The following is a 143647-nucleotide window of genomic DNA, read 5'->3' as shown; positions in this document are numbered from 1 at the left end:
GTCTGTGATTCTCAGAGCTGACTGTATTAATTTCATCTCTGAAGAGAGAAGATCCCCTAAGTGTGATGAGCTGGAGTGCAAGTTAACACAACTGAGAGAGTCCAGTGAGTTTTTTTTTTTATTACCTATGACCCAGCAAAGAGCAGGAGAGACTAGACACCAAACCCTTCTGCACTGGTTGAGAACTGTTCAGATAAACTCAGTAAGTCTAAGTGGGTGAACTGTGTTTCTTGAACAGAGGAAAATTAAAGCTATCATGAATTCTGCTCTGTCCCACCCAATCAGAAATTTGTCCTCAACCACAAATTATGGCAATGACTTGAACATGGGCATATGATCATGCCTGAGTAGAAGATCGCCAAAGGAGGATTTTCTGTGCTCCCTCACACACTGGACTGTCCTGTGCTGTCCCCACATGTAGTCCATAGCTGATGCTTCTGCAGAAGTCAGGAAAAAATCCAGAATACATTCAGCTTTGTGCACCAAGGTAAAACACCCAACTGGTTGTTGCAGGTTGCCAGCTGAAGGATGGGACTCAATTATACTCAGGGCCTTGAGGTGAAGTAGAGATCTCACAATTATTTTGCGGTCTATGCTGATAGTCCCATTTTCCCTCTGCACCGATGGAGAAAGGGCCTAAGCACAGGTCACAGGGATCTGGAGCTTTGGAAACAGATAGGACCAATAAGATCTTGTTGTATAACCTGTACAAGCTGCAGGTAGAGAGCTCTGTCCACTGCACACTGACACTGTGCCACAGGAATGAATGGCAAGGATGTGTTGCCTCTTCCTGGCCCTTCTATTGTAAATGTCTCACGAAGGAAAAAGAGATTCCAATTTACATATCCTGGGGTTGAATAGATAAGCAATCATTTTGAAAAATGAGTGTATGCATATATGAACACCCATGCATGTTGTTAAATTTTCTGACCAAGGAGAGATAGGCCTGATGCTGATTGTTTATGATCATGCAGTAAAATTTCTATGGAATTGTTTTTCTTGGATGAAAAACAGAAACAGACACATGAACTCACTTCATTATAATGCCCATTTTATTGTAATTATCTTGCAATTCTCTGAGCTTTCAGCATCTTGTTTTGGCATTATACACACCTGCAAATCCTAGGCAACATAAATAAAAAAGAACATCTTGTTGCAATAATATCTACAGAAAATGAGATTGGTGCAAAGTATGATAATTGCAGCTTTCCAGTTCCCCTATACCCATACACAAACCAATAACATATAAAGGCTATTTATTCAAAGTGCTAAGTTTTTTCATTATTAGAGCACAGCCCCATGTGATAGGCTTCATAAATAGGTAGGAAAATATTGTTTCCAAAAGAATTATAATCAGAGAAATGGTATTATTCTAATTCTTAGGTAAGCAGTTGAGATGTAGCTCCTTTAAGAAGTTTCCCTGACATCAGATGAAGACCCTGGGGCAGTGGGAGGAAGGTGACCTAGAGCTCCTAACCTGTCAGTTCTTTCAAGAACATCATCTCCTTTAAGGGATGCATCCCAAGAATGTCATGTTGTCAAAGGATTCAGGAGGAAAAACTGTTCCCTCATTGCCTTTGTTGGCAACTCCAGTAAAAATCAGTGGAAGGAAATCCTCCTAAACACTGTTTAAGCTGAGGATTTGGATGAGTGGCATCTGGCCTATCCATTATCATGGAAAAACAGACTGTTGGTGCATCCCTGTAGCTGCTCTATCACCACCCAGAGGAACAGAAGGGCTGACATTGCATAATGAGATTGTAATCAGATACACAGCTCTGAGATGGCTGGAAGAGGCCTGCAGGATCAGGTGACCTGTGTTCGAGGATCATAGCAGGTTAGGTAAAAGATAGCAGGATTGTAGCAGGTTCTATAGAAGAATCCTGACAGAAAGTTAACTTTCAGTACTGTAACAAGGCATTTTAGGGACTAACTCCTAGACCTACTCAGAGACCTGACCTGTCTATGACAAGACATAGATGGTTCCAGATGGTTCCAGGACATATGTCATAGGTCCCGTGACAGGACCATCTGGAAAAATGTGAAGAAAACAGCTTATAATGCCTCTCCTTCCCCTAGAGCAGGAAAAAAACAGTTGCACCTCAGGATAATGGGAAATAACAGTGCCTTCAGTGTGTTAGGTGTGGGTGAGAGCACAGCCTGTGACTTTTTTTGCTGTGCCTTTTTTGCTGTGCCTTTAGAATCACAGAAATTGGTGGAAATGGCTGTGGTAGAAAATGTAAGAGAACTAAGACGTCACCACCTTTCTGCACACTGCTCTAAGGCTGCACTGCCCTCATGGGCCACATTTCCTCTTAGTCCAGCCTGAGCATCTCAAGCTACAGCTTTTGACTATTGCTCTGAGTTGCCATTACAGAGAAGGGCCCAGGTGGTCTTCACAACTCCACTTCGAATAGCAGGATGCATGATTTCAGGTGTTGAGTCCAAAGAGACAGATAGTTTCCTTGCTCTGCTGGCCACATTTCTCCTAATGTAGCACAGTATGTGGTTACACTTCTCCTACTGTATGTGGCTTCTTTAATTCCTAGTCACCGTATATTTGCTGGCACATATGCTCTAAGGCTTTTTGGTTGGGATTTTTTTCCTCACTTTGTCACAAAGTAAGTTATTTGTCTTCAGGGGGATCACAGGAAGCACGTGGGTGAATGCTGGTACTTGAGTGATGCTGCTTGTGTCCTCATCATGAATGGATGGATCCCAGGTAACAAGTGCATTCTCAACAGAGTAAACTGACAGAGCTTTAAAGCACTTCTTGTCTCATGTCAGAGGGTTTTCTGTGGGAGATGTGGGATGATTGCTGAGACAGAGAAAGGACTGTTGGGACTGTGCACCTAGAACTGGAAGAAATATAATCTTCCCAGAGTGAATACCTGAGTGAAAAAGGGTTTATTTCTTGTGGCCATGGTGAGCCCTTGCTTTATTGATTTGAGAAGCTCTGCAGTCACAGTGGGCAGAACTAGGTGTAAATAATTAAAGGCATTGCCAGGATTGGCTATGGAACCCAGCCTGCTGTAGGAATAATATCTCATTGTCTATCTTTTGCTGCCTTCATCTTGAAATATGAGATAAGATCCTGAGAAATGGCCCTTTTTGGGATGAAACCTACAAAAGCACATATTCCTTTGGAATCTATATGTAATACCAAGGCAGAGCTGACAAGGAGAAAAAACATGTCCCCAGAATTTTAGGGAAACATGAGGAATCACAGCAGTAGTCCATCTCACCTGGACACTTACTGTCAGTCACATTCTACTCATTGCTCTTTACAGAAGAATATTTTCTGAGCCTTGAAAACCAAGGTGCTGGGATAAGCCATGAGGTGCAGGCAGCCACGTGAAGGGAGGATGTCATCTCAGTTTGCATCCCTGGTAGTCGGAGCAACTTCCAGCAACAACTGGAGGTGTAAAGTGACTCTCTGTAAGCAGCGAGGGTGATATTTAAAGTGAACCAGTGGGAAATAAAAAATGATGCCGCTGAAAATGAACAGGACAATGTAGAGGATCTCTATTTGGGGTTGATCAATGATGGGAGCTAACACCAGGTACACAGCTGCCATCAGCACAATTATGGGGATGACAATTGGGACCTGTGAAAGCAAAACATCAGCATAAGGAGTCATGTAATTCTGGGCCTCTGTGTGTCTGGACAGCCCTGGAATCTCTGCAAAAGGCTTTTTAGATGAAACTTTTCTGCAACCTGATGTGTTACCTAGAAATACCAATTAATCCAGACACCCTGTTTCCCAGCCTACCCCCACTCCAAGGCTGAACATCCCTGCAAGAGCTACACAGCCATATCACACCTTAACCCCTGGTCTTTCCTGCCCTCCTAGACCTGAAGGTGCAAACTCTGGAGTTTAGTCTTTTCTTGCTCTCCCTACCACCTTGCATCTAAAAGCCAAGCTGTAGACAAAACATGGAGCAATTCTATCCAAATCAACTGTACCCTAACATCATTGCACAAGAAGTTTTACCCATGTGTTGACAGACAGGTGGACAGGCAATCTCAGAGGCAATTTCTGTATGCCTGGTCAGAAAGTATTTAAACTTCAATTTGAAGTCACCCTTCTTCAAAGGAGGGTGGCTTGTGCATTCGTTAATAGTCTTCAATCACTGAGGAAGCACTGCAGATGAGCTCACTCATGGCATCAGGGGAAGAACATGTGACTCCTGATTTCCTTCCTTTTATCTGTTTTGTAGGGAGCAAACCTGTCCCCATGGCATCTCAAAGAACTTGGGGCACTCCACCTGTTATTTTTTCCTCTGCAAGGTTCTTACACCTGGGCTACCCTCCAAGGAATTTGCCCAAAGTCTGTAAGCATAAACACATGATTGATGTTGATCAGAATCATCCTTCATTTACCACTTTAATATTTTAGAAAAAAGAGGATATATTTTCATAGTGAGGAAGCAGGGCATTATTAGCTTTTCAAGACAGAGAACTCAGCCTTGACTTATGCATGTATTTTCACACTATTTCATCCCTTCTTGGCTTTGCTAACACAAAACTTGAAATTAAGAAAGGAAGGACAACCACATTAAATTTGCAGCGCTCACTCTTCTCTCTAAATGTTCTCTTAGTCATTTGAACAATTTAGGAAAATATTTGAGAGTTTTATGTTATTACTTTACCTTGTAAGATCTTGGCAGTTCTGGTTTCTTGATTTTTAAATACAGGAGCCCAGAAATAGTCATTCCATAGAAAAGCCATGCCATAAAACTTGAAGAAAAAAAAAAAAAAAAGAGACAGCATTAAACTTGGAGTGAGATCATCTAGGAATGTCAGTCCTGCCTTGCAGATCCCAGATGTTCATATCTCCAATTAAAAAGGTGAATATTGATAAAAATGTAGTAGTTCATCCATTAATTTTCTTTCTAGCACAAACAATGAGAACTTTAGAATTATCTGAACATTACTGATTTAATGGGGATGAATCACGTTCAGTTAAGTCTCTAGTGACAGGAGCATTCATGCATTTCAAAGTTGCTGGTTCCCAATCTCTTTATTTTCTTTCTTCCCTTCTCCTCTCCCCAGTATTAGTTAGAAAGCAATAGCCCAGGCTCAAAAAGATAATGCAAGAAAATACTTATAAGAAATGGAAAACCCACGAGCACAGGGGATGCAAACAGAAATCCTACACACACATACCTGAAAAAGTTCACAATACTGGTGAAGCTTCCTGATATTATCATTATTAAAGACATCACAGATGTAAAGAGTAGAGCAGGGGAGGGCGTGAGGCGATGCACATGAGCCATGGACAGAATGTCTGGCTGAAAAACAAAGCAAAACACTGTATGATCATATCATGGACTCAGAGGTCCTTACTCATCCCCTCAGCTGCGGGTGGGAGCTTTGCCTGCAGCCACAGCCGCTTGTAGCCAGCAAATATGCATCACAAAGAACCAGACCAACTCTGAGGAGTGTAAATACAGAAAACTCCCTCAAGGGTATTTTCATTGTCTCACTGGTTTCATATCAAATATGCTCAGTTTGAGCAGGCAAAATGAGGTTTTCAAACTACTGATGTGACAGAATGAGTCAAATTGGAGCTTTCCTGACCACCATCAGGACCTCTTGACATGGGCCCACTCTTCTGCCCTCTGTCACATCTCTCTGGGACTTGACTTCTCTTGGGATGACTGGAAAATGAGCCAAGGACTACTCCTGAAACATTTATGTAAATACAAATTAAACCAGGATTTGTTTCAGGATTAGTAGCCTCTTTATTATTTGTTTCATTGGGAAAGTTTAATGAGAAAGACTGCTTTTTAAATTTAATTTAATTTAATTTAATTTTTAATTCCCAACCAAAATATCATGCAAGGAGTTTTACTAGAGATGACTGTCTGAGAAATGGCATAAGCATTCAGCTCATAGTCTGGTATGGTCAGATTCTGATCATCAATGCACTTCTCAGCACAGCGCTTTCCATGATAGACCAGGCACTGTCCTTAAAGACAGGAGCTGAGGAACAAGTAACCACCAAAACCAGGACCCACCAAAACCAGCAGCAACCAGTCCAGCCATCTCCACCAATCTGGTTATTTATATGTATGAAAGATTCCCTGCTATGAACCAGGAGCAGAGCTGGTGTGGAATCATAGATTCATAAAACGATTTGGGTTGGAAGGAACCTTAAAGATCATCTAGTTCCAATATCCCTGCTGCAGGCAGGGACACCTTTCACTAGACCAGGCTGTTCAGAGACCCATCAAGCCCTGACCTTGAATTTACAGGGATTGGCCATCTACAACCTCTCTGTGCAACCTATTTCAGTGTCTTCATACCTGAGGACAGAAATGCCAGATGTGGTGGGTGAGAAGGATCAAAAAAAGCAGAGAGATTCAAGAGGAACACAAGATGCCTGCTCAAAAGAGAGGACAAATGCAGCTCAGCCTTTTTTCCCCTCTTTGTGGAGCAGTGTGGTTAAGTGTTTGTGGAGGTGTACCTGTGAGTCTGTGTCACCATCTGGGATGTGACAGCAACCTCGGTATACCCAGGTACCAGCAACTGGGGCGACTGGGATCCAGGGGCTGAGTATCTGAGCCCAGCTGCTGGAGGGACCTACACTGTACATATGTTTCTATATGTGTTTCTCACTAATAGACCCCTGATCAGCCAGAGGGGGAATCAAAGGTCCTTGGTGTTGTTAGCACTGGTGTTTGTGTGAGCCCCAGGTATGTCTGTATGTGCAGCTCTGTGTTCCCTGCTGTCTCTGTATGTATATATACAGCTATACATGTATGTTTGTGTACAGCTATACATGTATGTATGTGTGTACCTAAATATGTTTCGTACCTGTGTTTGCATATGTGTGGCTACTGGGAATACATGCTGGATTTACTGGTTGGACCAGGCAGGAGGGAGCTGCAGCAGCCTGACAGCCTGACCTCCACTGGGTCACCAGATCTGGCCTACCTAGCAAAACCAATACTAAACCCGAACAAGGAGAGATGTAAGGCTTGATGTCACCTTGTAATTGCTATGACGCTTGAAGAACAGAGCTATCCTATGCTGCATCTCAGCTGGACTGCCGTGAGAAAACTGGATTTCCCCTGAGACCAACCTGTATAGTCAGTGTAACTTGCAAAGGCAGCTGGCTGGTGCTGGGCTACCTTCCCAATGTGAGCAAAGATGCCTTACAACACATGAGCATGGCCAGGATCCCCTTCCCTGGCAGGTATATTGACTAGGTCACCCCACAGCCTGTGCCTGGTGCTCCAATGCAGCAATATTTGAGTGGTTCATTCTAAACCTATTCAGGCTAGATGTGAATATGTATCTTTTCGAAAGCACCTGACTGAAGAAGAAAGCCCAGAGACAACATATACCTCACATTTGAAAGAGATGGGGATTAAATTCTTTGAGCAAGGAACAAACCGCTTGAAGAACTATCACTCTGCCTGTTGAACATACACAGTGTTTTCCTCTCTGCTTTAGTGTCACGAGAAGAGGGTGAAGTAGTTCAAAGCAAGCCAGACCCCTTTCTTTGTGCTTACCATATGGCCCTCCCTGGCAGCGATGTAGCACACGCGGCCTCCGCTGAAGAATGTGCCATTTGATGAACCAAACGTAGACAGAGCCACTGACAGGGAGATGAGCCATGCCCAGCTGCCCAGGACTTTGTCCCTGAGGTGGGAAAGAGTTCACAGAATAAGATGCAGTTTGTAGATGTATTGAATACTCAGTGTAGAACCAGACAGGTTTCATCTCTCCATTATTTCTGTATTATACTGATTTTTTTTTTTCCCAAAATCTTTCTAATGATTTAAAGTCTACTTGCAATTTCCATTATATTTAGTGACTAGTAAGTTTGTCTTGTCTGACAGCTTTTCTTCCTGCTAGATATATTCTGTCCACACTGCAATGGTGTACAAAGTGGTCACAAGAGGCAAAAGCACCTTTTTTGTGTACTGACACTGTGGCAAAATGCCTGAAGATAGCGCTATCACAACCAATAATAGTAGCTTGGAAATCACAGAAAAACTGTTCCCACCACACTGGAAGAAATATTCTGCATTACAACTTCTTCCTAAATATGCATAGGATTTTAACCCTGTAATGTCACATGCACCTATTACTGCTCTTCTGTGTATCAGACTTAAGCTAAAGCAGTGGCTTGAATTCCAGGCATTTGGTTCTACAACATGTCCAGACATTTCTGGTTATCTTTAACAGAAAAAGTAGTGGAGTTACAGAATTCAAGGTAAACATTTGGAAGGAATTATAATTTTCTCACCTAAAAGTGAGGATTGTCTTCTGGAATGAAGGAGCATTAAGAGTATTAATTGAGTAATAAATGCTGGTGTTTGGGGTAATTATTACATACACAATCACTGCTTATCTAATCAGCAAAAATCCAAAACTCAAATGTTTTTTAGACCACTTTATTTGCAAGCAAACTGAAACCTGTGGTTGATGTTAAATCACTGTCATCGAAGAAACACTGGGAAGAGTTTCCTGAGCTCCTTTTGTGGCTGCAGCTCTCACCACTGAACAATGGTTCTTTCTGGCAGTTTTCCTCTTACACAGGGAACACACGCATTTAAATGTGACAAGTCCTCCTCTGGCTTCTTTCTACTCCTCCCATTCTTTCATAATGGCCTGAATAGCTGCATCTCTTGTTTGTGAGTGACAGCCTTCACCCCCTTCTCAAGACTGGCTCCCTACCTGTTTGCCAGCCTTTGAGTGCCCAGCTTTCCTGTCACTAGTTCACTATTTCTTCCTGAATTGCACTCTTGGGTGAAAAGGTTAATCAGGCAGGAAAAGGAGATGCGTTACAAAGGAGGAAGCTCACAAATAACTTGTTAATTAGGAATGATGGGAAAGGAAGTGCAGGGAAAGTTCATGACACTGCAGCTTAGTAAGGCTTTGAGACATGCTTAAACAAAGGACTAGACCTTTAAAAGCTCCTACTCATAATGATGTGAAAGGCTTAGAGAACACATGCAGCAAGAGCTCAGTCAGATCTTCAAATGGGAGATCTTGTGACATGCACACAGAAGGAGAGCTGCTGCTGACTTTTTAGGAAGAGGATGAGCAGTACATAATCTGTGGATACACCATGTCATCATTTCTGCCAGACAACTCATTTAGGGCTATCAGGGATTCTGTGTCTCTGGAAATATTTAGACTAAGACTGGATGTTCTGGTGGCAGATCATTGATGGTGTCTAAACCTCTCATGATGGCCCCTTTCTTCCTGTCCTAAATTCCTTGTCTTGTCCAGAAACTGTTTAATGTCACCAAATAATTCAGGTTGATGAGAAATAGAAATTGTTTCTGCGCATCTCTGAACAAACACAAGCCAGTTGGCTATAATTACCAAAGGCTACTGAGCCTGTGTGTAACAGCTCTCAAAGGTGTTGTTGAGATCAATGCCATTTTCCATTTCCCCACAGATGGGGAAACTGAGACATAAGACTCTGGTCTGCTCTAAATTCCAAATGCAAAGCGGACAGGATTCACCCAGTTGACTCCTGTCTCATTCCCAAATCACTACTTCTGCACTAGAAGAGCAGCATATTGCTGTCTCCATATCCCTGGAGATATCCCAAATGCGGGTCATTTCTCAGTCCCCAAGTCTGGATATGTACCCACACTGCATTCCCAGTGCCTGTGGGGAGAGGCTCCTGGTGTGACCTTTGCCTCTCCTTTATGGACACTTTCCATGAGGTAAAACAAGTGGGGAGGAGCTACCGGTTCCCAGTGTAAACAAAGGGAATGGGGAGTAAGGAATGTGCCGTCTTGGCAGTCTAGATGCACCTTGGAGACCATGGTCAGATGGAGCTGGTCAGCTCCGGCCTCATAAGGCCACAGAATTTTAGAATCATAGAACAGTTTGGAATAGACCTTGAAGATCATCCTCTTCCAAGACCCTGCCATGGGCAGGGACATCTTCTTCTACACCAGGTTGCTCAAAGCCCCCTCCAACCTGACCTTGAATGTTTCCAGGGATGGGGCATCCACAGCTCCTCTGGGCAACCTGAACCAGTGCCTCACCACTCTCACAGTAAAGAATTTATTCCTTATGTCTAAGGTAAACCTATAGTCTCAATTTGGAGCCATTCCTGCTTGTCTTACTTATAATGCCCTTGTAAAAACTTCCTTTCCAACTCTCTTGTAGGCCTTTTAGGCACTGGAACATGCTATATGGTCTCCCTGGAGCTTTCTCACCTCCAGGCTGAACAGACCCAGCTCTCTAAGACAACAGTGTGCTTCAGCCCTCTGAGCATCTTTGTCACCCTCTTCTCTGCAACATTCCCTGACAGGTCCTCCTGGCCTGACCAATGCAGTGCTGCCATTCCCTCTGGGAATAACATTCAAATCTCCTTAAACCCAGGAGAGAACCAGTGTTTCTCAGGGCTGCATTGCCTGTTGCCCCACGCAGAGCTCACCCCCAGGTGACAGCCACGGCTCCTGAAGACAGCAGCTCAGACGGAGTCATGGCTGCCAAGTAGCTCACGTTTACCAGCAAATACAGGCACGTAACCAAAGGGATGGCAATCATCAGAGCTCTGGGAAGGGTCACCTGGAAAGGGGATGACAGCAGTATTAGGTGCATCACATTTATGCCTGCAATATGCTTTTTTTGTTTGTTTTGTTTTTGCCACCACCCACGTTTCTCATTCAAATTCCTCCACTCCCTAAGCTTTTCCTCAGAAAGACTTAGATCCAGATTCACGTGGCAATTTTCACACCAGTCTTGTACAGTTCCAAAGTTAGCCTAAAAAACCCCACAACCAACCAAACAAAGTCAATCAAAAAAAAAGAACTCACCAAATCTTATTAAATAGGTTTTGAGTTGTAACTGGCCAATATACCTTTTGCATACTTCTTGATTATCTTGTTATTAGTGTGTTATGTCTTCTAGTATGCTGCATCTTCCCATAAACACTCCACTGCCATGGGCAAAGTTCCAGTGTGTGTTATATCACGTTTAACTGCTCCACGTTTAAATCAAAACAGGGGGTTATCTCAAAATCTCAAAGGGGATTTGCTCTAGGAAGGAAGTATTTATTTTTTCTTAGTGACAGAATTGTGTCTTAGAACACCACAGAATCATTTTAAGACTCAATAAAAGTGCCAGGAAATGGCAACTGTATGCATCTAAGAACCTGAAATATCAGTCTTAGCATTCCCCATTCTCAACACAGGACAAGATACAGCAATACCTAATGGTGGTGTCTCCACTCTGGAAGGGCCTGAGTATCAGTGGGCATGATCCTGTGGGAGAGAGTAGCCCTGGGATCTTTGCTGCCATTTAGGTTGATATTTAACTCTGTATTTTCATTTAATCTTGCGTAGGATCTTGTGTGCTGCACTGGTAGAAAGCACACTCTATAAACTCTGCACTCATACAACTCTTGCAAAATAAGAGCTTTTCACTGCTGCAGTGTTTGGTCTGTGAAAATGGGTAATGTGGCACAGAGAAGGTTGATGTGAGATGCAGGTGAGTTACTTCAGTGCCTATAGCATAGACTGCACAATGCTAAAATATAGTGTTTAAAGACAGGGATCATTCAGAGTTAGATTCCCTTTCCAGTGAGGCTTCTCTTGCTCTGAAGTTGCCCCTTGGTGCAACAGGGAAAGATAAAATAGTTTTCTAAAGCATAGATTATGCATCAAATCTTTAAGGAAATACATGGTGTTAGGAATCCTTTATGGATTATAGTAGTGAGTAATTTTCTGAATAAATCTATGTGTCTACAGTAAGATCCTCTAAACACTAAGACAAAACTTCACCCCCAAAGCATCCAGGTGCTGCCTAATAATTTCTTTCCAGTCAAGGGGTTATTTTAGGACTTTCATAGGACCACAAGATGGTTTAGATTGGAAGGGACCTTAAGGATTATCTAGTTCTAACCCCCATGCAATGAGCAGGGGTTCCTTCCACTACACCAGTGGGGTTGCTCAAAGCCCACACAAGCTGGCTTTGAATACTTCTGGTAATGGGGCATCCACATCATCTCTTGTGTCAGTGTCTCACCACCCTCACTCTAAATCCCTTGATTACCACTCTTAACACAATCACAGATAGAATCAAACATATTAACAGCGGGATTAAGTAAAACCCAGCTCACTCACTCACTCACTCACTCACTCACTCACTCACTCACTCACCTCAGGCTTCTTCAGTTCCTCAGTTACATAATTTAGGTTGTTCCATCCATCATAGGACCAGAGTCCCTGGTAAAATGCCACTCCAAGTGCCCCAACACCTGCAGCTGTACCTTGAAAACCATTCTGAAAACTCTGAGTTTGTCCATTGGCAAGCAGCACCAACCCACCCACCACGATCACCAACAAAGCCAAGAGTTTGGCAGCTGTAAAAATGTTCATAACAGATGTCGCCAGCCTCACGTTGAGACAGTTGATGATAGTTAAAATCAGGATGCAGGCAGCAGCTGTACATTTGACAGCAACCTGCGGAGATGAGCATCCTGGGTAGAACGGCGCAATGGCGTACTCCGCAAAACTCAGACAAACAGCTGCCAAACCAGCTGGTCTCACCAGGATGACAGAAGTGTAGGCGAAAAGGAAAGCAGGAAAAGAACCAAAAATCCTCAAAATGTAAATATATTCTCCTCCAGACTCTTTAATTATTGTTCCAAGCTCAGCGTATGACAAGGCTCCAAACATGGCCAGGAGACCACATGCTGCCCAGATCAGCAGGCTGCTGGCAGGGTTCCCCATGTGATGTAGTACCCACTCAGGGGACATAAAGATCCCTGAGCCTATCATGGTGCCTGCAATTAATGACACGCTGCTAATCAGGCCGACCTCTCGTTTCAATTTCAACTTCTTCTTCTCTTTGCTCAGATCTGTGGACGAATGAAGTGGATCTGCCGAATGAAGTGGATCTGTTGTCTTCCTTTCCCTCATTGTGGAAATGTGAGGAGATGTTGTAAGGAGAGAACCTGAAAAAGGAATAAGGCATTTGAATAAGGAAATAAGGACTACCTCAGGCTTTAAGGTTTAGTTAATAATTACAAAAGTCATACTGAACGCTGTTGAGAAACACAAACTTATCTTCTGCATTTCGCATTCTTTCATTACCCATCTTATCTTGGTAATTTATTACACTGAGTTTGATTATCCCTGAACTTCATTGTAAGCAATGGTAATGGATAGTATCCAGCACTACCTCAAAATCACTCAGCACATTACTGGACTGTGATCCTGGTTATCTCTCCTTCAAATCATGCTTCAAACAGTATCTGAAATTAAGATCAGGTAAGCAAAGTTCCCATGCAAATCTGCACTTTATTCTTTGCTTAAAAGTCAATGTTCAAGCACTCGCTTCAGTGCTCAATCTTATTTTCATACTTCACTGTAGCATGATGAGACAAATAAGTCTGCTGGCCAGCATGCTAAGGCTTTGCTCAACAAGGAACATTTCCAGTGTGTTGATCAAAGAAACAGAAATTATTTGCTAAAAACCACTCCAGAGATACTTTTTCTGCACAGTGGAGGCAATATGAGCATTTTCCAATTTTAGGAAGTGCAGGAGGAAAAGTGTGAAAAGACTACAATTACATTTTTCCAGGGCCTTTTTACCATTGTACATAAGGTGTGTTCACTCCTACCATACCACAATCTTCAGAGCATTTTGTCACAGCTTATCATACACACATTTCAATGTACACATGACAGAAACACGGCACAAGCTTTTGAAGATACCCCTGACCCTTAGTTAGATATCTCACACATAAAACTCCAGACCTTGAGGCAGGTTCTGCTATAAATATGACTATTACAGTGCATGAGGGTGTATTTTGTGACCTGTGACACGCATGAAGTATTGAGCAGAAGGGAACTTCCACATGGATTCCTTTGAACGTGAACTAAACTTTACTGGAGAGATACTGTCCTTGGAGGTCTCTTGCAAACTTCTGTTGTGAGATAAGTACCAGAAGCAAGACCTTTCTCTGCCCTTCATGGCAACCACAGACCTTGAATCTTTAAACTATCTGTCCTTAACAAGCATTTGAACTAAAAAAAGTGTGACTATAAACATAGCAGTGTTTATTGTTTCTCTAAAAATTCCTTCTAAATCATTTAGATTTCTTTCTTTGCCTTTTCATAAAATAATAATAAAAGTAATAATAATAAAAAAATCTAACTAGCTTTGCAGTTCTCTGCAAGAAGAGTCCAAGGTAACTCTTGGACCCTTAACAAAACTCATGGGTCCACAAGAAAAACAACATATACAAGTCTCATGATTTCTCATGTTAAGGCAAATAAAGTTGCTCAAATTTTATCATCAGGTTGAAGGACTTTAAGTTCTCTAAAGAAGAAAAAACCTCTCAAATCTCTTTAAAAAGTAGGGGTGATAGAGTATAAATGTTATTATTAGATTAAGGAAACAATGAGAAAATTTTGATGGGTTTCGTAAAGGATTTCAGAAACTCTTCCTATCACCTCCTAGTATTCACTAGGAAATGGATGCCAGCTGGTTTTCTCCCAATTTCAAAGTCCCTTATAGAAGTTCACAGCTGATCAAGGGGTAGCTGTAACAAAAGCGAAAGATTATACTTTATCTGTCAAGTAGGTTTTTTGAGCTTTCCCAGCAAAGGTGTGAGTTCTGAGAATAAACATACACCTTGTACTGCAAGGGTTCGAATTAAGGCATTTCAAGTTAATGGTTTGCAAAGTGGTTGAGAACTTGGAGGGAGGCATCCCAGTAATGCAAAGTATTTTACTAAGTGACAGTGCTCTTCTTGTCTCGCTTAGCTATTTGTAGTGTATTCTTCTTTAAATTGCAAATGACTGTAAGGCGATACTGGAATCCTTCAGCGGTCCAAAGGTCTCGGTTTTTTTCCTGCACTACTGACACTCTATTTCTGTGTGCATCAATGCATGTATTAGGTATACCAATCCTTATTGAAAACAAAGGCACAAAATATGGTTAAATCAACGCTAGAAGAAAATTTCATATGACTAGAGGTAGTTAAGTATCCTTCTAGTAAGGCTATAGATATATTTCTCTGAGTCTTCTGTTTTAATGAAGGAACTTCTGTTCTGAAGTGTAAATGCAAGTTTCTTGGAGGGGATTTTTTGAAATCTTTACTGTTCTTGCTCCTAGAAATGAATAACTTTTAATCTAATGTAGGGAAAAAAAATAGAATTTCTTCAAATTTGATAATGTCAAAAAAATTTCTGCAAGGCCCCTCATATAACCAGAATTAATTAACTGGGATGTCAATAGCCTCGGTCAATTCCTAGAGAGAAGTCTGTTTTTGATTCCAGATTCATTGTTACTCAGTTCTAACTGCTTCCACCTAAAGTAATAGGGAATCTAATTAATAATGATAAGAACTTGAGGCTATTCCTATGGAAGCTAAGGAAGTCTGATTGCTTTGGATTTTTTTTTTTTTTCCCCCATTGTCTTGTTCTTTTTTTCACTGATATTAGCAGTAAGGAGCAGTCATAAGATATTTTAGTCAAATGAATTGTCACAATTATAATTTGTCAAAACTGAGTATGTAAAAGGGCAACTCACTGCTCCCTTCCAAAAGGGAGAGGTATAAGAAGGAGTAAAAAATACAAGTTGCGCTTACTCCTCGTGTGGAGCAGCAGAGCTTTGCTGCTCAAGCTGTCACCTAATAAATCCCCTACCTGAACAATTCTCACTTACCTTTGGCACTGCAATAGGTGGTTGCCATCTACTGGTCTCGAGCAATAATGCGTCATGTCTCAGTCTGCATTTGGATTCGGTATTTTGCATTCCTGGCTGAAAAGAAAAGCCTGCTGTAAGAACTACTCCTTCAACACTAAGATAGCACAAATAGACTACATTCGAGATGTGAGTGAAAACTCTCCTTAATGTCCTTATGATTCTTTTATTTCAGGAGTAACTATGATGACTAGAGAAAACTAATTTAAAGGTCAATGTCAGTGGTAAAAACTAGGCAAAGCATGTGGGCAAATATTTTGCAATATTTAATTTTAGGTCTCAGGAGTAATATTTGGAATATGGTTATGGGCTTGGTTTCCCTGTTCTATGCTTGGAAAAGAGTTACAAATCTCTGGATGGGATTAAAAATAACCTGTAATCTGAGGGCAGAGAGGCCAAAGACATTATCCATAACTTTCTTTTGATGTGGACACCAATACTAATACATTTGTGCAGGCATCAAGATTTTTTTCTTTTTTTTTTCTTTTTTTTTTAAAATTTACATTAAAAAGAAAAAACAAAACAAAACAAAACAAAACAAAAAAACCAAACAAGCAAAAAAAAAACAAACAAAAAACCCACCCAAACAACAAACATCAATTGAATGAGAGGTACTAAAGCTTAGAGAATTCATCCAGGACATAAGATGTGGGTTGGATGGCCTTCTCTACTTAAGAACATGGAAAGCCACAAATTCAGCTTGAATACTCTCACCTCCAAAATGCAAGATTTGAACTGCAGTTGCAGGCAGATCTTGGTGCCTGTGCTTGCCATATAAGTAGAGATGCCCGACTGAAAACAGAGGAAACGAAGGGTAGGAAAGTGGAGCTCTGAAATACATCTTGAGCCCAGAAGAAAAATTGAGGCAGAGAGACAACATACCCCAGATGTCCTGTGTGAAAACAGACAAAGGAAAGAGGACTCATTGAAAGATATCAGGCTGGGGAATGGGTGCCCCATGTGTTTGACTGTAAGGCTCTGCATCCCCAGTGCATCGTGGCTCTTCTCATATCTGAGCCTTGGAAGAGTGCAGCTTTGGGCCTCCACTTCACTGGAGATGGCCTGGACCCACCAGCTTCTTTCATGATGTGTCCAGGGGTCAGTAGCCCCAAGGCAACAGTGCCCCTGGCATAAAAAACAGGGCTCCTTGTGCAGCAGAGCTCTAGCTGGGATTTTAAAAATGCCAACGTGAGCTGCAGCTAGCAAAACAAAAACAAGTAACTTGGGCTACTGAGAGTAGGATGGTGGGGTGGAAATGACATTTCTAAGGATGCAGGACAGCCTAGGCTTCACAACAAGAAACATCACTAAAATTGAACTTCTTTATATTTAGAGTAATTGCCTTTCCCTGTCATGTTACAATAGTGGATCTGAAGTTGGGGGGTTAAGAGTGAATCTTAAACCCAGTAATGAGCTGAGTTAGTGCTCCCTGTCTGGGTCTGCAGACAGGCTGCAGCTGAGCTTGAACCTCCCGGTTCCTACTCAGCAAGGGCTCAGCATATTCTGGTTCTGCAGCTATTAAACTTTGAAACACTTGTTTTTGTTTATAGATATTCTTTATTAAAATGTATTTGGTATCCCATGTTTCCAATTAGACACTGAACATTTTGTTTCATTATCTTACTGTGTTCAGGAGGAAGCTGCTAGTGCCATACTGCACCTCTTAAAAAGAGTAGGATCCAGGTAGAAGGAAATCTCAAAGGCTCAGAAGCAGGCTGTCCTTATGTGCCAAAAGATGAGTCAGTGGGAAAGAAAACCAGCCTGACTGAACAGGGAGGTTTTGCTGAAACTCAGGGAAAAAAAGAGAGTTTATGACCTTTGAAAGAAGAGGCAGGCAACTCAGGAAGGATACAAGGATGTCATTGGGTCATGTAGAGAGAAAATTAGAAAGGTGAAAGCTTACGTAGAACTCAATATGAGTACCACTGTGAGAGATAATAAAGAGTGTTGAGGATGAGAGGAAAGGGTCTCAAGCTGCACCAGAGAAGGTTCATGTTGGATATCAGGAAGAATTTTTTCACCCTTTTTTTGAAAAGGTGGTTAAGCATTAGAATGGGCTACACAGGGAAGTGGTGGAGACACCGTCCCTGGTGGTGTTTAAGAAACGACTGGTCATGGCACTTAGTGCTAGGGTTTAGTTGGCATGGTGGTATTTGGTCAAAGGTTGGACTTGATGGTCTTGGAGGTCCAACCTTAATGATTCTATGATACTAGCTGCTCTAGAAGACACTGATGGAGTAAGATGAAACACTGATGAAATAAGAAACACAGCTGAAAAGAAACAATTACAACTTGGGAAAAGTACTGATCCCACTGCTGCTTACAGGTAGAGTTAATCTATCAAGCGCTAGTGGTACTTTTTCTTTCAGCAACTGAGGGAAATTATACAAATTTCTTCCTTCATTCTGTATTTCCTGGGTTTATGTATATATGTATACAATGTATGTGTGTGTGTATATATATATATACACACACACACAATCTGTCCTGTTTTCTTTTCCTAGCAATAACTTAAGTTAGCCTTGATGATTTATTTGCATTTGCTTGTACTCTTAAAACCTCCTTTTAAATGTTGGACTCAAGTTTTCATTTATTTACCAATTTTAATTCAAGATTAGATTATTTTGTCCTATACAAAGTCTGTTTTTCAGAAGCATTATCAAATGAATGCTGTCATTAACAGAATACAAATAAACATTTTCATGAAAACTTTGTACCAAACAAAATTAAAAATAGAACTTAAACATGCCAAAATTCTATTTAATCACTGAAATGCTTTCCTACATTTCTGAGTAGATGTACTATAATACCCTCACAAGATAATTTTATTATTTTTAAAAATAAACTTTTACAACACATGCTTAGAGTTTAACCTGTAAATCTATATTCACTCTGTTAGGTAGCATTCTATAATAAAATAGTTTCCTCTGTACAATTCCTGTCAGAAACATCATAATAACATTGACCTAAATAAATCAATTTTTCCTCAGGTGAAAAGGGGACATAGTATCTGCAGCTACTAAACTGAGTTCCTTTAAAACTGATCCCTATTTTTGAATGAAACACTGGACCAGAAGTCCCATTTAGGGCTCACGGAAGGCAGCTCCCTTCCCCAGCCTGCCCCACTGCTGCCACATCTTCCTAATAACCCCAAAGGCTGAAAGGCTGTTTGCCCACCTGCCTCTTTTCTTCTTCTCTATCACAAAATTGAGGGAAGCACCAGCTTTGGTAGCGTGGCACAGAAGAGGACCTACCCTACTACTGGGGGACTAGGAAAAGCACATGGAGAACAACAGCCAGGAAGGAAAACAGGGTAACATTGTTTGCAGCAGCTGGTGAAAGTTTTGTGAGTTGCCTCCGCCTGTTTGCTTTCCCTGGGCCACAGTCAGGAGCGCAGGGTGGGGCTGTGTGGCTTATCCCTGCCTGGCACTGCTGCTGTCAACACGTGTGAGGCTGATCACCCTTCCACTGCTCTTCCCCCACACAGGGGTGGGATGTGCTTCAGCTGGCAGTCACAGCCAGCAGGAGGGCAGGATTTGCCCCTACATGCCCAAACCATTTTCTTTGTGGAGTGGTTATAAGCTGTACAATGGGCTCTGGGCCATCCATGCTTCCAGCCCTGTGAAGCTGATCTCCTGGGATAAGCTTAGCCAGGGTCAAGGGGACTCAGCCAGTCTCCATACCAGTTACTGCCTAGCTTCTCAAAGAGCTAGGACAAGGGGGAAATTTTAATGCTGTTTAACTATAGCATCGCTTAGACTCTTTCAAATATAAAGGAAAAAACCAATGTTTGCCTGGAAAAGTTACATAAGTTATCACACTCTTTAACATCTCTGGCTGGTGCTTTATGAAGTTGCAACAAATATGTATTTTCTAGCTAATGCTTCATCTTGTGCATTTTACAGAAAAACAAATGATCTTGGGAAGATAGTGATGTGTTGAGACTAATTCCTCCCATCTGTATGCTTTGGTTAAATCTAAAAATATAAATAAAAGGAGTGATAAAATGGATTAAGCATCTTTTCTCAGTGTTCCAGAGAAAGTAAGCATGAGAGATGGGAATGAGGTTTTCATTCCATTTGGTAAATTTTCCCTTGAGATTGTATGAGGAAAAGAACTATGCTGAAAGGTTTGGAGGACTCTTCCTGGTCTAGAGATCATAGCTCCTTAATCACCCCTGTAATGCAGTCAGTGATGCAGTCAGCATGATGTACCATGGATGTACAGGAACCACTCTTAAACAGTATTGTTCTCTTGAATGAAATTTAGATGCATCTACAGATGATGTCCCCTAATTCTTAGTCCTTATCCGAAATGAGTGGAAAGGCACTCTTATTTACACATATAAACTTCCTGATTTGCAATCCACTAACAGAATGTATTACGAGAGAAGAAGTTTTCCAGCCAGACTGGATTTCCGTCTGGAGCCAGCTCAAGCCAGTAGGCAAAGCAAGCCACAGGCTGCAGGGTGTGGTCTCGTGCCTACTTTTCCTGTGCCAGGGAAATGGGAATTGATTACTCCCATTTGAAGAACTAATCTCTGCTTCCCACTTGAAAAGCTCTTTGCTCCCAGCGTCACAGAAACAGCAAAGGTATTGCTGGCTGGGTGGTGGGTTCCTCCCCCAGCAGCTCCCACAGGAAAACAAAGCAATTCTCTTCCCTCTTGCCCTGCCTTTTCCATTTTCTGCTTCAGATGCTGGCTCACCCTTGGGTCCCCACCCCAGCACCGGGGGTGCGGATGCACAAACAGCTGTTGGGCCCTGATAATAGATTAGCTGAAGACAAGGGTCCTGTACTGCAAGAGAGGGAGAGCTGAGTCACAAAAAGAACTTGAATTTTGCAATATTTAAAAATGCATTGTTTCAGCTCGATGAATTTCTTGTTTTGTTCTGTGTTTGACTAACTGCCTAGGAAGAAGGATGCATCAGACATAAGAGAAGTACTTTAGAAGTCTGTAAAACCTACAAATATAATTAAAGGTAAGCCCACAGAGGTATGAATACAGTTATTTATGTAATATGTGCATAACATTGGCACCTACTTTTCAGTATTACAGTGCTCAACCACTTTGTTTATGCTCAGGAAGCAAGATGGAATTTCCCTTCCTCAGTCTGTGTCTGGCATTCTATACTCACTGTGCTGTGCCTTGCTGCTCTAAAGTCATGTTTAGCACAGGAGAAGGTTTGGGTTCTCTGCTTGGAAATGGGAACCAGTGGGTATGTCTTCATGCTATAATGATGAGTCAGAAAAGAGGTCTGAACTAGCTCTGAGCTAATACAGCTGTGCTCCGTTTTGGCATTTAAATGATGTGTCCAGTCATCTTGTTGCTTGTGGTTGGGCCCACTTGACACTGTATAAGAACAGGAAATTCTGGCGAGCTTCAGGTGCAGTTAAGATAGAAGAAAAAATTATAGCCTAGTGATTACAACAAAAGAGCAGAGATGACTGCAGATGTCCATGTTACCCTAAGCAAAGTCCACTCGGTGTCAGAGCCCTGTCAGAAGAACCTTTGGCAATTGGGAGGATCAGTATTTCATACCGCAAGAGATAGAAGGGTATTAATGAACCTAAGACATGAACCTAAGACAGACTTAAGTCAAAGTACTGTTGCAGATCTTTCTTCTAGTTTATCCTTTTCACTACAGTTTCTCATTTTTGAAGATACAGAAAAGTTCTAGTTCATGCAAATTAAGTTAGTGAAACTTTATGCAAAAAAATCAAAACTTCTGGATATGCTCTTGGGGTTCTTATAATGTATTTGCCTAGGAGAGAAAAAATATGCATTCTGCCCACTCTTCCTTATTCTGATATGACTGAATTATGTCACCCTAAGTGTACAAAAAAAATACTCCCTATTATTCAGAGTTCTTGTGTTTGCTTCCATTGCTTTGGATATTTCTTTGAACATTCCCCCCCCCCCCCCCTTTTAGAAATTAGAATGTTTACTCATTACTGCTTAATATATGAAATGAATGACAATTCGATGCCCAACTTGGAGGTTTCCTTCTTTCTACTGAGTATCATACACAATCTTCAGCTCTAAGAGCCACAGCCTGCCTCTATCATGGAGAGTTCCCGGAACTTAATTCTCCACTGGAAAGAAAAATATATTTCTGTTGAGACATGCAGCCTTTTTTTTAAAGATAAGCATTGATGCCACTCAATGAATATAAAAACCAGCTGGCATTATGTCTAGCTCTGGTCTTCACAGCCATTCACATTCATTTATGTACATGAGGTGATGCCATTAGTGATCTTGTGTTACAATGGCAGTCTCTGGTGTCTGTGACTCTGAGGTGTGTTTATGAAAGTTGTTCAGACCTCAGCCAATTATGAGGGGATCAATGACTCCATGGGGACCAAAACCATCCTGCAAGAGAAATGAGTCTTCAGCTGACAGCTCCTCTGCCACTATATCATAGACTTACTTAGCAAAGCATTTCTAGGAGAAACATTTCTTTCTTGGGAGAAGTTCATGATGATCTGTGCTGCAGGTCTATGCACTCCACTCACTGACACCTCCTCTCATGCATTTCCTTTAAACATTTTGCTCTCGCAGGATTATTATCTTGTTGATAATGTCTACAGGAGCAATGATCATGTGTGCAACACAATGGCAAGTCAGCATTTTAGAAGAGTAGTATAGTAATGAGTCATTCAAAAATGGGACTAGAGACAAAATCTACTATAATTCAATTGTGAATTTTCTATTGATGCTAAACTCATGTGCACTAGCACAGTGTGTTATGCCAGTTGCTATATAGTCTATAAAAAAACCAGAATATATGGCTTTCCTTGGAGAAATTTACAAGTGCACATACAGGTAGGGGGAAACTAATCGAAATAATACCACAATTTTGAGGAATAGAGCAGACTGGCCTTTTCAGCATACTGAGAGGCTGGCTGTTGTCAAATGGGTTTATGGGACTAATACTAGGGGAAGGCCTTTTTGTACCAGTTTTTGTATTAAATGCGAAATTTGAAGTTTAAGTAACTCAGAAGAGTTCTTTCCACACATGGGATAGAAAGCTTAAAACATGTAGTTTTAAACATTAAAACTGGACAATGGATGCAGTTGCATAATGTGGGTCAAATGTGCCCATATCAGAAGAGAGAGTTGAGACAGGCTGTGAACATTGAGGGAATTCAGACAACAGTATCAGTACAAGGAGAAGCTGCAGAGACTAGTTAATGAACAGGTTAGTGGTCAAATCAATAGAACAGAAGATCAACCCTGACTTGAATGGCTGTGGCAGCAAAAGGCTGTGCTTGTGAAGAAATGGTGGGCAAAAGGATTCATGAATGGGAAAGTCCCACTGTGACAAGAGTCTGCAGCTCCTAAGGCTGTTTCTCTGAGGCTCTGGGAACAGATTAGCCAAGGAAGAGTCTTGGCTCACTGGGACAGAGTTCTCACAGCAGTAAACCCTCCTATGTATTATGGTCACTGCCTAAAACATGAAATACAAATGAATTCCTACAGCAATGCATCTAGCAGCATGTATAGTGACTGTAGTATTTCAGACTCATTGATTTTAATAACTAATTTTAAGTCTCTTGGGAAAATGGAATGCAGAATCCAATGCATTGGGTGCCTAGGTTTGGTACGCAGTCGTGATGAGGGAAAGTTAACTTCAGGATGGGATCTGCTCCTATAAATGCATGAAATGTACATCCAGATCAGCATATTTTACCAAGTTGTAGCTCACAAGGGACATGCTAAGGATATAAACCAAGATTCCGAGGTCCTGCTCTGGAACTTGGACAGGTAGTTCCAATGGTTCCCAAGCTGCAGGGCTGTCCCTCAGTGAAGGTGTAGGCAGGTAACTGCAACTGTTGTTTCAGAGAACTCAGAGGTTCATACATCCATGACTGCCCCTCTTAAGCTATAAGATGACAGTTAGACTGAAGTATAGACAGGAGATAATTTGACTTGGGGTTTCGACTAGAGGGTCACTAAATCCCTTCTAACCCAAACAGCTCTATGCTTCTCTGACTGCAAGGCCATTAAGCAGAAGATCTGAGATGAACATACTGACTTCTTCCCTGCAGAGCAGCCCAGCTGCAGCAAGCTGCAGCAGAGGGCAGCCAAAGTAGGCTGCTGATTTTGAGGACTCTCCGAGGAAGTCATGCCTGTAAATCTTGAGCAAAGGAATCAAATCTGTGTGCTCCCCTGTCCTGGGAGGGAAGGATGTGACACATTTTGTTTCAAAAGAGTGCAAGCTTTTGCAGGGACCTTTATTTTTTTGGAGATGGTTTGAGAGTGTCTACCACACCTTGTTGTTTCATTTTCATGGAGGAATACCTTAATTTTAGTTAATACAGGTTAATTATTTGCTACCCTGATAGATGCAACAGCACTGTTTGTCAAAACTGCTGGGGGACATGAATGTCATGGCACAGCAGGATAAATTCCGCTTATGTCCAGAGTTTTAGGTCCTGAAATTTGTGGCCTTAGAGAATGTAGACCTCTTCATCATTAGCCACTAGCTGAGCAGGGGTGGTTAGGCTGCAGATTTCAGTTTCTGTGAGTGCTCCTCAGCCAAGTGCCTTACCCAAGGTGTCAGAGGGAGACTGTGGAGGAAGGCAAAGGCATCCAGGCTCTTCATATACTTGGCTACTGTCTTGAACTGTAGACTGCGTATTTGTTTAGTATTTTTCATTGAGGATATTTATTCACAGAAAAAAACAAAGCATAACTGTATTAAAGGAGTTTATCTGAAATGTCTGGAGTGTAAGCAGAGCCCAGTCAGTTGTTAATACATCCTTAAAAAGAGGAATATCTTGGAAAAACATTTTGTAATGGACTGATAACAAGTAAAACTATATAAACATTAAGTATTTTTAAAGTTTCCACTCAGAACAAAGGTAAGAGAGAAAGGCATTTCTTGTACTATTTTAGCATGAGTCAAAAACTTTAGTGCCATTATTAAATTGTGAGATGTATGGTGGTGAAATTGCTTTTTTTTTTTTTTAATACCTTAGAAAATAATCAAATAAATGTATTTATCAGATCAAATCCCAAACTGATTGCACTTAAACATTTTTCTGTTTCATGATCAGGTTGGGTTTTTCTGAGAAGAAGCAGACTGAGAAGCACACTGATCTGGAAATCATTCAAGATTATGCTTATCGAATGCACGTTGAGTTCTTTATGAAGATTTGATGCTTTATACAAACACTGATTAGAATTATTGAGGACAAACAGGGTCCCCAGAAGGGTCGGAACTGGAGAGCTGGTGTAATGTACACCAGCTGCTGTAAGTGTTCAGGATGCCAAGAGCATAACAGGGTTTCCTTCAGTTCCAGCTGGTGTGCATGAAGGGAAGGACTGGCTTGGAGGCTGACTTAGAGGCCTCCCCTCCCCAGTAAGCACAGGAATTAGCTTTTCAGCCCTGTAACCTCCCTGGAGACAGCCCCAGGTGGCAGTGGGACTGGACACTGGGGATCAAAGAGATTAGCCATGCGAGTGGCAGCAGGCTGCAGACATCTGATTATTTAGCTGACTAGTATTAGCCTCAAGAAATAATTTTCATTTCTTGCAGAAATGTTTCTATCTTTATCAGGAGCTGGGAACTTTTATGCTCTTAGCCATCTCTATAAATACTGAAAACAGTCAGGATTTTCTCCTTTGAGACATCTCTATTTTTAAGAACACAGTTGGTAGTCACAGACATCTCATCCACACAACTGCTGCGCCAGCAGAAGCACCAGTACAGGTGCTATTCCTGCAGCCCAGCTCGCCTGGAGCCACTGCGACAGGCAGGGCCTGGCTCCTCCCTGCATACACAGCAAGGGGTCAGCAGCAGCGACTGGGCAGTGCCCACAGGACAGAGAGCCAGGTTTTGTCTGAAGGTTTGATCTGTGGATGGCATCTGTCACTGTTTCCTGCAATGGAGCACTCTCTAACCAGGCTCTTGAAAAACAGGCAAAAAAGCAAAATAGGAGATATTCTTGTGAAATGCATCACTGACATGCAGAGATCCCTCTAATTTTTAGGGGCTGCAGAGTATGTAGAATTCATGCTCATAATGAGAGAGGTTGTCAAGATGCAGTGCTGGCAATGCCTAACGGCACCAGAACTGTATTTACCAGCAGCACAACCCCACTGTACCAGTGATCCCATCTTTAACTCTCTCAGGGGAAGGGAATAATTGGCTCTTTGCCCAAAATCACCACACCATAACTATTAGCACAGCAGTTAATTAATAAATTAGTAACTGCTGAGATGCCTTTTTGTTAGGTGTAACACACACGTGCAAATGTACATCCTACGAGTGGTGCTGGGTGTGGGGATCTCAGGAGTCACCAGGGATCACTGGGGACTCTTCAAACAGGCCTCGCCTCTCCTTTGTCCCCCAGGCTCTCTGGAGGGCACCACCTCCCACCACCACACTTCCTGAAAGGCCTAAAATCACAAAATTGTTAGGGTTAAAAGGGATCTCTGGAGATCATCTAGTCCAGCCCCTGCCAAGGCAGGGTCACAGGAATGTGTCCAGGTGGATTTTGAATATCTCTGGAGATGAAGATTCCACAACCTCCCTGGGCAGCATTTTCCAGTGCTCTGACGCCCCCAATGCTCCTCAAAGTACAAGAAATTCCACCTCAACATGAAGAAGAACCTCAAAGTTCTTCCTCATGTTGAGGTGTAACTTCTTGTGTTTTAGTTCATTGTCACTGCTCCTGTCACTGGGCACCCCTTAAAAGTCTGGCACCAGCCGGAGGAGACTGAGGGGAGACCTCATTTCAGTCTTCAACATCCTCATGAGGGGAAGTGGAGAGACAAGTAGCAATCTCTTCTCTCTGGTGACCAGTGACAGGAGTGGCTTAAAGCTGAGTCACGGGATGTTTACGTTACATATCAGGAAAAAGTTTTTCACCCAGAATTTGGTTGGACACTGGAACAGGCTCCCTAGGACAGTGGTCACAGCACCAGGCCTAAGAGAGTTCAAGAAACGCTTGGACAATGTTTTAAGGTACATGGTGTGACACTTGGGATGTTCTGTATAGGGTAAGGAGTTGGACTTCTTGACCGTGATGGGTCCCTTCCAATTCAACAAATTCTGTGATTCTATGATCCTCTTGGCACCTGCCTTTGACAGACTTATATGCATTAATGAGATTCCCCCCTCCCTGGTTCCTCTCGACTGAACAGGCCCAGGGCTCACAGTGTCTTCTCATATGGGAGACGCTCCAGAGCCCCATAATTTTTGTGTCCTCCGCTGGATCCTCTCCAATAGTTCCCCGTCTTTCTTGCACTGAGGAGCCCAGTCCTGGACACAGTAAGTGAAAGTGAGCACAAACACACAGAGCCGCACACTAAGCCTGCCCTGTGGCGGGAAGGACAGGGACGAGGACAGCCCCCGCCCGCGGTGCCCGCGCTGAGGGGCGGCGGGCGCGCATGCGCGGCGGAAGGGGCCGGGGGCCGCCGCCTCCTCCCTCCGCCTCCCCGCGGGACGGGCCGGGGCGCGCAGGCGCGGCGGGGCCGGGGCGGGCAGGGGCGGCGGGGCCGAGCGGCGGCGGCGGCCCGGGGGGAGCGGCCGGAGAGGTTCAGCCGCGCTCTCGCTGTCCCTGTCCCTCCGCGCCATGTTGTTGTGAGCCCCGGGCGGGCGGGAGGGGAGGCAGGAAGGAGCGGTACCCGGCGGGAGCGGCGGGAGGAGGAGGAGGAGGAAGAAGGGGCCGGCGGGCGGGCAGGCGTGTCCCAGCGGCCGCTCCGGCTCCATCGCCGCCAGCCAGCCCGTGAGTACCCCCGGGGAGGCCGGCGCCGCGTTGGGAAGGCCGCGGGCGGGCGGAGCGGGCGGGTGGGCCCCCCTTCCTGCAGCCCCCTTTTGTCTGCGGGCTCGGCTGCGCGCCGAGGGAGGGGAGAGGGAGGGGAGGAGAACGAGGAGGAGGAGGAGGGAGGGGGCCATGTTGTGGCAGGTCACCGGGCGGCGCGGGGCCTGCGCGGCGGCCTCGCCGCCTTTGTGTCCGCCCGGGAGCGGCGCCGAGGTGGGGACGGAGCGAGCGCCGTGAGGGGCGGCGGCGCCGGGGGAGCGAAGGAGGGAGGGGCGGCATTGTGCGCTCGGAGGGGTTCGGCGGGAGCCGACCCCGGGCCGGCGGGGTGTGCGGGGCCGGGTTGGTGGCCGGGAGAGCGTCGCGGGCCCGGGGCGGACGGGGGTGGACGCGGCGCTGGGGCTGCAGTGGGCTCCGGCTCGGGGGCAGCGGGGACGGGGGCGGCGCTCGGACCCCACGGGCCATTGCGTGGCTGGAATCACACGGGCTTTGTTCGAACGTACGAAAAACTTGTGTTATTTTTTTTAGTGTTCTTAAAGATAATAACCGCTTCCTGAGACTGCAGCGAGAAGGCCAAATGCCTTTGGTAGCTGGTAGCACACAAGGAAGCTGAGGGTTTGATTCTGCTTCAAACCTGCCTGTGCAGACCACAATAACAAAAAGTTGAGGAAAATTCCTCCGGTCCTGAGTGGATCGTGCGCACAGCGGACAGTTTGGGGTTAATTTCCGTGGCAGTTATTGTGCAAAGATTTTTGGGTTTTGTTTTGGCATTGTTTTCTTTTGTGTATTTCCTAAGGTCAGGCTCCTATTTCCTTGAGAGAAAAATCATATTTTGGGGACGGTTTATATTCTTCTGGTTTACAGTTTGTAGCAAGGTAGCTTGACACCAAAAAGTGCAGGTCTGAGATGTGATAAAGAGGTTCTTATCACCTGATTTCGGGATGCTTTTTTTCTGAGCAATTAGATGTGTATGAGCAATGAGAATCGGTAAAATTATTAGTTCGCCTAATTTTCACTTATATGCTACATGTTAACAAAATACTTTTGAGGTTTATTTTACTTTCTCTTTGTTGCATCTCCACTGAGAGATCAGGCCTTCGTAGTTTCAGTGAGGTGATGGTGTAGGTCTTCAGGTATGTGGGATGTGAATGCATTCAAAACATAATTACTATTCCATATTAACATTTTCACACATCAGGCATAGTTTTTTGTTATATTTAGTCACGTCTAGGTGTAAAACCAGATGTTAACAACACTTGCAGTTTTGTTGAGAAGCTTTGCTTCCACAAAACCTACTTTGCTCAACAGCTCTGTGTCAATGCAAATATAAATATGCTAGGGAAGTGGGAGAAGGAAACTTGAATAAAAAGGGAAATGCTAATTTAGTGGTGGTGTGGTTTGGGTTATATGTGTGGAAATGACACCAAATCACCTGACAGTTTTCTGAAGTGTTCAGAGTTGCAGATTTGGAATTCGGCCCAGCAGGATGGTTAATAGGCAAATGCACGTGAGAAACTGCTTGATAATGCACATTCTGCAGTTTATTATGTGGATGTTGTGCATAGGAAAGTCCATGCTATTTGAAAACTAACTTTTCTGCATTGATAAGAGTGGTTTGTTGTTTTTTCTTTTTTCTGAAGTATCACTCGGTAGTACTGAATCTTTTTCTTCTGTGTTAGGGACGTTGGCACAGCACTAAGGCAATTGTAATTTTATCTGGTATTGTGATTGAGCAAATAGTGCAAGCACTTGGCTGAAAGATCAGGGCTTCCCTGTCTTTTTATGAGAAGATGCCTCTTGTTATGACAATTTATATTAAATCTTACACTGGATATGGAGTACACTGGGGACTTTATGTAGCTTTTTTCCTTGGGTGTTTCTCTGCGGTGTTCTCAGTGGGCCAGATGTTGCAGATGTTTAGGGCAAGTGTGTTAACAGAACATCAACTTGCTGGTTATTGTGAACTAGGTCTGATTTTTAAACAGCGCTTTCTAGTACACTTTTAGACATTGCACCCTCTCCTTGATAGTAATATTTGAGTGTGCATTGAATAATCAGCATGTGTAGAAGCATTCTTATTAATAATTTCATCTTTCTCTTTCTACAGTGGTTTCCAAAATCCCAGTAGGGGGTTTGCGTTCCTGCCTGTATATCTTCCTGCTTTTTTTTTGACTGTGGAATTACATGAAAATTAACTGTCTATTACACTAAAAAGAAACGTAAATTCTCTTGAATGTTAAATTCCGTGTTGAGATTCTCCTGTAAAATGAGCATTAATACATTGGGGTTTTCTTGGTTGTTTTTATTTAAGTTTGATAGAAATTCTACAGAAGAAACAACGTAAGACAGATGTGATCTGTAAATGCTTCTCATTGTGTGTATCGAAAGTGTAGATATGTAAGAGGGTTATCAATCTTCTTTCTCTTCAAGTAATTTTGGTGAAAATGTTTGCCTCATTTAATTGGGATTTCCCCACCCAGAACATAACTGTTGTCTTGCTTATTCTACATAAGCCAGTGCCCAGGCCTTTGTCTTGGGAATGAGGCAAAAAATCTTTCCTTTGAAAGCTCCCATAACAAATAATACCAATTGTGTAGTCCTGCTAGTAATGAAGTTGGAGGCACTTCACAGTCATGTAGTGGAAAAACATTTTAAATTACATCAAAACATGTAAAGGTTTCACTTCTAGCTGCTTCACTGTCATTTCAAACAAGTTGTATAAAATTTATACAATGGCTTGCATGCTGAAACTTTACAGCAAGATTTAGTTTGGATCTCTCTCAGAGTACCTACCTGCTGTGGCTTTTAGAATAGTAGGCAAGAGCTGATTTGTGAAGTGTTTAGCTTACAAATAAAGGCCACTTATCTCTAAAGATTGTATTTCACTATTTCTTAACAGGTACTTTTTCTAAACAGTTATTTAAGAGCATTTGTAAGTATGTAGAAGAAATACATCTGAGGAGGTTATGACAACCATTTTAAGTTGGAGTTAAGAAGGAAGTGCAAAACTCCGTAGCAGAAGCATCTCAGTAATAATCCACGTTTGACATTTTGCCATATACAAGAGATGTATATGCATCTATTTGCACTAAGCTTGAGTGGTGATATGATCTGCTGTCCTCTGCAGACTATGTAAAAAACACATCTGCAGCTTTTCTAGGCAGGCTTATTTTTTTGACAAATATTTGTGTATTTTGTACTAAGTAATCTGGTGTATGTTTTGTAGTTGTGATTATTTTTAATTTAATTTTTCATACTACTCCAGGTTAGGTTACCTCTTGCTTCATTAAGGTATTGACAAAAGTCTCAGTTACAGGTAATAGGCCTGGTTGTATGTCTCTATATAATGCTCCCAGTATGTAAATCCTAAGTGGAATTAAGCAGAGTTTTGTCAGACCTGTGTTCATAACTTTCCTCTTAGATTTCATCTGTGTTTTTTTAGGAAGAATTTTGGGTGATGGACTGAACTAGTCATATAGTCATTTTGCATGGCTGATAGGAAATTTCATGTAGAATTTGATCATAAATCTCTTCAAAGGGAAGTGAGTTTTTAAAAGCTGCATTAAGTTCTCTAACTCTTCACATGTGTGTATTGATTAAATAGCAAGCTAGACCTGCTGGAAATTACTTAGTGTAGTTGATCTAAAAATAAGGAGTCTAGCTTGACTCATATTTTTCAAATATCTTCTCTTTGCCTCGTCTATGATATATATTGCTTAAATTTTAGTTCTGGCGCAGTATAGTGATGAGTTAATCACATAGGTGATGAGTTAATCACATAGTTTGAAGAAGTTGCAGAACTCATGTTACTACAGTATTTTGACAATAAGGAAATATCTACTGCAGCAGTACTGATAAGACAAAGTAGCTTTGGATCTTGCATTACTCACAAAATCAAGACTGTTCAAGATTAGAAGAAAACACTCCTACCGTATAACTGTCTGTATAATATATTTTTCCTTAAAGATGCGACATGTGGTAGTCTGTAAGACTCAGTGAATAAGGTAGAATTGTGTAGAGGGATTAAAGGACTGGTTTATTTTGTCTGTATTTGAGATCTAAGTGTTATAGTCTGATTAAATATCTCTCCACGTATATTAGATTTTAATTGTACTTACCACTTTCCATTAGCATGAAAACTAAGACATTTCCTGGAATTGAATTTTTTTTTCTCCCTTAAAAAGTACTTAATTTAGATTGTCGGTGGTATTTGGGGGTTTATTTTTGTCGATGTACATACTAGAAGGCTGATAATGCATCAGTTGTGGTGGTGATCATTAAGTGTGGGTGTTCAGGCAGGGGCAGGGTTTTTTTCCTGAGAGAATTTTGTGATACCAGAGTGTTTTGCTGTTGTCACTTTTAATTGTTTTAAGCCAAGTCTTAAATGTTTCACAAATGAGCTGATGAATTTAATTTTAATCTGAGTCTGAAATATTTATTTTGTGAGGACCCCCACGAGTACTGTTGTGTGAGTTAGAGACATTTAATGCCAGAATGTTAGAATGTTATGTGGCTTAACACATTTGAAAGAACAACTGAGGCTGGGGTCTAAGAATGAGATGTAGTTCTGATAGAGAAGTTAGTTTTCAGGGCTACTTTGTTACATAGTCTACTAATTATAGAATCAGACATAGCAGTATAACAGAATTAGTGGTTTTACACATCATGCTGAGTAATAACGTAAAAAAAACCTGCTGCCTTTCTGATTGAAAATTGTATTTTAATTTTTTTAGCAAGGAAATATGTGGGCAAACATTTATAATGTATAGAGCTCTACCATTTTAATACATTGTGGTGCCTTTTTTTCTTTTAGAGTCCTAATTTGGCAGTGGCATTTAAGATTTAATGTTTAAATCAGTAAATATATTTTCTAATATTGTTTTTGTATTGCTTGGACTTCTCTTCCCCCCCCCCGCCAGTCCTAATTATAAGAGCTAAGTATTTAAAGATATGTAGGAGAGCCTTTTATGTTACAGTTGTTCTTTTTATCTTTCTCTGTGGAGTGAGCATTTCTTGTGTCCTTCTAGGCATGGGTGAAGTGTCCTGAGTGGAGTCAGAGGCATGATGCATGTGAACATTGGTCCAGAAGCCAGTGGGGTTGGAGTAAGGGTTGCCTCAGCTGGAGTAGTAGCTGCAGTAACATCAGGGCCCAGTTCAGGTGGAAGAACTCCTCACACCATCCCTGTAACTGTGGTGTCAGGTGGTTCCAGAACCCAGGTACCCCTCAGTGGGTGTTCTCCATGCCACAGTTGGAATTTCTTCCAGCAGCAGGCTGGAGGGCAGCTGTGTGTCTGGCAAACACTGCTGGCCCACAGGAGATAGTGTTCATATAGGTCATTGATTTATTTTTCATTGGAACAGTTGCTGTGTTTTGTGTCAAATCCACATCTGTAAGAACAGTATGTGTGAATTAAGCTGAATTTTCAAGGCTGTAATAATGCAACCTAAAACTTGCTACTAATTTTGTTAAAGCAGTTATATGTGAAACTGCATAAAATCACTTTGAAATGTTCTGTTGGAACCATTTGTTTAACTTGCATAAGCATATCATATTTCTCTGAGTGCCTGTTTTTTATCAGAATATGATAAAATAATTAGTTTTGAATTTATGTAAAGCAGTTGGTTCAGTTTGAAAAGACACTCCTGGTAGGCTTTATGAGAAGTAATATGCATTTAGTACTGAGTTTTAGTTGCTACACTTAGAGATAAGAATGTGTTATTCAGGTGAAATAGAAGTAGAATTAAGTGTAGATTAAAATGTAACTCTCCTTTTGCATATGGTAACCTAGAAGAAAAAATAATCCAGTTTTAAGCCTTTTGCCCTCAAATATTTGATGCAGCTTCCCAAGTTTCTTTTAAAAGCTTTTGTTTGGATTTGAAGGTAGGAGTTACTTTCTCCCTCAGGATTCTGGTAGTGTGCCACATTTTAGGTCCACAGTGAACTTTTCGCACCTTCCCAAGCCCAAGGACGTAGGAACTGTACTCAAAAATTTTAGTAAGTATAGGAGCAAATGTGAATAAATAAAATTTGCTGACCTTACAAGCAGGAATACATATTGTCTTCATTTTTTTCTTCACCTTCTTTCTCATTCTTTAATTTCTTTTAGCATTTTGTTTCTGGCTTTCCCTTTTACTATTTTCTTCCTCTTATATTGACCTACATAGCAAAATAGAAAACCTTTTACCTGACATCCTGCTTTATGCTGTATGACATTCATTATTACTTGTACAGAAGCCATAAAGCAGTTTTGTAAATCTAAAATTCTACAATTATTTGTCCATTTGGATATGCTTCCTGAGAATGAAAATGGTGAATTTTTTCTCGCTAGTGGAAGTTGCACAGGTAATAGTGCTGATTTTCACTAGCATTTCTCAAGGCTGATACGTTGTGTAGGTAAAACTATTCAGAGCTAAGTAAAAGCAAAATAACAGTTGCATCTCCCTTCTGCCACCTGCTTTCCATCCCCAGTGATCAGAGCCATGCCTTTTCAGCAGCTTTGTTTAGTTCAGTTATGTCCATCCAAATACTTCTGGATTCCTCTTGAAGGTGACTGTCATGAATCTCATACGTGTTTTCTGGTAACTTGAAAGGGGGATGCAGAGAAACTACTCTTAATTTTTGAAGAGCTTCAGTGGTTCTTTGCATTATGAAGATTTGGTGGAGGGGGGGCTGTGCATTATCCATGTGGGAGTGGGAGTGGTAGTTTTCAGTTTACTGTAATCATTGTCTTACTGTTGTACCATTTTTTTTGACTCATTTGCTCTCATTCTTCTGTAGCATTATAAACCAGCAGAAATCAAGGACAGGATCAGGGGACTTCTCAATTTCAATTCTTTGATTTGGGTTCTGTGTACTAGTGTTCTTTGGGATTTAGTTAAGATGGAGATTACTGTTTTGTTGGAGGTGTTTCGGGGTTTTTGGAGGGGTTTCATTTTTATGGAGGGGGTATTTGTTGTTTTTGTTGTTGTTTTGCGGGTTTTTGTTCTGTTTTTTTTTTTAAGAACAGAAGACCATAGCGTTAGATGTACTAAAGAAATGGGTTTTCTAAAATCTATATTTATGCAAACAGTGAAAGGAGTTTAGCTGGGATTATGGCCTGTGTCTACTACACAGACTGTGTAGGTTAATATATTAAAAATAGAATTTTTTTAATGCATTCAAAGAAAAAATGGAAAAAAAACCCAAACTAATAGAAGTAAATATAGTAGATAAACATCTTGTAATGTCTGATGTTCAAAGAATCACTGAATGGTTTGGGTTGGAAGGGATCTTAAAGCCCATCCAGTTCCAGCCCCCTGCCCCACCATGGGCAGGGACACCTTCCCCTAGATCAGGTTGCTCAAAGCCCCATCCTGCCTCGCCTTGAGCACTTCCAAGGATAGGGCAGCCACAGCTTCCCTGGGCAACTGATGCCGGTGCCTCATCACCCTCACTGTAGAGAATTTCTTTCAAATACCTGCTATAGGCCCTGTGTCAGTGTAAAACCATTTACCCTTGCCCTGTCCATCCATGCCTCTGTCCAGCTTTCCTGTAACCCCTCTAGGTTCTGGAAGGTGCACTAAGGTCTCCTCGGAGCCTTTTCTTCTCAAGGTTGGACAACCCCAGCTCTCCTCCAGAACCCCAAGAGCTTCTCCCCAGCATTGTGCTCCATCTAGTTTTCCAGGAATAGTCTTCTGTCAAGTCCCACCAGCCTGAGGCCTTAACTGGTGATTTCAAGTAAATCCAGAAGGTGGAAAAACCTTGTATCCACTTTCATACTGGAAGATACCTGATACTTTTTGACTGACACTGGGTGATACATAGAAGCGATTTCAAAGAGTTGTTTGTGGGAGTTCTGAGACAAAGGGATCAGTTTGGCTGGAGTCACTAATGGATTGTGAAGAATCTTCAAATTAGTTAAAGTGCTAAAGAATCTCAGAGAGGAAGAAGTTGATAAATACACTTTCATTAATTGCAAGAAATGAATTTGTGGGCAGACTAGTGAAACATTATCTTGTTCTTCCGAAGGCCATCTGTAATATCTTCAAAAGAACAGAACATAAGGCAAGATGAGGTCTTTAGTAAAGATTTGTCTAGTAGGATATTTAGTTCTTACTGTGGTTAAAGACTGAGGAATTGCTTGTCAGTGTCCCTGATAAGGGATTATTGAAAGATGAACTGTGGGAATTATCACTGAAGTGTCAATAGTTGGAAAGCAGTTCATGCCATTAATAAGATGTTTTAACTTTTGGTCAGCCCTGAAGTGGTAGTTGGATTGGATTACTCCTCCCAGCTGAAATATTCAAAACTCAAATTCCAGCTGAAATGAAATATGTTAATTCACAGTAGCATTGGAGGCCTTTGGTAGTCCGGGAAAAGAGCAAGTGGGTTATCCTAGAGATCCATGGTTGTGTTGAGGATTAGTGTGCCCTAATTTGGAAATTATCAAGACTAATGGAAGAACTCCAGGTGGCACGCACATTTAAGAGAAGAACAGGGAATGCAAACACACCACGTGGAATTGGATTCAACACTTGGTTGAAATGGAAAATTCCTTTTGATAAGCGTATACTTGACACATTGGTATCCAAATTAACCAACCACTGGCTCAGAACTAAAATCATTGTCTTACAGAGCATTTCAGCATAAGAGGCACAGAAACACGCAAATTGTTAATATTCTCAGTCTGTTTTGTTCTTCCATATCTGCTTCAGCTGTTGCAATAAAAATTGAAGTGGTGGACAACAGTTACTAATGGCCAACACTTCAGAGACTTTAGGTACTTTGCAGGCAAAGGGGAAGGCTCAAAACAATAATTGCAGCATAGAAGAGGGCAGAGGTTTGAGCATGCTTTGCATGAGAGGTGATAGCCAAAAATCTTTGGACACTCAGCTGAATAGTAGTGCATGCACAACTCCTCAGTACAAGTTATCAAAGCTGGCACTGTTAATTTGAGTCAGGACACCACCATTGTCACCTTCCATGTTAAAACAGTAGTGACTATCCAGTCACTGACAAGGCTAAGTGTGAGCTCCTTAATCTAGAGATAATCATCCCTGACTGTCATTAATCTTTCTTTAAAATATTTAATAGTGAAAAGAATTCTAAAGGATAATGAACTAAGTATAAAACCTATTTCAGTGGAGGTTTTGACATGTTTTTCTTTCCCTCAAGACCAAAAATGCATTTCAGTCTCTGGTAGCAGAGCATTTGAGGAAGACTGCTGTATGTTGTGGCATCATCCCTTTGTTCACACTCCCATGGGGCTGCAAGTAGGTTAGTGGTCTGTTTGTCATTAATTCACATCATTTTAGAAATGAAGAATTGTCTAGGATAGAAAGGCTTAATGATCATCAGTCACTATGTAATATTTGGAGTTACAGAGAAGAAGATATATTTCGTAGGATGTCAGACTGCTTGCAGACGTTCTTCCCACATGCTGAAGCAAACAGCTACAGCTGTGTGATACTGCCCAGGCTACTCCTCCTGTCTTTTCCTAGTTCAGCTCCACCTACTTCCCTCCCTCATGGCAAAGGTAGTTAAACACTTCCTTAGTTTAATCTAAATGTTTTGGGTTGTGAATTTTAACATGACCTGGGTGTCTTTGTTTCTTGCTTTTTGGAGAAGCAAGAATTGATGAGCAAAACTGACAAGAAAAAAGCTTTGGCTGTAGCAGCCTTTTCAAAAAAATCCAAAGGGTAGTGGGGCTATAAACAAAAGAACATAAATTGTGTCTTTACACAAAGTTTCAGTTGAGTTGCAGTTGCTGCAACTCAATTGTGTTAGAATTGACAAACATCTCAAAGTTTTGTGAGTAGCTGCTGTAACAAAGAAAAACCCTTCCTTGGAGGGGAAGAGGAGAGAACAAAGGGAAGAGTCTTACTGAGTTCAAGAGCTTTTTGGCACATCTGTGGTCTGGAGGAGAAGCTGTATGTTTCAGTTTTCGTAAGGATCCATCCTGATTTCTTTGGTGGTCTTTTAGAACTAATACAGCTGTGAGAAAATGTACAGGTGCTTATAAACTAGCAAAATGTGCAAATACTTAATAGGATGAAACAGAGGATTCCTAGCAAAATTCTGCCTTGGTTTTAATAAGATTATTTTGTTTGTTGTTCAAATAAGATAGACTACTAATATGTTTGTGCAATTGAAATTGGGAAATCATTTTCCCATATGAGACCTCACAGTCATGCAGCTATCCCTTGAAACAATGAACATAATCTCTTCATTCAAATTGAGAACAACATAATCTGTTTCCTGACCTTAAAGTGGGAAATGCATTTCCTCAATCATTAGTTCTTCTTTTTATAGATTTTACTTTAAACTGTCCCTAGAAATCTAAATATGCTTGCAGTCCATTTTTTAAATTTCGTATCTTCGTTTGCAACTTTTACTTCAGCTTAAAAGTGTAGTTGTGAAATAGAACTATTTTAAAGTGATTTCAAAATAGTTTTCATAAACAGATTTTTTTTTTGACTTTTTCAAATATTAACCACCTATACAACACATAAAGACTTTAATTGCTTGTTTTTCATTGTAATAGCTTAGGTTTTATCTTAGCTGATTGATGGGGTTGTTCTCCCTGAAAAGTTAACATCCCTCTGAAGCTGTTCTTATTTCTGTTTCTGCAAGCAACAAATTCTCTAACAACTTGTTTGTATTATATTTCTGTGCTTGAGTTTGCTCTGGTTTAATTTTGAGTTTGCCATTGTCATCCATTAGTTCCAGTAGCATTTAGCTCCACCAAACTAGAAACTCAGATTATGGTTGTTGAATGTATGATTTAAGCAGCTTCTCAAATTTGCAAATAACTGAAACTTTCCAAGCCTCACAAACTAGGAAAAGAAATCCTAGACTGGCAGGATTTTCCATTGTGCCTAGAGGAGAGCTGAGGGGGAGAGGGCATTTGATTCCTATTTTGGAAAATCCGTTCCCTGTTAAAACATCTTGTTCAATAAGTTCCCAATGAGATTTTTCTGTCAGAGTAGGTGTTGCATGAGATGCAAATACTGTGAGTTTGAGTGAATTTAAGGTTGGGCCTTTTTTTCTGTTAAAAAACAAGTTAAATAACTTACAGCTTGCTCAGTGTGCTGTCACTTGTTGCCTGCTTGTGACTCTCAGTTCTGATAGCAGACATAACTGGAAAGAGGAAATGTGTCTGTCTTTCCCCTCTCTTTGATTTGAAGTAGCTGAAAGGAGTATTTTGTGATGTATCGCAGTGTGGTTTCATGTAATTGGACTGGAAGAAAAGCATTGAGAAATTTTCAGTGATATGCTTTAAAGCACTTTCCTAGACAGAAGAAAATTACAGCGTTGAATTTTGCAGATACTCGGTCTGTATTTGTAGTATTTTCCGGCATGTAGTGCTTGGAATAGGCAGCTTAATCTGAACTGTCATCAGGGCAGGGAAAAGGAAAATAATTGCAGTCACCTGACTGTGCAAGCAAGTTAGTTTTGTGTGACTTCTGTTCTTTAGAAACTCTTTTTCTTAATCACTACTTCCAGTCACATTTGCTGTTTCTCTGAGTCTGCACAGTTTCTGACCTTTTCACCAGCATTTCGAACTGCAGGTGATGGTTTCGGCTGGTGAGGAACTTGACCAGTTCCCCCCCACTGCATATTGTCTCATGTAGTGTCAAGTGGTGAACTGCTGCCTCCTGCACGTGGACTTTGTGTTAGTTTTGTCTTTATTAAATATCTTCACCAGTGTCCTTACGCTGTCCAACATACTCCTTTATGTTTCCATCTACCTTGGTATCTCTAAATACCTGGCAAGCATTGTTGAATGTCTTCATGTGAATGACTGCTTTATTCTCACTTTACCAATCTGGTTTCTTCTTGTAGATGTCTTTGTAATATGTCTTACACTTAGAGTTCCTTGAAGCAGAGTCCTTCATACTTTAGTGCTTATTCAGTAATTAGCATAGGGAGAGCCTGGTTTGATATTACAGCAAACAAATAGCATGTGGTCAGCTGTGCATTATCTTGGATTTACATATGGATAAACTATGGTGTATGCTTGTGCAGCAGTGGCTCTGCACAGAATCCATTCAGGTTTGTGAGGAATTACTGACAGCAGCATAAACCTGGACAGTAGTGCTTCCAGTCGTCCAGGGGGAGTGTGGGCTGGGAGCAGCCTTGGAGCACAAAGAGGAGGAACCAGACCTGAGCTGATGGTGTATGGAGCCAGCTGAAATTTTTTTGCATTCATTCCCAGGTGCTCCAGGTTCTAGGTGAGATTGTGAGTGTGGCCGTGTTCTAAACATGGTTGTCATATGGTTGTGGAGTTTTGTCCTAAAGTGGAAGATTGTTTTAGGCATTTTAGGAGAGTTTTGCATGACATCCAGGTGGTGGGAGACAATATTTCATTTGCAGCAAATTTCTTGATCTTATTCATTTCTTTATGTTATTTGTGGTGTCAAGAATGTAAAAAAATATGAGTTAGTGTAAGTTCTTTTACTTAATCTAAGTTCTTACCTGTGGGTTTAGAATGCCGTTTGCCGCTTTTTTATGTGATTTAAAATTGGTGATTTTGAAAATATGGCACTGCTGTATTGTATGGAGGAGCTGTATTTAGCTTTCTGAACTACCTTGATTTGGTACCAGTTACATTAAAGTCAGGGTGAAGAAGCCCCTTGTGTGTCCTTATGAAGAGTTATGTGAAGGCTTTCTTCTCTTCAGTATAAGGATAAAGAGAAAATCAAAGTGGATAACTAGTGAAGGGAAGTATGTTGCTGGGTAAATTATTTCAGGGAATACTTTATTTTGTGTGATGATGAATAACCTGGAATTTAGACATCTAACCAAAGATTTTGCTTATAAAATCATCATCTGATTTTTTTTTTAGATGATAATTCAAATGTGGCTTGTTTTTATCCACAATTACTGCTTTTACCTGCCCTACGTACTGTGCCTGTTCCTATACTGATAGCAGCTTTTACATATAACTGCTCTTAAATTTTTGGCTTCTTAAATGAAAAAGTTGAAGTATTTGGCTTTAAATCCATTGAAGCACAGATGTAGAAATATTGATCTTTGAACTAATTTTTGTTAAAAAGCTTTTGTCACTTCAATTTGTATTCTAAATAGCCTACTTATTTTTGTTTTCTTTTGTTTACTGTCATTGGTATAAAGTCTTTGGTGTTATTTTAGACTCTCTTACTTCCTTTGAAGGACTATGCTAGCCAGCATTTAATGAGGTATTAATGTCCAAAGCTAGGCTGCAACTCTTACAGAATTAGAAGTGAGGCTTACTGAGTTAGAAGTAGTTTCTAGTTGTTTTTTTAGAGTTGGCTGGTTTTTTCAGCTTTAGGCAATTGTAGAAATCTATGGGTTGTTTAAATACATGTTGTCCAAAGAGAACATCCTTAGAAAACAGCTGAAATAATTGATAACAGCATTTTCTTTAAATGTCTGTTCACCTGCGGTAGACAGATAAGTAGAAAACACATATGCTTCCCTGCAGCAAGGGAGGAACTAAAAAAATACACTGAATAAATATGTTTTACATTCTCTGGCTCTCCTTGACGTTGTGCACAGTTTAAAGCTAAAAAAAAAAATTCAAGGTGGATTTTGAAGAAGACTGACATGTACTTGAAACCTTGGGGTTTATCACTGTTATTTTGTGCTGGGTATACAGAGCAGTTGTGTGTTGTGTCAGCACCTTTCTTTGCAAAAGTTGGTTATTTGTAGTGGAATGAGGAGTCTAAAAATTCTGGTCTTTTTGTTTGTTTGGGATAATTGGGGTTTTTTTTGTACTGTCAGCTGTTCAATTCATTGCATAAGAACTAGTTTGATCTCTGGTTGTAGCACCCACTTTGAGAAGATCAGACTGTTTTGGTGTTCCCTAGTTTCTTCTTGCCTGCTCAGGAGGGGAAAAATAATAAAAAAAGCAAAACCGAAAGGCCAACAGCTTGTTCAAATGGTCTGGATCGTGAGAGAGAAGAATTCATGATTCTAAAAATTTCTGAGCAGGAGAATTACAGGGAGAACTTTAGTTTTTCCATGTAGTGTTCCTGAAAACTATATCCTTTAGAAATTAATATTTTGTATGGTAAATGCATCTGCCATATTCAGGAGTAAACAAAATGAAAGTAAATGCTCTGAAGAAGGGGATTGTTGCATATCAGTTGCTGGGGGTGGGAGGAGTGTTTGTGATATCAGCTCTACAATAACACAAAATAAAACTGTTCCCTGGAAATTCTGTTAGAGTAACTTCTGGAATTTCCTCAGCCCCACTTCTCATAGGGGTGGGGTCCATGTGTATATACATATATATGAAATAATTTTCTTCATATAAATGATATTATTTATAAATGAGTTATGTTTCATGGGATTTCTTAGGATCACCTTCTTTTTAAGATGGTGTTAAAACCCCATAATTTGTTAAAACAGAAATTTAAAGTCTGGGTGAGGGGGGGGGTGGGGTTTTGTTTTGTTTTTTACTTTTCAGACATTTGTGTAGTGGAGATATTCTGTTTCATATTCTTTGATAGTAGTCAGAAAAGTGAAGATAGTTGAGTTTTCGAAAGAAAACATATCAGCAGAAAGAATATTGATTACAACGTAGAAAATCAATTTATGGAAATTTTTACTTGATTCAAGGCCTGTGGATTCCAATGTTCCATTTCTTGTTAACACATTTAAGAAAAGTTTGTTTACTCTATTAGAATGAAAGTTACGATTCATTAATCATTACAAAATACGTTGAGATAAATTGTCCCTAGTTCCTGCTTGTGCGTAGATATCTTTAGAGTTTATACAGAGTTTTCATCTTCAGAAAAGGCAAAGTTTCAAGCCTTTTTAAAGAGTATATTGCCTGGAAAGCACTTGAAGATTTTTTTTAAAGTTTTTAAATTTACTAAATAAAGTTTTTGAGTGAGAGCAAACAATGAAGTAATGAAGGCTTATGTCTCAAAACAGCAGCACATCAAATTAATGTTATGCTTCTGTATAGAAGTAGCTGTATAGTTATTACTCACTGACAGAGCCTTTCTGTGTAGAACAGGATAATAATGGTTAGAAATTTAACTCTTAAATTCCTCTAAACTTCTGTTGCACCACTTATGGCACTTGCTACTGCTACCAGAAAGGTGATGCTGACTAACCAGTTTAGCAAGAAGTGTAAATATTTAAAATTAGGACAAAAAGAGTTTAGCCATATGCATATAAGTAATCAGCACCAATTAAATTAAGCATGTTTAGATAGAAACAGCAACTCATATTTCATTTCACAGCTTTGATTTTAAACTTCTGGATATATTTAGTGTCTTCTTTTTGTTTCTGGTATATTTATAAAGGAACATTGGAGTAAGAGTTGCAGAATGTGTGCAGCAGAGGAAGGTGAAGAGGGTCACCAAAACTACATGGGATTTGTACCTAAACTATTTCATATTGAAGATTAAACATGCATGAAAAAAAATTCTTGTATGAAAAATAGTTCTTCAGTTTGATTTCTGAGTAGTAGATGACCAGTCAGCCCCTTTTTTTTAAGAATTACTTTTTCCTGTAGCTTATGTAAATAATAAGCTAAAAAATATATGGGAAATATTTTAATCAATTGTTCTAATTAAATTTTTTAAATAATTTCCTGTTTACAGAAGCTCTCACTAGACAAGTTTTTATGGGCTTTTCCCTCCATTTTGTAAAATTATATACTTTTTATCAGTTTTTAGATTTTTGTTTTGTGAACTGTTGTTACCTGCTCTGCTGTACTGTACATTTCTTGGAAACTTTTGAATGGATAACTTCCTACACAATTAAAAAACTGATAAACCTGCTAGGGTTACTTAGTCTAAACTATATGCCCTCTTTATGTGGGAATATATCACTGCAGTTTTTCAAATGGTGCAAACAGTGTAACTGTTATAAATAGTTATGAAATCTGGTTTCAGTACAAACAGATTAATATATGTGAGCCTGGTAGCTCTGCCAGTATTTGGCTTGTACAGATTAAAATCCTGAGCTTGAGGACATTTGACAGTAGTTTAGGAAAACTTGTACAAACAGTTCTGCCAGTCTTAGGGCAAAGCTTGAACTGGTTAGATGGGAAAGAGAATCATGAAAGCCTATGCAGTGGAGAGGCAAGTTTCTTATGTGGTGGAAGAGTTCATTTTTAGAGGGATCAAGTGCAATTTCTTAGAGTCCATAGCTGGGATTTTAGGCCATGAACCATCATGTAGTTCTGAAATGGGGCAAAATGTGTTCTGCCTTTCTTTGTGTGTAGTGATGGTATAATTTCTCTGTATCATCTGTTGGCAGAAGGCTATGCAAATAAGTCAGTATTTTCCAAACTTAATGGTGACTTGTGAAATACTATCCAGCATACTTGGACATATATATATATAAAACATATGCATATTTATACATGCTGTTGATTAAAACTTGGAGAATTCATTTCTCCTCAGTGCAGACTTTGAGGTTATTGATATTCCTATTGAAAACAAGCAAGTAAAGAATGTGAGTTGGCTTTTTCAGCAGACTGGACTCTGCTTTGCTGCCCCTTTAATGTGCTGCAAAAACTCCACCTCAAAATCTGCTCTTTTCTGTCATTGTCAATGTTCTCAGTGCTGCTAGGATTGCTTCTTGAACTACAATACAAAGCTCACAAGGAAATAAAGCACAAGAACATTAAGATCCAGAGTGATTGCTGAGCCAAGTCAACTAAATTCAGAAATTTGGTTTTGTTAGAATGTTTGGATGTACTAGAGGTCATAGAGTGCGGAACTATAATACTGCTCAGTCTGAGTTAAGAAATCAGAAATACTGCAGCTGAAGAGTTACTCACTTCCCTGAAAAAGTTTTAGTTGGTTTTAGAGCACTGTTTTAACACAGTGAAAATTGTTAAGTGCCTCGTGGAGGAAGATGTACTTTTGAAACCATATTTATAACCATTTTTATAACCATAGAAATATTTGTTAGAACTTAAAATTGGTCACCTAAGTATTTTGTCAGAAGTGCCTAACACCTTTATTTGGACTGTTTAAGGAGCCCGGACATTTGGAGTATTTTGTGAAACTTTCAGTTGTGTTACTGTTCCCTGTGGCCCTCAGAACACCTTGCCTCTTATCAAAACACAGCACCTGTTGACTTTGAATTATTGGGAGCAGCAACTTTCATGAACCAGTTTGGTACTAAGTGAACCTTTGGTTCTCTGATGCTTCAAAGAGGTATGAGAAATGCATCTACTCAAAAGCAGCTTTAATCAAACAAATGTCTTGTTTTCTTTTAATGTTATAGAAAATGGTTGGTGTTTAGTGTACAAAACAGTTCAGTTGTGCTGCTAGTAGCTGCCTGTGCTACTCAACAGCTTTTGTTATCTGGATACACTGTGGGTTGGCCTCTAAACTAAAGTAAGAATGTTTTAGGTAATTTTGGCAAAAATCCTATAGAGTAGAAATTTCTATATACAGTGCTTTACTGCATTACGGTGTAACAGGTTTGGAGATATGCAGTTTAGGCTGGGTGTATAATTTCCCTTTCTTGTCCTTTTTTATGATTCTGTTCTAGATTTCTGTCGAATATTTGTATTAAAAATACTATTTTTATTTAGTAATTTCAAGTTGGCCCCCTATCAGAAAGGATTTTGGTGGGCTGATTTTTTAGGAGTTGTTTAAATGTCTTGTCAAGTGTCTGACATGGCTTTACAATACAGTGTTCAACTTAATGGAGGACTGACAAAATTGCTATGTTTTGGGTTTTCAGAATAGTTCAATTGCTCATAACATTAAATCTCTGCCATTAGCATGTATCTTATGTAAGATAAATGCTACAAAGAGCCACCCCTGTGGAAAACTGCTGGAAGGGTATTTTGCATTGAAATAATTCAGTAAAATTAAGAAAAAAGTAGAAGCATTTGCAGTCTTTCCAGTCCCAGTGCTGTAATTGACAGGTGTTTTGTGTTGTATTTCTGGCTTAGTACTCGACTTAACTGCAAAATACATCTTCTTTGTCACGGTGGTTACGGTATTCACCTGAGAGGGGAGGGATGGGATTTGGAGTTTCTTAATGCAGAAAAACCGGGTTTCCTACTTTGGTCATCTGGTGTAACCACTTTTGATGTATAAAATAAAGTCCTATCTTTCTTTAGATACTGTATTTTTTTGTTATTATTTTCCTCAGGCTTTTTTTCAAAGAAGGGGCTGTTCGTTGCTTTTGCAGGGAAATGGTTACAAGCTTATTTCTTCAGGGTTGTTTGAGAGAGTAGTTGTTTCAAGATCTGGATGCCTGGATTCCAGGAATGGATGTTACTGTAAGCAGTGTTTCTTGTGGTAATCCTAGATGATTTCCAGTCAAGCCTCTGCCTCCCCTAGTTTTGCCCGAGGGCACGGTTTCAAGTTACCGGCTGAGTTACCCGCCCTGAGTGGATACTCCTGTCCCACCTCGCTCCACACCACGTTCTCCTTGTCGCTCTCCCCAAGTCGAAAGTAGTGCTCTCTTCTCTGTGGTGTTTCACTCAGCTCAGCTGGGTGATCTGGTGAAATTCTCATGCATGGAAAAGGAACGAAAAAAACCTTCTGAGTTACCTCGATGGTTACCAAGTTCATTAAAGGGTAGGCTGTTGGGTGAAAGGTGGCAGGACTGTCCTGCGGAGTCTCAACAGACTAAAGGAATGGGCGTTGCGTAGGCCTCTAGATTTATAAAAAAGATTTTAAATTTCAAGGAGAGAGAGGAAGTGTAAACTTTAGGAAGAAAGAGTCTACCAAAACATAATTTTGTTTTTAAGCAGAAATTTTATGTTAAAATCTCATTCCTAATGCTGCAATTAAAAATGGACTAAAACATGCTGGGATGTTATATCTAGAGCCTGTAAGAAGGGGAAGAAGGTGAGAATTTTCTGTTGGTGTGTTAGAGGGGAAGAAATCCTTAGTGCTTAAGACATTCTGCCTACTTAACAGCAGTATGTGAGGAACTGGTTTACCTAAAGACAGCTCGGTGTGTAATATCTGTTCATGCATAGTCTGGGGGCCCTGTGGAATGATCTGCTGTGTGTTAGATGTTTGAAACCATTGTCCAACCCCCTGCCATGGGCACAGACACCTTCCATTAGACCAGGTTGCTCAGAGCCCCTTCCAGCCTGGCCTTGAGCGGATCCTTCCAGGGATGAGGCAGTGATGTAATCAAAGCCAGAAAAAAAACTTGTAAATGTTCAGCACTGTGTTCCACAGGCTTCTCTTTTTGACTTATGAATTATTCTGTATGACATGGTAGGAATAAAAATAGGAGAAGGGTGGGTTTTTTTAATGTTCTGAATTTGTGTTAAATAAAGTATTAAAATGTTTATTTCTGGAGCCTATGAATTAGGTCAATGCTGGTATTGAATCAGAGAAAATAAAACTCCTTGGTAAATACAGATAATCTCAACCAAAGTTTCTCCTTTGAGGAAAGGGCATGTCTTTATACATAGGAGATCCAGCCAGATGTCATTCTGGATGTTTTCTTCTGTTGTTGTAATGGTAGGGCTGGGTTAGTGTTGAAGAAAGACATGGAGATACTGCTGCTGCCTGTATTTTCTCCCGTTTGTAAATGATCTGTGAAACTCAAATTTATGATGTAGGGCAGGATGTTGTGGGCTGTAGTTTTTGATGGAAAAAAGGGCTGTATTTTTTCTCTTGCTGTTAGCAACAGACAGTGCTAACTTAAATTTTAATTTTTTAAGAAAGAGGCCAGTGAGCAAAATTAATGTTCATTGTGCTAAAAGGTATTTACAGTTTTATAAAACTTCAATTTCTTAAAATGGTCTCTGAAGTGCTTCGAAGGAAAAAGGAGTTAGCTATGCTCTCACCCTGATTCTTGAATTATCTTTTCTTAGAGACATGGAAAGAGGGGTGGCCATCATTTCAGACTTCACTGAATTGAAAAAGAAACATTTATCATTAGGTCTTGCAACACCAAAAAAAGGCAAACTAATAAAGCCATCACCACTGAAAGTTAAAACAAGGCCAACAAAAAAAAAAAAAAACAACAAACCCCAACCACCCAAACCCACCACAACCAAAAAAATTATGCCTCTTTCAAGCTTGGTTGTTTGTTATCTAACAGTGATTTGGGTAGTGTTTATGGTAAATATAGTTTGGCAAGCATTACCTGCAAATTTGTTTAGAGGTCATTAGATCAAAACTACATATTGAAACAGAAGTACCTAAATTAATACTGGTTTGTAATTGAAACTAAAGTGCATGACCTCAGCATGAACAGTGGCCTAGGTAAGATAATAATCTCTCTCAGCAATCTGTAGAAGAAATTATGTTTTCAGAAGCAGCAGTATTCAAATTCAGAAGTCTTTACGGTTTGAGTTTCTGATTTTTCAAGTAATTGCCCTTCTACCGTTATATTTCCTGTGTGTGTGCACAAATACTTGATTATCCCTTCGAACTAATAAAAGTTTTGCAAAAAAATACGAATCTATTGTTTAAAATATTTACTTGAAGAAAAATGTTCTTTAACTTTTGTAAGGATATGTTAAAACCTGCTTTCAGTTTTTAGAAGAATAAAATCAACCTAATTGACTAAAGTGTCAGCATTACTGGAATAAGACAAGTGTGCTGGTGTGCCTATCTCACAATTCAGTCTGAAACTAAATTTGCTCTTCAGTATCTCAGTGAAATTGTTGTGATTTCAGACTCCATCTTAACTAAAATACTGGTTTTGAGGGAATATTTCTTTGAGCTGTGAGATTTCTTTGTCAAAAGCACAGAGACAACTGAACCTTAAAAGTTAATGGCTTAGAATGATTGAGGCAATACCACTAGTTTTGGGAGTAGAATTTTGAGGATGGAGCATCTATTGGCTACTTTTCCAATGCTAAGAAAGAGTTGTTCGTGCCAGAATGTTGAAAGCACCAGATTGTTTCTTGCCTAGTATTTGAGGATCTATTGAAAAGTGTTAGTCATGTGTTATCAGCTGTGTGGAGTAACTTCAGTTTTTGGCTTTTTGGCTGGTGTAAACAGATGGATTTACTGATGAAAGTAACTCCCCAAGAGAGACTGGTATTGGGAGCGAAACTAACTTTACCTGCTGCATATCACTTTTGGGAGAGAAGGGAAGAAACAACTCTGAATCTCCTTTTTTTGTTTGTTTTTCTAAGTTTGTTTTTCTAAGCTTATCCTGGCTTTGAAAAGTCCTTTTGGAAACCATTTTCTCAGAAAAGAATGAGCCCAGTGCATTGTGTCTGTGCCATGGAAAAAGGAGGTGGTTTGTTGGAGCAGCAACTCTTACTTTAGTAAATTACCTTTCATACTTACAACAAACAAACAAAAAGAACAACCTGCAAAGAAGGAAAAATGCTGTTTCCTGGAAGAAATGAGGAACTGTGACATTGTAGTCAGTTACTAGATTTTAAAAGCAACACATTGCTAGTAGGTTGTGACCTGCCTTGTGAGCTTTTCTTTGTTTGCTGCGAGGTGCACTCAGTAACAGTGTGCAACAGTTCCTCTCCTTTCTAAAGGGTTTTATATGCCCAAATCTTTCATTTCACCTCTTTTTTTTCCACATTCATTGCAAATATAGTATTGGCTACCGTTTCTATAGTGAGCAATATTGGTAGACATATTTGGAGATTTAAGTCTCTTGGAATTTCTTGCATGTTATTATATTAGCATGAACATTAAATTGGTCACTAACTATATCTGTTCATGAAATCTAGACTCATGTTCAGACCAAATTGGGAAGCACGTTTTTTGTTTGCTTTCAATATTCAGAAATCTTCTGGAGTATTGAAAATTCTTACTTTTAAAAAGATATTTGACTAATGGATTTTTTTTTTTTCCTGTTTTCCCTTTACAGGTTCGATCTGTGGATGAGATGAATCATGAGTTTCAAGCTCTTGCCCTAGAATCTCGGGGAATGGGAGAGGTAATTATTGAGGGCTGAAAATCCAGTTAGTGTTTGGGAAATGTAGATACATTTTAAGAAATACAACAAAGCAAAGAGCTTCTCTTAAGAACAAGTTGATTATTTCTGTCTAAGGTGAAGAGAAGCTAAGTATGTTAAAAGAACGTTGGGATTGTTAGTGATTGGTTCTGTTGTGTCTATTTCATTCTTGTTAGATAAGTGATAGTTCGAGGAAGGGTAATTTTTTATAGGAGTGAACAGTTCTATGAAAGGAGGCATGTTTTCAGTCTCATTGTATCTAAGCTGGTGGAACAATTGCTTGCTACTCCTGAGAAGCCAGGGAAACTGGGATTTGAAAAAAAGATTTGGCTCCAGAAGAAGTGAACTGGCATACCCAGCAGAAATGTGGGGTAATTTACTTTTTTTTTTTCCTCTGGTAATTACTCCTTAAAAGATTTTAACTAGGCTGAAGAGTGCTGTTATGTAATTTAGCTGGAGGGAAGAAGGACTATTTCTTTTGACTGATGTGATTTGTTTGAGTTTTTTTAAGTCAGCGTGTTTTAAGGTTGGGGGAAGGAATTTAAGAACGTGAAGGATGACTTGGCTCTTTCGAAAGCAGTTCCCTGAACTGTTTAGCAGGTAATTGACAAGTATTAGGGTTATTTGCCCTGACAGGACCTGGTGAGGAAATACATGTGGAGCTAGATTTCAAATGTGGATCCTTTTGTCTTGCTGGATATTTACCTAATTCAGCTGACACTTGAACCAGTGACAGTATTGCAGTCTAACTTCCTTTAAATGATGGTAGGAGTCTTAATGTAAACCATAACTTACTGATGAAAAATAAGTGCTCCGTTCTAGTTGCTGAATGTTTCTGAGCTGACACATGGACATTCCTACTTGATTTTTTTTTTTAATTTTAATGAAGCATTTAAGCAATCACTTGGCTTTTCAGCAATTTTTGCCTCGTCCAGGGTTGTCTTTGAACCATCTCCCATTTGAAAAAACAATAGTAGATGAAGCACTGTTCTTTAGAAACCTGAGTAGCCACACTGCTCCCCTCTCAGCTCTTAAACTCCTTTTGAAAAGTAAAAGTGTTAGTGAAGTATCTGTGATGGTACCAGCAGTGTAATAAAGTGAATGGGCAAAAATCATCGTGGTATTTGGTCTTTTGACACCCACAAAGTATTCTAAAAAGATTGAAAGCAATGAAAGTGAAGGATGGCACAAATGCCTGGGAGTTAAATTACAATATATATGACTGTTCATACCAATCTTCATTTTAGGTTATCTCAGATGGAGGGATGTATTTCTGCATGATTAGCATTCTGTTGGTTTGTTTTCATGGCGTTCAGTTGATCTGTGAAGATGTTTAAACAAACCACACACAGGTTGGAGTTTTGATACAGTACTGCAGCATCAGAAATTGATACTGTATTGTGACCCTGCACACACCAGGTTATTTTGTCTTTCATTTCAATGGTGTCTTGCAGGTATCTTGAGGTAATACAGGTTCACATAGCTAGGTTGACTTACTCAGTAATTTTCTTGATGTATTGCCCAACTGTAAAGGTCTGGGATGCATTCCATGGCTGTTTTAATCTTCTTCTTGATTATAGCCTTCTAGAATATTAAAGGAAACGTCCTTATAAAGTAAGCTAGAATTGATAGAGGTTCCTACATGTTATCCTCCATATGTTTTGAAAGGTGTGAAAGAGAGGTCATGTCAAGTGAACTTTTTCTAGCTATTGGGAAATCATGTTCCTCATTTTCTCTGTCTGCCAGGATTTTCCTCTGAACTGAAGTGAGGTTCTTTTTCATAATTCTAATTCTTACTGATGCTTTTCTTCACAATTGGATATCAGTACTTGGCATTAGGAGGCTGTTAAGTCTGTGTTGCAGGCATCTTTCTCTAAATGTCTCTTAAAATTTTACCTTAGTTAAATTGTTACATTGGTTATGCATAGATGGTGTTTCTGGCTCTAGCTCCCAAAATCTATGGTGACCTGTAAGGTCACATTAGTATTCTGAAGACATAAGAACACATGGTGCTGTTTCTCTATCTGGTTGCTCTGTCAGGGCGAGCAGAGTGGGCTGCAGGACCTTCAGTGTGACCCACTACAGCCACATAAAACTTACTGCCAAACAGAGGAGACTAAGTCTTCTTTTGATAATGTCTGTTCGTTTAACTTCCAGGGTCAAAGCCCACAGAGTTCATTTTCGGAACAAAGTATTCATTTCTAGTGTCCAAACTTCATTCAGAGAAATTCAGCTGAGTTGTCCATTGAACTCTGTAGGATTAACTTCTGATCTTAATAATAAATTTAAAAAAAATTAAAAATCCTTAATTCAAGAGACAGTAATGGAGACTGTGCAATATCATATCAGAGAGCTGGTTAAGAGGCAGCATTAGCATGATTGGTTGTTATTATTTGCCTGTAGTAAAGGGCTTTGTTGTTCTGGAAGACACCTAACAGGGATCAGTGCTGATACTAAAAAAGGACACATTTAGTGTACTTTTGGGAGAGTTTAGTAAGAAATATGACAAGCTTCTCCATTATTTTTGCTTAGAATTGGATGTATCTTTGTAAAGTTTGTGGTTTATTGCACTAAACATAAAAAAGTTTGAGGAAAACACATGCTATCAAAGAGTAAAGCACAAAGATTTTAACTACCTATATTGATTTGAGATGACTTCCAGACTAAATCTTTTTCTCAGTAGAACTAATCAAGGGCATTGTTTTTCCTGTCTGTCAAAGAGGAATATGTTACATTTTTCTGAAAAGTACTTCTTTTATTTTAATTCCACAATTAAAAGAATTGGCAGCTGACGGGGCTGCTTGTTTGACAAGCCGAGAGCTAATACATTCATTTTAAAAGAGCATAGTGTATGTCATACCCATCTGTCAAAATAAATAATAAATCTAAATCAGTGGCTCTCAGGGAGTTGCAATATTGTTAACTTTGTAAAATTGCATTTATTTAAGTATTTGAGGGACTTTGGTGTCCCTCAAATTTTATGAAAAACATTTCAGTAAATCTGTTTCATCTTCAGTACTTTAAATTTAGCCTCTCAATGTGGATGATGCATTATGTTTTGTATTAAAGATACTTTCTATTCTTTGTATACCAATGTACATGAAGACTGAAAGCAGCTGAATTTATCTGTTTAGAATTTGAGAGTAAGTAGTTAAAAGAAAAAAAAGGCAAACCTCAAAAAAACCAAAACCTTAAAAAAAAAAGTTCACGAACAACAGCAGCAGCAAAATTCTTCCCCAAACAACTTGTACTTTTGCAGTGAGGATTATTTCTTCTTTCTACCAGAGGACAGTTTTCCCTCATACAAATCATATGAATGAGTTTTGATATTAAAATCAGTATTGCAGCATGTTCTGCTCTAAATTTGCTTATTCTTCTTAACACTGAGTTGTCTGAACATACCTGTCTGATAGTGGCATTTACTGATTTCAGGGTAAGCATACTTCATTTTATGGTACCTGAGATATCACTAGATCTGTTTTATTCTGACAAGGTTGTGTTAGGTAGTGACATCTTCACTAAGGTGTTTCAAAGCTCTCAGCTGGACACATATTTGAAACTGGGTTAGACAGCACGTAAAATAAAATGTGATTCCCAAAACCAAGGTTTTGTAGATAACATTAAATGCTTGCTTTCTGTTCTACCACTCTCCTACAAAATGAAAATTAAGTAGTTAATGCAAATCTGTTACAAATAGAAAGCTAAAAATGATGCGTAGATTGCATAGGCAGATCTGGATTTTGTAATTCTTCTGCTTTTAGTTGAATTGCAATTAGAAGATTCCATCAATCTGTTTCTCTGCCTTTGGATGGCTTAGTTCATCCCTTAAATTTGAGGTAAACTTAATATCCTGCTGCTCACAAAGTGTGTTTGGTTGACACCTGGCAGTGATTCTACAATGCATTTGAGAGTGGGTATCTCTGTCAGGGCAAATCACAACAGTACACCACCACTTGCAAGCATAACATTCTCCTGTAGTTCTGTTGAGCTTTGTCTGTTTATCATCCTCCCATCTGAATCCTTCTCTGTTAATGAATTTCTGTAAGGAACCCAGGGATTTGAGGTTAACCAGTCAAACCCCTTCATTTCTGCTAAGAGCTCTGGGCAGCACAGAAAAACAGTAATCCTTAAATTTGTCCCGAGGAGCTCTTGTCACCTCTGTTGTTGTGGTGTTAATACTGGGGCCTGCAGATGACAATCTTATCCACCTCCTCCTGAGGCTGTTGTCACAAACACTTTCAGTGTGACACTAAGAAGGACCTATATTATCTACTGTTGGTAGTTTCACCAAGGCTCATACTAATGCACTGTGAAGTTCAGAAGGGTTTTTTAGTCACTTAAGTTAGAGGAGAAGCAAATTTCCAGAATATACTCATTTATTGCAAATAGCTTCATCAGATTACATTTTTTTTCTAATTTCACTAAATTTAAAGTGGTGTATACAGCATTACATTGTGCAGAATCTGATGGATTGTGCAGCTTTCTTTTCCCCTACATTTTGCAAGTTGTTTTCACTTCTATTTTCTGTTGATGTACCTTGTAAAGTACCTATTCTGTCTGAGAATACAGTTCTTGATGTACCTTGTAAAGTACCTATTCTGTCTGAGAATACAGTTCTTTAGTTACAGATAGAGGAAATATGACATGTAGAGTTTGGCAGTTGTACTGTAACTGATGGGAAAAGGTACAGGAATAAAGCAGTAAAATCGAAGTGAAAAGGATGCTAGTATTTGAGAAATTCTTGTTTGTGTGGTGTTTCTGTCATGTCACGCTAAGTCCTTCTATCCTTGAAGACAATACAAAAGGTGATACTGATCTAACATGACACTTTCCTGTTTTACAAGTAGGAATAAAAAAAAATCATCTAAATAAGAGTGTTGGTATGTGGAACTTCACATATGAATGTCACAGATTTTTAACAGCCATGTGGTCTAAAGGAGCTCACTTGCTTTCATGTGTATTAGTCACTTTCTAAATTTTGGAACTTGATGCATTTCCAAGTGTAGAGAATTTCACAATGAACTGCTGCTCTTTCTGGTTATCACAGCCAAGCTTATGAGTCTTTGGCAGGAAGGCACTGTTAGTTAAAACTTCTGAGAAGATTGTCTTGATTAACACAGGGATTAATTTGATGTGCTTTTCTCACAGCTGCTTCTGTATTTTGTATTTCTTCGTTGTAGCTTCAGAATCTCAATCCTGTTGAAGTTATTTTAGGACTTCCTTTTTACAGCATTAGCTTCAGTAATGGGAAGTAGATTTCAAGTGTTGGGATCTCCTCAGCAATGTGCGTTGCTTTAGTGAAAGCTGACTTTGTATCAGTCCTCAGCACAGGAAAGATGTGCACTTGTTAGAGTGGGTCCAGAGGAGGCCACAGTGATCAGAGGGCTGGAACACCTCTGCTGCTGCTGTGGAGACAGGCTGAGAGAGCTGGGATGGTTCAGCCTGGAGAAGAGAGCTCATTGCAGCCTCACAGTACTTGAAGGGACCTTACAAAAAGAGAAGCAGGGCAAATTTTTACGAGGGCAGATAATAGTAGAATGAAGGGAAGTGGTTTTGAATTAAGAGAGGAGAGATTTTTGATCAGATAGAAGAAAGAAATTCTTTACTGTGTGGGTGGTGAGGCACTGGAACAGGTTGTACAGAGCTGCGGCTGCCCTGTCCATGGAAGTGTTCAAGACCGGGTTGGACAGGGCCCTGAGTAACCTGCTGTAGTAAGTGGCTGTCCTGCCCATGGCAGGGAAGTTGAAATTCAGTGATCTTTAAGATCCTTTCCAATCCAAACCATTCTATGATTCTGTGACGTAAAACTAATTACTTGCATATCCTCTTAATAGTATTGCTATTTTTGCCCATCTATAGGCGTATTTAAATAAAACCATCTTCTTTTTTAACAGCTTTTACCTGCCAAAAAGTTTTGGGAACCTGATGATTCAGCAAAAGATGGACAAAAAGGGATATTCCTTGGTGACGAGTGGAGAGAGACTGCATGGGGAACTCCTCGTAAGTGACTCTTGTGTATTTACTGAACATTCAGTCATGATTACTGAATGTTATTTCAAAGCAAATTTTGTAACTATAGATTAAATTTTATTTTCCTTTCATTTTAGTTTCATGTAGTGAAAAAGTATACTGAATGGTGATTGTGTTTCAATAACACTTTTTGAAACTGTGATTTGGATTTTTTTATTTATTTTAATTTTTGTCTTAATATTGCTGTTTCAATGAAATACAAAAACATTACAAGTTGTATTTTAAAAAATACTATAGTATTATTTATTTGTTTGTTTTTAACAGACCATTCTATGTCCCAGCCTATTATGGTACAGAGAAAGCCTGGACAGGGTTTTCATGGAAACAGTGAAGTAAATGCTGTGTTGTCTCCACGATCAGAAAGTGGTGGCCTTGGAGTGAGCATGGTAGAATATGTGTTAAGTTCCTCTCCAGCTGATAAATTGGATTCCCGGTTTAGGAAAGGAGCTTTTGTAAGTAATGCTGTGTGTTAAGCTTGCCTGGTTACCTGCTGTGGTCTTTGTAACCTGGTTATATTTTCTATTCTCTTTATCTGTTTTTATTTTTTAACTCTTTTCTTTAGAAGGAAGGGTGTAGTTGCTATCTGTCTTCCTTGGTTGGAGGGGGCAGAAGAGGGAAGTGGTTTGGAAATCTTAACTAAGTAGCTGTCTTAAAGTGCTTTCCTAAAAACTTTATTTAAAGGTAGGAAAAAGACTGCAAATAGCTTAATTTAAAATGTGTGATGAGCTTTATTTTAGATGTTCCTGTTCTGTGTTTTCATGCGGGTTTGTTTTATAATTGGATGTTTTAATTGTATAAAATAAACTTATCTAAATCAAAATGTTCCTGCTTTAACAGCACCGCTATAGTTAAGGTTGAGTTAGCTCTTCCATTATAAATCTTGGCATTCCTTTTCACATTTTGGCAGTTATTAATTGCATGTGGTTGAAACTTGACGACCAAGTTACCCACCAAATGCAATTTCATTGACAACAAACTGTTTGTATTGTTTACGTGCACTGTAGTGTAGAATTAGGTCACCTTGTGGTGCTCCTGTTGTGTTCTGTTCAATATTCAGAATCAAACAGATTCTTTTTCCTCAGGGCACTAGAGATGCTGAAACAGATGGACCTGAGAAAGGAGATCAGAAAGGCAAGGCTTCTCCATTTGAGGAGGACAAAAACAGAGATCTTAAACAAGGAGATGATGAGGATGTTACTAAAATAAATGGCAGAGGTTTGCCAAATGGAATGGATGCCGATTGCAAAGATTTTAAGTAAGCTTTTAACTGTTTCTTGAGAAGACAAGCATGTCTCTTCAGGGCATTATTACAGTTCTGGTTTGTGTGTCAGCTTTAAACATTACCCAGCTGCAGACTGATACTTCTCCTCTCAAGTCTTCCCTTCCCCACCGTGCCACATGTTTCTTAGGTTGTCATTAATGTGTGTGTCACTTCTCATGAGACAAATTCATCTTAACATAGTAACTATTAAAAGTTAATGGGTACCGTCTGAATGTGGTGAATTAAAGAGGGATGAAAACTTTAACCCTATTAATGTCAAACTAAATTCCTTTCTCTCTCTGCTTCTTTTTAATCCTCTTTTGCATCTGAGTGTTCTTGTAGAGAGTAAGTCCTACAGAATTTTGACTTTCCTTCTGATTTTGCTAGGGGATGCCACAGCCTAACACAACTAATCATTTCCCCATAAGTCTTTATAGAAACCATATCTTTGACTAAGGTGGAGCAATGTATTTTCCTATTCATATAATTAAATGTCACCGAAGGAATGGTGGTGTGGTTTGGTTGTTTTTGTAGGGAAAATTAGATTAGACCAAGCTCAAGCTTTTGAACAGTGAGCTCTACATGACAGCATAGCCAGTCTGCGTTGTTTGGGGTTTTTTTCTAATACTAAACTGCATTTTAAATTGGGTATTTTTTAAGGGCTGATCTTTCTTTCTTGAATGACTGTGATGCATTTGTAAGTCTCATACAGAAGAATTTAAAAAAATAGAGAACTAGAGTGCTGTTCATAAATTTGGATTAATGTGATGACCATGACCAGACAGTTGTGGTTTCATTAGTTCTTTACTGAACAAGTATATTAAAATGTATGTTTGAATCCCATACGTAAGTATTTCCTGCCCTTTAAAAATGCATTTACTTAAGGCTAAGGAGGGATTCTTCAAGTCCATTTTTCAAGACGTATCATTGAAGATAATACAACACCAGGCATACCAGAGAGCTCACATTGGCTCCTTTCAGATATGTGCTGCAATATGCACAATAAACAGTTACCTTCATTGTTACCTGTCACAAATACAGAATAACTTGTGTCCTGCTTTTCCTTACCAGGATCAATTTGAATTTTGAAACAGGTGTTTGTAAAGTACCTTCTGTATTATTTAAAGAGAAAGTTACTAAAAAGTACACAAATGCAAAAAAGCATCCAAAGCCAATAAGCTTCTCAAAAAAAAAAAAAAAGACCACCTAAATGAAATGGGCCATATATAGTGGTGGTATAGAGCTCTCCAAACAGAGGTTTATAATTGAAGTATTGACACAACTTTAACTATAGCAGCAGAGCAGCACCAATATAAGAGCAACCTGTATTAGCTAACCATAAGTATTAACAAAGAAACTTCATTTTTTCCTCCTCCTTGCATTTTTACTGTACTTGTAGCGTTTTTAAACTAAGTATGCACTGAAATAACTGCCTTTTGTTCTTCATTTTGTTGATGCTGTATTTCACTTGGGAAAAATAGGGACTATTAAATGGCTTTAAACTCAAGTTTTGAGCAAGACATGGTTGCTTGCTAGGATACTTAGGTGGTAAGCCAGCATGTTATATATAATCATCATGAGGTTGCTTGTTATATGAAAAAAAAAAACTCTAGTCAAAAAACTCCTCCTTTCTTTGTCACATTTTGTCCAGAGTAATAAATCATAGTGTTGCTGCAATAAACTCCCTAAAAGGCTGATTTCTAGCTGTACAGACTTAAGTGTTGTTATCAGCCATTACAAAAGTACTAGCATTAGTCCTGTGCTTTAGTGAGGAACAGATACTTTTGCTTTGGATCCCTGAAGAGGAAGCAGAACAGGTAGTACTGAGGCTGTGCCTCTGACCTAGAATTAGCAGTACAGCAAACTGGTCTGGCACTGTACTGCTGGAATAAACATAGGTTTTTCCTGCAAGGTGGCATTTGTTATTTGAGCCCAGTTTTCACAAGTAAAGCAAACTTACCTAAAATTTTTACTTTTCCTGAGAAACAATATATAATCATAAAGTTCTGGCAATGCAGTAATGTTAGAGGATCATGGATTTTCTCACACAACTCTTTCCTAGTAGTTAACTTAGATTTTTGCCAGTAAAAATTGATAGTCTAAACAAAAGGTGCGGTACCATTCCAAATTAAGGTATCCTAAATCTAACCAAATACTGTTGAGAATCTCTTTAGGATGTTACTTTATTGACGTCTCACTTCATCTGTTTGCCTATAGGTGCTTATATGTGTACAGAAGGTCCCCTGTAGTCAGTGAGAATGTGATGAATACTGCCAGTCAGATGAGAAAGCAATTCAGCTTTTATATATAATACTGTATCTATGATACTGTATATTCTATCCAGGGTTATATTAGGAAAACTTTTTCCCTACCAATCATCTATTGAAACATTTCATTTCCTACACAACTATTAAATGACTTGTGTAGGAAATGAAATGTCTTGGTCATATGCTAAAATGAAGTGGTTATTAGTCCATTTTACTCAAGGTAAAATTGCTTGCTTTTCACGTGTGAAAAATGGTTACTATATTGTATGTTTGTCTTTTCCAACTGAAATTTTGCTGTGTCTTTCTGTTCTTTGGTGTGAAAATGCCCTTAGCGATTTCCTTTTTTAATATTTCTCTTCAGTACATTTTATGTCACTACCAAAATACAATAAAGAGACATCCCAAAATTCACAGGTGGCAACAATTCACTCCATTTGACTCAAAACAGCCTCACAGATCAGTCTGTTTTTCTCACAAGTAATTTGAAGAGCTCTATAGTCATTCTTAAACTTAAAAAACCCAAATAAAATGATGCTTTAGGGTTAAATGCATCCTTTATCTTGAGCCATCAGTGCATGCTGGTTGAAAATGTTAAAATGAGTCTGTCACTTCCCTTTGTAAAGTCTCTTGAGTTTAGAGCTGCTTTGAAAGTAGAAATATTGTACTCTGTCGATGGACAGCTTTATTGAAGACTGAAGAGTCTGTGTTAAATTTCTTCTGAACAGTCGTACCCCTGGAAGTCGACAAGCCTCCCCAACAGAAGTAGCTGAACGCCTGGGCCCCAATCCCAGCACCACAGAAGGATTGGGTCCACTTCCCAATCCTACAGCCCACAAGCCTCTGGTAGAAGAATTTTCAAATCCAGAAAATCAGAATCTAGATGCCATGGAACAAGTTGGTCTTGATTCTCTGCAGTTTGACTATCCTGGCAATCAGGTACAAATGGACTCTTCAGGAGCTACTGTAGGACTTTTTGACTACAATTCTCAGCAGCAGGTTAGTAATGGACTATGGCAAATTGATTCTTTAAGTTGTTGATTATCCTCTTGATAATCAGTCATTTCAACATGCAATGCATTGAATATTATTTTGTCTCTGACTTGGTCAAGGGCAAATAATTGTATAATTAATCTAGAAGAATATTGTTTTGTAATTTTCCAGTTTAGTGTCTTGCTGTTACGGAGGCTTGGGTTGACTTTTTTTTTTTTTTTTTGGTAAGCAAATCCAAGTATATTATAGCCCTGAGTTTTGAAAACTGAAATACATATTATTTTTTTTTTTTTCCCCAATAGCTTTTCCAGAGGACTAATGCTCTGACTGTTCAGCAGTTGACAGCAGCCCAGCAGCAGCAATATGCACTGGCTGCAGCTCAGCAGCCACACATAGGTGAGGTTTCTGTACAGTACAGCAAGTGTCCCTGACAAAAGTGGGTGTGTTGCTTTGATAGAATCCTTTCAGTTTACCCAGTCTTCTCATTAAAATAGATACTGATCACTTGGCCTGTTGCAGTGGTTCGCATGTTCTCATGAAAACTGCTCAGAATGACTGCCTATGACTGTACTGTCCTTAGTGGAGGTTTTCTGTTGTAAATTTTTCCCTTTGGACAGTTGTATACAAAGAAATAAAATTTGTATTTGCTTCTGGCAAGTAGCATAGTAATTGAATGTTGATGGGAGTAAAAGTTAAAAATGCTTACTGCTATAAGCAATAGAAACACTAGCTTTTTATACTAAAAACCAATATGCAATTCTAAGGTTCTATTGCGGTTAAGTGTTTTTAATAATCCAGTTAAAAACCATTGTAGGGTCGAATTTTGAAATCATACTATTGTGTTAAGTTTTAATTTTTCCTTGTTAATGGCACCATTTAAACAGCTCTTTCATTTTGGAGGTACCCTTGGATAGAGCTAATTCTTTAGCAGGCAATTTTTCAGTGCCTTTGGTGCAGTGAGTTAGTTAAATGCGTAAAGTTCTTTGTGTGCTGGAACTCAACAAGGAGCCTTTATTTCAGTGACAGTTTTATCTTCCACTGTGGGGAAGCTGTCAGTGTTTAGGGGAGGGAGGTTGGAACACACATGGAAGAAATTCCTTGTGTAAGGAAGGGAGAGAGTCAGGGTTTAAAGCTTTCCACCCTCTCCAGCTCCACTGGGCTGTTGAGGTGTGTGTACAAATGTCTTTCCTCTGTGAGAAGAAAAGGATTCTCAGAATCAGAAGGGCAGGCAAAAGTAGGAAGCATCTCCAGTGACTTGTGTCCATGCTCTCCTGCAATAAGTTTTCCCACCAGCTTGTTTAGGTAGGTTGTGGGGTCTGCTCCAACAGGGGTGAGCAGCCTGTAGCTGGAATTGAAAAGTGGCAGCTCTTTACTGTTATGTAGCTGACAAATACAAGCTGAGAGCTGGAAGCATGGCAGATTGAGATGTTTGTGTGAGTCCACAGGTTCTGTCTTTGACTCCTAAACTTTGGAGAAGGCTCTACTTTGTATGAAGTGCTGACTGAGTAGTCAGTTGAAATTTTCCTCTTTAAAATGCAGCCTCTTGTCATGTGCATATTAATAGAAATTTATCAAGAAATATTTGGAGGGAGGGACATAGTTTGATGTGCCTTGCTTGCTGCAGTAGTTACTGTCTCAGTGTTGGATAAAGTATGTGAATCCACCTGATAGGGGAAACTCTGGATAGTGATGCTTTGTATGCCAGAGTTTCTGCAGTTGTCTTCTTGCATTGCAATTCCTATATCAAATTAGGATTCTTGGGAGGTAAGATTAGCATCTCATAACTGACTGTTTAAAAGCTAGGTATCTGACTTAACTGTCTGTTTAAATTTTTTCTTAATTGTCAGTGAAGAGAGATTTTTTTCTCTAGCAGGTGGTTCATTTCATCTGGCTGATTTCACTTCAGACACTAGATGACTTGTCTGCTACAGCTTTCCTTGCAAGACTAGTTTAACTTTCAGATAGTTAAAGCTGGGCAAGATAAATTCCACTTTGAATAATCCCTTCTGTGTAAGGATGGATAGACACATATGAGATAAATCTCCTTGGAGTCTGTAGATCCAACAAAACAAAGCTGTTAGGCTTTGGGATTAGTAAGAAAGGACTGATGAGAAGACACAGAAGTGTTGATTTCTGTAATTATGTACCTGTTCTTAAGAGCTTCCAAAGTACAAGCAGTTCTGATTTTAACAGATAGGCTGTGTGATTTGGGTGGTGTGAATATGATGATGCTTGCTAAGAATGTTGGCTGTAATGGAACTGTGTTTGTTACTGCAGCAGGCGTCTTCTCTGCAGGCTTGGCCCCGGCTGCTTTTGTGCCAAACCCATATATTATCAGCGCTGCTCCTCCAGGGACTGACCCATACACCGCAGCTGGATTGGCTGCAGCAGCTACCCTAGCAGGTAACTGAACACTGGAAAGTGTCTATCTTGATAATTCAGCTGAACAAAAAGAGGAAAAAAAGTGAAATCTGTCCTGTTTATTCTCTACAAATGTAGTTCTAGGAAGATGAGACTTGTAGGAAAATGAATAGTGCCATTTTGAAAATTTTTACTAAAATAGAAAGAATTTCAGTTTGTTATATATGGGTTCCAAGTTTCTCTTGCCACTGGACTCTCATATACAAAAATTAGGGCTTTTTTTCTGTTCTAATAGTGTTTATCCTTAATAAGGTACATCTGACATTGACAGTATGTATTATTTTCAAAAGATGATAGCTAACCTTCCCTTCTGTGTTTTTACTCAGTGTGTTAATTTTCTAATTCCTGATTTTCTCATTCTCAATTGGCATGAGAATAAAGATGGTCTCCAGCATGCTAAAAGGCCCAGACAACAGAGAAACCCAGAAAAATCTCTTTAAAAAGTTACTAGATATTACTGTGAAACAACATGACTGAGTATTCAAGTCCCAGCTAGTGCTCAGACTTGAGCATAACGTTAAAAAAAAAACAACAAAAACCCTTGTTTCCACATGGTGTTTCACAGGGAAGGCAGTAGAAAAAACTAAAAGGCATGTATACGTAATGGTTTATATGTACAATGACATGATGCAGAGAGATTGTTCTTCATCAGTAGACTGGAAGAGTTAAGTGTGCTGACTTTGAAGAACATCATATGTATGCAGGGTAGGCACAGGCAGTAGTGTTTGTAAGCAAGGGCATCATAGAGAAAGGAGGAATCACAAATTATCAATGTCTCAGTACATCACTATCAGGAGGATAAATTTTGTTCATACTGTGATGTTCTGAAATTATCTTTTCTTCCAGCCATGAAAACTGATATTGAATGTTTTTTAGTACACAGACTCTGAATGCTTTAAGGTTTTTCTTTGTCATCTGAGTCTCACAAGGGTATTCATTTTTTCAAAGAGAAGATATGACATGGTGTGATTTTTTTAAATTAACTGAATTGTGTTTGTGTGTCATTTTATCTAATATGGGAACTCTTCCTTTTTGATTTTCTCTTCTGACACTGAGAAGATGGATCAATGAGGGATGCTACAAACAGTATTTTAAGCAGCTGCACTAGATGGAATAATCATGCTTTCTGGTTTTAGGTCCTGCTGTGGTTCCACCTCAGTATTATGGTGTTCCGTGGGGGGTGTATCCAGCCAATTTATTCCAGCAGCAAGCTGCAGCAGCAAATACCACAGCAAATCAGCAAGCGGCTTCCCAGGCACAGCAGGGACAGCAACAGGTATGTCCAGCATGGAGAGCAGAGGTGCCTTACTTAACATTCCAGTGTGCAAGGATCAGCTGCTAGAAAATTTTACATAATTCAGATGTTCCATTTTATTGTACCATAAATGAATGTTAGAAACTCTCCATTTTCTTATTGATTTTCACTCTCTCACACTATGTTAAAGTTACTTTACAGTCTTGTTTCTTAAGACAATAAGCATTAAAAATGGTTCCTTTCTTCATGTTGCTGTGCTATTATGTGTCTAGGTAATTCTTCCTGTGTAGTAAATTACCTGTAAAGTTTAATCTAGAAAACTGACATAAAGAGGATGAACAGATACATTTCTGATAATTTTTGGAGGATATTGTTTCTTTAAGTTTGGGGAAAAATAGATCTGTGTTTTCATAAATCAGCTGGAAGATTAAATGTTATGCATTTTTCTGTCCCTTCAAAAAGTTGGGGGAAAAGTAGGGAAATTAAGGTGTTACCAGTAGTTTTGTTGCTTCACAGGGAGGAAGGCTTGCCCAGTTTATTTTTCTGTGACATTTATTGTATTGCAGCATCACCATATGCCATATGGTGTTTTTCCCTTGGTGAAGCAAGAGTGAGCAATTGTTACAAGAACTTGTTGAAAATTCCATTTCTTTAAGTAATTTTTAAAATGCTAATTTTCTATTGTTAGTCTGGATACATTTTTAAACCATTGTATGAGCTTTCAGTGTAAATGAATGGCAATTTTGACAAAGGAAAGCCCCAAATTTTACAATAACTTTACACTTGAATGAATGTAAGCATTTCAAGTTTTTTACCAGCAATATGGTTAATTTCAATTCAATTCTTAGAAATGTAATATAAGAAGTCTGAGATACCATGTAATTCCAGGGGTTTCATCACTGTTTTTATATTCAGGTAGATATTTCTTTCTACTAATTGTTTTTTTATCAGTGACCTGCATTGATAACTGAATGTATTGTATCTCTGCAGTGTCTTTTTGTTTTCTCTATAAAATTAATATCCAATTTATGCAAAGACCATACACAATTCTTTGTGGGAATATCTTGTGAGTTGTATTTCTCCCTTATTTCGGACCCAAAAAAGTTGATTTTAACCAAGAGAAATAGGGTAGAATTTAGATTTAGGAAGAATTTAGATTGCTTTTCAGTCAGATTCCTGGAGATTTGCTGTCAGAACATAATAAAATACGCCTGCATTGCATGGTGATGGAGTGTTATGTGAATGTTTAAAACTTAGTGGGTACATTATTTACAGCGCTGTTGGCAGCAGAGTGTTAATTATTTAGACAAGTTACTACAAGTGCTGAAATACTCAGATTCACATCATTCAATTGCCTGGAAGTAATGTAAACAAATGTGTTTATCAAGGAAGGTCAGGTGTTCAATTAATAAATAATGTAGGTTGTAAAATGTATCACTCTTACAGATTTTCTTCCTTCCTTTATATTCATTACCATTGATGGAACATACCTGAGTCCTGCTGTCCGAAGCAGGGCAGATATTTTATGGTTGAGTTTGTCAGCAAAATAGTATCTACCTTTTATTCTTTTTATGTGCATAATCTGGAGACCAGCGAGCTGCAGTATTCCCAAAGTGAAAATCAGGGCTGAGGCATCAAATGCTCAAAGCAACTGTTCTAGACCTTTGTTAGCACATAATAAATTGGCTTCCTTACCTTTTAAGGAATGAGTGTTGTGTCGGCCTTTTCCAGGTCCTGCGAGCTGGAGCAACTCAGCGCCCGCTCACTCCCAACCAGGGGCAGCAAGGGCAGCAAGCAGAGTCACTTGCAGCAGCTGCAGCAGCAAATCCAGCTTTAGCTTTTGGTCAGGGTCTTGCTACAGGCATGCCAGGTATGTATGTTATCAGGATTAGGAGATTCATGGAAAGTAACAATATCGGTGTTATTAGGTAACAGATGAACTAAGTCCTGTTACGTTTATGATAAGCTGCTTAGAATTGAGTTTTATGGTTTTATGTTATTCAGTTGGTTTAAAATACTGGCACAGTATTTTTAGAGCACAAGAAGCTCCTCTAGCATTTGTTATTTGAAGCATTTACTCTGTATTTGCTGTTACAAATGTATGCACAAGGAATATCACAGATTTTTGCAAGATAATTTCATATATAATGAAGCAACTACATGCTGTCTTAAAAAGTCATGGGTTCTCTGGTTCCTCTGCAACAGGAAGTATTAAGTTTTGCTAGAATAACTTTTATTGGGACATAATAATATCTAAAATTCAGAATCCAAAATTAAGAAATTTAAAAGAAAATTACTGTTTGATCAGATGTGAAGATGCTTGGAAGGATTCCAAAGGTTGGAGCCTCAGAGTCTTTTAATGTGCATGGCTTTTGACTTCCTGAGGCATAATTCATGTATTGGGAAGTGGTTCGCTTGAAGTTCAACATCACTTCTAAGGGTTTGGTGCAGTTACCTGAGCAAGAGCAATTTCAGTGTACTTGGCCATTCTGCAGTATGAAAATGAAGGTTTTTACATAGTTAAGTTGGATAATGTTGATGCATTCCTTTGACCTGTACAAGTTCTCTCCTTGGTCGACACCACTGTGAGATGTCCTGCAGCCCGGAGTCAAGAGCTGTTTGCTGCATGCTCTTGGGCTGCACTGTACACTTGGCCTCTGATGAGCGCATTACTGATTCTAGCTGCAGAGCTGACTGGCTATTGCGCTTTTCTTGTCTGTTTTCTTTTGTAACTGCAGTTTCTATTTCTTCTGCAGTAGTTATCTTCAGCTTTTACCATCTTTCTCCTAAAATGAAGAATGAGCAAAGTGCTGTCCTGGCATCTGCCAAGTGGTACTTCTGCAGCTCACCAAAGCAGTGGATAAGGCCTACAAACAATGAGGCATGTGAGAGATGTCATAAGCATCTTTGCACAAGCCTCAAAGGCTTAGCTGTAACTTTTTTTCTCTCTTTTAGGGGGTGTGGTATATGTTTGTTTATAGTTACTTGTTAGTTCTTACTTTGGATCTGGAGTAGTATCTGTCTTAACTCAAGACTAGTTCTTAAAACCTATAAACCCCACCCTCTCTCCAGGTGGATGATTGAAAGTAATACTGAGTGGTCAAATACATAACCTCAGTAGTGCAAGAGCCTGTCCTTTGAAGAAGGTACTTGAAGACATTTTTTCCTCTTCCACAAGCCCCAAAAGGTTTTCTGTGAGGGCAGGAGTCTTTTTATTCCATTTCCATTGTAGCTTCCTGCTTTATCCCATCTAATGCTGCAAGCCTGGATGGCCAGAGAAGAACTTTATTCTTGTGAATATATTTCAGACTGATCCAAAATAGGAATTGTGTGCAACTTCAGCCTTACCAACCACACTGTTACAGGGACTAGGGCTCAAAATATAAAGAAAGACATTTAGTTTTTCAGCCATTATCAGATGGGTTCATAGTGAGTCATAGGGAGTGCTGGTGATTCCTCTTTTTAGGGTAAGAAGTATACAGGATTAGGAAATGAATGCATGCCATTATATGTGGGAATTTTGTTACACTTGGTTTGGTGTCTGTATTTGAGAGAGTTGTTTGAGCTCTATTTATAGCAATCAAAGAGAAATAGGAACTTTTGCTCTTGTTTTGTCTGCCTCTATTTTCATTTCCTGATTTAAGATAAAGTGAGTTTGGCTCCAGAGATGCCTTTTTCTATTCTCTTACTAAAAATTGAGTCAAGATGACTAAATAATACCTAGATACCAAAATGGGACTCCGTGAATCCAAGACAGCAACCACTGAGCAACACATATAATGTAGTAAACAAGATTAAGAAATGTGAAATTCGTGTTTCAATGGACTAAGATGTTCTACAAGAAAGTGAAGGTCCAAACTGTGTTTTAAGCTTTTAAATAGTCTTTACAGAGAGAATATTTTCAGTTTGGCTTCACTGTGAGTTAGCAAGTGAGAGTATATTGTTCAGCTTGGCCATGCTTTTGTCCTGAAATTAGCTGAGCTGCTTTCTCCTTGTCACAGCCTTTGTGTGGGATGAAATTCATGTTGTCCCAACTATTTGACAGCTTTATTTTGACATTTGGTATTTCAGGTGTTTCTTGGTTAACTGTTTAGGAGGGTGTATTCCTGTGTTGCTTAAGATACCTATCTCATTCTACATGCAGAGAGAAGAGTGCCTGAAATCCAGGTTACTTTTCATAAAATGTCTCTATTAAGTTTCAGGAAATCAGAATGATAAAATGGTTTGGGTTGGAAGATCATCTCGTTCTAACTCCTTGCCTTGGACGGGGAACCTTCCACTAGACCAGGTTTCTCAGAGCCCCATCCACTCTGGTCTTGAACACCTCCAGGGGTGAGGTGGCAACAGCCTCTCTGGGCAATCTGTTCCAGTGCCTCACCACTCTCACAGTAAAGAATTTGTTCCTAATATCCAGTGCAAAGCTACACTTTTTCAGTTGGAAACCATTCCCTGTCTATCACTTCATGCTATTATAAAAAGTCTCCAGCCTTCCTGTAGGTCCCTGTGAGTACTAGAAGGCTGATAAAAGGTAAAACTTTTAAAACCACTAAATGTGAAATGCATTTTGCATTGGAGTTACACAATTCCATTTTAAATTCTTCCTATTCTAGTTGAGCAAGTCATTCAATAACAAAGACTCTTAAAAAACTGAGTGTTTCTGCCTGAATGAGAGTGTCAGAGGGTATTCCAAATTTCATAGGACAATCAGCATACATTCTGCTTATGAATAAAACCAGTTCTCATCACAGGCAGCTTCTAGACTTGGCATAATCATCCAAAGTCAGGAGTCTACTTGAGACTTCAGCTGTCAAAGGAGTCGTTTTGCTCAGTGGAGATATCCCTTGTGCAGCTGCTGTAAAGAAACTGCAGAGCTGCTCAGCTTATCCTAAAATATATGTCTGTAACAGCAGGTCAGCCAAATCCCACCAGAGGCTCCAATGACTGCACTTACTAGGTAAGATACAACTTAGTTTTATGGAGCTTAAAGTTGTCATGGTGCATCTGGCTTGCAGTGGACATGTAAAGGGAGTGGTCTGGAAAAAAATGCCCATGTATAGACCATTAAAATCAACGGTTTCTATCCATTGGCATAGCATTTTTTGGTTTTATTGCCTAGAGGAATTCGAAGTGTGACATTGAAGTGTGACAGTGGGTAGTATGAAATAGAAGTCAATTTTCATTATGGCAGATGGACAGTATAGGCAAAGTGGTCACAGAAAATACAAATGGGTTACTGGCTAGATAGTTCTGAATTTGATTTGTGAGAGGATGTTCAGAGATAAGGCTGAGCATGTCAGAACAAGCAAAAGGTTGTAGGGGCTCAGGTTTTAGAGAAAGAGAGTTCAGGAAGGGAGAGGATGACATTTTTAAAAGGGGCAGATAATAGAGTTGGCAGTAAGGAGTGTCACATCTGTTAAATTGTGTAGCGAGAAGTGGCAAACTGGCATACATTTGGATGTCATCACTGAGGGAAATTGCATTACTGAATGGGTAAGTGCAATACTAAGGATGAGCTGCATAAGCCAAGAAAACAGATTTCATTTCCTCTCATGCTTCAGGTTTGTGTGATAAGAATCAGAAAGTTTTCCAGAGTCTGTGGTTTCTGGAGACATTTAGAAATCATTTCAGCAAAAACACCATATTGATAAACTAGATTGTTTACTTTTGCTTTCCCTGCTGATACGGAGACAGAAAGTGCAGATAGAACAATTGAACTCTAAAATAAAAGATGTGATTATGAGCTGATTAGGAAATGGTATGTTTTAGTTTTCTGACTGCATGGGAACACCACAGTGAACTTGAATGTGAAGGCACTGAAGTGAGCTTTGATAATTGTTAATTTTGAGGGGAAATTGCACAGCCACAGGGAGAGATGATGATGACACAGATGTTTTAGAAACTAAGGAGAAAATATGACTTGGAAGGCTGGTAATTGTGATACTTACCTTAAATCAGAGGTCCAGTTATGTTCAGAATAATATGTATTTCAGAGATAGCTCTGCTAGACCTAGTTCTGAACATACAAAGCAACTGATGGGAACAACTGACTTAAAATAGAATGCAAAATCTTTTCTCATGTGTACAAAAATAGATGTGTGACTATTGCATTCTTGTCTTTTTTTCTCGATAGTGCTCGTATGTATTTGAACATGGGAGGAATATTGAAATTCCATTGGATTTTGTTTTATTGCTTCATAAGAACAGTCAGCCTAACAATTAGAAATGGTTATATTTTAAATATCAGCACCCTTTCCTAGATTATTGTAGTTCGTCTTCCATTTTTTAGGAATTCTTCTTCCAATTCATCTATTTCACTAGAAGGTGTCAAGAGCTTTAAAATTATTTCTCTTGCTTTTGTTCTAAATAAAGATTGGTTTTGCTTGGCCTTCTTTTGTCTCTTTTGCTTTTATTCATTCATATATTGTATCATGTATTCCTTCCTATGACTTGCTTTTCTCCTTTTTCAACTCCTCCTCCTTCATCAATTCCAATTCTTAACTGTCAACTGAATGAAGTATAATGCTTGGATTGCAGTCTTTTTTATTCCTGTGAAACTAACTGGTCCAAGGCACTCCTGCACACACAGCATTCCTTTCCTAATGTGTTTTTGCAGATGGACTTTTAAGTGTGGCTAGGTAATGTGTGGAATTGCCAGACTTGCATTTAGCTCAACCCTTTAATTGTGCACATCTCAATAGCTTCTCCATGTACAAAGGAGTACAAGAGAAATGTAGAGTATTTGAAGCTGCTGAAAGAAATTGATTTGGTAATGATCCAAGTACTGCCACTTGTGTTGTACCTGTACCTTCTCACTATGGTGTTAGAAACTTTAACACTGACAATAAGTTCAACTTCAGACAACTAATTTTAGCAGTTATTTTAGCTGTAAAATATTACTTGAAGCATTTCTAAATATGATTTTGTCCCGTGATGTTTACTGCTTTTTCTTTGATGTCTAGTTGATGTTCAAAGACAGTGTGGCAGAAATGCTGGATTGTAGTTTGTGGTTAGAATATTTCAAGGAGAGAGCAAATGCTGACTGTATGAGACTATCTGTACCACTAATCCTTGTCTCCTGTGTTGTGTAGGTTACCAAGTGCTGGCTCCCACTGCCTATTACGATCAGACTGGTGCCTTAGTAGTAGGCCCTGGAGCGAGAACTGGGCTGGGTGCACCAGTTAGATTGGTGGCCTCAACTCCTGTTCTAATCAGTTCTGCAGCAGCACAAGCAGGTAAATATTTAATCCTGCACAGAGGTTTCTTTTACTTCTCTACTGAATCTTAACAGTAATGTTGATTAGTATTTGACATCATTGTTCTCTATGCATCTGTGAAGTTTTCTAGTTGTGAAGGATATACTGTGCATGCTTGCTTTATTATTCTGTTTCCTCCTGTTCTCTGAGACTGTTCTTTCTCACAGATGGGTTTTCCATTTTTAATTGGAATTTACAGTCCTCTTTCCATACGTACACAGGCATGTTTCTGCAAATGTTACTTGTCAGATAGGAACATTTTCTCTTTCCTCTCCCCATGCATTATAACATGCACTTCTCATCAATCCCCTATGGTGTCCTCTACGAAGTGTCATTTCATTCCTTCGGCCTGGCAGAAGATGGACTGCTCTGGAGCCTTGCTATGCTTTTCTCATGAAACTTATTTTCTCCTGAAAAATATGGCAAGGAGAAAGCTATGTACAGAATGGAAATCAAAAGAGGAGAATTAGTTATATCAAGAGTCTCTAGTTTCCTTCTTTTTTACCAGTTGTAAGATCTATTGTTACTTTACTGAACCATTACTGTGTTTGTTAAATTAAAATCCAGACTATTAACCCTGGATTAATTAACTTAATCTGTTCAGAAAATAAGATTTCAACTTAATTATCAGCTTCTTTCTCTATGCAGAACTTGCTTCTGACAGTAGCTGAAGATGACTTTGAATGACTCTCAGATGCAGCTCTGCTGCTGCAACTTTGGATATATAAAGTTCAGTAAACAATAATGTCTTATATGCTTACGCTGAGAATTCCCTCAATTACATTAACAGTTCTGCAGCCTTGATTAGCCAAAACATGTGCTGTCTTCACCTTTTTTCCTTGAGTAATTAAGATTGTGTAATGCTATTAAATCTCTTAGTCCTTTAATATGTGAATTTCTACTTGTTTTAAGAGGGCTTCAAGAAAATACAATTAGTTCTGAATAATCCATTTTCAGTCAGAAATGTTTGAGAGAGTAATTATGATTGAAAACATGTGTTTTACAGCTGCAGCTGCTTCAGCTGGAGGAACAGCAAACAATCTCGCGGGAGCCACGAACGGTCTATTTCGGCCACTTGGTGCCCAGCCACAACAACAGCAACAGCAAACAAATAGTAGCCTACAATCCAATTCATTTTATGGCAGTAACTCTTTGACCAATAACTCCCAGAGCAGTTCCCTTTTTTCACATGGTCCTGGCCAACCAGGAAGCACATCTCTTGGCTTTGGAAGTAGCAGCTCTTTAGGAGCAGCTATCGGCTCTGCACTTGGTGGATTTGGCTCATCAGGTAGGTTGTTAATATAGTGAGGACATTCTGTGAGACTTTTGTGCTAAGCAGAAAAATGTATCTGTATCAGGCATCGTATATATATACATTTCTAAAAAGAATGCAAAAACAGGTTATTCAAGTTTAAAAATAATTACAGTGAAATAAAAAAAGGGGTTTTTAGTTCGCTTGTGTTCTGTATACAAGATGCATTTTTGAACAATATCCTTAGTCACAGATATCTCCAAAATACTTTTCCATACTGATCACTGTACTGTATCCCAGAAAGTTATTACTGTTTTTCAGTAAGCTGCTTTTGTTTTCAAGGAAGTCTTCATTCTGTGGTTAAAGTAACAGTAGTGAAGATATACATTCTTTCATTTTAATTATAATATCAGAAAAATCCATAATTTATTCAAAAACATTAAACAGCATATGGCTTTCTAAATCTGATCTAATACTGAAGTGCTTGTTTCCAAAATACTTTTAAAGAATTTATAAAACAAAAATACTTAATACCCAAGAATAGTTCTTGTTGACTCTAGGAGGTTTAATCTTAGATACAGTTAAGCCTAAATAGTTCTGTGCACGTTTGAGGCCTTTAATTATTTCAGCAGATACTCCTAAATGTTACCAACCTGTTTGTACTTAAAAAAAAAAGAAATCATTCTGTCACATTTCTGCTCTAAAGCAGACATTTCATATTCACACAGTTTTTAAACATGCAAGGTAGGTTTTCTTATATTTCATATTCAGTTTTAGTAAGGCAAGAGAAACATTTTAAAAAAAAAATACTTCCTTTTGCTTTTAATCTCTAAATTTACAGCACTGAATTGCTTCTTACTACTAATACTATTTTAATGAAATCAAGGGAGCATGTTTAATCTTGTGTACCTTGCAGATGGGTAGAAATCGGGGAAATTGTATGTACTTTAACAGTATTCTTTTCAAAAATAAGGAAAATTAGCACTAAAGAAATTTAAAAAAAATTATTACAAAATGGTTTAAAATATGGGGGAGGAAAAACAGAAGGAAAAGCACACCCTTCAGTGTTAAGACATGATAGTTGTTATTTGGTAACTAAGTGTGAGTAGTGGCATCATATATACTGCATACCAACACAGAGTTTTTCTCAGTGTTGTTTTTCATAAAATAATCAGAAAAGTTATTTACTTGAACAAAACTAATGCTAGGAAATCCAAAATTAGGTTTTTATGCTGATCCTGTCCAGTATTTGATTTTAAAGAGGAGACTCAAAACATCCCATGTTCAATTAAAAAAAAATTGAGGCTACTCAGTAGTGTGAATTTTCTTAGTTTTCCTTAATGCCACAGCAACTAAATTTTATTCATAAAATTGTGCTATCCAAGTGTATATTATGTAATATAACTTGTCCTGACCTGTTAGTAGGGTTTCAGTGAATCCCTAGCAGCTGTGTTGCACTCTAGATACAGTTTCATGACAGTGGTAGATAGTGATAATAAATACATATATCTAATAATTTAATAGTGCAACTATTTAAGCCCTTTAGATGGAATAGATTTGAGTCATAACAGTTTTTATCCTGCATTATCTGAAGAACCTTCATAGAACACAAATTTTAGTTGTATATCTGTTTAAGAAAATCAGCGTAGCTTTTTCTGGCACAGGAGATTAAGCCCTTTTCTTGTAGCAAAGGTCAGTTCCAGCACTTTGTCCAAAGCCCTCAGCACAGAGAGCACATGCTGAAATCTTGCAGCAGTATCCAGGGTGATTTAATTAGCATGGTAGTTTGCACAGGGAAGCAGGAACCCTATGCTTTTGCTGTTTGAGAGGTGCTGATCAAAGGTGCTATCTAAACCTGAAATATTTTTAGTAGTATTATAAGAATAGTGTATTGAAAGTGCCCTTCTGCCAAGTATAAATTGTACTTGCCCTAATAGCCACTTACAAAATGATTCCTGGTTATTTTTTTTTTTAGAGTTCAGACCTGTATGTATATATGAATTGAATTGTACAGATGAACACTTAAACAAGTGCTATTCATGCATATTGAGGCAAATTGAAAACAAGTTTAATGTTTTATGTGCCAAGGTTTCAGCTTCTTTGTAACTCCCGTCAGTGTGTTGAAAAGGTTGAATTTCAGTTAAAATATAGCCATGAAGACTGATAAATGCCACAACACATTTTGCCCTTATGTTTTCAGTTTTTTCAGGGGGCAAAAATAGCTGCAAAAAATGTAAAGATGAGCATGTTCTAGCTTGAATGACTGAATAGAGTAACTACTGAAAGCGGCAAACATACCATATAAATGACTGTATGTACTTACAGTCTCTGTTCTTTTATAATAAAGTTATTCATACTCCATTTTAAAGATTTAGGTACATGATGATAAGTTACTGCAGCTTAACAGGTAGCCAAGAATTAGATCAACTATGGCAGCTTTCCAGATGCCGCCTTCTGGCCTGTAACAACTGTAAAGGAATAGGATTAGCTTGGAGAGGGGAGAAGAGGAGTAAGCTAATGCAAATTATCTTCTGGGTGTTGTGAGCTTTGCTTGTGTGTGTGAAAATGCAGCTCAGCTGGTTTGTGGTAACTTGTTAAGCTGCAGTAATTTAGCTGAGTAAGAAACCCTGAAAGATGGAAAAATAACAATCCATCGTGTAGCATTATATTAACATTTATATGGTTCACTGAGCTAGAGCCTGTAGAGCTGGTCTCAAAGCTTGAGATTTCTTTCAGCTGTTGCCTTAATTTGCTTTTCTGCTTTCTTATTCTCAATCTCCTTGCCTAGTTAGTCCAGTATCTTTTCCTTCTGGTTTCTCCTCTAGTATGTCTTCCTTCCCAGTTTCCAGGCAACATTTATCTCCTGCTTCCTTTCCCCTCCTAAGTATGTTTCTGTTTCTACTTGTACTGTGTGGTGTTCCCATCATCAGCTTACTATTCCAGTCTTTTTGCCCCACAGTCACATACACCTTCTACAGCCTAACTTTTCTTCAGATCTGCTTTCTTCTCATCCTCAGTCCCACTGAAAGTGCTTGCAGTTTTTCTTGAAGTCTCTTTGTTGGCTCCTTTGTCTTACCTTTCTCTCTTCCTCCTTCTGATTTCCTTTTTTTCTCTTTTCCCCCTCCCTAGTCTACTTCTTGTGTTTGGCTTTTGTCTCCCCTGCACTTGAAATAGAAAACTTCCTCTCTGCATTGCCTCATGGGCCTTTCCAACACAAGGTGGAATCTTGGACAGCAGTTTCAAAGTCTGGTTTTGACATGGCACACTGAAGTTCAATTGCAGGCACAACCTTAATCAGCCATCTCAGATGTGCTGTGTATGGTCAGGAGTTTAAGTTTTCAGCTCTGAGTCTGTAGCAGAACTGTGCTGAACTTGGATGAGCTGTGATTTTGCCAAGAATTTTAGTTCAATCTAAGAGTGTGAAAATAAAGGTGGTCTGCTGCTGGCGTATTTGGTCTGAATACACGATAGCATCAACTTCTCAAAGAGGAAGCTAGATTATTTTGGTAAGGATAAAACACCTTTCTTTGCCAGTATTTCTGAAATGGCAGTGTTCAGACAGAAGTTCTATTAAAAATTTTATCCAAGCAATTCCTTACCGTGAAAAATACTAGCCAAGCTGTTAATGTTATGAGAAAACAAATTAGTGTCTTAAAATGGGAAGTTTCAGGCGACCTTTATATTGTGCCATGCTGCCAGCTTTAATAGGAAGGTATTTTAAAAGGTTAAAGGTTATGGAAGTAAAAATTCTGACCTTTCCTTTTTAAGTTGAAGTAATCAATAGTAGTAATCAATTTTCCAAAGTCAGCTTAAGAAAGATATTTGTTATTAAAATATCCATAATCTTGGTTTGGTTCATGAGTATAATAATGTTGAGTGTTTAAAACGGGCATTCTAGTTTAATACTTCACTAGTATGCAGCAGATACTAGAATTTAACATTTCTAAAATCTTTTTATTGTTCTCCTAATTTGTCCTAGACTGCTCATCGCCCTGCTGAATGATGCTGTGCAGGATAACCAGTCCTTCACTAACACACTGTTATCCAAAGCCTCTAGTCTAATTTGACTTTCAGAAACACTGATAGTAGAAAAATCACGTTTTTAATTTCTCACCTAATTTTTCTATCTCTGCTGTGCTTCTCATCTTCTTTCTTGGCCTATTCCCTCTTTATAATATCTTTTCAAAACACTCATTTGAGAGACATTTTTCATAGGGAATTTAAAGTAGTCATTTTTTTCCTACAGGTGAGGGGTTCACAAATGTGGAAGTTCAGAAACAGCTGAACAGCAATAAAAATTCTTTTGTGAACCCTTAAACAACAACAAATTTCCTCTAGACTTTTTTCCTGAAATGAGTGTCACTGTCTAAAAATTTATGTGGGGGAAAAAAAAAAAAAATTATCAAATAATTTAGTGGCAATATTTTTAGAACCATTTATCCTGTAAAGTGACAGTGTAATCTAATCTTATAAATTCCACATTTGTCCCAAAGCCTGAAGTCAGGCATTTAAAACAGAGTACTGCAATATTACTGTGAGAAGTCTAGTGTGAAATGTTGAAAGACGTGGACATTGGTGAAATTACTTGCCAGTGGTATGTTTATACCCACTCAGATTTACTTAAAAGCATGTGTGGTTATCACAGTAATTGTCTTTGTCATAACGATTGCTGTAATTATTGTGATCGCATCTGTTGTTGCCCAGCTGTAGTTGGGGATAGGTTTTATTCAGTTGACACTGTGTAATTAGGGTCTTTTTATTTCTTCTTCAGTTGGCAGTTCTGCAAGTAGTAGTGCCACAAGGAGAGATTCTCTATCTACTAGCTCTGACTTGTACAAAAGATCTAGTAGCAGCCTAGCACCCATAGGGCAGCCATTTTACAATAGTCTGGGATTTTCCTCCTCTCCAAGTCCAATAGGCATGCCTCTGCCAAGCCAAACGCCAGGACATTCACTTACGCCACCGCCATCACTTTCATCACATGGATCCTCATCCAGTTTGCATTTAGGTAAAAAAAACAAAAACAAAAAACCAAAAAAACACTTTTTGTTTGTATGTGTGTATGTATTTCTATGTGTAAAATATGTGTTGCATAAGAGATGTTCACATTACCTTTGCTGTTAAACAGTTTTGTAATGAAGAGGGGCCATTCCTGAAGGGTGAAGAGCATGTTCAGATGCTCATTGATTTGTCAGTGGAGGGCACTCAGCTTTTGGTAGTATCAGGCCAACAACTGATTTTTCTTCCCTTGCAGAAGCCCAGTAAGAATAATTGGTCCTTTTTCTTTAATGTTTCCACAGTATGACAAGCAAAGGTGCATTATTTTTGGTTCTCCTCCACTGTGTTACCACTTCAAGGACATTTTAGATGATGTATTTAACAGTGAAGAGACTTTCATTAATGCCCCTTGCCATGATAATGAGCAGTGCTCTCTCTCAATGTAAAATGTATTGAAAGGGGATTTTTGAATCAGTCAGCCTCATGGCCAAGATACTTTGCCAGGAAGACAGTTGTTTATCACCACGCTGATGGAAGGAGACAAAAAAAAGGCATTTGTCAAAGAAGTAGCAAAGGCATTGTTAGTGGTGGCTGTTATTGGATGTATTTTTTAAGGAATGCCAGAAATAATTTCTCAAATGTTTTCTTGCCTAGTAAGATGACATGAGAGCTCAACCTTTCTTTAAAAAAAAAATTAAAATAAAATAAAAGATCTAAAAAAACCCCACCACAGTATACAATATATTTAGAAAATAATGCCTCTAACCTGAGGTTACCTAATACAGTTTTTCTCTTCTGCTGCAAATATTTGCAGTCATTTAATTTGGATGCTAAAATCATTCCGCAAAACTGGATGTAATTCAAGATTGAGTTGCCAGTTGCTCCAGTAAGTGTTCAATGCACAGTTCTGTGCTTGCAATAGGCAGTGTAATCCTCTATACTTTTTAGTGCAGATATGAAAAAAAAAAAAAAATTAAAATGCCTACCAGAATACAACTTAAGTGAAATGTGTGAGTGATTTGTATAACAAGGTTAAATAATTAAAATATATTACATTTGCAGTACAGTATCCCCTTCAAGGTTAAGTGCTGAATACCCAAAATAAAACTGGGCAAGGGGATGTTTCAGCACGTTTTATTTTTTTTTACTTACCTTTTTTCCTTTTTCAGGTCTACAAAGTGCACCTTTGGGCTGAGACCAAGCATGGAAAGTTTCAGCCCAAATGGAGGCTTTTGAGAAAGTTCTGAACATCTGACAATGGGGTTATCATGGAAATCTTTTTCTTTCTTTCTTTTCAAAGTACTCTCACCATAGTTTTCATATTGCTGAAAACTATACTTAAACCAAATTTTGGAAGGCATTATCTAAAATTTAAAACATTCAAAGTTCTGTTTATTTCACATTTGATAAATGTTAATTTTTTTCTTTCAGTTCTGAGAAAATAGGCTGTGATCACTATAGAGGATTTCCTCTATCAGCAGAAATTGTTAAATACTGACTTTGACCCATTTTGAGCTGTTTGGCAGTGTGAGCTAAGCCTAATAGCTGTTAAAATCATGTACTAGATCAGTGTGTAACTGCCAGAATATACAGTTGTACTCTGAAAATTGACACAACCCTGTTGGCTTCCATGTGTCCTCTTCATCCTTCAAGTGAAGTGGACCTTGATTATTGATAAACTTTTTGCTATATTACAAAATCAACCTGAAATTTGGAAATGGAGGTCTTTTGGATATTTGCTTTCACAAAGCAGTAATTTTTTTAGCCTTTTTGCCCTGTGCCGTATTTTTGCACAGTTGCATTCAAAGTGCACCATCTCAGAGTTTAAGACTATTTCTGCAGTTAATTGTCTGTCTTGTTATATTTATTCTGGTGTGTTCATCAACCGCTCTTGGAAGCATGCTTTGTTTTCACATACAAAAACTAAAAATAAAAAAAAAAAAAAAATCAAAGCTTTCTCACCTAGTGAGAAGTTATACCTGAAATCAAACAGGGAGTATATTTTAAGAAAGGTATGCTTATCATATAGTCACTTTTCAGAGTAGAACAACACTGTAAGTTCATGTCTGCATGCAGTTTCCATTGGTATTCTGATAATGCCTGTCAAATGCAGCTCTCCTTCCACCTTCCAAACTTGTCCTGCCTGCTTGTATCAACAGGTTCAGCTAAGTTTAACTCTTGTTTTAAAATGGGCATCAAACTCTGTTGCTCCTGTTTCAGCCACCAGAGTCTAGAGCACAACGCTGGGAAAGGGTGCATGATTTTATAACCCCTTTGTCAGACACTTGCTGCAATTTGTAGCTTGAAAGAACAATTTCCCTTTTACAAGGAATTTGTGATATTTTACTGTTTTTATCTCCTCTCACCAACTTTTATCTGACATCCTAAAATAGGAATGTGCTAATGACTTTGTGCTAGTGTCAGTTTTCCTGTATTTGAAGGGATTTGTCAGTTGTCTGTAACTGCTTCTTTAGTTGGAGCAGTAAGGTCATGAATTTGAACTACCCTTTCACTCCCAAGTACAAGGAGCTGTAAGAGGAAGTGTTTTTACATTGTCATAAAAAAACCCCTTTTAGATTGGTAGTCCTTACCCTGTTTGATGGTACATTGCAGCATTTTAAGAGTAGAGTTTTGGTGTAGAGTAGGATTTCTAAAATCTGGGCTTTTGGAGGTAATTATTTCCTGTGTGATGCGAACCAAGCTTGTTAGCAGTTGGGATTGATGTTTCACCTTCAGGGATGGTCGTTGTGAGTAAGATAAAGGCGCCTTGGCAAGGCAGTGTGGGGAGCTTTGCATCGCCTCAGCTGTGTCCCTCCTCTGTAGGGCTGCACTAAACCAGACATGATAAAACACGTGCATCGATTCCTACAATGTACATAGATATGTGTAATTCTGGTTTCCATATGAAGATGAAACTTTTAGCTTTGGATGAGATGAAGCTACTTTTTTACAGATGAAAAAATACTTTATAGAAATTAAGTTTAAAACTTTTATATACATGTTTGTGTGTTACTAGAAAATACTGCTGACATGTGTAAATAAGTTACTTTGCAGTGGATGTGTTTTTTGTCTTTATTAGAAATAATTGAAAAAATACTTTGGTAAATACTAACAGACTAATGCTGTCAAAAGAAATGTGCCTGGATCTAGTTTTTAATGTTTTTTCATGTTCTCCTTAACATGAAATATGTTAAGGAGTCAATAATTTAACATGCTTTGTGTCCTTGAAACTTAGGCTCTGAATTAGATGATCTATATCCCCTTTATATCTCTCTGCCTTTTCCTCCCTATGGATAAGCCACGGGGGTTTAGGTTCAATTAAACTGTAAAACAACTTAATATTATTCCGTGCTTCAGAGATCTTTGTTCTGTGAGATCAGAAGTGATAGCTAATTGATTATCTGAAGAATGAACTGCACATTTCATTCCCCAGGAGTTTGGAATTGTGTGGCTATACTGATGTCTAACAAGTATTTTAATTTTTCAGTGCTTTATTCAGTAGGGTATGTTCCCCAAATAACTTACAAGATGCAGGCTGTTACTTTCCTAGTTTGGTGAAGAAAATACACCATTGTACTCACAATGATGTCTGCATGTAATAAGTACCTAAGACAATATGCCTTCACTTCGGGAGTTCTACTGTTTTTCAAATCTGCAGAGTTGCCACTGAACCATAACATTGCTGTAATTAAAGGTTATGTGAAAATAAAAGCTAATTACTAATTAAATTACTCTTTTTTATAATAGTGTCCAGTGTTTTCTAAGGTTCTGCTTTCTGAGTACCACAGATTCTTCTAGGCACAATGGATGTGCTTTCTTAATATAGTTTTCCTGTTCTATTGTCCTGCTGAATGTGATTGTCTGAAATAGTCACTCAGGCTATATAGGAGCCTCCCAGTTGTAGCATAGTTGTCTTACAAGTCTAAAAAAGTGATGGTTCTCAAATTAGGCTGAAAAAAAGCTTAATAATTCTGAGCACAAAATGTATATTACACAAATATAGCATATTTGGTAAAAGCTACCAAGTTTCTTAATTTCTATTTTAGTTGCTGGATAAATTGTTGCATTTAATTTATGGAGATGAAGGCTCAGTTGTGACTGTGTATGTTGACTGTGAGCATATGACCAAAACTGCCCTATTAGTTTCTGGCACAGAATTAAGCATGTGATCAGTGGAGTAATAGAGGTGCTGCAGAGGATAGTAGTCTGTAATTTCCTTTCAGATGGGCTCTGGTGCCCTCTTGTGATATTAAATAGTGTTACTGCACAGCATGTACAAAGAAGCCAGGATTGCACTGATGTATTTACATAGTCCAGATGAGAAATACCATCACTTCAACTGCAGAACTTTTTTTGTTCTTTAGACCGCCATTCCTAGAGGAGAAATTATGGCAGAGCTTCACCTGCAGAATGTTGGTTTTGGTTTTTTTCTTCTGTTTGTTAGTACCATAGTGTTTCTCAGAGGGAACTAAAGATAATAGTTACAAAACTTTGATTTTCCTGGCCATAGAAGATTAAGAGGCTTTAATTTAAAAGAAAACCTAGTGTTTTTTGAAAGGTGTTGTGGGACATAAAATATTTATTTATGTTTATTGCAGAATTTTGAAGACTAATTATAATATAAATTCTAATTATTTCTATTTTAGGGCATAATACTATACGCTGCAATAAATGTGATGCTTCATGTGTCTTCCAGAGCGCTAACATCTCAGATTCTGGTACTAGAATTTGACCTTTTGAGAAAGATAACTTTACCATTAATACATCGCCAGTCCACTGTAACACTGTTGTTGCCTGGCTTTATAAATACTTGGAACCAAAAGAAGGCTTGGCTGGGGCACAGTCAGGTGGTGGGGTTTTTTGGGTTTGTTGTTGTTGTTGTTTTTGTGGGGTTTGTTTTGTTTTAGTTTATTTTTTGTTCTCCCCTTTTTTTCCTTTTTTTTTAAAAATTAAGTTTGTAATAGAGCACCATTCAAACAGCACATACTGCAGTTTGTTTTAAATTCAAATGTAGATCTTTATTCTTTTGACTTTGAAAGTGCTTTAATTACAGTATCACTTCCTAGACAAGGAGACAAAATGCTTTCCTTTTCCAATTTGTAGTCAATACTTTTAGGGAGTGTTTGGCTTTTTCTTTCCTTAGTTTAGTTTTAGTAGTAGAATTGAGGTTTCTGTGTGGGAATTGTCTTTGAGTATTTCTGCCTGTAGTATAGTAAGAGTATCCCTCTAAAAAGCATACAATAGCTGGGGGAGATGCTCTGGATGCTTTTTATGATATTGCTGCCTGTTGTAAAGTGGAGGGGAGAGGCCTGTTGGAGTAGTTCAGAGTGACATGAACTGATCGGAGAGCAGGGGGTGAGGAGAAGTGCACAGGACTGTAGAATGACAAGAGCTGTAGGTGGAATCATTAGCAAAAAGGAGTAGGACCTAGACACAGGAAGGCAATTCAGTTCTTAGAAAGTAAGGCAGGATGAAGTGAGAGTGTTAAGTGTTTGTGCAGCAAGGAAAGGACTTGTTTCTAAAAGGAGCTTCAGTTTGATGTATCTGTGGTTGTTTGGTAATTAAGTAGGGCATTCTTAGTTACCTGTTTTGAAATTTGACATATTTAGTGCTGAGAAGAGGGACCAGATTGAAAGCTTGGGATGCTGAAGTCATCAAATAACCTGCAGGACAGGTACAGCTTGACTAGAGGCACCACATGTGCCTCCCCAAAAATGCCCTTAACACGCTGGAAAGATAATCTCAGTAGGGACTGAAGGGTAGTTCAGATTTCATGGTCTGTTTTGTCACAATTGGCTAACTTCAAGACTAAGAACAAAGGTATAAGCCAGTATGACTTGTGAAGTGGAAATCTGCCCACTAAGTTTAAGGCCCACCCAGTTCTAAAGTTTCTGTAAGGCTGAGTGGGTGCTCACTTTTTCTGCCTTGATACATTCTTCTAATGACATTTCTTTTCCTGGTGCCCTTCACATAAAATCAAAATGAGGAGGAGAATGGTTTTATTTATTGCAAGATAAAGCTCTCTAACTCCTCCAGCCATAATGAGGTAAATCTAAATAACAAGACACCACCGTTGTTTTCTTTGGCTCCAGGGTGTATCCGTAGTTTTAGTTTCACTCGCTGTTTTGCTGTTGCTTCTTTTCCTCCCGGCTGTTACTGACAGAGCTGCTTCCTTGTAGGAGGACTGACAAATGGTAGTGGTCGCTATATTTCTGCAGCCCCCGGAGCCGAAGCCAAGTATCGCAGTGCGGCGAGCACCTCCAGTCTTTTTAGCTCCAGCAGCCAGCTCTTCCCTCCTTCGCGCCTCCGCTACAGCAGGTCTGACATTATGCCTTCCGGACGCAGCCGGTTGCTGGAAGATTTCAGAAACAATCGTTTCCCTAATCTTCAACTAAGGGACCTCGTTGGGCATATTGTTGAATTTTCCCAAGACCAGCATGGTTCTAGGTAATTATGATAAGAATAGTTAATAATATTTTACTGCTTCGATATTGTTTTATTAACGTCAAATTTTGAATGAGGTGCTTGTCATCTTAATGCAAAGCATGCCGTTAATTGGAGCACATACTCTTAGGCTGACATTCTCTAAGAAATTTCATTGTAAAAGTAGTATTAATTTAGCTGCCTGTAGAAGTTCTCAGTGTAGAAGTAGCCTCGTAACTGGACTTGTAAACTCTAGTATTTAGGTATCAAAAAGGTGTTGATTAAGAAAACAAAATATTTGGCATCTGGAACGTAAAACTTTTTTGTCAGTACATCATCAGGTACTTAGTTACTGTTATTATTTCCATCTTTAATGCTTTTCAAATGAAAGTTTTCAAGTCTTGATTTTACTAAAATGTATCCTTTTATATGCAGAGGCACTACTTTCATTTTAATAACTTTTATAAACGTTGACTGCTTTCTTTAGAGTGTTGAGGTGTCTCATTGAAACAGTGTTTGAGAAGTTTTCCTGTTGTTGATGTAAGGCATATTGTACCTTTTTTTGCATGTAGATTTATACAGCAAAAGCTGGAGCGAGCTACTCCAGCTGAACGCCAGATGGTATTTAATGAGATCCTGCAAGCAGCTTATCAATTGATGACTGATGTGTTTGGAAACTATGTAATACAGAAGTTCTTTGAGGTAAGCATAGCACTAAGTGTATTGATGGACATGCAAATGAAGTGCTGTAAATCTGATTAAATTAACCTGGTCTTTTCCTTAACACCATAGCAGAACTTAACACATAGCATGACTTCCACAGAACCCAAATGTGCAACTGCATAGGTGTTTTCTGTTCCGTATACAGTTTGGGGTTTTTTTCCCATAATGGACACAGTTTCTCCTTACCCTGGTGGTGCATGTGTAGGTGAATACTAGTGAATGCACAAGCTGAACATTGAGGCTTCACAAACCTCTTTGCAGAACTTAGAGAGACTTTCAGCAGATGAAAAGGGAGCATAAATACTTCATCATGGTACAGAATGGGTCTGGAAAACACCCTTGTGCTCAAACAGCTGTATGAACTTCATCCAGTGCTGTATATGAGGATACTCAGATAAAAGGGAGGCAGAAGAGGTTTGAGTAACAGGTATCTATCATAAGATGCATCCAATATTACTACAACTAGTATTTGAAACAGATTTGTTTTCTCTTAAAAACTATGTGGTAAAAAGGAAAAAAAAAAAGGCTTTAACAAAGAATTACAAGATTTGGCTTGCAGAGGGAAGAAAAAAGTAATACCTGTGTCCTGGGAAATGTTATATGTAGGGAAGGTATCTAGTATAGTATACTCTAAATTAAGGGCCATATCAGAGTGGTAGAGAGAAGGTAATGCTGGAAGATGTCCACTAAGAAATAAGATACTTGCTATAAACAAGAATGTGATTTTTAGTAATCTATAAAACAATGTGCTCACTTTTTTTAGTTCTTTTTTTATTAACCAATCAAAATATCTTCTGTCAACTGTCACTGACATACAAGATCTTGATTTTGCTTAAGGGTCATCATTTGCTGTTTTTTCCATAATGTTAAGTTGGATGAATACACAGTTAATCATTGTTATTTGAGTGTTTTCATCTTAATTCTGCAGAACACTTCTCAAGAAAAAGGTGCACATGGTCTTACATGTAGTAGGGAACCTCAGTTTACTCTGTAGGTAGGCAGGTGAAGTTGTTGGTCAAGCTTTCTTCCAAGCTGACTACAGGTGTGGAGTTTGACAGTTCTCAGCAATGCTGCAGGTATATTGCTGTGCCACCAGCTGATTGTCCGGGTGGTCACTTCTGTGTCTTTTCTTACAAGATGTGAGATACTCTGCACAAGTTTTGAGATAGAAAATCTGATTTAGATTCATACATAATAGTGACCTGTGATAATTTTGCTGGTATAATTTATTTGAATAAGTGGTTTATTGCACTTAAATATTTCTACAGACAGACAAATATAAACTATATTGATTTCTTCTGTTGTCATTCAGGGTCATGCATTTGATAGCAGGTATGTGAACTGGATGTGGAATATTACAAAATGTTACATTTAGAAAAGAAAAGCTTCTGGTAAATATCCCCACCAAAATACAAAGTGAAAAATTGTTCAAATATTATAGTCGTGTGCATCTTGAAAATACTTAATCTGACATGTAAATTCCAGCATATGTCTGCAATATGTCAGCATTTGTTAACAGCATATTTATTTTCTTCTAGTTTGGAAGCCTGGATCAAAAGTTAGCCCTAGCAACACGCATCCGTGGTCATGTTCTGCCTTTGGCCCTCCAGATGTATGGCTGTCGTGTTATCCAGAAGGCGCTCGAGTCAATCTCACCTGACCAGCAGGTAATTGTAAGTTAGAGCAATACTTTTTAAATTTTATTTATTTATTTTTATTGTATTCCTCTTTTTACTTGATTAAATTGTTGATTATTCCCTTCATCGTGAAATATTGTAAAGGCTAAAATAGTTAAAATGAAAGTACTGAGGTACACAGTTAATACCATTGAATATGAAGGTTGGAATCAGGATGAAATGAAATTTTCCCCCGTTTAAGGGGTGTGGGGAATACCATCATAAAGACAAGGATAATCTTTGTTTTTCCAGAATGAAATGGTGAAAGAGCTGGATGGCCATGTTCTGAAATGCGTGAAGGATCAAAATGGAAACCACGTTGTACAAAAATGCATTGAGTGCGTTCAGCCCCAGTCACTCCAGTTCATCATTGATGCTTTCAAAGGACAGGTAGTGTCAGTGGTTCATTTCCTCCTTGCAGATTGCTTAGATTTCACAGAAAAAGATTTGCCGGTCTTTGTCCATCATTTGCATGTACAAGATAGCGTTTGCCACTTTGCACACGGCTTATTTTTAGAATGAAAAAGGAGATGCTGACATAGAAAAGGTGTTGGAGAGACAGTTAACATGCTGTAAAAAAAGTGATTTAGTTGGAGAGGAGGGTCTAGAAAGACATGCCTAGATGTATTATAAATAATAATAAATATTGATGTAGTAAAAGTTCATACTAGGGACTTTGCGTGCCCAGGCTTTGTGTCTGTTTTGTGATAACACCATTACATATTTCCTTCACAACTCTTGGCAGGCCCATTTTTGATATAATAATAACATATGTGGTCTCTAATATATATTTTTCATTAAAAATTACATTTTCCTCTCCTGTTGCTTGTGTTGCACGTGTGTCTTTCAGTGTTTCCCAATGAATGTCAGTCCTTAAGGAACCACAGTGATGAAATTCACTAATCTGTTCCCTACATATGGACTAGTGTGAAGTGAAGGGGGTGTTGTATTTGTTTACTTCACATTGGGGTTTTTGTTTTGTTTCCAAAAAATGTTATTACTGTAAGATTGATATTGTGCTGCAGCTAAATGACATTTTAATCTTCTGAGACAAGCATGTACTTTTATAGTCTTGAGAAGAATTGTAAAAATCTTACTAACTTGGCTATATAACTAAATTTTACTTTAATGGATGGCCAAATGTATTTCCTAATAAAATCTACAATATCTTTCTCATTTTGCACAACAGCAATACCTGAATTATTGTTGTACATAGTACTAAATTGCATACCAAGGTTTCTAGTGTTCAGTCTTTTTAGACCAAAAAGTGTGTATGAGGTACATGAGATGCATTTTTTAAAGTGTAAATAGAGCCCCTTGACTAAAGTGTGAGTTTGTCTACTTAGTGAGCATCCATCCTAAGTACCATATAATTATATAGAGAAAATAGTAGCTAACATAAAATGGCAAATTAAAAATGACAGTTATGTGATATTACTTATCATTTTCCCCTGCCTGCATCATTTGAGTTGATGCCTGATCATACAAGATTCTGTGTTCAGTCCTTACCAACACTGAAATTTTTGAAATTAATCCCCAAACCACAAATATAGCTTCTGGAGAAGCAACCAGAAGGAATAAGCAAGAATTGGCTGTATGTTTTGAGTAGTTATTTACAAACTTTGTATCTGTAACTGGGAGCCTATTGTGCATGCTGTAACATGAAATTGTTGAAAATCAGCCACCATTATTGAATTCCTTTTTATAAGTGTCAAAGGCTTAAAATTTGAAAAAAAAAAAAGTAAAAAGGAAAGCTTGGAAGTTGAGCAGCACTTAACTAAGAGTTATACTTCCAGGGTTTCCTTTGCAGCTATATAGGCTAGAAACATCATAATGTACACTTGGGTTCTTAGCTGTATGTTTTCTGGAGTCCTTGACACAGAAAAACTTGCTTTTTCATCTTTTCCTGGCTTTTGCTGGAAATTGATTTCTGGTCTTGGCAGGCAAAACTTTTTTTTTTAATTGTGGTTGGTATGTTCAGTTCTATTTTGAATGCAGAAATACTGCAAGAGATGTGAGCTTCGGTTGGTTTAACTTGAGTTTGCCATCCTGTTTTCAAGGTATTTGTACTTTCAACTCATCCATATGGTTGTAGAGTAATTCAGCGTATTCTGGAGCACTGCACTGCTGAGCAGACTTTGCCAATCTTAGAAGAACTGCATCAACACACAGAACAGCTAGTGCAGGTTAGTGCATGTACACTCATTTTTAATGCACTTTAGAGGTTTTTGTTATCATCATTACTCCTGTGGCCTAGTCTAAATGCATTTACCTGTTTTTAGTATTGTAGACATTGATTTTTTTTTTTTTGTTTTTCTTTCCTTCCATAGTTTTAATGAAAAATTACTTTGGAAATTGGGAGGCAAAGAAGATATAAAAAGCATTTTTCTTGTCCTTTTGACTGTAGCTTGGTGTTCAGGGGAACATTGCAACTGTTAAAAAAGTATGATATTAAATTTGAGGATTTCTTTCTTTAAGAGGATAAAAGATACTTTAGCAATACACTGGTTTTACAGATTATTTAAATTTTTCATGTAAAATTTCTGGTCTGTTAAGTAATTCTTGATACTAAGTATTTCTTCCATCACTTTGCTTCTGTAATGTTGACATTGTATTTTCCTCATATCCATGCAAATAGTAATTTCATACTTTATGCTCATGTACAAAAGCTGTCTGTATTTATTACTTGGTATGAACACAAAAGAAAATTGAAGTAATCTTATTTTCAGGATCAATATGGAAATTACGTTATTCAACATGTACTGGAGCATGGTCGTCCTGAAGACAAAAGCAAAATTGTTTCAGAAATAAGAGGAAAAGTTCTAGCTCTGAGTCAGCACAAATTTGCCAGGTATTGCACAACTTTCATATATTAAAGATTCATTAACCTTGTAAAGTTGTAATACCGGATTTATTTCTTGTGTTACAAAAGGGATACAATAATTTTTTTTGTTTGTTTATCTTGCCTACTGAAATTTCATACTTTTATAGAGATGAGTGGTAGTGATATTTTTATACTAGGTTTGGGGAAGGGAAGAGGCAAGTGTCCTATAGCAAAAGAAAAGAAGTTCTGTGGGTTTATGGGATGGCTTTTGTTCACTTCGTTCAAGTGCAGGGAACAGGTTCAAAGTTTTCATATAAGGATGCCCAGAGACAGGTGAAAAACTCTGCTAGAACTTGGGTGATGTGCTGATGATGATAAGCTGGGACTTGCTGACTCTCAATCCAGCCTAGCAATTTGCAAGTATAACAAGGCTAGCTTTAAAAAGTGGTACTTCAGTCTGACATGGGTTTTCTGCCTTAGAAGGCTGAAAGACTGCTGTAGGAGGCCTGAACTATTCTGAAATTGGAACCTAACCTCCCTCCTTTTGTGCTTTTTGCTGAAATATGGATTATGTGCCTTTTGCGAAGGGAAAATACACCTCAGAATGCATTCTAGGTGATTTAGTGAGACTAGCTTTGTCATCAGAATGAAGTAGAAATGCACTGTGACATTATGGGGACATTTGTTTTATAAATTGCTAGCAAACTAGTTTATTTGGATTTTATTTTTCTTTGCTTGAATAGTACTCTTCATAAACCTCTAACTTGCTTAATTTCTAAAGCACAAATTTAGGACCAGGATCGTTTTGCTATGTTACAAGCTTTGATGGCCTTTCCAGCTTCTGAAATAAACTGGGAGGTCAGAGACTTGCTCTACAAGAGAATATTTGATGGAATCTCTGATGTAGGCATGCTCCTGGAAAGTGCATTTATTCAAAAAGCAAGAATCCTCATACCTGGCTTTCTCTATCGTGTCTTCAAAGGGCTCACAACCAAAATAGATGTGCTAGAACACATCTGTGGCCTGAAGCCTGGTATGCCTATGTAGGTTCAGTGGAAAAGTTTTTCCTACAAAATGATCAGAAAGTCACCTTTTCACATGGGTGAAATAATAGGGATATATAATCCCGTAACTTCCTCAGACTGGAGATTAGGAAATGAGGAACTGATGCGCTTGCAATATGCTTTTACTGGTGTTAAGAACCCTGAAGAACTGATAAACTGACAGAATGTTACACCTCCAGTCCAATCGTGAACTTGCTTTATTTTTCAGCAACGTGGTAGAAAAATGCGTGACGCACGCGTCGCGTGCGGAGCGAGCCCTGCTGATCGACGAGGTGTGCTGCCAGAACGACGGCCCGCACAGTGCCTTATACACCATGATGAAGGACCAGTACGCCAACTACGTCGTGCAGAAGATGATCGACATGGCCGAGCCCGCCCAGAGGAAGATCATAATGCACAAGGTACGTGTGTGGTACTTGGAGTGATTCAAAATTCTGTCTGAGCTTTTCTGCCAGAGCACCTTTCCCTGCAGATGTAAAACTCAGTGCTTCTGGAATCTAGAACTTGATGTATAGCTATGGCATTCATTGGAGGTGGGTAAAGCAGGTAACATCCAGGTGTCTGAGCACAGAGTTAAAAAAGGAAAGTTTCAATAGTTGGATTTCATCTCCTGTCTTTTGCCAGCTTTTATGTGAGAATACTTCTAACAGGAAAATGTAGTATCTCTCATCATTATTAATATAACAGAAGAAATACGGGTTTCTCTCTTTATTTCCTGGTTGTGGATATAAATCCACCCTGCAGTTCCCCCCAAAGAGATTCCCACACTTCCTAGCATTCAGGCACATTGCTGCTTAAGAATATCCAGACATGGAGAAATGTGCTGCTGCCATAGTGGCCTGAGGCTGTTTAACACAGGGCCCAGGATATTCCTGCAGGAGCTCTTCTTCCTCTGGTCACCAACAGGGCTCTCTCAAAAGTACTGGCTCCTTTTTCCTGCAACAGAAACATCAGTTATTTGATGAGTCAAAATCACCGGTTTTACATCTTTCCAGAAACTTCCAGCACTTTGAAATACAGGCCTCTGGCATCTTTTTGTGTAATTTTTTCAAAGTCAAGTCACCTCTACTTAAAAGTGTGGATGTTAAAAAAAAACAAACGTGTTTCTTATTACAGATTCGACCCCACATCACAACTCTGCGTAAATACACCTATGGCAAACACATTCTGGCCAAGCTGGAAAAGTATTACCTGAAGAACAGTGCTGATCTGGGGCCAATTGGTGGACCACCAAATGGGATGCTGTAAAAGACAAAGAGAAATGGAAGAGAAATTAAATTGTGAATTATCAAAACCCACAACTTAACTCTAAGTGTTCTGATTTTTTTAAATCTATTTATTAACTTTGTTCATCCATTTGTAAAATTTTTATTCTTGTGTATATTTGTGGGGAGTGAATTGTTAAAAAAAAAAAGGAAAAAATATCTCCAGCCCTGATCCGGAGGCCTATCAGATTGGATGGCTGGCAAAGCACAGAATGCCTGTATATGATGTAATTGTATCAAAATAGCTGTCACATATTTTGTAAATTTTTACCTTGTAAAGTCACTGAAATAGTTTTTAAAGGGAAAAAGTACAGTATTCTTTTAATACACTGGCTTGCAATCTGGTAGGTCTACCCAGCATCATAGCACAACAGGTTTATAGAGTTGTATATAGAAGTAATCCTTATTTTTCCCTTTTGTGTGAAGTCTTTTATACCAGATTAAAATTGATCAGCTGCATAAACATTATTTAACATGTTGAAAAGTTAAGTTGTATTTTGGTGGTTCACAACATCCTATCCCAATAACAAACAGGGCACAGCAAAATAAAGTAGGGAAGAACAAAACGATGGAAACTTTAAAAAACTAGTTTTTGGCACTTGCTGTGGATACAATTTTTTTTTTAATCATACCCTAAGATTTTCTCTAGCGATGTATTAAAAATAGTGCTGTATATACTTATATATTTAATTGTTGTACAAGGTAGAGGGATTAAAATGATGGTGGTACTTCCATTCAGCAAAGTACTCTGTTGGAAAAGGAGTGAACCCTGTATTAACTTTACAGTCAGTTTTACAACGCAGGAAGAGTAGAGATACGTATTTTTTTATTTTGCATATAGAGTTGTAAGGATTTGAAAGTGTTGAGCATTTATTCTGCTTTCTCACTGTAGATGCAAAAAATAGGTAATGATAAAGAGAAGGGGCCACTGAAAAGTAAACTTGATAGCTCAACATTTAAGCATGATTGATTAAATATTCAGATAGCTTTTTGCTTCCTATAAATATATGCATTGTATACGTGTAGTTAATAGGTGTAAGTTTACAGTTTGAAAACAAATCTCTCGTTTCGATGTTTATTACAAAGCCTTGCTAATTTAGTAGTGATGCTTACCTTGGTTGTACAGATGTACATTTGTAAACCTTCATGCTGTAAATGTAATTTGTTTTACTCCTTTTTGGGACAAAAATTTGCATTTTAGTGTATATTCATATCCCCCTTCCCTTCTTTCCCCCGGCATATAGTGTTGTATAATGTAAATTTATTTCAGCAAATCAAGAGTGATTTTTTTAAAATTCTATCTTTATATGGTTTCAAAAATATGAACTGGCTTTCTTTTTATCTATTGTGAGAAACATTATGTTTTGTTTGTAACATAGCTGTTAAATCTGTTCATATGGACACTTTGGGAAATCAATCTGTTCAAATTTTAAATCAGGATAAATAAGCATAGTAAGAAGTGGACTGAAATATTTGGTTATCACAGAAACCAATGCTTCTTCCATCTTAATAAATGTGGCATGAATTTTTTGTACAGAAGAGTACTGTATTTTTGAATAGCCTTCTCGCAGCGTAAAGCAAATATGTATGATACTGTCGATTTTTTTTCTCTGGACATATGACATTGTAACAGTAACATAAAGATGATGTACATATACAAGCGGCCTTATGTACATTTCCCAATGATCTTTTTAAGGCAGAATTGTGACCATATGTGTATAATTAAAATCCTTTTTAATCCTTTGCCTATGGAAATATTTTGGAAAAAGCTTACTTTGTATATTCAGTTTCTGAAAGATAAAGAAAGTGCTTTGTATGTTGTTGAAGCAAGTATTTTGTGTAAAATGTTCATTTGGATGGCTTAACCTAAAGTTTTGATCGACGTGGTAGTTTGGAAACAACGTCTTGAGCATTGATCAAATAAAAGGCTGTTTTGGTAGGGGTGTGTTCATGAGAAAGAAAATAGTAGTGGTGTAAACTTGTATGAGGAATTCTGTCATGTTACTGTTGATACCAGGGTTATATAACTGTTACTGAAGCAGACATCTGAGGCGCTGCGTTTCTGATGGTAGTGATAACTCCTTAACAGGCAAATGGGAAAGTTTCTTCTGGCCTACTTCCAGTGCCTGCATGAAGTGAAGTAGTAGGCCTTGTTATTTTGAGTAAGCACAATTCTACTTGCCAAGTAGTTTTTGCATGGCAGTTCACAAAATTCCACCCCAGAGATACCAGCCCTGTCATTGGAGCCAGAGCTTTCCCATAGTCACCCAAAGGATGACTTCTGAGCCACTTCCTTGGACACATGAATTCTCCTGAGTGACTATCTTTGCCCTGTGTACCTGTGCCGTGTGTTATAATCCACAGAGCCGACATTCCTTCAACACATAAGACAGTACGCCAGGCTTTCAGGGATGTCCAGGCAGAAACTGATAACGTCCCTGTACTTAGTCCCTGCAGCACTCATGCCATGGTTGAATTTAAACAGTCCTGTAACTATCATCCTTGGTGCTTTCAATATCTTGAGTATAATCTTCCACTTGCTCTCCTGAGATCATTTGTGCACAAATTCTATCCAGGAACATGAAAATCACTGGATTTCCTTTCAACTATTTTAGGGTTTGGGTAGAACCACTAGACTTTTTGCTCAAGTATTGCTTTTTGATATAGATTGTTTACGGACCAGTTTGATTAGGTTTGACTCCAGGTGGCTCGTATTGAATAATGTAATGTTCACGTGTATATACTGTAAAAATCAAAATGAAAATGTGTGAATAACACTGTGTGAAATATATCTGGTCTTGCGTTTTTCCTGTAGGAAACCAGCCATATTCTCAGTTATGTGACTTACCTGTGCCTGTGGAGCTCAACTTCGGGAAGGTGCTCACTCACTTGTTCTGATGGGAATTGGGCAATTACTGAAGAACCCTGGATTAGGTGATTAAATTTTCAGAGGGCAGTTTTGAGCAGCTAAACCTTCCTGTTTATACGACGTCTTTACTGACGACTAGTTAAGGCTACAGCCCTCTGACAGTTTCTTCCTACATTCCTCATCCAGGATGAGTTCTAGAGGGTTGGATTTCAAATGAGAGAAGAAATTGTTAGCTCCCTGTGGCATCCCTGGATCCGTGCTCGTTTCTGTTACTGTCCAGGAGGTTTTTCAAAAGACCATTTTTAGCTGAAGGTGTGGAGTGAAGTGGACTGACAACACAGGAAATGAGCCTGGTGGGAAATAACTCACCTAAGGGGCCCCTGTGGACAGAACAGTCATAATGCCCATCCCTCCATCCCTGACTTTCCCATCAGAGCATGGAGAAAATTGAGGTTTTAGGGTCATACTCCTTAGATGTTTTGAAGTGCTGATGCAAATTTAGAAACCAATTTAATCTGTTCTCTCTTCTCTAAGGAACATGCATTTGAAGAGATGCTTATGGCTCACCACAGCATAGTAGCACAGCAGTGGGGTTGGACTCCATGAGAATGTTTCATGCTCAGCATTCTGGAAGTGAGTTAACAGTGGGGTGACAGCAACTCCCACCATGTCATTCGGGAAGTAAAACCGAGAGAGTGCAAAAGCATTTTAATATCTAGCAGCTGGTCATTGAAACTGCAGATTGCATGTAAGTCATGCACCTGGGGGGAAAGCTCAGAGCAAACTACAGAGCAGCACTTGGCCCCTGCAGTCAGGGCGGCCGGAGCGCTCCGGTGGTGGAGCGGTGCCTGAGCATCGTGTGTTCTGAGAGCACCAAATCCTGCTCCCGTGGAAACACAGCTCTCTGCTGCTGCTTGAGGAAGGAAAGGGGAACACCATGAGCTGTGTGATTGAGCTGTTGCAGCCCCCGGCCGGGCAGAAGTGGCTGTGGTTTGTTAAGACAGCAGTTCACATCGTACCAAGCTGCTGGTACCACCTCAAGTCTCATTAGTCTGTGGGTAGCACTGATGTGATGAGCTACAGGCAGTGCTTTGCTCAGCCCAAACAGTCTGAGATACACAGGCACTATCTGTGCCCAAAGGATGCTGATTCAAGCACCTCTTGGCTTGGGAATGAGGAAGCTTGGTTCCTGTCAGGGATATATCCCTCTTGGGGCTCTGCTGCCTTCCTGATGTTGGGCTACGGAGGTGTGGGAGAACTTGGCAAGTGTAGATCCTGCCACCCAAGAAGAGACAATCTGAGAGATGCTGCAGAGTGAGCCTGGGGTGTTTGCTCTCCCTTGCAGCAGAGCAGCCCAGGACTCCCAAACTCCATCATGGGAAGAGGTTAAAAAACAGCTCTGTTATCACAAAAAGAGTCACACATGGAAAGTGTGGAAGGATGTCTGTCCATCCAGTGTTGATTGCACTCAGCAGCCAATACAGGACATGGGCTGTCCTGAGCTGGTGCAGGAAAGGAGGTAACTGCTTTAGCCAGGAGAATGAAGCAGATCCCTGCATCACATTTGGTGTCAGAACACAGAGGCTGTGGGGTGGGGGAGTAACCACCCTGCATCGAGGCAGGGAGAGGTAGGGAAGACCAAGCTTAGGGATTTAACTGAGCTGCTGGCGCTCCTCAGTGAGGTGGTGCATGAGCGTTTCCTCTGTTGGACGGAGCCTGCTCCCTCTGCAGGCTCGCTCTATGGTTAGGGAACTTGCCCAGCAAACGAGGTGCTTGAATTAGTTTCCATTACCAGCCTCAGGGTTTTGAACCCAACTCCCTCACTTCACAGGCATTTTCCTAACCACAAGGAGCTGGGCGGGTTTACTTTCTACTCCTGAATTTGGGCTGGGCTTTTAGCACAGCTTGAACCATTCATTGCATCACAAAGAGCACAAGATGGAGCATGACTCCTAAAGCACGCAGGTGGGAGTTAGGTTCTGCACCTGAGATCCTTGTCTCCACCTCGATTCTCCCAGACTCAATGCAAAATATATCTTGGGAGCAGCATTCCCCCATCATTATCAGACTGGAAACTTTCCAGAGGCTTTATAAAAAGCAGCTGAAATGCAGGAAGACCAATTCTAAAGACCCTCTTCCTTTCATTAATAAGAACAAATAACTGGAATAAAACGTTCACCTCACCAGCATCAGTACTCTGGGCAAAGGAAGCCTTCTGTCTCTTCCTCTGCTTGCACAGTGCCTACCCAACCCTAAACTCCACAGATCTGCAAACAAGAGTTGGGGCACATTGCAGGTGACACGGTCGGACAGGGAGAAACCCCTTACACAGCTGAGCCCTAATGAGCTTCGTTTGAGCTTCAAACCTGCCTGGAGGGTTCAGATTTCCTGGCAGCCGCACAGCACCGCAGCCCTTCCTCAGCCTGGCTGCTGGATCTTTTCCCAGCCCAGCCTCGGGGAGCGAGGCCGCCCTTCCCCAGCACAGCAGCGCTCAGGTGGTGGAGGCTGTGGGGAAGGCTGCCTGCTTGTCTGCTGATCAGAGGACAGCTTCACACGCTTGTTCCACAAACACTCACTCCGAGTGCTGGCTGCGGATCGTACCCACAGCAGCACAGAGCTGCCCAGCTACCTGACAGCCGCGAGGAACGTCACTGGTGGGGACTGGGGAGGAACTGGCCCTCTCCTTACAGGTGATGTTGGCTGTGCCTTCTCCCAGGCTGTGAGGCCACTGTCTGCTCCTGTCAAAGGGCTTTCTTCAGCCTTGGGGAAGCAGAACAGTTGCAGGTGTCAAGTCCCAAAGTAAAGATCTCCAAAGACATACAACAGCTTACTGAAGGCTAATGGAAACTAAGAAGGGAAGTGTTATGGCAAGAGAACACACACAGGTGGTGGCAGAAAGCACTAGCCAGCCTGGCTAGCAAGGGAGATGATGATGGCACATTCCACAACTACATTCTCCCAAATATAGGCATCCCATTCCTTGTCTAAGCTGGAGGATCAAAAAACCAGAGGTTCTCTGGTGGGAATGAAGACCTCTCTTTCCTCCCCTGTATAATCCTTACCTCCCTTTCTCTAAGAGAGCTAAAATACAGCATCAGAAGATTTTCATTCCTCCCCACACAGGATCAATTCAGGAGAGATTTTCATACAGGCTGGATCTTGGAGAAGGATTTCTGGGATCAATTTTGGCAGGTCTGCCCAGAGGCTGTTCCTTGCTCCACACCTGAGTGTGTGAACTGGATCCACTGTCTGGTACAGCAATCAAAGCAATCACTCAATAAGCAAGGATCAGAGGGCTGAAGCTGGGCTGGGGAGCTGAGGATGGGCAAACTCAGTGCAAACCACAGGGTCAATTCCAACGCCTTGCATGGAGGGATGGGATGAATGGAGCAGAATTCAATCCTGTCAGAGGTCCAAGCTATATACACTGATCTCTTTCAAGTGGGCCATTTGGTTCTTAAAAAGCCTTTTTGTACAAAAACTCACCATCTTAAGTACTCCAAAATTCACATGATGTCTCCTGTTTCCTTGAAACATCATGTGTCTCATAACAACTAAGGGTTTGATTATTCATCCCAGTTTGGCAGTCGTACAAGTTCACATCCTGCTGGGGAAGGGTGTATCATGCAGCACTACCCCATGTGCCAACCCCTCCACATGCAGAGAACCAAAACTCCAGAGATTTGATCAGGGTGTTCAAGGCTGCCCACCCCACATTTCTGTGAAGTGCTGCATGGCCCCCACTGGCCACTTGGAGAAGGGATACCCCCACAAGGGCCATGCAGCTGCACCCCACCAGTGAGTCTATGGGGGAAATACCATCGCAGTTTAAAACCACTTCTGTTTAAATGTGGACACTTCCAGGCAGGCTCATACACTGGGAACAGACCCTGTTGCATACTTAGGGATCTGGTGCCACTGGAGGGACCCTTGAGCATCAAAGACACCTGGGCAGGGCAGGGAAACATTCTCTAGAAGCTTGCCTCAGCCAAACCTTTTTTCCCAGCAGAATGTCTTAGATGGCACTGGACACCTTAATATACACAGTGGGTCTCTTCACCTAGCACATACCAGAAAACAGTAAGCAACATTTTATAAATCAGTGGTTAAAAGGGGGAGGAAGGGAAGGGAAGGAGGGAAGAGAAGGCAAGTCTAGGCCCAAAGAGTTTGTTGGGGGTAGGAGTGAGAACAACTTCATACTGAAGAATGGAATAGGATGGCAAAACAAAGCATCTACATCCACACACACGCACAAAGCTGCTGTAACCATAGTGCAATAAAGAACCATAAGGACCTTTTGGATTACAAATAATGGGAGAAAGGGAGAGGAAGGCAGGAGGAGCACCTTGAAAACCAAATGGTGCTTTTAAAAAGTATATAACATAGTAATAATAATTAAAAAATGCTTTATGCATTGCAAAACCTTCATTTCAGGCCTTCTGGTGAAGTATAGCTAATTTTGCACTCACCTAAAAAGAAATCAAACTTAAAAAAAAAAAAAAAAAAAAAAAAAAAAAAAAAAAAAAGGAAACAAAAGAGCATAAAATATGACGCAATTAAAATATCTGTGTTCACCCTGCCAAAGTCAGCGCTGTCAGACTGGAGCAGGCATCAAGCACATATACCACATTAAGCTTAAACCCATGGTAAACGCACAACTTTTTCTTCCCCACAGACATCTAGTGCAGGAACCCCCCCACTGCCCAACCAGGCTTACAGCCCTTGCTCCCCTCCTTCCCTGCAGCTCCTTGCCCGTGTATGTGCCCCGCTGTGCCCCTGCCCTCCTCCCTCTGGCCCTGTGCCTGCCTCCCACCGGGGCAGATGCTCCCATGGGGCCGTTCCAGCACCAGGAGGGGCTGACAGGCAGACACTGGAGCACAGCTTGGTCTCTGCCTCAGCCTGGCACCTGCGCCATCCCTGCAGCGCCTGAGCGCAAATCCACCCGGGGTAGGGGCATCCCCACTCCCAGGAGCTGAGGAAAGGCCTTCTCCAGCTGGATGAACGCACGAGAAGGGCCAGGGTGAGGGATGAGACGGGATGGGTGGGATCGCTGGGTGAATCAATGCTCTGACAGCCAGGGCTGGGAGGCCCTTGCAGCGCCTGGAGGGCTGGGCCAGAGCGGCTGCACTCAGTGCACAGACAGCCAGCCTCTGCGGAAGGGGTAAGTGGCCTTGAAATGCTTAATGAAGGATGATAATTGCAGCGAGTTGCATCCGTTGGGTTAATCAGGAAGAAAACCTGTGCGTTATATCCTATCAATTCCACAGCACAGTCACTATTGGTAGCAAGAGGAGATGGTACAACCTGTGGCTGGCTCCAGGGCCATCATTCCTCAAAGACCTTCAGCCAGTCTGGGGTCCAGGTCACCTCAGCTTGATGAACACATAAAAAAACAACAGTATTTTTAACAATGTTCCAAATATCTGTTCTAAGCAGCTGTTACTGAAATGGAACGAAAATCTCTGATGCAGCCTAACCTTGCTCTCACAACTGCTCTGCTGCAGCATCTGCTTCTCCCAAGACCAGCTTTTTTGCATACGTAGGAGTATTAAACCTGCTTTGGCAGAATTCCTGGAGTTAGATGTGCTTACTCAAATTCTCCATGTAGTAGAAACACCTAACTCAAGACACTTGGCTGTTTAAAGGTGACAGTCTTGAAACTTACAGTCAACGTTTTATGTGGACTGAATATTTCAGCATTTTGGGTTAAAATACTTTCATTTTCTCCTTCATCTGGAACATTTTTACCAGCAGTACAGCTCCAGTTTGTGCAAAACCTGAAAGCTAACTTCAGGGGTATGTTGTATATCGGGTATGGCCAGAGAGGAACAGGGACCACATTCCACAAGATCTTTTATTAAAGTTTTGTGCAAGTTATTCAAGCATAACCCAAGATAGAGCATAAGCCCCTATCACAAATCAGGACATTAAAGGAATACAGAGGAAATACAGGAGGCCTTTGACAAGAGATTATACCTCATTCGATCTGGAGTCCCCATCTCTCCCAGGCAAATAATGGGTCTCCGTGACACTGCCAGAGCCAGCTGTAGGATTAAAAGTACACATATTTTATTGTCATAGCACTTATTGGGGTACTACTGCAAAGGCACCAAGTATCACAGTTCCTATTTTGCAGGGTGGCAGGCAGCTGTGCAGGGTCCAACTTCTCTCATGGTCAGAGGGTTTGCAACTCAGGCAATCTGCAAAACTCAGCACTTCCCCACAGAACGCACTGGGGAAAGCTCCTGTCCCCAGGGGACCACAGGATCCGTGGAAACCTCCTCTGGAGGAGCAGGGCAGCTGCCAGGGGGCAAGGCAGCAGGTACCAAGCAGGGGGTGCTGCGGAAAGCTGCTCCTCCCTATGCTGCCTGCCTTTTCTCCAAAGCTCCCAGCCTGTATGGTCCTGGGAGCCGTGATACCCTTCTCTCCACGCTCATTTTCATGCCAGGGCAAATCCCATCCTGTGCTCAAATTATTGAGGGTCACGGAGGTCGAGGGATCACGTACTGCAAACCAGCGTGAGTCACCGTGCGGGAGCTGCCCTGAGCTGACCGCAGCGGTAAATGCATCACAGACAGGCAGCAGAGCAGCTCCCTGGGCAAGGGAAAGAGCAACAAAAAATGTGGTTATTCATGTGAGTGCTTTCAGAAATACCTGCCTAGTCCACAAGGTCTGAAAGCGGTGGGCCAAAATTGTTGAACAGTGAAAGCAGCATCCAGTACTACAGGAAAAGGCCTCATTAAGAGAGAGCGACTCAGTCTTTTCTTGTGGGCAACACCCGTGTAACTTCAGGCTAATGGGAAACCCCTCCGTAGGTTTTCATGCACCAGCCCCCGAAATCCAGCTCTGAGGCTCTCTGTAATGAGCGTGCAGGATCCGACCAGGCCCTCACACGCAGCATCAAAGCGATGCAGCTGCTTTTGTTACAGCTGTTTATGAAAACTATCACAAAAGTGGCATGCCACTGCCAGCTGAGTTTTTGCCAAAGGAAGCTCTGCTTAATTAGGTCAAGAATTATTTAGTTAGTGGCACAGACATATTTATAAATAGTTTTCAGTGTCCACACAGAAGTTCTCACTAGCAGAACGCAGGGAAAGGGGATAGAGGAGAAAGAAAAAGGTCATCAAACTCTTGAGAGAGGTAGCCAAGTTGATTCAGTTAGCAACTATAAAGCCAACACTACAGCTACCCTGACACTTGGACCATTCACACTTTGCATTGTTTAAGTGGGAAAAAACCCCAACCTCTGTTCTTTTACAAGAAGGCTTATTCCTGTCCAAGTGAGCAAGGCAGTCATTTCCATCTGAGCATTACACTGGGGAGAAGAAAGGAGATCAGAGCAGACATCGCCTCAGGCTAACTTCACACTCCACACCTTAGGGTGGGCCACAGGGGAGTCTCCTCTGGCCTCTCACTTCCTGGGAGTGAAAGCCAGGAGGCAGATGGAGCTGCTCAGAGATGTCTGACTCACTGCAAAGGCAGCCGGACAGAACAAGCAAAATCAGATACCACTGTGCAAGCAAACTGGGTGCGTTCAGGTGATCCTGCTGCAAGTCACAGCTGCATGTGAAAGGGTCAGAATCAACTATTTCTACATCAGTGCGAAAGGACGTACAACCCAAACCCCACAGGATTTGCCGAGGCACGCAAGGAGTTAGGACGAGTTAAGTGTATTTGGTGCCACCAGCCTGAACAAAGAGGAGTGGCCTGGTGAATAGGGGAGCCCTGTGTCTGGGGACCCAGAAGATGAGTAGCACAATGGCTGGATGCCAGATGTTGCACGGTGGCAGACAAGCTCTTGGTAATCTGAGGCTGAAGGTCCAGCTTGCTTCCTCTTCAGACTCGTCCTTAATGCTGGTTTAATGACTGGGCAGATCGCTCCTTTGTTACTGCATGGAGTTAGAAAGAGAAGGATGTGGTGTGGGCCATGGATAACAGAGGCACTGGCCTGAGGAACTTGAAAGGGGAAGAAGAAGAGAAGCTCCAGGCCAGCAGCAAATGAAACTTTGCAAATCTTCCTGGTCTACAGTCTCCAAATAGTCCACCAGCCAGCCTGTCCTAACCTACTCCTGTCCGGACAATCCTTCTTCTTCCATCTGCAGGTTTTAGCTCACTGATCAAAGCTTCTTGTTCCCAGCTCACCATTCTGAGGCACCATCCAAGGGAAAAACCCTGATGTCAAAGGGACTGTCAGTGACACTACTTCGCCCTTCACAGACACCATCCCTATTTTTTTGGGTGCATCTCCCGCCTCACTCCAAGAAGTTTCTAGGGCAGACTGAATCAGAATGAATCCAACTAAAAATATTTAACATCCTGTTATTGCCCCATGTGTCCAGAGGCACCCTCTTTCCTCTCTGTACTGTTCAGCAACCACCACACAAATTCAGGGTTTCACTTAAAGCCTTGTCTACACGTTATACCTGAGAAGTGAAACACAAGAGCTGTGGGTTTCCTATTCTTACACATCCCCTTTAGCCAACCATTTAGGGGAAAACCAGACTTTTCTCGGTCACAAAAGCAACAACAGAGAAAATGGCAATCATCACCTCAGAAGCCAGCTACCTGAAGCCAACCAGAAATATTCCCACATGTGAGCAGTGAGCTGTCAACTCCAGTAGGTGGGCAGCCTGGACACTTAGAGCAATCTCAATATTTGCACATACTCTAACCTCCCACTGTGTGTTAGGGAATATATTTCTCTTCTCCATCCCAGGATGTCAGGCTGTAGCGTACTTAAGTTTGTCAGCCGATGAAATCATTGAGATGTGATGTGTGAGTCTGTCCATCTTGATGCCACAGGTACAAGCCAGCCCTTGTTTAGGAACCCAAAGCAGAATCTAACCCTTTTTCTAACCCTACTCCAACTGGTCACAGTCCACTAATAAACCATTTAAGGACATGTGGAACAGGCTTCAGGACTCGTCAGTCATCTGCCCTGCAGGCTGCCCTGCTGCTGACGGGCAGCTGCGAGGTGGGGACACAGAGTGACAGCGGCACATCCTCACACACTGCTGAGGGTGGGTCTGACACCTGGAAAGCGAGGCAGGCAGCTCCTGCTGCTGTGTGATACTCACATTCTCGGGGGTAGGGGACGATGGCTTCCGCTCCAGAGCCCAGTGAGAAGGGTGGTGGTTGCCCAAAAGCAGCAGTGGCCATCCCTGCTCCCGGCTCGCCTCTGGTGGTAGCGGAAGCAGCGAGCTGGATTCCTCCCGCAGCTGTGTTTCCCCTCTTCCCATGGCAGCACACGGTTCAAACCAGCTCCTTTTCCCCAAGCAGACTGAGTTCAGTTGGGCTACACTGCTGGAAGCCCTTGATCCAATTCTGGGAAATCCCCACAGCTCCACTGTACTGGGCAGAGGCAACCAGCTCCTATGATCCCCTGAGCTCCAGGCTGCCAAGAAACTCTTCTCCATGCAAGTCTCATCTGGCTTTTCAGCATGGAGCTCTTTTGACTGAAACCACAATACTTAACATGCTTCAATGATCAAGCGGAGGGCACGGGAATGTCACTGAAAACACTTGGCTTCCAAACGCTGCATTGTTCTTCTCTCCCCCCATTCACAGATCCCGAGCAGAACATCCCGATCGAGCTCTAAATGTTTTCTGGCCAATCCAACAAGAAGCACCACAGCCCTGTTTGATCGAAGACGCACACAGGCCCACGCTGGCATGAAACGCATGCTCCATTCAACCCCAGCAGTGCCTCGCCACCGCTCCCAGGAGCACTGTGGAAGTGTTCCCTCTCTCCTCCGTGCTGCCAGGGTCCACCAGATGCAGCCTTGGCCAAACTGACCCCTGCTCCACCAAAATCTGCTGAGAGGGCAGGCCGTGCCCGGCATGTGTTTCCTGACTCCCAGGGATGACCATGCAGGTGGATGTCACCTCCCGCCCACCGAGTCTGGGTGACGTTTTCAGCCTTGTGCTCTGCAGGCCCCGGCACCAAGCACCTCCGACCGACCCAAGCCCCGTCCCAAAAGTCTCATGTCAGATGTTCTGGTAGCACCAGGGTCAAGACATGGCAGGAAGAAGAACACGGTGGCCACAGCTCATGTGAGAGAAAGGCGGGGTGGTAGGAGCTGCATGAGTAATTTAAGAGAGAGGGAAAGAAAGCAAGCTAATTAAAGATGTGATAAAATCTTAACAGTTTTAGCCACATTGAATATCCAATTAGGGCCATAGGTGTGGGAAGGGATCCTGGGTCTGGGGCAGATTGACCAACACCCACTGAGAGCCTCCAGAGCAACCAAGAAACACCAGTTAAGGCTCTTTTTTGGTTACCCTTCTCCCAAGCAGCTCCAGGGCTGTAGAGCCCAATGGCTGCAGCCTTAACCACATCCCTCATCCATCCAGCTGCCCCATGGCCATGCTGTGCCCATTGGCCATGTGGCCAGTGTGTGCTGCTACAGCTTCCAGCAGCTATAAAAATTCCTGAAAACTGCTCCCCTCCCCCCCACTTTTTTTTTTTTTTTTTAAATAACATTTGCACACACATACAGCTGCATTGTTTATGGCAAATATTTCAACATGTGCTGGCACAAGCGGAGAAAATAAAACAAGACAAATGAATGGACTGGAACAGGAACTCCAGGCCTGACCCTGTGGCGGGGTGATACAATTTGTCCTGCGGTGTGTTTTTGCTGGATGGCTGCTGCCTCATTTTTGCCATCGTCGGTGGGACGTGCAAAGATCAAGCCTCAGCAGCACTGAAGTCGCTTTTAACTCCAGAAAAAGAAAAAAAAGAAATAAAGAAAAAAGAAAAAAAAAAAAAAAAAAAAAAAAAAAAGGGGCATTTGCAGGAGGGCGCTTCTTTCAAAGCAGCATATTTCTGCCGTAAACGTCTCGCAGCATTTTGCACTGCCATAAATCCTGTTCCGAGAGGCAGAAAAACGTGTGCACCAAGGCACGGGCAGAGGCTGTGCGGAGGTGACCGGAGCTAGGAGGCTGCCCCGTGTGCGGGGCCGCCGGGGAGCGCTCCCGCCCCTCTCCCCGGAGCGGCGCCGGGGGGAGACGGTGGAGCGCCCCCGGGCTTTTCCCACAGCGAAACGGGAAGGGAGGGCTTTTAACAGCATCATTATTATTATTATTATTTTGAATTATTATTTTTAGCGAGAGGGAAGGAAGCTCGGCGGGAGCAATGGCTCTGCCAGAGAGGAAATCTGGGAATGCGGCGGAAGGGAAGCGGCGGCTGCCGGCGGACCGGCCGGGGAGCGGGGGAGAGCGGCCGGGGAAGGGGGGCACCGGCGCAGGTACCGCGGCGGCAGGAAGCGGGGGCGGGCGGCGGGGCAGGGCGTGCCGGCCGGGCCGGGCTGGGCTGGGCTGGGGCTGGGGCGCCGCACTGAGCCGAGCCGAGCCGAGGGGAGGGGAGCGGAGGCGGGGCCGGCCGGGGGGTGGCCGTAAGGTGAAGGTTGTTGCAGTGGGTTCATTAAAAGACGGGGTTCAACTCTTCACCGTCGCAGAGCGCTGCTGGGAGGCTGGTTCGGCTGCGTGCGAAGGGGGAAAAGGAAGAAAAAAAAAAAAAAAAAAAAAAAAAAAAAGAAAGAAACCAGAAAAGGGAGTGAGCCCGCAGCTACTTAAAACAATTCTAAGAGGAGCGGAGCAAGAGCGGCGTTGGAGACGGCGGGAAGCAGGGGCAGGCTGCGCGCTCCCGAGGCCCGGCGAGGAGGAAGGATGATAAACGTGGTGGCCGTGTGGCTGGTGGCCCTTTGCTTCCAGGCTGCCGTCCCGGTGAGCCGAGCGGAGCGGGGCGGGAGCGGCGCACGTGGGGCGGCGGGGCCCGGGTGCGGTGCGGGGCCGGGGCCGGCGGGGCAGGGTGAGCCGGGCGGGCTGGGCTGGGGGGACCGCCCGGCTCCCCGCTTCGACGGGCTCCCGCAGGGGAGCGCAGCGGTGCCCAGCCCTGCGCGGGGTGGAGGGGCTGCGGTGGCCTTTGTGCTGGCGGCGGGCTCCAGCCCGGCCGCCCCGGCAGCCTTAATTCAAACCAGACCCGCCGCGGCGGCTCCCGACCTGCTGGCGGCTCCGCCCCGGGGCGCCGCGGGGCGGGCGGGCGGCGCTCCCCGCTGCCCCCGCCGGCCGCGGGACCCCGCGGAAGGCCGGGGAGGGGCTGGATGCTCCCGCCGTCCCTCCGGCGTGTCGCGCCCCGGAGGCGCTGAGCGGCGAGTCCGGGTGTGCGCCGGCACATGTGGCCCTTTGTGGTTTCGGCTGCGGCCGAAGTCACGGGTGGCTCCTGGAGCGGGGCCGCTCCTGCCGTGCCCCGGCACAGCCCCGGGGAGCGCGGGTCGGCGGCTCCCCGCCGCCTTTGTGCCTGAGAGCCCCGGCCCAGTGCGCGGTACGCCCGGACTCTGCTTTTTGCCCGCTGAAACGAAGGTCCCGGTGCCGCCCGGCCGGGCGCACGGCCGCGCCGGTGCCGGTGCTCGGGGCGCTCCCCGGAGCGCGGTGACCCCGCGGCAGCGAGGCCTGTCCCGGCTGCCGTGTCCCGGGAGCAGCTCTCGGGGCGGCGCGGAGCCGTGGGGCGCGCTGGTCCCGCAGCTGCAGCCGCCAGGTGTCATCCGCGGACAGGGGACGGCTCTGCTCCTGCCCCCGCCCCGCCTGCCGGCGCCTGTCCGCGGAAACCTGGCTCTGCAGCCCCGCGAAGTGCCGTGCTCGCTGCTTCGGGTCTGTGCTGGCAGCCTGGGCGCCGTCCAGCCCCGTGTGCGGTCGGAGGGTGCGGGGCAGGAGGCCTTGTGGCCGCCCCTCGAGGGGCACAAAGCACAGTCCCGTCCCCTTCTCCTGGGATGAGGGACACGCTTCTTCGCTTCCCATGTGCCCCCCACCAGACCTGAGCGTGCAGCGGTTGTGGAGTCTTCCCCTTTGCATGAGTTAGGAGGAAAAAATGGAGCATGAGGTAGTTCGAGCAGGCAGGGCCATCAAAGGAAAACTGGCGGGTTTTTTTCTTAGTGAAATGATTGATTTAAAACTTGCCTAGGGATGAACTGCAGCACCAGTTAAATAAGGAGTGGCAGAACAAAGTGCGCAGTGGGATCTGAGCTGCTCGAAATACCTCTGGTTTTGCTGTACCATTGTGTCTGTGGGCTTTGCCTGTAGCTCTGGACATGGACCCTCCTAGCCCACATGGCGGTGGGTCGTTATGAGATGGCTAAAAATTACAAACATGTGAGTGTAGGCAGCGTTGTTCCATGGGAGGAGGGCTCTGCTCGCAACTTCTGAGTAAGCTTCTGCTTAATGAAGTGGGAAAACTGCAGTTAATTTGCAGCCTCTGTGCTGTATTTGGATAAAATTCCCCTGTGATAAATATTCCTTACTAGAAATCATAAGGATGTGAAGTCAGTGCTTGTCTGGAGTTCTCCCATGCCTATGAGACACTCAGGCCTGGGTGGCATTGCAGATGGAGGGGTTTCAAGGGTGAGCACACAGAGGAGCAGAAGTCCTCAGGGACCTCCAGGGTGACTCAGCACGGGGGCTGTTTCCATTCTGGTGATCACGTGGCTTTTTTCCCCATGTCAGAATGTCAGTGACAGAGACTGATCTGCCTTTCCCACCCATCTGGAATAATTATGATTTTGCATTGAGTGGCTGAAAACCTCTTGTGTCGGACACAGGAGCAGATTGGCCTTGCACAGTGCTTCAGATCTGCCAGGCTGCAGTGCTGTGGGCATTGCCATGGCTGTGTTGGGTTCTTGGTGGTCTGATTGCTGGGATGGATGCCACTGCTGCTGGCACACGGCTTGGCCCTTGGCTCTTGCTATGTAACTTGACTCAGCTATGCGTGTTGTCATTGGAATAATAAACAGGGGCAAGAAAGTGGCCAAACTAGTTGTTTTCTTCCTGAGTACTCTTACCTGCAGGAATGACGGGGGAGGTTCCTGGTCTCCTTCAAGGTGACACTTTATTGCTGAAAACACTCTTTATGAGAGTAATTGCCCTCTGTCGTTGTGATGGGTGCTTGGACTTCCTTGAAATAAGAAGACTGACACATTTTAACCTTGTTATTCTCTCAAATGGAAACTTTTACACAGTATAACACTGCCCGGAAGCCAACTGGGCCGAGATGCATGTCCCGCTGCAGGAGGGCAATGGGCAATCCAGCGCTTGTGGTGAGAGAAGGAGGGTTCTGATTGTTTCATCTGGTGTAGGTGCATGCTGGTGGTTGACACAAGCTTAGCAGAGCAGGCCAAACCTTTTTCCAAAGGTGATGTCACTCCTATCTGAATCTAAACTAATTAGAAGAAATTAGGTAGTCCAGCTTGGTTGTTAAACATGCAGGCAGTGGATAAGGAGGAAACACTTTCTTTTACAGCATGCACAGAGCAGTGTCACAATATTCATCTAGTGCTGTAAACAGAGCTTCTCTACCTGAACTCTGACTTGCTGGTGGCACCTCCCAGTGAATTGGTGACTACTGTATCTGGTCAGCTCTGAGTAGAGCAGCAGCAAATGGGCTGGAGTTTGTGAGGTGTAAGGGGGCTCTGGTGCAGTTTTGTAGCCTTTGTTCCAGGTTTCTCTAGTTCCAAGTGGTGAGAAGAGCTAACGTTTTTAATGGCAGCACTCTGAAATTTCTGGAAACAAACAATCCTTTCTAACAACCTGAGACAAGTTACAGCAAGTGCAAGAAACCTGTAAGCCTTCTAAAATTAAGTTACTGCACAAACCTGAAATGTAGGCTGCTGTTTTAGCAGAAAAATCAGTCCATTTTAAGTATGTGCTTTGCATGGCCTGTACTCAGATGTCTCCAGGTGGCCTGTACACCAGCACTCTGTCCTAACCTTGTTTGAGGTGCTTCCTGTGTCCAAGAACCGTACTAATACCCCTGAGAAGGACATTCCACACTTGTTTCTGGCATCTGAGGAGCTAGGATTTTAGGCCCTCCTTACAGGGAGGAGGGAGTTTTTTGAGAGAGAGAAGATAGGGCCTTTTCCTGACTAGGTGCTGCCAATTATAAAATTGCAGTGCTTCAGCGTCGCAGCGTTAGTGTTTTCATCCTAATAGCTTTGAGTTAATAAAGAGTAGAAGATGTCTAATACAGCATTCCATGACAGCTGAAGATTGATGGGCTTGCTGTGTTCAGATGGCACTAGTCCCTCAGGACAGCGTTCAGCTGAGGCACCTAAATGTAGGTGTCTGTGTGTGCTGGGCGCTGAGGCCCTCATTAGAGCCAAGGCGATGTAATCAGTGGAGCCAAAGAGAGCGATTATCTGACCAGCCCCTGCACGTCTACTCCAAGGTGAGTTGCTTTGTCAGGGCTTTATTGGCTGGATCTCAAGTTGCCTATAAGAGGAGCACAAACACTCTGGTACCTCTGTCTGAGAGTGATTTAGCTCAATGTGATGGACTTTTTATTTGTGGAAATTTATGGTAACTCTCCATAAACAAACAGACCTGACAGGTGTTGTTCCTGCCAAGAGAACTAGCAAAGCAGTGGGGAACATCAGCTAGCTAGAATAGCAGCTCTCTCCTGTTCTAGTGTAACTCTAGTCTTGCTCTGCTAAAGGTTGTGGAAGAAATTAGGGATTATAGTTGGGTTCTGGCTCAGCATTCTGAGGTGAGCAGAATATATATAAGCAGAAACATAAGTGGTTGTATTTTCGGGGGATGATTGTGAGCTGTTGAGTAGGCATCAGAGTGCTGTAATACTTAAAGACACTATTTGTGGATTGGACATGAGGAGCTTTTCTTATTCCCTAGACTTTGATATAGGCAGTGAACTTACAGTGGGGAAGTTGTTTTGACCAACAGCACAGGGACTTTTGATGTTTCTTATAGGTTCGCTTCTGAGCTGAGAAGATACTCTTAAATGCAGAAGGCATGTGGTGCCGCCTTTGGAGTGCTGAGTGTCAGCTTTGTTCACAGGTCTCTAAGTTAGGGCTGATGAGTGTACTTCACTTGAACTGCTGCTCTGCTGGCCACTGGTGTACCACAGCAACGAGCCTTATCTGGCCTGGCTAGAAACCTGGGATAGCGCACTTTCTACTGTGGGGCATGCTAATGGGAAAGTTACTGCTCTGTGAAGCCTCACCTCAAGGTGAGATAACATTTGGACCTCCTACAAGCAACTCTTGTGGGGCAACATCTGCTAATGTGGTGGTTTCCCAAGCTCTGTGTTTCTCAAGCAGTGCTTGGCTGCAGTCGGCGTTCTGGGTCTTGTGGAACCGGCACAGGTCCAATGGAGTCTGTTAGCTTGGGCTCCTTGCCATGCTCGACTGTAATGTTTGTATCTTGCTGCTGAGACCAGTCTCACCAGTGAGGCTTGCTTTGCTGGATGGGAACCAGTGCGTTAGTGGGATTTGGATGGAGCTGGCAATAGAACTTCCCGTTGAGTCACTGGAGCTGCAGTAACAACTGAGTCACGGAGGTGTTGTAAGTCATGGCTTTCCCTGCTAGGCTTCTAGTTAGAAACTCCTTGGGGTATTTATCAGTTGAAGAACTCTTGCTGCTTCACCTCTGTCTTGCTGCTCTGCTCTCTGGCAGAATTGTCTTCTGCGTAGCCCATGTTTTTGCAACATGGTTCTCTTTAATGTCCACTCATTTGGTGTCTTGGTGTTCAGGCTTTTCTAACTGAAAGTCTTCTGGACTGCTCTTGCAGTACAACTCCTGATTAAATCAAGGGTGCTGATGTAACATAGGAAGCTGCCTGCCAACCAGCTTAAAATACTCATGGGTGTCCTGCCTTGCATGGGGGCTCTGTGTTGTCATACTTCTCCGTGTAGCTTTTCTACACTGCCTGTGCAGTAATGTCAATGTCTTGATTGCCACAGAAGCAAAGGCTACAGTCTTGATTTTTGGCTGTGGACAGTCCCAGGCACACACTCCTGTCAGCCAACCTTGTGCAAAGTACAGCTGGTTCACAGGACAGCTCCTCAGAGTGCACTGCCTCCATCACCTGAGCACACACAAACCATAGCTGGAGATTGGGGGTTGCTCTTTGTCTGCCTCTGCCATGTGATGAGAAGCCTATTGCCTCTTTTAAAATGCAAGGAAACTTGAACTCCATTCCACTTGGAAGGGGAGTGTGCTGAATGCTTTCTGGGCAGCACTGCGGACCATGATTGTCCTGTGCTGTACATGGGAAAGCTCTTGCTAATTAGTTCCTAATGCTGGTGGCTGTACACATCCTGGTCAGAGCCAGCAGCAGCTCCGGTCCAGCCCCTTGCATAGAGGGATTACTGGAGGAGCAGGCTGTAGATTGAAGCCAGAGGTGGGCAGGGGTGAGTGGAGCCAGTCTGCTTTCTAGAGAGCAAGTGGTGATTAATGTAACGAGTTCCAGATGAGAGCTCTTGTGAAGCTCCATGTCGTAGCAGTGGTGCTGCTGTGGCAGTGCTGGTAGGAAGCCTTTGTGTATTCTCTGGGGATCAGGGCTGGCAGCTGCAGTGCTGTAGGAAGAGACTACATGGCTCTTTCCTGCCCCAGGACAGGATCCCATGCTGCCTTTTTCCATGCATTGAGACCAGAAGAGTGGAGAAATACAAATATAGGTATGTATATATTTATAGAGAGAGACATCTGTACCTGTCATGTGCTACTTGTTATCTAGCTGACGGCAGAGTTTGGAGGCCGTGTGCCCTGGCCCCAGCATGATGATCGGGGAGATTTGATACCTTTGCTCTGCACAACCACAGGAGCTCAGAGCAGCCTGTTGATCTACCAAACCATCAGCCTCTGGTAAAAGCATCTGCAGAGGAGAGAGCCTGTTATCCCATTGACCAGCTAATAGGGACAGAGTCCAGGCTTTCTTCAGTCAGGAAGCTGAGGGGTAAAAGCCCAAACTAGAGGAACCACAAAGCTTGCTTGAATTCGTATCTAACACAGATGCTATTATATGTGATATTCTTCACTCACTTGCTCTGCTCTGTTGCTTATGAAACTGTGATAGAGACTCTCACACCAGCAGATTTGATGGACAAATGAGATTTGTCCACCTCACTGGCTCTAGCAGTGTGTAAGTGGCACCCACATGCAGTGGAAAAGTGCTGGTGAGGCTTGCATCGAAACTTGCCTAACAGCCTGCAGCTAGACAGCTTTGACTTCTGAATCTCTTTCTGTCCTAACGGAGGAATCATCTAGATCGTGACTACTTTCCCATCAGTGAACAAAGCATGGAACAAAAGAGGCTGACTCTGGCATGTCTGGGCAGTGGCAAGGCGTGCTGTGCTATCGGGCGCTCACATCGACTGACTCATGGCCTGCAGAAGAAAGCTGCTGGCTTAATCCTGCAGCAGCACTTGCTCCCTCTGAAGTGTGTTTAACCTGCAAAAAGTTCTCCAGTCTGCGTCTATAGTTGCACTGAGCTGTGAAGCACTGGTGAGCTTCTCTACACAAGCTGGAAGATGCGATTATGAATAATTAGACGTTATTACCCTGGTACCTCAAAAGTGCTATGTGCTCAGTGTGTCCTCCCCCCACCCAGCATGCAGCCAGAAGGGGTTAAAAAGATTTCACCAAGCAGTTCCTACACTGGTGCTTGTAAGTAAATGACATGAGTTGACCCTGGTGGAGCACCAGGTGCCCACCAAAGTTGCTCTGTCCCTGCCCTTCTCAGCTGGGCAGGGAGGGAAATTATAACAAAAGGCTTGTGGGTCAAGATAAGGACGGGGAGAGGTCCCTCACCAGTGACCACCACAGGCAAACCAGACTTGGCTTGGGAAAATGAATTTATTACCAGTTGACACAGAGTAGGATAATGAGAAGTAAACCCAGATCTTAAAATCAGCTTGTCCCCATTTTTCCCTCCTTTTTTGGCTTAACTTAAATCTAAATTCTCCAACTTTTCCCCCCAGGAGATCAAGGGGATGGGGAATGGGGCTGTGGTAGTTCCACCACTCATTGTCTCTGCTGCTCTTCCTCCTCACAGGGAGGACTCCTCACAGTCTTCCCCTGCTCCAGTGTGGAGTCCCTTGCACAAGAGGTAGTCTCCACAAACTTCTCCGATGTGAGTCCTTCGCATGGGCTGCAGATCTAAATCAAGTGTTCCAGGCTGGATCCCTTCTATGAGGTGCAGTCCTTCAGGAGAAAAGGCTGCTCCAGCCTGGGTCTCCCTCTGAGTCTTGTGTCCTGTCAGTAAACTTGGTCTGCTGTGGGCTTCTCCCTCAGTGGGGGCTGCAGGTCCTACCAGGAGCTTCTTCCAACATGGGCTTCCCATGGGGTCACAGCTGCACCAGGGGCTGCAAGGGAATCTCTGATCTGGGGCCTGGAGCTCCTCCTGTCCCTCCTTCTTCACTGACCTTGGGGTCTGCAGGGTTGCTGCTCTCACATATTCTCACTCCTCACTTCTCTGGCTGCAATTACTCCTGTGCAATAACTTCTTTTCCCTTCTTGACTGTGTTATTCCAGAGGCACTGCTGCTGTCACGGATGGTCTCAGCCTTGGCCAGCAGTGGGTCTGTCCTGGCTGGCTGGCCAAGGCTCTGTCAGGCATGTGGGAAGTTCTGTCTTGTTAGAGAAGCCATCCCTGTAGTCCCATTGCTACCAAAATCTTACCACGCAAATCCAGTACAGTAAAGCGTGTGAGACACAAGGTGTCTTGTGACCAACTTAAATGCTAGAGTCACAATTGTGTAAGAAATGTAATTTTCTGGCCTATTCTGTAATGCACCCCCCTCACCAGACTGCCTGCTGAGAGCCTTCCTGTGCTTATTTGGGGGCATACTGGTTAGCAAGGCTCAAAACTATGCCATAAATCTTTGTAATAATATGATGGCATAGGTTGTGTTCTAGTACCTGGGGATGTTCTCTGATATTATTTAATTTACTAGTATGATGTAGCCAGTGGGTCTCTGGCTGCTGGCCCAGAATATTATGAAGTTAAGCAAACTGCAGTATCCAGTAAAAGAAAGTGAAAGTGTAGAGGTTCACAACTGCTCTGTTGGAAACTGAACCTGTTTCAGATACTTCAGAGAGATGAGCAAGTACAATTGTGTGAGAAGTCCTGTGTAATCCATCAGCTGAGGATTGCGAGGTGAATACTCCACACCTGAGACAGCCTTCAGTGTTATTGTGATGGTGCTGGTGCATGCCAGCGGTTCAGCCTGAGCTTTTAGAGTTGGCCCAGATAGTGGTCCTTCAGCATTTTGTCCTCTGCTTTATTTAAAGGAATAATGTACTGGCTAGAGTTGGTAGTCAATGAGTAGGCCCAGAAGTTTATTCTTATATATGAAATATCTACAACTTAGTGATGTTTGAATAGTGCCTTACAAGTTTCATCTGTTGGTATGTCCCATCTTGGCTGTGCTAATGATACCTCTTGACAGAAAGTGGTCTGAACTACGGAACATGCTGTGCTAGGAGTAACTTGATAGTAAAGCATTCACCTTGCCTTACAAGTTTATCACTGTTTTATTGATTTGTCATGGTGCCTGTCAATCTGTCAGCGCTGGCATTGGTGGTGTCTGTTGTCTCTTCAGTAGAGATGTGTAAAACACAGGGATGTCCAAATCACAGCTTAAAATCTTAGAGCTGCTCATATGAGGCAGGAGAGCATACAGAGAGCACAAACAGGGTAGCATCTCCCACTAAACTCAAACCTCCCCACCTGATTTGGTGGCTGCTCTGAAAGAAGGCCAGGGGGAAGACAGGTGAACAAGCTGTATACCCAAAAATGACAGCATGAGGTGACACTTGCATAACAGCTGAGCTCAAAAGGAAGCTCTGATTTGTCTTGCCTTTGTAACAGTCCCTTATTCAGGGCTCTGGTGTACAGATGTGGTATGAAACAGTGTAACTGGGTGACTAGGTCAGAGCTAGTTTAGGCCAGTAGGTGTTTGGTCAAGAAATGCCTAATGTCCATTAATTAAATGAGTGGAACAGTAGGTGACTGGAGCACAATTGCAGCACCAGGTTCTTTTAAGACTGTTTCTGATGGGAGGATTTCATTTGGTGCTTCATCACTGAAATGATACTTCAACACCCTTGTGACTCAGCATGGAAGTACACCAGTCAGCTCCCATAATCTCACAGAGGTGTTGCATAATTTAACTGTGAATGGGGCAACTGCTGCCAGAACTCTGTAGTATGTGCAGGATTAGCAATGCTTCTGTAAACTTGAGCTCAGAGACCATTGGAGTCCTAGGAGGAAGCACGGTGAGCTTGATCTGTGCCATTTCATATGGGTAGATCCCTGGCTGCGTGCTCCAGTGGTTGTGAGCATGTATGATCATTCTCAGAGGGAATCCATGCAGTCTGAACTGTGCTCTACCTTAGCATAACTCTGAAATGTGGTCCAGCCTGTGCCTGAAGACCATCTGAGCTACTGCTGGTTATTCCAAGGAGACCAGGAGCACCCAAAACACTTGCATGGTGCTTTTCTTCAGGACCTGCTACGACTGTTGAGGAAAGAGGGGGTAATGGTGAAAGTGCCTCTTTGAGAAAACTCTTGGGATAGGGGAACAGGGTATTCCTGATCTGAGATGTGGCTCCTGCATGTGGTGATGTTTTAGTCATTCAGTGAATGGCTTAGTCATGGTGGTGTAACTGCATCTGTTAGCAAGCATGGCTCCTGCATTATAAACAGCCTTGGCTTAGTCAACACTACAATCCTGTGGATAAAACAAATGTGATAGCATGCCTCACAATGGAGGGAGAAACTTGATTTCATCAGATCTAAGCTGGCAATGGTGAGCCATAGAAACAAACATAAAAAGAACACCAAGAATCATAGAGTATACCGAGTTAGAGCTCCACAAAGATCAGAGTCCACTGTATGCTAGTGTAAGGCCTGCCAAGATGCAGGAACTGCCTTGCAGTGTGTGAAACCCAGAATGTAAAGCTGCCTGCATGGTCTGTGTGAGTCTAGCCACTGGCTGTTGATTGAGACTCGTGAGTTCATTCTTAACAGACTGGTGCTGACTGCTGTGAGCCCTGCTGTGCAAGGACAGAGTCCCTTAGAAGTGGTTGAAGCTTAGCTACGACCGAATCAGAAAGGTGCTGTCGAATGCCAGCTCTTGGCTCATTTTGCTGCCCAAGTTTTGCTTCTGTAGCTCCCTTGCAAATAGTCAAGGTCTTCTGTACCAGACTGACAAGTAGCAGCACCAAGGGATCTGGTTTTGGGATGTCCCTGGTCCTGTCATCTGGTGTGCACATGTGAGAGAGAGATTGCATTGGTGCCTGTTCAAGCCAGGCAGCTTCTTCTGGGTGCTTCCAGTCCCCTGATCCATCAGCTCTTCAGTGGGAGTTGTGGTTGAAAGGGCTGGTGGTGATGCAAGTTGTGTGTGAGACTTACAGTGAAATACAGCATTCCAAGGGAACACGTGTCTGGGATGTGTGTATGGAAAATACAGATTGTTAGCAAAAAACAATTTCACAAGCATTGGAGACTTCATTGTGCATCCCTCTGAAGAAAATGTGGAATTTTCACAAGCAATCAAGGCCTTGTCGTGGGCTGTTGAGGCTTGAGCTACTGTCATGGGAGGAAGGAGCTGATGTAAGTTCTGTAGGTTAGACTGTGAGCAGATCGGGTGGGAAGATAAAGCAGAGTTTGATAGCAACGGGCCTTGCAGCTGGCAGGTATTTCTGTCACTGAAGTGTAAGCAAATAGAAGTTAACTTTTGTTGTCCTGTGCATGTCCGGTTGCTGTAGGATATATCCTCTTATAAAACATTATCTGGGCAGTTCCACTGTAACTGTGTAACTAACTGGAACACCTGGTCAGCTTTTTGTTGTTGTAAGGCCAAGTATTTCTCACTTAAGTTTACCAATTGCTTTAGTTGAGACCTTTGGTACTCCAGGGTTGCAAGTTCATCTTTCTGCTGAGGTTTAAACAACATCCTAGCTGGTAGGCGCCACAAGTCCTGCCCTAAATACAAGCTCTTAGTTTGGTACACCAGGAATTTTTATCTGAAACTTGGATTTGACTAATTTAGTATAGCACTGCGAGCAATTTGCTCAAATTAGAAACATGTATGTATCAGTAATAGACCGAAAATTATTCTGTGATCCTTCAAGAAATCTTAGAGCTTTGTCTCCTGGCTCCTTGGCATATCTCACATTAGGTAATTGCTGGACTTCGAGGTGGAGAAGAGGGAAACTCTTGAGATAAGAACCTGAGTCTTTTCCTATCCATGTGTCTGAACACTGAAGGCTGCTGCATTTACTCTGGTCTGACTATTGGTCCTGGCTGCAATTTGGCTTCCCTTCCTCAAGTGAAGCAGAGCAGCTTATTTCCCCCTCAGAATGCTGTGCAGCATAGTGATGAGGTGGTTTTTGACTTCTGGGACCACATCTGCTCAGGTCAGAGCACTTGTGCAGCTGCAGCACTGATTGTGGTAGTTTGCTGATCACAAAAGCTGGCATGGAGCTCATTTGAAATGGGAAGTAGTTCCACCAGCCAGATTGCACAGCATTTGTCACCAGGAAAACAGGCTTCCCTAGGCCAGAGGCACACGTGTTCTGGTGCTGCTGAGAGGCATCAGCGGTGCACAGGGTGCCACCACACCAACTTGAGGAGTTGAGATGCCACAGACCACGTCTTGCTTTCCTGTAGCCACACCTCTGATTTCTGAGCTGAAGATGGCAGGAGCAAGCTGTGCTCCTGTGGGACCAAGGTCCCTGGGCTGCCTCTGCAGCGTCCTGGCACCGGTGAGCTGCAGGCTTGTGCTCTGCCCTGCAGTCAGGGCCTGGGCACGAGGGGCGTGCGGGGCTGAGCCTCTCGGCGCCCTGGCGCGTGGCCGATGCCCCACGCTGACCACGTGGAGCTGCTGGGAGAAGCCAGTCCCAAATGGAACAAATGAGGGCACTCGCTGCTTGCAGCTCTTCCCTGAGCCCAGCCTCGGACCCTGCTCAGCAGCCTCAGGGCTGTAACGCCAGCTGGTCTGCTTCACTGGGAGCTGGCTGGTTCCTTAGGTGTGTGCGGAGGGGAGACTGGCTCCTCCAGCCCACACGTGCTGTTAAGGAGCAATCAGGCAATCTGAAGCCCTCTTGCACTTGTCAGAAGCTCAAGTTCTGTAGCACCTCTAACTGCAATGACAGTCCTCAGTGCTGATAGCTAAACAGGGTGAGTGGGTGTCAAGAGTTGGGACAAGGAAAGGAATTTGCCTCCGCCACAGGTCTGCTGGTTGGGAATAATTGGCAAAGAATGCTGAGGACATAAGCTCAATGTGTTTACATGTGCTGGAGGCAACACTGCAAAGTCCAGTCTCTTATTTAAAGTGGCTGTGGCTGCTGATGCCTTGTGTAAGGTGAGTTGCTCTTTGTCACCTGAACTCCACAGCAGAGGCTGCATGTGTGCAGGAGGAAGAGGCAGCAGGTATTTAGATACTGTCGCTTCTAATTTCTTCTACTGGCAAGAGGGTCACATTTATCTGTGCTGTAGTTACCAGTACGTGTGGGTAATGTGGTTTGGGCTGCTGGATAGGTTTCCATTTCATAAAAATTTTCTGTCTGCCAGCATGCTCCCCTCTCTGTCAGGTTTCAGGGATTGATGGCCCACCTCCAGCCTCTGCTGAAAGCAAGCAACTCTTGGTCTGTTCCTTTCTAAACAAGCAGGTGAAGTGGCTGTTGCTGTAAGAAGGAATCTTTGCTGGTTTTGCTGTGCTAGGCAGTAAGAAGTGCTGGTGACTTTCAGTCAGAGGGTTTTAAGACAAGCTAGGTTTGCCTAGTCTTGACTTAGGCAGCTCACTGCTCATCTCTCAAGCCAGCTTAAGTAGAATAAAATTAATTTCCCAAGATGGATGGCCTCAGTGAGCTGCACCTACTTTGCACAACCCTTTGAGCTTATACATTGGCTGTGGCTTTCTTGTGCTAGCTCAAGAAGCAAATGCCTGAACTGTCAAGTATGTTAAAGAGCTGCAGGGAAGGATCTTTAAAGGAAAGTGGTTTGTAACATAAAATTGAACTGGCTGCTTCTCATGAGATTAGGTGCAGGGAAATGAGTTTTCTCATTAGCCTGCATCTTCAAAGCACGGGTTGCCTGGAACGTGGGAGACAAAAGGGAGCCCACTTTTGGCCATATTGTGACAGCCTGTCACTCATACAGAGTTGAGTTGTGTGCCTGTTGTGTCACGTCTGTGGATGTGTTGATCTGTGGTGAGATTCAGTCTTTGGCCTGGGCTGCATTGCTTGACTGGAAAGAACAGGTTGGTGTGAGTGAAAGCAGCACGTAGTAAGTTACTTGTTTGATATATTGTCTGGGTGAAAAAGCAGGAGCACAGGCTGTAACTCACTACTCTGTATTGCTGAGGGACTGAGCAGGCTCCTGGTGGGGCTCCCTGAGAGGGAGTTGAGAGGCAGCTGAGTTCTTCTCATCAGAACTGGCACAGAGGACTCCCGTGCACAGCGGAGTGCTGTCCCTGCTGCCGTGTGCATGGCCATGAGCTTCCCCTGCTGAGGGATCCATAGCCCTCTGGGGCTCCTGCTACTCCAGCTTTGCTCAGCCCTCTCTGATGAAGGATGTTCAATGTACTCTTTGTCCAGGAATAAATGGCAATTGCACTGGGCCTCCTGTGAGGTTCAGGTGTCCCAGGATGAAAGTAGAACTGCTCCTGTTTTAACATCTGTCTAGCCTTTGCTACTGTGTATTCCTACTCCCTGGAAGACTGGGAGGACTCAAAAGTGCTGCTGTCAGACCTTGGAACAAACATCATCCATGGTGACCAAATGCTGCAGAAGAGAGCTCTCCCTGCAGCCCCTGTCCTTGCTCCTTTTTGTATGAACCTGTGTGGCCCTCTGAGTCAGCCTCTGATTTGTGTGTTGCCTGCAGTCTGGTGATGTGCATTTCCATAATGCATGGCGGGCTGGGGAATGAGTGTCAGCATCCCAGGATGCAGGCTGTGAGTCTGTGTGAATGCTTAAACAGCCCTGGCTGCCACGCTCTGCCCTGTGCCAACACAAACACTTGTGCATTCATGCACTGAGTAGGATTGGGGAACTGGTCCTGCTGGATAATTCTTTGCATGATATTTTATCCTCTTTTTACTTTCTTTGGGGTTTTTTTGTTGTTGGGTTTTTTTGGTGTTGTTTGGTTTGTTTTGTTCTTTCTTTGCTTTTTTTCCCTATTTGTTTAGTTTCACAAGACCAGTTCCCTGATCTGGTTCACCATGAGAGTGCACAAGCAGGCATGCAGGGGATGGTGCAGGAAGCATGAAGTGACATGCTGTTGTGGGAGGTGGGAGTTAAAAGGGCCCTGCTGTACAATGTGAAATTTAACCTGATGGCGACAGGCTGGTTCATTTTTGCTCTTGGCATGTTGATTGCTGTGTTTCTGCCCTGCTTAATTAAAAAAGTTGCCTTGTCACTCTGAGGAGAAAATGTAAAGCTGATTGGGCAATAGTGTGGTGCCTCTAGAAGCGTTGGGACGCTGGCTGCTCTGCCTGTGGAGTAGCTGGATGCTCTTCCTTGGCCACTGCATGTTGTGCAAAGGATCAGGGTATGCTCCTACAACTTGAAGAAAAGGAGGCTCAAGGCCTAGTGAACAAGGGACAGTCTACAGTCTGTTTTGTTCTGCATGTAGTGGGATAGATCCTAAGAGCTCTCATCCTATTTTGAGCAGCTACTGGAAGGTGTTTTGCTGCCTTAGAGAGCTGAGTGCCCAAGAGGAAACTACTGTGTGATGATCAGGGAGTTCAAACACAACCAGGACCTCTCCTTCAATGATAGTTCCTCTCTCAAGTCACCAGGCAAAAATAGATGAGCAGGCCAGTAAGAATGCAATTAACCAAGATTTTCCATATTTCTTTACACTAATAATGATCTGATAGACAAGCAGCCAAATTAACTGGCTTGCTTACTCCTTTCTGCTAAAATGTGATTGCCTTGTTGAGCAAAAGATCACCCTTTGCTTTCCACTTGCTTCTCTTTGGAAGGAGCACTCTCTGAGCCACTAACCAGGATTGCTCCAAGTGACTCAGATTGATGGATGGAAGGGTGGGGATGCTGAAGCTTGTTGATACACATCAAAAGGTTGTTGAGGGCACAGGGGGACACCACCATCTGAAACAGGGAGGGCACTAGGGAGTAAGAAGTGCTGGTGACTTAGTTCGTAGAATCATAGAATGGTTTAGGTTGGAAGGGACCATAAAGATCATCTAGTTCCAATACCCCTGTCATCAAGGCAGTCCTTGAGTGGAACACTAGCCAGGGATAAAATACTGCTTAAATCTAGACTGTCCAGCCCCTGGACTGTTTGTGGGGTGGTTTGTAGCTGTCTTTGCACTCTTTGGCCTGTGCTGTTAATCTGCATCTTTGGCTCCTCTAGGAGAGGAAATACATCATCAGCTTACACGATCACCGAGGAGCACCAGGGTTTATTTTGACCCAGTAGCAGGAGAAACAACAGCAAGAGAATTTAGGTGAGGTGGTGCCACACTGCTGCTGAATTCTGATGTAATAGACTTGCATGCAAGCTTCATTCTTGACTTGCCATATGAAAGCATCGGCTCTCTTCCTGCTATTTCAGAATTTATGGCTGACAGTTAAAAGAGAAGGTCTGCATGGCCAACTTAATTCCAGAATCTGTATGCCTGTAAAAGAAAGGGGATAGGTGAGGAGGCTGTGGTGGTTTTTATGTGGTGTGGGGTTTTTTTGGGTGGTTTTCTTTTTAATTTTTTTCCACCGTAACCATTTAAGCTGTCTCCCAACGGTGAACATCTGAGATTGGAGTTAATTCTGCATGGGCTATTAACTGCAGAATATCAAGGTTTAACAAAGCTAAAGTTTCCTTCAGCAGGTGGTTTTGTCTTCCCCCCACACTAATACTAGTATTACTTTGAGGTTAGAAGCTCTTAAGGCTGCTCTGCCTCAGATAGTGTTTCTTCTCTTCACTGTGTAGGAAAAGACAAACCTTTCTTAATTGTTCAAATTCTTGTGAAAGTATTCTTCTAGATGCTTTATTGTAGCCAAGTTACAGGGCAAATGCTCGTCTTGCTCTTGTATATATCTTAAACAGGAGCAAACTTGGCTTTCCTTCTCATGCAGTTGGAATACTCTTGCAGGATGGTTAGGGAGGTGTTTGAGGTGGGAGAGCTCATTACAGTTCATTCTTTTTCAGCTGAGTAAGAAGCATTTATTAGGAGAAATAAATGTGCAAATTTAACAGCTTTATATAGATAATGGAGGATTTCAAGTGTTTTTGACACTGCAGATCACTAACAGGATTAATAAGAGTTGGATACAAATCATCCTTAATCTAGTTAAGGGCTTGTAGCAGCTTGTGGCAAAGCCAGTAGTTTTGCTTACCTCAAAGAGCAATTTGAAAAAAGCTCTTTTCTTTTGCATGCATCAAATTAAATAAGTGCGGTTCCCAGTTGGGGCAGGGTTAGATCAACTAATCAACTACAAATCTCCCCCTCATCATGGGAGAGTGCTTCAGATCTCTGCTGTAGCAGGAAGGAGCTCTGTAGCAGCTGATGGGATAAGCTCAGAAAGACTCATGTTTTGAGACTCTGACCAAGATGAAGACTGAAGAATAGCTAAAAATGAAGTTTTAAAAACTTTAAAAAAGAAAAAAGTGTGGAGGATGTCAGCCTTCTGGATCCAATAATGCTGCTAATGAGTTGTGAAAGCCTAGCCCATTGTTGATTAAATTGAAGATGCCACTAAGCAGCTTTCTGGTTGTCCCAGCAGAACTGAATAACTATTGTTCTGCAACAATACAGTGCTCAGCAAGAGCAGAAGCTAACATTTACCCCAGGGTTTCCCCTAGACAGTCTGCTTTGATCCTTGCGGAAGAGTGTCTTCCACTGGTTAATGAGAACTGGTTAAAGCATATCAAAAATATGGTTAAAAATTTTACCCCTCACATGCAACTGAGTTCAGTGACAGCAAATCAAAAGGACTGGACAGGTGTTTCCAAACAGTTGTCTGAACTGCTAAAAAAATCCCCAACAAAATCATTCAAGCTTGTTAAATAGTAAAAAAGCAACGTGTTGTAGGTGCACGATAAGAATGTAAAGTTTTGGGGGTTTTTTTTGACTAGAGTACATGAGATACCATCAGAGGTCCTTCAAAGGATGTCTGAAAGGTAGAGTAAGCTTGTTTTAAGCTAGAATTATTTTCAACTCTTTTGTATGATATCATAACCCAGTGTTCTGTGCCCCTATATATTCTTGCCAGCTTATAAACCTGGCTAATCAAAACCTTTCCCATTGGTGTAAGTCAACTTCAGTAAAAGGTCATGGAAAAACCTTGACCATGAGGTGTTTTTTTGTTTGAACAGCATGGTCTGTCTTCCTGATGCGAACCCAAATTAGTTCAGTCCCTTCCAATGCTGTCCTGAGTCAGTGTTTTCTAATCTTGCTGTGTTTGAAATCCTTCAGCAACAGATCATTATAGAAGCATGGCCTTTCTGCAGTACTTGTATTTTCTGGGGAGGTTACTGTCTTTTATGCCCATTGAAGCTGTAATTTATGGAGCAAGAAATGTAGTCTTTATATAACCATACAGTTACATAAATTGGGCAAATCTTCCTTAATGCTCGTGTGTCATGAAATTACAGCACTTTGTGGGTATTCTGACTGCTATTCACATGTGCATAATTGTATACTGTCCTTTGAGTATTTGGACCAAAGGAAGTCCCTCTCAGATCCCAAGTCTCAAACTGCCTGGTCAAAGGGAGGTGCCACAATGCCCAGAGGAGCAGCTGGGGGCAAGACCCTTTGGGACACTTAAGTTCTCATATAAAACTGTGAAAAGCAGGCTTTACTAGTCCTGATTCATGTTTTCTACTATTCTCTTAAGTGCAGCAGCCAAACCTCAGGGGATTCAGACTGGTCATGTTGCTGGACATGCTCTGCACTGGAATGCCAGCAGGTGTCCACTGGTTTAGACCGGGCTGCACTGGGCTTCTCTCCTCTGAGGAGGACCTCACTATCCCTGCTCAGATACAGAAATCAGACTAGGAATCAAACAGGCACATAACAAAGGCCGTGGAGAAGCAGAGCTTGCAGCAGCCTGGGAAGAGGCTCAGAGCTCAGGTGTGAGGGTAGGGTGGGTGGACACACTCCATAAGAACAAAGGAAGTGTGGCACAACTGCACAAGCCTCAGCTATTAACCCTTCAAGGGGAAGGGGTGCAGTCTCAATAGTCAAGATCAAGAGTAGCCATTCTATTTCTTGACAGTCTGTGATCCTTCCAGGAAGTTTGTTGAGGTCTGCAGACGACCAGTCTGTTTTTTGTTGGAAATCCATATGAGCTACCTCTGAATATTCAGATTTGGGGGAAGGGTAGCCTTGATCCTAGCTGAAGGTGTAGGGTGATGCAATCTTAGGCTGTATTGACAGTCCCTCACTTCAATAAAAAGCTGGAGACTTTGCTTTCTAGCTGCTTAAAGGAAGTCTTCCCACTGGGAGGAGAATGCAACCCCCACCTTTAGAAACACGTTCGCCTTTTGCACTCAGCCAGGATGAGTGAAAGAACAAAGGGTTGTGTTTGCTGCTGCTGGTGTGAGAAGTGAGGGAGAAAAATGGTCCCCAACCCCCCATCAACAAAAACAGTGCGATTTCTGAGGCCTCATTTATCTTCTGAACGTGCTGGAAAGGGCACACGAGGGAGCTGAGTTTGGGCAGCCTGGCAGTTCTTCCTTTATTCTTTATGCACCAACAGTTCGTACTCTTTAATATTTGAAGTGCAGTGAGAGCAGCCTGTGTGATTCACCACCCTTCGACACAAGAAGGAAAACACATGGGAAGTACTTATCTGACCTACTTTCCGTGGAAGGGTGCAAAAGCACAGTGCAAACAAGCAGGGACAAATCTAAAAATCAAAGTTACCTCATGACTTGCAGTTAAGCAAGAGATCGAAGAGCAATTCACTCTAGATATGCTTGCAGAAGCTTAAGGAATGGTGCTTTGGGGGTTTATTTTCAGTAGGGAAGAAAAGAGCTAAAAAACCCTTATGTCTGTATGAGAGGTTTTTGTTCCTAGCTTCTTGTTATTTAAAAACATTTATATAACTACAGTAATTGCCTAGAAGGAGTAAGATCTTGGGGCTGAATAGGCTGGTGTAAACTTGGTTACTTGTCTTCAGAGAGGTGGAACCAAATGGGCTAGTTAACTAACTTGGAAACTAGTTCTTTGGAAATGTGGGGAATGGATAAGCTATTAAGGATAGAAGAGAAAACTGGACAAACCTGGTATCTTAAGAATAAGAAGGAGATAAGACCAATAAACACATCCATTGTAGGTAATAAAGTGACAACTACAGAGCTGGATTGTTTTCACAGTACATACTGGTGCGGGCTAACTTCTTCCTGGAATGGGGATGAATGTCATATTAATTTTTAAGTGATACTATGTTACTGCAAGGTAGAGAAATACAGTGGGCCTGGCTGCAAAGCTGGCAAGAATATATGTCCTTTTTTACATAGTAAAATGAGACTTTCCATTTCTTGGGATCATAGGGATCCCACAGCTTGGATGATTCAATGTGACCTCTAAACTTGCAGATGGCAGTGCTGGAAAGGGGTGGCAAAGGTGACTTGAGGAGGGGATAGAAGTCAAAATCTGTGAAAACAGGGAGTGTAGTTGGATGTCAGAAAGATGAAATTTGGAAGTGACTTACAGGGCTTTGGTTTGAAATCTGCGAAGGGAAGATGACTGGTTAGGTAATGGTAGCCCTGCAGAAATAAACCTGAGGCTAATCATGAGCTGAGAGTCATGTTGTAGTGATAGGAGCAGTAAGTATATACAGCACAGGCCAATGAGATGCATGAAGTAATCATTCTGTAATTAGCAAATTAGTGAGCACTAAAAGAGTGTTGTCGTCTTTGGAGATCCTGAATAGCTTTGAGTGTTGTATGCTCTGACAAACAAGTGCCACAGAACAGGGGTTCGGCCTCTTGTTTCAGCAACTGAATGTCAGTGCTGGTTACTGCACTCCTTGGAGTGCAAATGGAGAAAGTTCAGGGCTTATTCTCCAACAGTGAAGGCTGGCTTCTATCTCTGGATTTATTTTGAGTAGCCACACTTAATAAAAAGGAACTTTGATTCTCCTTCCATCTAGGTGCTGTAGTTTCAGATATGTGAACAGTATTTGAGTCAGAAAGGGGAAGTAGACAAACTACTTTGCCTCCCCTTCCCTTCTTCTCCTTAGAATTAATGCAGTGATTTGCAGATGGAGTGGTTGGTAGATAGAGAAGACACAAACAGTCAGCACCTGAAACAGGCTGGTCAGGACTGAGCATTGCCTGCTACCAGGATAGATCACTGGATGGATTCCTTGCTTTCTTCTTTCCCAAAGCAGCTGCAGCCTGGAAGCAGTGCAGAGAAAGGAGACAGCAACTGACCTTTCCAACACTAAACATACTAACCAGAGCTACTCTTTTGGGAAGGGGACCTGGAATCTGGGAAGATGAAAAAATGCCATCTCAACAAAAAAAGTTTGTGTGACCTCTAGGGAACCCCTTGAGGACTCTGTACAAGCAACCTGATCACTTCAATCTCATCACTGACACATCTTTTTGCTCTTCTCTTTAAAGCAAACTACAAATCTGAACTTACCCCCTGAAGACCTTGATTCATCTGGTGATGAAGATGACTCGTTCTCAGGTTCAGGTGCAGGTGAGTTATTAGCACTTGTGCTGGTAGTGCTTGATCCTTCTAGGATGTGGCAACTCAGTAAGCAGCCAAGTGAAGGAGGGCAGAGGGAGGAATCCACACGTACACACCCCTGCCCTGGAATATGAGATCTGGGAACAGAGAAAAGGTCTAATCTATTAATCTTGTATTCTTGAGATGCTAATAATTAGTAGAAAATGAGCTGTAGGAGACTTGAAAGGGAGCAGAAGCAGAGGTAGACTCCATGTTACTGCTAATGTGAGATGTTGTGTGAAGAATATTATGATTCTTCACTCATGGGAAAGAGAGATCAAAACAAGGCTCTTTATGAGCAGGTAGGAGATAATGTTTGAGGGTGTGCATCCCAGACTACCAACATGTATCAAGTGCAAGCTTCATCTGTCATCAGATGTGCCATGTTTCCATGGGCCATAGTTTTTTATGAGTGATAAAGCGTAATTAGGGTAGAGGAAAAAGTCTATAAAATGATTGCTAAACTGCATGAGAGAGACTCTTGGTGTTCAGTACTGAAGTTGAGGGGATGCTAGTGAGAAAAGAGCAAGCTGCAGAGAGCTGAAGCATGCTATCCTTCTGCTTCCTCTCAGCCACAACCTTGTATTTAATAGATTAAACTCTGCAGAAATTAAGGCCCTGAAATCAGTGCCAAATGCAGTAGAGAAGGTATGACTGCTCTAAATCAAATAAAAGTGTTTATGGAAAAAGACTTAAATAACCACCATGAGGAAACCAGTGTACTGAAAACAGATTTCCCTTGTCAACCTCACCACAGACAGGCACTTTTGCCATGGGGAGAAGTAGATGACTAACTTAACCAAGTATTGCAGAGTAGCACATTGATCTGCCACTTCCTTATTCCACTGAAAAGGATGAGGAATTACAAACTGAACTGCTGTTAGTATGAAAATTCACTATGAAGGCATCCTCATTAGACCAGTGTCCTGAAGATGCAATTAATAGGCCTCTGAACTGGCCAAGGATAATATTTGCTTGTTTGTTTGTTTTGCAGGTCCCCTGACTGACAAGTCTCGCACCTGGAGAATCCCAGGAGAATCAACTAATTCCTCAGTACTGGCAGCACCAGTGGATTTCAGTGAACAGCCATTTCCTGGGATTGAGAGCAGAACTGAAAAGGAAGTAATATCTCCTTCTGCAACCAGTAATCTAGTGACAGAGGAGCCAGTTGTAGCTGTGAAGGACAAAGTACCCGTCCTGGGCTCATCTGATGGGAAACCAACAAGCCACGTAGTCACAACAACAGTGAGAAGCCCCACTGCGGACTTTCCTTCCGTGGTTCACGTGACTCCTTCGGAAGCTTCTGCTGTGGTCCATGAGCTTGAACCTAAAATCCCCAGCTCTGATGTGCCAGACACCAAGGAGGTGCCCGAGCCCCACTCTACTGTCCAACATGAGGGAGACATCGCTGCCACTCCCGCGGCCACAGCTCCCAAGGACGTCGCTCCTACACATGAGGAGATTTCTGAAGATGGCTCTGGAGACCCGGTGAGGACTAACCCTTATCACACCCTTTCCAGGGAGATGGTTTAGTAGCGTGTAGTAAGTTGGTTTGATGGGAACGGGTGTTAATTTGTCAAAAATGGTGATTGGTTTAATAAGTTATATTTGTGGAGGGGTTTAGATGAAAAAAACAATGCGCTGGAAAGTCTCGAGAAACATGAATTACCTGCCTTCTGTGTCCCAACAGGGAGACTTCATCTTGACTAAAGACGAGGAATTGGTCCCCACCCAGAACTCAGAAGTACTGGCTGACTCTGAGAGGAATGCCAAAGCAGCAGGAGCCTCGGGAATTATGGATAGAAAAGAAGTTCTTGGAGGTACCAGATATTTTGGATTTCTAGCTGGTAAAAGCAGATTCCTGTAGGAGTCTCCAGTCAGCAGAAGCTGCAGTTGTGCAAATACAACTCTGAGCAAGGAAGCCAACCTTTTATGTTAGACCTCTGACATGAGGGTGATGATTCTGTGTTGTCAAAACCATAAGAGGGGCAAATATTAGTCTGCTAATAGTAGCTAGCAGTGGCTGCTTTAGCTGCAAATTTGTTTAAAACTCTTCCTTCACTCCTCTGAAAAATGACAGTAAATTTTTTCTGTTGCTGCCTCAGTCAAATTACCAGGGTTGAACAGCACAGCCTTGTATGCTTTGCAGCATGGCCCAGTGGGAAATCCATGTCTGTAGGAGTGGCTGCTGTATTTGAGCAGGTGCTTGGTTTGGGGGGGACAGAAGGACAAATTAACTTAAGTCATTAAGCCAGGGACAGGTAAGGAACAATCTGGAACTTAAAATCATAGTAGCACTCTCTGGTATGGCATCTAGAGTAATCTGTGTCTTTTTTTCCCCTTCCAGGTGTTATTGCTGGAGGACTTGTAGGCTTGGTGTTTGCAGTGTTTCTAGTTGCATTTATGCTGTACAGAATGAAGAAAAAAGATGAAGGCAGCTATTCACTGGATGAACCAAAACAGTCTAATGGAGGATACCAAAAACCACACAAACAAGAGGAGTTCTATGCATAAACACTGACCTTCAGGACACTTCTTATTCCACCTTTCTTGGACTCTTCTCTCCCTGCACGTGGACCTCCTAGTGTGCTTTGCATTAAACTTAAGCCATATGATCCTTGGGTTATTTACCCTTACCACTTTGCCATTGGAAATTTTATAACTACAAAGTAGATCTGGATTCATTGAACATTCCCTGCTTTCTTGCACAACTTTTTTTTTTTTTTTAACAGAATTGGAACTGCAAGTTCCTAAACTCACTTTGGTTTATCTAAAGACTGCTGGGACCAGGCGGTGGGGAGAAGATAAGGGAGCACTGTATGTAAAAAACTCTTGATATTTAGGGAAAGGGCTAGCAAGAATAACCATGTTTCAGTGCTCAAATTCTGTATAGCAGGGATACTTCCTATTTAACTCATAGATGTGTTTTGAGTGTAACAAGTGGCTGTGCTGGGCAGACACTTGGTACACTGCTATCCTCTAGCTCTTTCTGACAGCTGTATTTGGAGCACTTAATGCCTATGAAACATGAAGCCAAACTCGATCTCTGCCAAAAGGATATATGAGGGGCAGGGTAAACAAGTGACCGTCACGTGGTTTAAAATAACTTATATTTTGGAAGCGTTATCCCATACTCCGAACCAGCTCCTAAGCCGTTGGTACATACACTAGCAAAAACACAAACCCCAAGAACCCCAAAGCTAAGCAGAGAGTTAATTTTACCAATAGTGTTGGGCTGTCCCACTACCCTCTCTCTCTGTCTCTCTCAAGGCTTAGGTAAGAAGTAGATTTTTTCCGAACAGTCTCACCTCAGACATTCCCTTTCCTAGGTGCTGAGTGGAGGTTGGCTGTCCTGCTGTAGATGATCTTACCCCGTGCGGTTCCAGGTGACCGGGGGCGTGTTGTAGCACCTCCGGTCACCGTGGTTGTCTCAAACGCGGTCTGCCCTCTGTGCCACGTGGTGCCAGGGCACACGGGTGGGAGGTGGGAAGCAGCACACCATGACTGCAGCTAAGGGGTAGAGAAGCATCTGAAACGAGCCTGGGGAAGCTGTGTGTAGGTGGCCTTAAACAGATAGAGCAGTTGGTGTGCTTGACTCTCGCTGCTCCGGAGCGGCTCCTTGGAAGCTGTTCCTGCACTTTGGAGAGAAGCCACTCCAGGGATGTCAGTCTATTAAGGGCAGAAAAGCACCTCCTGAGCAAAGTCGAGATGCCTGGAGCTGTGTGTGGTCAGTGTGCTGTCAGATGTCAGGCACTGGGGTCTCACTGAGGGTCTGGAGTTCTCCAGACTGTCTCAAACCGAGCGAGCACAAGAGTGGTGTTCTGTACCAGCCTTACTTCTGCTCTGCCTTTGGGTAGCTTCTTGCCACTTCAGTTCCTCATCACTCAGTGCAGAAGGTATGGGGTGGGTGGAGGAGTATTTACAACTGATGTAAATATTTGTAATGATGAGCCAGAGGGAGTGATCGGAGTATATTGGACAATATTGCAACAGTTGGCACAAATGTTGCACGGTAACAGACAAACTTAAAAACCTGTGTAATTTAAATGAAGTATAAAACACTCCTGAGCTGTCATGCAGCTAAAATTGGTGCCTTCTCTGCAAACACAAGAAAAAAAACCCCAAAATGTCTTGATTGCAAACTCCTCTTTATGCACATGGAGAACTTGTGCATATGTGTAACTGTCTGTTTTTTTAAGTAAAGCTGCAGCAACCATTATGGTTTTTTGTTAGGGTTGTTTTGTTTTCAGTTTTTGTTTTGTTTTTTACTGAATGAATTTTTATAGGTTAATGCAATGACCAGATGGTGTTAATTTCAGCTGTAATTCTTTGCTTTGTATAGGAATGTAGAAATGTTTGATAGGTCTATCTATGAAAAGGTTCTTGTAAAGCACAGGAAGATAAAGTAGTAAAATTCAGTTGTACCTCACAACCTTGTTAGGGGGAAAGGAAAAAACTGTATATTTTGGTAGTCTTAACTGACAGTTTGTGAAACAAACATGACATTCTGTGTTATTTAAGTGGTACAAATGAAATATGAGTTCTGACAGAAGATGCAACATTGGGTTATCTGTATGCCATGTAAAGGTATACTGCAATAAATGGCATTTTGGCAAGAATGTGTCTGACACAATCTGTCTGTGAACACTGATGTGTATAATACTTCAAAAAGTAGATGTTTTAAAGACTGCCTAGGTCTTAAGGGAATTTGGATGACAGAACTGTGAATTTTGGGGCCAAAGACACAGATTCAGTTCAGCATTTGAAAGGTAATAGTGTGGCCTGCCTTCCCTCCCACCCTGCCTTGGGTGTCCTTCTTGCAGTGAGCTGCTCTTGCTGGAGGCACTGGTGTGGGACACAAATGGGTTCTGGTGGAAACTTGAATGAAATGGCTTTGTTATAGCCCTGCAACATTTCATGCTGGTTTGGGGACCTCTCCTTATTCAGTGACACCATCCCCTAAATGGTGATAAAGGTTGCAGATCTTCTGCACGGCTTCTTCTTGCTCCTCGTCTTCTGCCCTCAGGAGTTTGAGAGCAGAGAGAGGACTGTAGGAGGGCAGCCCCAAGCCTTCCATTAAAACCTACTTTCCAAGATGAATTGGAGATTGTACCCCCAAGGAAGGAGAACAGAGCAGGCCTGTCCTCAGTATTCTGCTGTGCAACATCAGTTACTCTGGGGTGCTATGGCTTGTGTGGGAGGAGATGGAGCAACACAGAAGCAGAGGAAAATGTCCTTCACAAAACAGGGAAGTCAGGAACTGCAGTCTGTCTGGGTGGGTCTTACTGCAGCTTTACCATTATTTTCTTTCGTAAGGTTTTGAACTGCAAGAATCTTATTTTTTGTTCTGTAAACTGGTTAACGTATTTTGAGTTTGCTTACATTGGAACCACGGGGAGCTATGTTTACAAAAAACCACAAACATTTGGAGGAATCTTAGTAATCAGAGAGTTTTGAGATCAAGCAAAAAGATTGAATTCAGAAGGCTTGTTTCCATAGCTAAATACAGTTGAAAAGTGCTTTTTCACTCCATGCCAGCTTTGCCAGTCTCTTAAACCAGGTAAAGACTTTTGTAAGATCAGAGTTGGCTGGTTTGCATTGCAGGGCCTTACCAGCTCTGAACTCACTTCTTTAGGGGCTACCAAGACTTTTGCTTCCCCTTTTCCAGTCAGTGATAATGTGTGAAGTTAAGGCAGCAGAGAGGGAATAAAATGAAGTGCTAAGGGAAGTGGGAAATTCCTGTGTGAAAATCCTTGCAAGTGCAACACTTGTCTTATCCTCATTGTGCGCTTCAGAGAAATTTTGTTCTTCCAAGAGAGAATTATTTACAGGAGAGCTGCTCTGCCTTTCTACTTTGGCACAGGTTGGCCTGGGTTTTCCTGAGTCACATTTCTGTTCACTGTGCTTCCTGACTTTCTTCTTCATCCATGCTGGAGCAATTATCACATTTGCTCCTGTTCACAAGTGAGATGCAAAGAATGCGGCTGGCAGAAAAATTTGACCCCTTCTTTGTTCTGGAAAAACTGAGCTGGAGGGTGTAAATGCACTGAATGTCAAAGAAGGCAAACTATGAGAAAAGGAAGACTTTTCACAATTCTCACTTTGTCAAGTTGTATTAGAGCCTATAAAGGAAGCTAAAGCAAATCTAAAAGGCTGTATAATCTTGTAATTGAAATAGAGAACAGGAGAAAAAAGAGGGCCTCTGCAGGGGTGCTGAGAAGAAAAACTATGTCAGGCATTTCATAAATGCCTTATCTGAGTCTTCATCACAACTAGAGTGTATATTGATGAAAATGAGTAGTGGAAGGAAGGTGCAGGGTGAAATTTGCTATTTGAGATAGCTGCAAAGCAAAACAAAAACCCACAACAACAATAAAAAACCCCAAGCTTGTAAAAATGCAAGAGGTGAAGTAGAAGCTCAAAATCAAATAGTTACTTAGCATTCTGGAGTAGTGTTTAGCTCATAAAACTGCAAGCCTGATGGACGGAATTTCTAATAAGTTTGTCAAGTTAGAAGACAGCAATTTTACTGCAGAAAATGAAATGCAGTGTCTTCACTAAGGAAAGAGGAAAGGAAAAGGTGCAGCCTCAGCAGGATGCAGGGCCTAACAAAAGGATCTGATGGATAGAGAAATTGAAAGGTAGGATGATGATAATACAGCACAAAATAGATTCACCAAAATTAGATTGTGCCTGGGTAATCATAATCTTGCTTTTTGATAGCAGGTTTTTTTCAGTCAAAGGCAATCTTTCCTAATTGAACTTCACTAAAACAAGTTATCAGTGCCACACAGAAAATGAATAGCCAAAAGGAGGAAGCTAGGGATTAGTGGAAGGATTGTAAAGTGGTGAGGAGTGAGCTAAGGAGCAGCAGGCTCTGCAAAGCAGAGAGTTAGTAGGGAGAAAAGACTTCATTTTGGGGACATCTTTCTAAATACTGTCTGACATAGAAGGAAATACATAGAATTACATTTGTTGTTGGGAATTCAGGCACCCTAGACATTTTAGAGTATGAAGAATATGCTAATATTCTGTAATAGATTAGTAATTAGATAAGTAACATTTAGGGTTGACTTCAACCCAACAAGGTCAGGCATCAAGGAGATAACGAAAGGAATTTCTGCTCTAACCTGGGAATAAAAGGGGAAGAATTAGTCAATTTTAGACTAATTACGTGTGATGTAGCTGTAAGAAAGGAAAAAATAAGTCAGTACAGGATGTAGTAGCCAGCAAATATTTCCAGCAAGTAGAGGGAATTGTTGGAATTATGGGTAACATTGTACAAAGAACTAGTGAGCCCTTTGCTTACCATCACCTACATGGTTTAGGGTTAACTCATGCTGGGAAGGAACAGAGGAAAAACATTAAAATTATCTGGGAGAACAGAGACTTTTCCCTCAGTAAACTAATGGTACTTGGTTTGTCCAGCTCAGGAAAACACAAACTGACAGGTCCTACAGTTGCTGTCTTCATGCTCGTCATGGTACAGGACAGTGCCAAAGATGGGCATGAGCAATTTAGGCAGAAGAATAATATGGGAACATGAAAAAAAAAGAAATTGGCAAGTATAAACATTAAAAAAATTAAAAACTTTGAGATTAATTCCATTAATGGTGAGGGGAAAAGATCCAAATGTACTGAAAGCAAAGCTGGATGCTCTGGAAAATTACAGTGTAAAATGTTCCTGAGCCAGTGGGATGTCTTTCAGCCAATGGCCTGGGCAAAGAACACAGAGACCAGTCAAAAACCCTTCCTCTTTCTTACCCAGTTGCTGGTTTTGGTTGGTTCATAGGTTTGATTGGGGTTTTTTTTATTTACTCTAGTTTACTACTCTACTCCTTTAGCATGGAAAAGCAGATGAGCAGCCTTCTGGAGCATTCTTTGAGATGATAACAAAAGGTGATTTGGACCAATGTACTCTGCTCTGTGCACACACACATGTATACATGTACATGTGATTATGTCTGTGCATCTGCATGTGCTAATGAAAAATTAAAATAGGAACAAGGGAAGGGCAGTCACTAAATCACTAAACTTTTAAAAAGTCAGAAAATACTAAGTGCTTTTAAAAGTAGAAAGTCCTACTTCAAAATTGCATAGAGCAAGGGATAAATAGGTGTGATTTAAAAATAAAGATTAGGATTTGGATAGATCCTGGACTCCAGTGCACAGCTGTTCCAGTTTAGCCAAAGCCATGTGACGCTGTTGTATAAAAATGTCCTCAGCATGAACCCCTACTTGTCTGAGCCAACCATCAAAGCATTCCTGGCCCCTGAGAACCTGTGTGGGAGAGAGTGGTATGCTTAACATGTGCCACAAGGCCAGGGGTCCCCAGGCTGCGGTACCCCTCTGATATGCAATGCATTTGAAAAGAGTGTGCAGAGAAGAACAATCACAAACCCCCAAGCCTCAAAAAATCCACCACCAAAACCTATCTCACCTGCCTTACCTCTGGAAGTCACCTCTGGCAGGAGCCAGCTGGATTCCTCCTGTACACAGAGCTGGGGCTGCTGCAGGTGATTGAGGTGAGGGCAAGGTCATTGTGCAAGGGAGTGGGGCAGTCTGGAAGAAACTTGTGCTGATGCCACCAGTGCATTTCTCCTTCTAAACAAAGCCTGAGAACCCATACCTTAGGAGACTGGACAGCTGTTTCCTTCATGTGGCAAACCAGGTTACATCTCTTCTGAAAGGAGAGGCTTTGAGTGCCAGCAGAAACCCAGCAGGAGATGAGAAATGCAGGTTCTACATAAGATGTAGAAGTCTTATGTAGATGTCAGGTCTCTTCTCTGGGACCTGACTCCCATCAGATTTGGAAGTAGCATATGCTGAGAGCAAGGGCCTTCAGCATATACTTCTCTGGAGATGCTCGTGCTGTTCATGAGCCTGCTGCTGTGCTTAGGGGATGTGCTGGGTGCCAGTGTGTGAGCACAAGGATTCACAGTTTGTTATTCTAAGGGACACACACAAACTGCCTTACACAAAACCTTAGCTGAGGAAGGCTTAAAAGTGTTGAAGGATGTCTGTGCAGAACAAAATCAAACCAATCGTAATTGAGGCTGAAGTAATTTCAAAAGGCCATTAAAGAACATTGTTGTATTTTAACACCACACCCTCACCCCCTCTCATCAGACTAGAATCCCTCAAAATAAAGCAAAAAAAAAAAAAAAAAAAAAAAAAAAAAAAAAAAAAAAAAAAAAAAAAAAAAAAAAAAGAAGAAGAAGAAGGAAAAAAAAAAAAAAAGGAAGAGTTGGCATGTATCTAAACAAGGGAGCAGATGGCCTAATTGCTTATCTGTCCATACCTGGAGAAGATCTGAAAAGCTGACTTTTCTGGGAACCAAAAATCATCTCAGTCATGGTCAGAGGCCTTCAAAACCCACCTCTGAGTGGACACCAGGGCCTGGCCAGCCCTTCAGGGACTGTCACATAGAGAGTAGGACTACGTGCAGCTATGTGCAGCACACAGCCCTGATGTCATTTCTCATTCAGTACGTCCAGGCCTGAAGTTGCCTGTATTAATAACTTGAAAAAACAGTTGATTGTTCAGTCTTCATAACACAGAGCAATGCTTCAAGAACTTCTAGGAGTTTTATTGTTCTCAGGGTGGCACAGAGAAAAAGTGAAAAATATGGCTGCTTTGGAGCAACATTACCTGCCTTTTATTCAGACCAAAAATGTGCATTTATTATTATTATTATTATTATTATTATTATTATTATCATTGCTATTAGTGTACTACTGGAGGAAAAGAGTTTGCAAATGCTCTTGAAAGTGCTGGTTGAATGTGCTCTTCCTGCTCAAATAGTGCTGCTAATGTTTGATAGCAGCTGCCTGAGAACACAAGCCTTTGAACTGTTTATTGTTCTCAGAGGTGGTTTGTCTTTTTTTGTTATACGTATGTATAGACACTGGAGCCTAGCTGCAAGTTTCTCAGGCATGACACAAATGATTAGAGCCCTGCTCAGAAGTGTTGTCAGTTTTAAGTATTCCTTTCAGATGTTACCATCTCTACTTCCAACCCAAACCAGCCGTGCACTCGCACTGCTCTAAGGAGTGGTTGTGTGGTTACTGCACAGTGAGGATTAGTCACACATTAGCCACAGCTGTAAAAACACATCTAAGGGAAAATCACAGCCAAGCATTGAGGCCTTTGAGGCTGCTGCTCGTTTCCAAAGAGGTGGGTTTCTGTTCCATTTTGCTCCAGCACTGTGCAACAGAATGTTCACTGGCATGTCCACTTTCCGGTCAAGGTGCATTGTAGCTTTTCCTCTGGCACTCCCCGACCTTCTCCACTTCCATGGACCATGGTGGACAGAGGTCTTACAGGTAGAGCCGAGTCAGCCAGTGTCTCTAAACCAGCAGGTCCTGGCAGGGGAAGAGGTACTCACACTGTTCCAATGTTAAGCCACATGGTTCCAGTGCTACCTGAGGCAAAGCAGATGATGTCAAAAGATGACTTAGGGCTAGAAAGATTTGGTTTGGGAGGAACAAGGGCACCCTTGCTCATTGCCAAGATGACAAACACTGTGGCAAGTTCTCTCACTTTTTGCTCAACAGGAAATCCCCATTCATCACTTGTCCTTCTCTCAATATATCCTATTCTACATAGCTCTCAGCAAAGTATAGATCCTGCACTCAGTTTCCAAGTCCTCTTCACATCTTCTCAGAGGTCGTAAAGCTGGAGAGCTTAGAGAAGAAGGAGAAAGAGGACAGCAGCATACCCCCTAGGAACACGTGACGTGTTTGAGGCCCTCTGCTTCGAGCTTTGGCCTCTGAATACTGCTGGTCACGGCACACAAGTCAAGGTTTCCAGGAGAGCATCCCAGATCATCACCCACCAACCATGGACTCTTGTTATCCCCCCACTGCTCTTGGATTCCATGGAAAGAATGACAAACCTTAATGGGAATATTTTTTCAGGGGAACAAAAAAGGCAGTACAAATGAGAAATACACAATTAGGAATCCTTTCTCCAAAGCTGCTTTGGGCAAAGAAAGAAAAGCAGCACTCATGGAGAACATGTAATTACCATGTCCTCTGCCCCACCCTTGCCTTCTCAAAAGAAAATTTCTGTATTTACTGATTTGCTTCAGGCCTGTGTCACATGTCCCATTGCAAGTCAGCAACCAACAAAGTCCTTTTCACATATATAAATGAGGTTCCTTTAGATTTCTATTGAGTACATCAAGGAGAACTCTGCACTGGGAACAAGGCAGTCCAGCTTCCTGCTATTTCTGAAAGTGATGCCCCTGTGTTTGGGAACTGAAGCTGGGAATTCTCAACCAGTTTCTATGGTTCTATTAGGATTTCTGAAGCCATGTCCTCACCCTGGCTCCTGCCTGGAAAGGGAATTTAGGCTGGAGTAGGAACTTCCATAATACCATAATGTGAAAAGCGGTATTGTTCTGAGAAAGTGGACATTTTCTATGCATTGAGGTAGTTTCCCTCCTTACCAAGCACCACTGCCTCTAATGCCTGCTCCAGCTGGTTTTCCTGTTACCCCTGTAGCACATTTCAGACCATGCCTCCCCTTCCCTACCTGCAGTAATAGAGGGTTACCTGGGGCTCCTCATGTTTTCTCTGAATGAGGCAGCACAAACTCCAACTTCGCCTTGAACATGGAGGCATTACTATTGATCTAGGACAGAGGGTTCCTACACTGATCCCCAGTTTCAGAAATGGGACAATAAATCCTGCACAACACAATCCTCTGGCCAGTTAGGGCACTTGGCATGTTATTTCAGCACTGCTTCTTGAGAAGTTTGTTTGTCTTCCCATCAATCCTTGAGCTCCTTTCTGTTGCATTCATCCATGTTAAACAAGGTAGGAGCAATAAGAAACACCATGGTACAATCTTCACAGGGCACTGCTGGCACTTCCCCTCCAGAGGCAGCTACACAGCCTGCTGTGCCGTGGTTCTTCTTCAGTACACAAGGACTAAAGGGGGGCTGAAAAGTATGCTGAAGTTTCAGGAATAAGTGTTTAAATTTTTCCTGTCCCCCTGCCTTCCTTCACGCACTTTAATGCTAATGACAATATTGCACCCAAATATTCTCTTGTTTTTTACAGAGAACAAATAAATGTTTTCAGAAGTTCTTGCACTACATGGAAAAGAAAGGCATCTGAAGGTTGTTGCCTGCAGTCTGGAGATTGTGGCAGAGCTGAGGGTCTCTAAATCACACACGCCTCTTGCCCCTGCAAGAAGAAGAGCACGGTCACATTCCGAGGGCTGGGCTGCTCTTTGCACTCCCAACTAGCAGCATGGGGAGAGATTACCCATGGGCAAGAGAGGCTGTTGTCAAAACCTAAGAGAAAGGGCTCTCCAGGTATGTAAACAATGAGAGGAAACAGAAAGAAAATATTGGCCTGCTGTCCAACAGGAGAGCTGAATTAGTCACCAATAATAGTCACTGGAAAGGCAGAGGTTCTCAACACTTTCTTCACTCCTGTCTTTACCAGCACCGCTGGACCCTCAGGCCTTCAGAACAAAAGCCCAGGCTGAGGCAAACACAGACCTAGAGTCGGTGAAGGAAGAGCTGTTCTGTGAACGATTACAGGAGCTTGGACCCTGCACATTGATGGGCTCTGACAACATCCACCCGAGGGTGTCAGGAGAACTGGCTGATGCCACGGTTGAGGTCACTGTAATTTTAGAGAAGTCATGAAGATGGAAGGACATCCCAGCAGACTGGAAGAAGGTTAAGGTCATCCCACATCTTCAAGAAAGGCTTAAAGAAGGACCCAGGAAATTATAGGCCCATCAGTCTCACTTCAGTCCCTGGGAAAGTTATGGAGTGAATCTGCCTGGGGGCTATCACAAGTCAGATGAAACACATTATTGGGAAAAGCCAGCACAGATTCACCACGGGCAGACTGTGCTTGACAAACCTGATTGCCTTCTACAATAAAGTAACCTGCTTGGTTGATGTAGGGCGAGCAGCGGACAGTTTACCTAGATTTCTCAGAGGCTTTTGGTACAGTTTCCCACAGCCTCCTCCTAGAGAAGCTGATTTGTTACAGTCTAGACAAGCCATTGGAATAATCTCGGCAGGGAGTGGTGAATTCCTCAGCACTGGACACTTCTGAGATTCGGCTCAACAGGGCAGAAAGCCACCTTGCCTAGACCATGCTTTTGCTAAGAAAGGTTGGATGAGATGAACCTTGAGGTCCCTCCCAACCTGATTCTCTGATACACAGCTTTGGATCTTGTATGTGGTAATGCTGTTCTCCACCAAGCTCTCCATCTGTGTTTTAATATCTTTCTCTATTAAGGGAAATAAACATTGCCCTACAGTACTGATTGAAAAGTTAGTAGAGAGAAGGATGAAAAGTTTTTACAATCCTACAGCAGAAGTCTGTATATATGCATATAATTGATAAAATAAATTTGAAAGAATGTGTGCTCAATCCTAAATGCAGTCTCAGCAGCTGGCACCACCGCTGAAGCAAAAAGAGGCGTGAGTGCCTGTTCCTACAAGGATTATTCCTCAGTTACCAGTCCCACATCTGTGGTCAGTGTGAAACCAACAGCTGGGTTTTGGTGGTGATCTTCCTGCCCTGCCTCCTGCCTACAACACCGCTGAGGTGCTTCATCATCCCTAGGGATGGGTGGTTTTGAGCAGAATGAGGCATCTCTCAGGTGCCCCATACTCTGTGACCTCAGGGCGTGAAAGTTTGTGAGGGGCTTGAAAATCACATTTATGTTGAAAAAGAAGTTCAGCTAAACCCTAACTGGTGCTTAGAGGAGAAACATAGATAACAAGGAAGATCTTTTAAATACACAGATTTAGGTATACACACCAGGACAAAAGTTTCACGGAACTTAAACCTGACCCAAATGTAATTTTCTTTTCTTGAGAAATTACCACATATCAAATGTGATAGGTCATAACCAAGAGAAAGAAATACAACACCTGAGATCAGTCATACTCTGCTTGCAGTTCTTTTCCTTTGGCTTCTTTGGTTGAAGCCTTGTGCTGTTTCATGTACCCAGTGAGCATCACCTGTAGTGTGAGGTCTGACCCCAGTCACATGTAGCTAATGCTCACTTGTTGTGAAACATCACATACCACCAGGATCTGCCAGTAATTGCTGACTTTGTTGCTAAAAAATGAAATAGTTTTACGATAATCTTTGCAAACAAAGTGTATCTGACTACAGGAAAAAGAAAATAACTGAAGTTCAGGATGGAACTCCTCTGGAATAGCTTACCAGGGCCACCAGGCAGGACAGTGCATGAAGAGCAGCTGGTGGTGGTGAATCAGAAACAGGCAGGAAGGAATCTGCTGAGGGGGCAGGAGTGCAGCCTCATGCCAGCAGCCACTGTGGTTGGTGGAATTTCCTGTCTGTCTGTCCAGCCTGTGGTCAATGTCACCGTGTGGCTTTTGAATCTGGAGAGCTCAGACTGAAGGAGCTTGTCCTATGCAGGTTCTCATGTTCCTGTTGTTCTTGCATGGTACTGCTTATGCAAGGGAGGAAGGCCAAAGGGCTGCCCAAAGTCCTTCAGGAGCAAGAATCCTGGTGAAATACAACACCAGCTCTGAGTGTCTTAATTGCTGAAACCTGGGCCTTTGTATTCTTCCCAGGGAACAGAATTCAGAGGCAAAAGCTGGCTGATGGAGCTTCATGTGTGCCTGCCTTCCTGATGGAAAGCCAATCTAGGGGGAAAAGCCAGCTGGACTGTAAGCATGTCAAAATAACTGGGAAAGAGAAGGCCCTGGGAGATTTTACAGCACTTTCCAGAACGGAGAAGGGCTTCAAGAGAGCTGAAGAGGGACCTTTTACAAGGGTGTGGAGTGATTGGACAAGGGGGAATGGTTTTAAACTGAGAGAGGGTAGGTTTGGATTAGATGTTAAGAAGAAATTCTTTCCTGTGAGGATGGTGAAACACTGGAACAGGTTATGCAGAGAAATTGTGGCTACCCCATCCCTGGAAATGTTCAAGGCCGGGCTGGATGGGGCTTTGAGCAACCTGGGATAGTGGAAGGTGTCCCTGCCCATGGCAGGGGAGTAACTGTATGTAACTAGATGTCTTTAAGGCCCCTTCCAACCCAAACCATTCTGTGATTCTGTGTGCAAAATAGGTTTACACAACCAAATTTCAACAGCAATAATTTGCAGGGCATCTGTAACCATGTCAGGATTCTAGTACATTTAGCATCTCTTTTATGCCCTCCTGGCTGCTGACATCAGATGAATATGGTGTGTGCTTGATAGGTACAGGAGCACTTTGAGAGGTCCTCCTACACGGACCAAGATTAGAAGTATGGTAAAATGGATTAAATTAACATGATTAAGCAATCCTCCCTTCCCGTGGAAGAGACCCTGACATTTGTGATAACCCAGTATTGATCAGCTGAGTCAAGTACAACACCTACACAAAACCCTGCACTCACAGGACAGTTAGGACTGTAGGAAGCCGTTGCGAAGGTCTTTATTTTCCACAGGTTTCACAGAAATAGGAAGAGAAAGCAGACTCCATTAATGCCTGACTGAGGGAGAGGTTGCAGAGTTCAGCCCATGTTAGCTAACTGAATGAAGAGAGAGAGAGCTTTGTAATGAATGCTTCGAGCACAGGAAACGACCAATTAGTCCCGCTACTCACAGGGTGACTTGTTTTTCCTGCCAGTGCTCGGAAGACTCCTAACAGGGAGTGACAGGAGCGATTTGTAAAGGTCAGATAAAACCTGCGGGCACATTTGTCTCCACAACAGACCCAGCTCTGCGCAGACCTGCAGGGGCGGTCCCGATGCCCGCGGTCCCAGGTGAGTCCTGCCCCGAGCTTCCAGCCCAGAGGTGACACGAACCCTGGCACCAGTGAGCCCGGCAAGTGATGTGTTTGTGGCGGGTTATGGCAGCACACGGGGCTCCTGAAGTCTCCAGGTATTTCTTGGCCGACCATCCGCCTGGAAAGCAGGAGTTTGACAGGGTATGCAATTCCTGGGGAACCCACATGGGAAATAGAGGGGCAGCTCATCTCTCCCCTCCTCTGGCAGATCTGATAGGCCTCGTTTGAGCTAATAAATGAAAAGTTTAAAGTTGAATTCTGAGGCTAAAATATTGACACCCTGCAGTTCAAACTAGTATGACCAGGCTAGAGATAGTAATTTTTTTCACTGGCACAGGGCTGGCAGGCTCAGAATTCAACGGCATACACAGTGAATTACATGAAGTGTAATCTGACTCTTCATTGTTTTTGCTATAAAATTAAATAAACTACATTAATACCCGCTTTGCCACCAGTGTACAATGTATTTGCTATGTGAGATGCCATCCATAATATAGCTGTGTAATTTCAATAAGGTTATCTTTTCTGTGAAAAAGAATTGTGCAGGTAATGACAGATAATACAGCTCCAAGCTTTCAGCCCTAGCAACTCCTGAATCCTAAAAATGGTTACACCTAAGAACTAATAGAGACACAAGGCTTCAAGTGCTTATCACTTGCCTAAGGAGCAATGCAGCTGGTTAATTGCTTGCCAGTCCACAGGTGAATAAATCCCGTGGAAAAGGTTTTAAGCAGAGCAGTGTTTCATTCCTACTTTGTAAAGCTTCCCAAGAGCCATGCAAAAAGCTTTACAGTGCTCAGTCACCATAGGAACCTGCCCTTGGGCTTTGGCTGGGCAGGGGTTGCCTGGAAAACCACCTGCCCACACTCCCATTCACACCGTGGCTGAAGCTATCCAAGACATAAAGGTGTTTCGTGAAGAATAAATTGCAAAGTAATCGTCTTTGTGGGCTTTATTTCTTCCTGAAATTGTATCAAGTTTATCTAGTCCTGTTAAAGAAACCTTGCGGTCCTTGACCATTGGAGGACACAACGTTCTCCAGGATGTTGGTAGGATCACTTAGGGAAATTAAAAAAAAAAATTGTCTATGATTGTCCATGGTGAAAGCATGAGTATCTGTGTGGGCATTACATTTCAGAATGATTTTTCTTTTGTCAGGTTTTCCTAGACCTTGTTTTCTGAGTGTGTTCTGTCCCCTGAGTCATCTGCCTGTGTATTTCTTGACTTTCTCACCTTTGCAGATGCAGTTCTTTTGCTTCTACCGGCCACGTTTGCACAGCTTGACACCCTGCTTGGCATAGCCATGAAGTACCTGAGTTGAGAATTAATGAGATAAATCATGACGTAAATTAAATAAAATCATCAAATTTTTTTTCCCATCCATGCTTTTTAGGAGCACATGCTACAAATATCTAGAAGGCATCAGGATTTAGAGGACTAAACTGGGATGAATTAATTCTCCCCAGGTA

General features: G+C 41.7%; 3 protein-coding genes across 16 annotated transcripts; 2 read left to right on the top strand and 1 right to left on the bottom strand.

Annotated features, from left to right (window-relative positions):
* Nucleotides 1-3373: 3373 nt before the first annotated feature.
* LOC120750728 (b(0,+)-type amino acid transporter 1-like) lies at nt 3374-12914 on the bottom strand. The gene is made up of 6 exons (XM_040059688.1): nt 12147-12914; nt 10421-10554; nt 7524-7653; nt 5170-5294; nt 4653-4740; nt 3374-3607 (listed from the first exon to the last, which is right to left on the bottom strand). The coding sequence occupies exons 1-6, from the start codon at nt 12906-12908 to the stop codon at nt 3374-3376; spliced, it is 1473 nt and encodes a 490-aa protein (XP_039915622.1). The 5' UTR covers nt 12909-12914.
* A 14413-nt stretch (nt 12915-27327) lies between these two features.
* Nucleotides 27328-93814, top strand: PUM2 (pumilio RNA binding family member 2). Of its 14 annotated transcripts, none has more exons than XM_058420066.1 (22): nt 27328-27438; nt 49235-49303; nt 55216-55321; nt 55616-55803; nt 56434-56606; nt 59605-59875; nt 60172-60265; nt 62165-62272; nt 63427-63566; nt 65277-65415; nt 70634-70777; nt 71805-72086; nt 76822-77058; nt 81695-81766; nt 83228-83495; nt 84044-84173; nt 85733-85867; nt 86123-86260; nt 87931-88056; nt 88600-88721; nt 89967-90159; nt 90875-93814. In XM_058420066.1, exons 2-22 carry the CDS (start codon nt 49253-49255, stop codon nt 91004-91006), a joined length of 3249 nt encoding a protein of 1082 aa, XP_058276049.1. In that variant the 5' UTR covers nt 27328-27438; nt 49235-49252; the 3' UTR covers nt 91007-93814. The 14 variants fall into 14 exon arrangements, with proteins under 14 accessions (XP_058276049.1, XP_058276047.1, XP_058276048.1 ...); XM_058420064.1 differs by having other exon boundaries at nt 62150-62272; XM_058420065.1 differs by having other exon boundaries at nt 62147-62272; nt 85733-85861.
* Nucleotides 93815-105254: 11440 nt separating this feature from the next.
* SDC1 (syndecan 1) lies at nt 105255-131004 on the top strand. Its single transcript, XM_040060519.1, has 5 exons — nt 105255-105619; nt 126281-126362; nt 127387-127880; nt 128083-128212; nt 128740-131004. Exons 1-5 carry the CDS (start codon nt 105563-105565, stop codon nt 128904-128906), a joined length of 930 nt encoding a protein of 309 aa, XP_039916453.1. The 5' UTR covers nt 105255-105562; the 3' UTR covers nt 128907-131004.
* Nucleotides 131005-143647: the final 12643 nt, after the last annotated feature.

This window comes from Hirundo rustica, chromosome 3, assembly GCF_015227805.2.
Source record: "Hirundo rustica isolate bHirRus1 chromosome 3, bHirRus1.pri.v3, whole genome shotgun sequence".
Classification (NCBI taxonomy): domain Eukaryota; kingdom Metazoa; phylum Chordata; class Aves; order Passeriformes; family Hirundinidae; genus Hirundo; species Hirundo rustica.
The sequence above is the reverse complement of the archived record's forward strand: the minus strand, read 5'-3'. Positions and strand labels throughout refer to the sequence as shown.

Excerpts from the sequence above, each read along its gene's own strand:
- SDC1 (XM_040060519.1), top strand. The coding sequence starts at position 105,563 with ATGATAAACGTGGTGGCCGTGTGGCTGGTGGCCCTTTGCTTCCAGGCT. Across the intron at positions 105,620-126,280 it reads GCTTCCAGGCTGCCGTCCCG|CAAACTACAAATCTGAACTT; the intron begins GTGAGCCGAGCG and ends TTCTCTTTAAAG. Across the intron at positions 127,881-128,082 it reads AAGATGGCTCTGGAGACCCG|GGAGACTTCATCTTGACTAA; the intron begins GTGAGGACTAAC and ends GTGTCCCAACAG.
- PUM2 (XM_040060930.2), top strand. The coding sequence starts at position 49,253 with ATGAATCATGAGTTTCAAGCTCTTGCCCTAGAATCTCGGGGAATGGGA. Across the intron at positions 70,778-71,804 it reads TTCTGCAGCAGCACAAGCAG|CTGCAGCTGCTTCAGCTGGA; the intron begins GTAAATATTTAA and ends TGTGTTTTACAG. Across the intron at positions 88,057-88,599 it reads ACACAGAACAGCTAGTGCAG|GATCAATATGGAAATTACGT; the intron begins GTTAGTGCATGT and ends TCTTATTTTCAG.
- LOC120750728 (XM_040059688.1), bottom strand. The coding sequence starts at position 12,908 with ATGAGGGAAAGGAAGACAACAGATCCACTTCATTCGGCAGATCCACTT. Across the intron at positions 5,295-7,523 it reads CTGCCAGGGAGGGCCATATG|CCAGACATTCTGTCCATGGC; the intron begins GTAAGCACAAAG and ends TTTGTTTTTCAG. Across the intron at positions 3,608-4,652 it reads AACTGCCAAGATCTTACAAG|GTCCCAATTGTCATCCCCAT; the intron begins GTAAAGTAATAA and ends TTGCTTTCACAG.